We start from the raw sequence: 144,179 nt of genomic DNA on the forward strand, positions 1-144,179 counted from the left end.
ACTAAAGATACTTTTTTCTTATGCTCTCAGAGTCCTTTAAATGTCATTTGTCATACTCTAAATGGGTGAAAGCCACTCTACAGAAAACACCTTATTTAATGGAGTACTGCTGAGATGGTCATCCTTTCAACAGGTTTTCCCATCTTAGGAAAAATCTTATGAAGCTCTGTTAGAGGTACAGTTGGGTTCTCAGTTTGCTCCCTAATCAAATTGGCTGGACAGCTAACTTCAGGAACAGTCCTAACGTCTTCCATTCCACAATTATTATTGAAGCCACTGTGCCTGTTAGAACACTCAGCTTTAGAAATGGTTTTATACCATTACCACCATAATTTGATCACAGAGTTCTTTGGACTTCATGGTTTGTTTTTTCTTGTGTGAATTAAGGGACCTTACATAAACAAGTGCATGCCTTTCTAAATTACAGTAAAACCTTGATTATTTGTCAGGGGTCAGGACCAAAGCTGTGACAGATAAGAGAAAAGACGTGATACACAGTAGATTAGGTTAGAGATTAGTTGTATTTATTTACAAAAGAAAACTATATTAGTAAAAATATAATATTGTATAGTTTTAACAAAATTAATTCATACAATATTGTAATGAGCAGCATAATAAGCAAATACAACTCAGAGGTACTAGAGTTTTCTGTGTTTTACTTTGTTCCATAGTAAATGGTGCCCTGTCTTATCAGGATTATGGAGCACACCTCCAAAACAATAAAAGACAGCTTTCCAAACCAATCTGTTTCTCCTGCTACTAACATTCTTTTTTCCTCTATATCACAAACACTTCTGATTATTGTCTCCTGACTCCCTACACAAAACTTCTTTACGTTACACCTTCCTTTTTCTCTTAACTTCTCCTGTCACTCATCTCCTAAGGGGCGTGTCTGCCCCTTACAGAACATAAGCCCTTCACCCAATCCCATCACCTACAGCATTCATTCCACCCTTTCTGCTTATGCACAACTCATTACAAGCTACCTGCACATCACAATATGACAAAACATAATATAACACAACTTTACAAAATTACAATACACTATAATATTAGCATTACTGTTTTTCTCTTTGTCTCAAAACACTAAACACAAACTCTAAAATTCAAGCTACTCTCACAAAACCTTAGACTTGTCTTGCAAAACCAAACATTTGACCCAAAACTATTTTAACTTTACTCAAAATCAAGCAATACTGTCAAAAACCACACAAAACCAGCCAATGTGCAAACACAACTTAGCAACGATTACACACTACATAAATAAATACAAAACACTATGGGATAGCAGGAAAATAATATTTATTTATTCATTCATTTATTCTTGTACTTACATTTTAACAAAAAAAGAACTGCAGCAAAAAAGTTATATATATATAAAAAAAATTATTTTTACAGCATATTCAGATCATTTATTCTGCCTCAGCATCACGCCTCTGTGCTGGGTCAAGCCACAGGACTTCATCCACATCACATGCTATGGTCTCCCTTGCAAGGCAACGAGGAAAGAATCCTTTAGCATGCCAAATCCAGCCCTGGCAAGATTCCACTACTATCTCACCACATGCTCCATTCATTGCTTGAAGTAGATGTGTGTAAGGGTTTCGGTCGTATACTTTCCATCTCCATGCCGAGATAAACTCCTCAATAGGGTTCAAAAAGGGAGAGTATGGTGGAAGAAACACATTCATAAAATGCTGCTCATTGTGAAACCAATCGTGTATTCTTGGACCATGGTGAAAGCTCACATTGTCCCAAATGATAACATACATGGGATGCTCGCGATCTCTCTGCTCAAGCAAAGCATCCCGTAGACCATCCAGGAATGTTACTAGAAGTTCGGTGTTGTATGGCCCAACAGTAACATGACTGTGGAGAACCCCATAGCTGCTGATGGCAGCACAGATAGTTACATTTCCACCATGCTGGCCAAGCAGTTCAATAATGGCACGTTGACCTATGACGTTGCGACCTCTTCTTCTCCTTTTTGCTAAAATGATTCCAGCTTCATCCACGAAGATGTATTCATGAGGCCTAACAATTTAGTCAAGCTCAAAGATTCTCTGTACACAGTGACAACAAACCACATTTAGTTCTGTAAATGACACAGTATGATGTATACATGTACTGCATCCCAGACAATACAGTATACATTCTAGTACAGAGTAAAAGTTTACTTACTTGCACATATTGACATCGTTGCTCTTTCACTCTCTCACAGTTTCGCTCAAATGGTACCCAATAAACTTGTTTCATCCTTATCTTGTTGCGTTGCAGGACACGGTCAATTGTTCATAGACTCACACTATTTATTCCCTCAAAATGTATGTTGTCTTCTATAATCCGCTACTGTATTTCAAGCAGTCAAATTGCATTATTTTGGCGGACCATATCCACAATAAGTGTCTCCTGGTGTGAGCACATACGTGTTCTTCCACCCTCATGTGGCCGTCTTTCAATTCTAAAAAAAATACCATTTAGTTATAAGTATACTTTATATATACAGTATATATATATATATATATATATATATATATATATATATATATATATATATATACACATCTATGTTTTCAGTAAATGTTTTCAAACACAGTACTGTACCATGGAGAAATAATTTTTCATTGTCCCCTTATTGAGACAAGTATACTTTTTACCTGTTTTCTTCTCTGTAGGTCCGGGTTATAGTAGCCACTGAGAACCTGCTTAGGTTTGGTTGCACATGTTGCCCTGCCTCCCTCATAGTCATGCCATGCACCAGAACATAATCTATGACAGTTGCTCGAATGTCATTTGAAATTACAGATGTTCTTCTTGGTCTTAGTCCTTGCCCACCACCTTTGACACGGACTCCTCTTCCTCTTCCTCTTCTATTGTATTGCTCCATTGTTGGATCCACTCATGCCATTTGCATTTCACTAGGCTTATATACTGTTTACTAATTGGGTTCACTGATTGGACACATGTGTTTTCAATTTTGAGTGGTAGTGTGTAAATGATGAAAACAGTGTGTTAGTTGTGTTTAACTTCTGTAGCCTGTGTGCACCATTCTGGGCACAAGTGCACCACACTGCTAAATGTGTTTTGTGTTTGAGAATGTGTTTAGAGTTTTGGTAAATGGGAGATTCAGATTTGCAAATTGTGTCCTAACCAGATGAATAGTGTTTAAGATTTTGACAACTGTGGGATTGATTTGATGAAAGAGTTTTGGTAGTTGGCAGTTTAGTTTTTACAATGGGATTTAGTGTTTTAGCAATTCAGAAAAACTGTAATACAGAATAACATTACCGTCAGTGGTTTACAATTCCGACATGTTTTTCAATTTTGTCAGCATCAGCTTGATATCGTTCACTGTTCTTCCTACTGCATAAATTGAAGTAATGCTTGAAACACTTTCACCATTCTGTAAATTTTAATAATTTCTGTTTTTGTGACAATTCCAACACCACACACATACGTTTATCAGCCATAACAATGTATAGTACATTAATTATAACTAAAGAGAAAAGTTAGGAAATGCCATTAAAACTGAAGGTATGTAAATGACACTGTAGTGTCTGGGAAGCGAAAACAAGGGAAATTTGTTCCAGTGTGCAAAGCTTGCAGCATACTGCATGGTAGTAGTAGTAGTATAGTAATAGAATAGGTGCTGGCATGCGCAGTGTTTTTTGTTTTTATTTGGCTGTGATGGTTAATGGAGACTGATGGTAAATCGAATGATGGATAATAAATTGCATTGTATTATTGTATGTCCAATCAAGTCAAATTGCCACAGGTGAACTCCAATCAATTTCTAGACACCTCTCAAGGATAATTAAAACAAACAATGCAATTGACCAGACTTTGGAATAACGCAGCAAAGGGTCTAAATCTATACTAATAAAAGGCAAAGCCCTCACTGACTCATTCATCACTAATTCTCCAATTTCCCGTGTAGATAGAAGGCTGAAATTTGGCAGGCTCATTCCTTATAGCCTACTTACAAAAGTTAAGCAGGTTTCATTTAGAAATTCTATGTGTAACAGTCATAAAGGTCAACAACGTCTGTCATGTTAAAGTTTCCTATTTATGGCCCCATCTTCATGAAATTTGGTATGCCGCTTCCCTGCGCTAACCAAAACCGATGTACATACTTATTTCAGTGGTATGACGCCACTGTCGGCCGCCATATTGAACTTTCCAATGGCCTTTGTTACTTATGGGCCCATCTAAAAAGAAATTTGGTATGCGGGTTCCCAAAACTAACTGAATCCTACTTACGTACATATATACGTCCATAGCCTGCAGCTCGGTCGCCGTGTGAGGCGGCGTTGGGTCCCCCATTCCCACGCCTCCCACGTAGTTAGCTGCCTGCCTATATAAGGCCATCCGTCGCTCCGGTCTCTTCATTCCCTTCCTTGCTTTCCCACGGTATTCACGTCTCCCTGCTGATAACTGCAGCCTTTTTATTTAATCCATGGCTTCTCTGCTGTTTTATTGTTCGTTTATTATGATTATAGTTATTGTGTAGGTATTTTAGACTTAGTTTACATTGTTCGGGTACCCATTTCCTTTATCGTTCCAACCGTACCCCCATTTAACATGTCTATCGAGGTGATCACCATTGATCAAAGAACTGCCACTTACCGAGTGGTTTCAATGCCCGGATAGGGCGCCTGCCTTTTCCATTCTCTGTGTTACATATTGCACGGCCATATCAGGCTCACTCTTGATATCCGGAGGAACATTGTGTCTTATGTATGGAATGACTGGGACATGTTCAAGGTGTGGACTGATGACGGTACAGGAGATAATCATACTACCCAGGAGCACTATAAGAGTGAAATGCTTAAGCCCTTCACCTATGGTTCTGCATGTGAGTTGATAGCTGCCGCTGAATTGTTTGGTTATTGCTTTCAAGTGTACCAAAATGACCAAATATTATGCACCTTTGGACAACTGCCAATGCCTCTTAAACATCTTAGATTCACAGGTGACGATTTGAGTAGTGGACACTTAGTTTATAAATGTTTAAACTCTCAAAAGCTGGATGCGAAGTTATCGATGAAACCGATTGTATGTGTACACTTCAACACAACAAGTCCTGCAAATACTAACGTAATTGAAACAAAGCATGAAACTCAAACTGATTTTGACAGCAGCAATCCAAGCTGTGAGAAAACAGTAAAAAGGAGGCGTGTCAGATTTGTAGTACATTTTCTGATGCAGCTAGATGGAAACAGCTTCGTCAAGCTGCTGGCAAATACTCACAGAAAAATCCACAAGTTAATAGACCCACTGTCACTAAATACTCCCAGGCAAATCCACAAGTTCATAGAGACGCTGTCGCTAAATACTCGCAGGCAAATCCACAAGTTAATAGAGCTTCTGTTTCTAGGTATGAAAACAACAGGTTTGGCTCAAAAAACCAGATTGTGGATTTGCGTATGATCCAAACATACATTATGAATATGAATCTGACAAAACAGTACACATTGGATCCATGGATGTTGATTGTGAGTATTGTCAAGCTCATAGGCAGAAATGCGAGTCTCCTGGTTTGTGCTGTAATGGTGGTAAAGTCTGTCTCACTCCTTTACATAAGGTTCCTGACCTTCTTGAGAGCCTGTTAAATGGCGAACATCCTCAAAGTGAGCATTTCTTGAACAACATTCGAAAGTACAACAACGCATTTCATATTACATCATTTGGCGCTAACCAAATCATTGAGGGAAATGTTATGCCTTCATTTAAAGTCCAGGGACAAGTGTATCACTTGATTGGCAGTCTTTTACCTATGCCAACTGAGGAACACACATTTTTGCAAATTTATTTCATCTGGGACAATGAAAAGGAAGCACAGATGCGGTGTGCTAATGTTTCTGGAGTTAACACGCCCCTGGTGTAGCAATTGCAAAAAATGCTGCATGATTGTAACACTTACATCCAAGACTTCCACTCCACAATTGACAGTATTTCAAATGAAGACAAAGACTTAAAAGTTGTCATTCACGCCGACAAAAAAACATTAAATGCACACAAAGGCAGGTTTAATAAACCTGCAGTATGTGAAGTTGGTGTTGTCATCATTGGGGCAAATGTTCGAGAATAGGAATATTGTCTTGAAAAGCAGAAAAAATAAACTGCAATGCATTAAAGAAACCCACAGATCCTATGATGCACTTCAATATCCCCTCATGTTCTGCAATGGTGAAGACAGCTATTCTGTGTCTATACCTCAAGTTCATGCTGCCAGTAAGTTACCTATGAAGAAAACCGTCTCTGCAGCAAACTTCTGTTCATACCGGCTTATGATCAGAGAACATCATGATAATGCTATCCTTTTCTTCTGAACTTTATTAAATCAGTTTTTAGTTGATATGTATGCAAAAATTGAATCTGAAAGACAGTACTTCGGCGCTGCGAAGCGCGGGTATTTTGCTAGTAATTACATAAATGAGAGATTTCAGATTTTGACTTTTAATAAATTTGGAAACCTTTCTGAGGACATGTTTTCACTTTGTCATTTTGGGTGATTGACTACAGACTGATGAGCAAGAATGAAAAATGTAACTATTTAAAATGAAATATACACCACAATAAAGTGTCCATTGGATGAAAAGGTCTAAATACTTTCTGAAACCACTGTATATAATTAACCTTCCAGCATATCATAACTAATTGTGAGAGGAAGCTAGAATTATGATGGTCTGGGTCTGCTCCACAATTCCTATTTGCTTTCATGAGCCTCTTCAACCCGGAACTGCCAACAACATACCCGAGGATGAGCAGGTGAGGACACACACACTTTGCAAGGGGTTGGTGCAAAGTGTCAAATGCATTTATTACAAAAAAAACTAAGTGTCGAAAAGTGCAGTGCAAAAAAATCTTCAATAAATAAATAAATAATCCATAAAATACATGAAAGTCTGCGAATCAAAATCCAATAAATAAATCATTGAATTACTGGAATAAAACCACGCAGTAATTGAGTCTTTACTCTTCATTCACATGAGCCTTGCACTAATTTTACTCTTCTGTCACTCCAGCTCATCCAATGAATTATTCAGCTGGTGGAGACAGCAGTAGATGCAGTCCTCACTTCCAAATATCATCTTGGCTGGCTCCATTGATGTCTACCAGATCGTTCAGAGCAGGTTTTCCTCCTGTCTTCCCGCAGACATTGTTAATGTCTTCTGGATCCCTAAGGAGGACTCCTCCACCATCATACCCACTCCTTCCTTAATTCCAAATGCTCTGCCTCTTCTTCCTCAACTGGCTCAGGCACCCGATACTGCACTCACTCACAGTTCTCTTGTTTGTCTTTCTTCTCCCTTTTCTCACTTGTGCCTCAGTTCCCTTTCAAAAACCTGTAGGATGCATTATCTACTTAATTTAAAATGGACATGCCACAGAACCCCTATCTCACTACCTTCAAAAATACCACATGGACATGAAGACACAGTGCAAATTCAGAACATAAATTGAAAATACTGAAATCGTATCCCAGTAGCTACCATATCAGACCAAACCACTGCACTAGAAGCTCACTCCAACACAGAGTTTTTCATTGGTAATCTCATATATATCGTTCCAGATCTTTTGCACCCATTAAGGTTCAAGATTGTACCTCTAACGGCATGATTTGTTTGGCCATTAATCTTAATTCTAGCCTTGATAATGTTCTGTCATTTGCTAAAGCCACAAAAGTTTTTAATTATTCCTTAGTCTAAGAAAACCCCGGGTACAGCCAGCTCCTGGATTCCATTTTCCCTTCTCTCATCTCATTATCATGTTCTGTGAATTCTTCTCTTTGTTGCTGGAAGCTCACTAATTAGGTTACCATCCTGTGCAGGATATCCTAAGATAGAATATTTAAAATTCTCCTAATATAAAATTCAGCCCTATATATTTAATGTTAAAGACTGAATATTGATGAATGTAGAGAGGAAATGAAGATTGATTTTCCTTGGTACTCACATTATCCTGATTGGCCTTTTAATGTCATGGAGAAGACCAAGGTCAAAAAAGATCATTATAAATAAGACTTTAAAAGGCTGAAATTTGTAGCTCTTCGGGGAAACACAAATCTAAGATCTTGTAGTATAATGGAGCTACTATATGCAGTGCTTTCAAATCTCCAGAGAATGAGGGTGTTAACATTCTGCCAGATTCCTTGATTACCAAGCAACAAACTGTAATATTTATAGTGTGAGGAAACCATGAAATTTAATTGGTTGGCAATTATGAATTATAATGAAGATAGAAAAAATTACACAGAGCTTGAAGCAAATCTATTAAGTCCATACAGCAAGGAAATTAAAACCATAAAATCAAAGGAAGGCGATTAAGAGATATGGATTTCAGAAAAGATCAAAGCTAAATAAAAGATTTTTGCAACGTGTGAATGGAAAGCAGAAAAAAATGGGTTTCTTCAGAAAAATACACTTTTAAAATGACAAATTTTTACTGTAATATTTTCAAGCTTTATTTATATTTAGTAAATGCATTGAATTAAAGGTAACATTATTGGTAAATAGATTACTTTTGGCATCCTAGAGATATGCAATTTCACTGCAAAGTTTAATTTAAAATTTTTATTATATCCACCACAACTGTAATTACCACACCGCATTTCTAATTATATAATTACCAACAGTACCTAGAAGTGCAACATAGTTTAACAATATTGAAATGCTTATGTAAAACTTGACTGTCCTTTTACATAAAAAAGGGTTATCTGAAAAGACTGCCAGGTGGTAAATGAGGAATTTTCAGAAAAGATCATTTTTGATTTGGGATGACCTTTTAGTTTGTGATGCCCAGTAGACTACATAAAAAGTAATGCACAACAACACATCTTCATTTTTTTAGGCCAGTGTAGAATGGCTTAAACAGAAAAAACTACAAGCTGTAAGCATTAGTATATAATGAGAATGTGTATATTATTCATTTTTCTCCTTTCATTCATATTACATTTATTATTTTCCCAGAGCAACATATATGTTTTCCTTCATTCATTTTCTAACCCATTTATCCAGTTCAGAGTTACGGGGCTGCATAATACTTCAATTAAAATATTTAATTTATTTTTATGTGGCCCACATCCCATTAGATAGGCTCAGAACACTGTATACGTCTAATGCAGTTAAATCTGCTAATGGTAGTAAATATAACAAATGGCAATGTAAAGTACAGTATGGTTAGCTAAGCCCATTTAGAATGAATATGAATTATACGTTATGGCTGACTGATTTATCTTGCCTTTAAAGCAAAACGACATAACAAAAACGTGAGCTGCATTTTCAGAACACAACAACAATCTTCAGGACAAGTATTACTTATGCAAAGTGCTTCTAATCATGGTTTAGCAATAATATATACTAGTGGAAATATGACCCATAGCCTAGAAGATAATGAGTGCTGTAAATATTAAAAAAATATAAGAAAAAAAATGTATTTCTTTCCAAAATGGCTGACACATTTGTTATAACACTTTCAGTGTATTGTAATATATTAGACAGAAACTGGAACAATGATAAAATAATGTAATAGTAATTGAGACTTTATCTGTCTTCCTTGAATTTTCTATGCCTTTGGTAATTTAGTTGAAACAAAATGTACCTTAATAGGTTTCATTATTTTCTTCTTTTAAATATTTCTGCCATCAAAATATTTTCTAGAAAACTGATATTCATGTTTCTAACTGTGTATGATAGCTAAGGCACTGGACCTTAAACCACAAGGCTGACAGTTCAGTTCCCAACTCTGCCTCACTCTGAGCAAGTCCCTTAACTTACTTGTGCTTCAGCTGTAAAAATACTTCTAAACAGTGTTAACATATCATGCAGTACTTGGATAAAGATGTCAGCCAAATACTGTATACAATAATGGTAACAATGTGGAAACTCAACAAAATAGTTATTAAGTATAAAGGTTTATGCAGAGTTATTTATTATTGCTAGTTATGGAGTTATTTGAACATAGTACAGATGTGATTGCATAAGGTTATCAGTGTATAGGAAACTGTGATAGGATAGTTGCACTTTTTAATTCTTATTAATGAAATTGTTTCTGATATCCTTATTAATAATTGTAAAATTTGCATATTTTTCCAAAACTGCAGATTAGTACATTGGGAAGGAATCCAAAACAATTCAAAAATACCTGAATATTTTTTCAAAATTTGGCAAACACTTCAAAATGTAAGTCAAATCTCTACATTTATTCAAAAGAAATATGAATCTTTCTTAATAAAAGGACAAGGTCTTTGTATGTGTGTATGCGTGTCTATCCAGGGCCATGCGTGTATTATATGCTATTTGGTATGGGATTCGTAAAAGCAGTGCTAATGTTTGTGATGTTCCATCTGTTGGAATGAGAAATGCAATGCACTTTATAACTATATGCATTACAAAAATCATTCCAACAGATGATACACTGCTAACTTTAACACTGAGTACACTGAGGTATATGTTAATTACTTAGATTTTAGCCTTTCTTAGATGGGTAGCACATATGGTTATAAAACAGTGCCCTGTTGAAATCAGCTTTTTAGAAATTACTTAGGTTTTACATTGACACATTCATTTCATCCTCCAGACAATGTACAAAAGAAATGATGGCGTACACAATGTTGTGGAATATTGTAAACACTGTTAAGCATAAATAATCTAACATTACATTAGGTTTTGTGGTGCATTAGTGAGACTGCATCTCAAGGGAATCAAACCATTTTGGTCATGAACAGTCAGGCTTAAGCATTTCCAAATTTTCATTGATAACTTAGATCCATCCTTTGAGATGCCTTGGAGAACAGGAGTAGATATCAAGAAGTGCATTCAATGCAGGATCCAGGAAACACTTAAAAAAAAAACACTGAAAGATGAAAAAAATACTTGTAATTGCAGATGAAATAGGCAAGTCAATTTTGGATGGACTAGGAAATGAAGACTAAGTATCTCTGAAACAAACTAGAAGATCTGTAATTTTATCAAGCTGAGATCAGTAAACGAAAAACTACCATGCTGATGAAAACCGATACGCAAAAAAAAAGTTCCTAAAAAGACTAAATATTCTGAATCACAGCTTTCAAGATGTGAATCCTGAAGTTGCATGGTAATATTTTAAATAGAACCACTGTCAGTCACTTTGATGAAATGAGGTGTCACTATTAACAAGAAGATGGCAGCAGACATGTCAAATAAACACCAAGATGTCGGTCCCCTATAAATAAACTAAACACAAATTTTCTTTGTAATGCCATCAATAAAGCACTAAAAATAATTCCAAAACACAAAATGCTAGCTGGTAACATCTAAAATCTCAAAAAATGAGAGTATGACAGTAATGAGTAGTTGAAGCAGAAACTATTACATTCACATAAATCTTCATAAAATATTGAGGCAGCTTGGCTATTAACCAAATGAACCTGATGGATCAAATGATGTTCTGTCCTTTCTCAGTCTTCTTACTTTCTCACTTTCAGATATCTATCTATCTATCTATCTATCTATCTATCTATCTATCTATCTATCTATCTATCTATCTATCTATAAAATGCAAAGTTTATTCACTCACTCGTCATCAAAAACACTATTTCATGTATAGCTAAAAAGCTGAAATTTGGCAGAATTGTACATCAAGGGCAGTAGGCATCCACTAAGAAATGACATTTCAATATATCAATATTTAGGGGTAACCCCCCAACAGTAGAAAAACTAAATACCCCAAAATTTCAAAAAAGCTCAGACCCATTTTATTGAAATTTGGTGACACTGCAGAAAAAAGAAAATTAGCTGACACATGTCTCTTATTTGTTGACGTTTGTTAATAATGTTCTAGAGCGTGGGACATTCTAACGCATGACATTCCCCATTTTGCCACAGCACTGACAGCAATTGCACAAAAAAAAGGGGTAGGCCAGTTTATGCAAATAAAGGTCAGCTACAGAATTGAAGTGAAAGAGAACAGTTCAGCAAAGCTCAGAGAAGACGCTTGCCAGATTCAATTTTTTACAACTGATGCAGTAAAAGGGCATTTAATATATATAACCGCTTTCATCTTATCTGCAAACTTGTGCAAATGCCAAAATGGGGACTACAATTTCCATTAGCTAATGCACTGCTTCAGATGATTTGGAATAACAGGTTAATTGTCTTGTTGGATTACAAAGTTTATCTAAGAGCGGTTTTTCTGAGTCTTTTTACCTCAACTAGTTTAACCTTTTTAAGTTCCTTGATACACCACAGACAGCATTTGAAGAGTAAGGTGGTTTCCAGGCGTAATTAGAAGACTGAGGAATGGGGAAAAACATCACGCAGTGCTGCTGATTGCTTCCGTGAACCAGGGGTGTGTCAGAGCAATGTAGTACTTGTAACACCCAGTGGTTGAGAAGCACCGTCTTCAAGTACGTCTTTTTGTCTCATCTTGGATTGTGTTTAGGCATTTTGCATTTTCTGAGAAATGTGTTACCAAAAACGGTGTATACAGTGTTGCCGAACCCTTAACACTAGAATTATAGCAAAGCCTACAAAAAAACTCGTAATCCCGGCCCACCTTAAATCACTTCGCACCACTCCATCAGCATCTTTTGTGTTGTAAATGTGTCGATCAGCAAAAGCAGCAAGCACCCTGCTATACCATCCTCCCATTAATGTAGAAAGGGCAAAATGTTCTCTCAGCTCAAGTCTGTTTCCATGTGTGCAAGTTGCCAGGGTCAATATAGGGTAAATAAGCATGAAGTCCAAATTTCAAATAAACACTTTCATAAAAGGTACAAGTATAACTAAACAAGTGTGCTTTTATTCAAGAATATAACTGCAGAAAAAGAACTTGCATTAGGGTGCGACATTGACATACCTTTAATACGACCAAGACGTTTGTGGTTCAATCCCGGATTCCTCCATTTTGAGTAGTGAGCTGCTCTTATTCCTAATATTATAGAATAAAAACATAAATTTGATTGAAGTCTGTAACAGCCGGTGTAAATTTATGGTACTTGTAAAGGTTAGAGTTTCTTTTTAATTGTGTTTTATTCAGTTTTATTCTATCATTCATGTTCACACTCGCCCTGATCTGACACTGCTGTTTTCAAATAAAGACGTGCTATTTTTGGGCAGCCGAACAGAGACAATGTGATGTACTTATTTTTCTATTTCCTCCATATTTGACAATAAATTGGAGATAAACTGATTGCACAACATTTTTTATTAGTGCACAACTTGCATTAAGTACTTTTTGAAGTTAAAAAACAAAGAGGAAATAAAAGAGGAAAAGAAAAGCACCACAAGTTAACCGATGGAGCCAAGTCACATCAGAACAGATTGAAGTATGATTTTTTTCTATAGCTATTGAAAATGCTGTTTTTTTAGAATTTAATAAGAAGAACACAGGAAATTGCTTTTGAGTTAAAAAAAACTAATCAGTAACTGCTATTTTGATTTTGTTGGTAGAAATGTATTCAAACCCACTGTATACAAAAGCAGTACTAATTTTAGCCTTTGATGCTATTGAAAAGTTAGATTTTTAGCAGTTTCTAACTTTGAATGAATTCAATTTAAATCACCTTTTTAATATTACCAAACACCACTGTTGGGGATGTTCTTTAATATAAAGTTCTGCTGCAATCTCCTCCACATTCTGCTGCAATCTCCTTCACATTAACACAACATTCAAACATGACAGGTATATTAGTCTTATATGAGATCTAAGGACTGTATGTAGCATGTTAAACAGTAAGCAGCACAGATGAACTAATAATATTTGTCCCTGGATAAAAAATACAAACATTGTATACAGAAAAGTATTTAGTTATATAGTGCTTCTGATAAATCGGTTTAACCAATGGCACTATACTGGAGGGTCATTTACTTAGACAATTTCCTGGGCAAAGCTGAGTAACACAGGTAGTTTATTAATAAGGTGTCAGTACTAAGAGTGTCCTAAGAGTCCTAAGCCAGGAATTGTTCCCTGTTTTAAGTATATTTTCCTTTATATTGTTTCATTATTATATTTCTTGGGCATTTAGTCATTTTCTATTTTTGTTAAAATTGTTTTGTTTAAATATTATTTGGAATGTTTATTTTATGTAATACTGTAGCATTCAAACATGATAGGTATATTAGTCTTATATGAGATCTATAGTATATTTCTGAAGGTTTCTTTATACATCAAGCAACTAATAATTTATTTACTTTTGAAAAACTTATCAGATCTATTGTAATACAGACTAAATGAAACTGATCTTTGAACTGCATCTAAAAAAATTTATCAAAAGAAGCTTGGTGTTTAATCCTTCTGTTTGGGTTTATCCTTCTACAGGCACCATTAATTGAACAAATATGAATGGACAGTTGGATTATCATTATTCATAATACTTCTTAATATTATTAAACAACATGGTGATGCAGTGATTAGTGCTGCTATCCGATGGCTCCTGCAGCATGGGTTCAATTAATGGCTTGGGCAGTATCTGTCTGGAGACTCAATATTCTCCCCATATCTAAAAGAAATTCATTAGGTTAGGTTGCCTTGTTATCTGAGTATATCTGGGTGTTAACATACAGTAGATGAACACTCTGTTCAGGGTTGCTTCCTGTTGTGCTAAAAGCTGATCTAGCTAGTATTTTTATTACAAAAAGATGGAAGTAGTAGAAGCTCCGCTTGTGATCATCCCTAATTACATTGTTATTCTTTGGCCCATGTAGTTATAAATAAGGCTTTTTTTTGTTTTGTGGTTATTGTTTCTAAAACTGACTAATTTAAATTGTTGACTAAACTGTCAGCTATTTTCTACTTTTAAAGCATAGGGATAAAAGATTGCAATGACACACATGCTCAAACAATATTATCTAAATCATCCATCCATTTCCAGACCAAAAGGAGTCATTGGATGTTGAGATTTACCGAAGGTGAACTGAAGAAAAGGCATGTTCCCAACACTGCATTTTGGTTTATACTTAATGGATCCTGATGGTGTGGCTAGATTCAGTATTTAAACACTATACAAAACAGATAAGGAATAAGTAGGAGATCCTTTAAAAAATTAACCTAATTGGGACCTGGTAGAATTCTGATTCAAGGAAAGCAATGAATGGAGTCAGCTAACTCTAAAAAAAGTCAGAATTAAGTCAGTGAAAGTGATAGGATCAAATCTGAGTATAAGAAACATTACAAAACGATAGAATTTGCTTTTCCAGAGGCTTGACATCAGAATGGACTAAAAGAAACTCTTCTGAGATTGGACTGGCTTTGCACAACAATCAAACAGAATACTAGCAGAAAAAGTAGCAACAAAACAACTACTACTTAGGTTCTGAATAGGTCAGCTGCTGAGGCAAATTGAGATAAGACAGTTACCACTTAATTTGGAGACTGTCTAAATGAGCAGACAAGGTATAAGGATGATTAGTCAAAAACAGTGGCTTTATACACAAGAGACAGAACAGAAAAACAGTCATTCGAGGGTATAAATAAAGTAAGGATTTGTAAGTGAGATACAGTTAGTTGAAGAGTAAGTGAACAGGTGCTCTTCAGAGGGATATTGCAGGGTTGCTTGGAACTGGGAACAAAGTAGCCACCATTTGGTGAGACTGCATGCTTGATAAAAACAAATCAGCTGCTCTTATTTTAGCTTACCAGTGATGCCCTTATATCTGATGACCCACACAAGCCCTATTATGTGTGTAATAGAGGCTCTCTTTACAGTGAAGACCCTTGTTTTATAATTTTCTTCAGGTGCAAGTTTGAAGTTTTACTTTTTCCACCTCCTCCACTTTTACCATCATCCTCCCCCAACCTCCTTATCTGCTGATGACTTTGCCACCTTGTTTCAAGAAAGGGTTGCTACTATCATCAGTCAATTCTCACCCTCACCTTGTTCACCCATTATGCCTCCTTCCAAGCATCACCCAAAAATATCCACATTCTTTCCACTTTCTGTCACTGATGTTTCTAACCTCCTCTCCAATCACACTATTACCTGTGCACTTGACCTTATCCCCTCACGTTTCCTTCAAGCTATCTCCCCCTCACTCATTCTTACAATTACACACATCATTACCACCTGTCTCAGCTCAGGTACATTTCCTTACATTTTCAAACATGGTTTGATAACTTCTAAAAAAAACAATACTTGATCCATTCAAAGTTAACAATTACAGGCCTGACTATCTCCTTTTTTTTTCCAAAACACTTGACACTGCATTTTCTGACCAGGTCTCTTCCTTCCTTGTACAGAATGGATCTCTTGATACCAACCAGTCCGTCTTCAAGAGGAACCGCTCAACTGAGATGGCTCTACTGACAGTGGTTGACCAGCTACGACTTGCTAGAGCTACTAACATGTCATCGGTCCCAATTCTGCTAGATTTCTCCTCTGTCATTGACACGGTCAACCATGACATACTTCTTGCCACCCTCTCTGACCTTGGCATCATTAGGACTGCACTCGGATGGTTTGAGTCCTACTTCTTGGGCAGATCCTACAGTGTGTCCTGGCAAGGAGAGATGTCAAGAGTGCACCAAGCATGTAAAGGTTTCCCTCAAGGATCGGTGCTGGTTCCTCTGCTTTTCTCTCTGTATACCACCTTACTGGTCTCCCTCATCCAATCCAACAGTTTCTCTTATCAGCTTTGTGGATGATACTCAGCTGTACCTGTTGTTCCCTCCAGAGGACAATACGGTATCAGCTAAAGTCTCCGCATGTCTTACTGATATCTAAACCTGGATGAAGGACCACCATCTACAACTCAGCTTGGCAAAAACAGAGCTTCTTGTGATCCCAGCCAGCAAATCTGCTCAACTCCCCATCTCTGTACAGCTTGGCTCAATGTCGCTAACACCTGCCAATTCAGTACGCAAACTAGGAGTGGTAATTGATGAGCAGCTGTATTTTCTAGACCACATTTCTACTGTCTCTTGTTCATGCAGGTTCATGCTGCTAGACCAGACTTCATCTGACAGAGTATGCAGCACAACCTCTGATTCAGGCTTTGGTTTTGTCGTGTCTTCTCGCTTCTGGTAGTTGTGCCCGCATGTGCTATCAAGCCACTACAGATGGTCCAGAATGAAGCGGCCCATCGTATATTAAACAAGCCGAGACAGGCACATGTCACTTTCCTCTTTATGTTGCTACATTGGCTGTCTGTACCAGCATGCATTAAGTTCAAATTCCTGATTCTTGCCTACAGAGTAGTCAATACGTCAGCACCTGAATATATAGAGACACTGGTAAAGCACTATACTCCTTCTCACCCACTCCAGTCTGCCAATGAACAGCATCTGATGATGCCGCCTCTACATGTTATCAAGTCTCAATCCAGACTCTTTTCCTTTGTAGCACCTTCTTGGTGGAATGAGCTACCCACCTCCATCTGTACTGCTGACCCCTCATTGTATTCAGGAAGAAATTGAAAACCCATATATTCTGTGACTATCTGTCTAATTGTTTGGAAAAAACTTGGTCTGTGATATTTAATACCGTTGGTTTGTTGTTAGATTAAGTGTTATTGCTTTATCGATTATAACCTATTAATGTAAATTTATTAGTTGTTATATCTTTTCACTTGTGGCAATCAACTTTTGTTACCTGTTCTACTGCACTTACTTGATTATGTCTACCTCTTTTGTAAATCGCTTTGGATAAAAGTGTCTGCCAAGCAAATAAGTGCAAATGTAAATGTTTTAGTCTCATTTTAATCTCATTTTCTGTCTGTATTCCGACATTCTGTACCCTGACCCACTTCCTCTTACTCCTCTGTCTCTTGCTTCCTTTATCACCTTGTGGAGGAAGCTTTAAAACACATGGGGATGTCACGTCAAAGATGATAGAAGCGTGGCTAACTAACTATTTCAACATTGGGTTGAACCTGTTTATAGTACATGTATTTTTCTTTTAATATCTTCCTTTACTTTACGAGCAAAGTGTATTGCCATTATAAGCAGTTTTACAATGATTAATTGCATGCCTGCTAGGAATCCTGACTATATTTAACTGCACCAGAAGGCTGGTTTTCTGCCTAATCCCTGAACTGGTCAGCATACACTTAAAAACTATAGCATTTCTTGAACTGCAAATTTAATGTTATGTATATTATGTCTATTTTGCTTTACTATAATTATTGTTATTATTGCATATTAGCATTAGTATGAATAATTTCAGAAATTGCTTAAATATATAGGAAAACCCTATCTTACAATGTCGCCACCTTTTTTCTTTGATTTACTAGGGGGCAACGCCCCTGCTTGCTTCGCTCGCCCACAAACCCCAGCCCCCCCGGGGCCCACATTGCGCCTCTGCCGCTTATGTTATAAAGAGGGGGCTGAACACACCGAGCTGCGTGTTCAGCTTGTTGCGCTGCGTGTCGATCATTTAAAAGCCTGTATAGCAGCTGCCTTTGCTTCGCTCGTCCACCCCTTTCCCTGCGCCAGCCACTTTGCATCTCTGCCCCTCGCATTGTGAAGGGGTGGGGGAGCTGAACGCACTCTAAGGAGATGCGGATGGATCAGCTGTTGGCTTGCTGCTGCCGAGGTGCATGTTCTGCTTGTCATGCTGCTCATCGATTATTTAAAAGCCTATACAGCCACTGTCCTTTTGTCTTACTGCTTTCTCTCGTGGGACGTCAAAGTGTCTTCCGAGAAGATCATATCTCGACCCAAGTTTTTTTTATTATAATAGAGAGATATAATTTTCTGCATCATTATCAGTGGAGTGTGAACTAGACCAAATGATGGGTTTAAAAGAAACAAATTCAAGAAAAATGCATTTTCAGATATCTGTGGTTTTTAATTTTTTTTTTAATTGCAAAGAACTTTGTAATAGGATTTGTCACTACTTATTGGCTCATCAGTTATACGTACAGTATGAGCCATCAAGCCACTATTCTGACATGTACTTAAAGCTGCATAGGAGAACATGTGTATGTGAACAAAAGCTATGAAAGAAAGGGCCTGAGAGCAACTGGATGGAGTGTCAAAGAAACTGACAGACTGTAGATTGCGGGCATGCATGCAAATGTTTGAGCGAAAGCACATAAGTGCAGGCATAAGTGTGGGTGCTAATTTCCAGTCAGGAAGAGGGAATGTGGCGAATTCAACATTGTGTTGTGCTTCCTGATTGGAGGATTGTAATGGGATGTTGCTGTAAAAAGCAGTGATCACCTAAGAGTTTGTCTTTTACTGACCAATTGGGAGAGACAGCGTGCATCTGAAGTAAAGGGAGCAGGGAAACAAAGCCAAATCCCTAGAACTGTTTAGTAGGTTGTATTGGTCAGTCTTATGCTGATTCTTTTTTTATTTTGGAGAAACATTTTTTTTTGTATTGTCTCGAGATATCTGTTTTAGTGGGTCATCTGGACTGTGCTAATTCATTGATGACACAACACTGATTGTTGGTATTATTGTTAGGTTTTTTTTTCACTGTAAATAAAAGACAATGTTTTTTGCATTAGTCTGTGCCTCAGTTGTATCCACTACTGGTCACTGGTCATGAGCTACTAGTTTCCCATGGTTCAAGGTTGTACCAGGGTTTTATTGGTAGGGGACATCACACACTTTATTTAAATATATTATTATTTATTTTTTAAAAGTGATATACTTTGTACAAAGTGAAAATACAATTAAGTAGTTAACATATTTCTCCTGTGGTGGACTGGCACCCTGCCCAGGGTTAGTTTCCTGCCTTGTGCCCTGTGTTGGCTGGAATTGGCTCCAGCAGACCCCTGTGACCCTGTAGTTAGGATATAGCGGTTTGGATAATGGATAGATGGTTGGAAATATTTATCTCTATTATAAAAAAAATCTTGGAAGGCTTGGAAGGAGAGGAGACGTGATTTTCTTGGAGACACTTTAACGTCCTGCAAGACAAGGCAGTGAGACAAAAGGACAGCTGCTGTATAGACTTTTATATGTTTGAAGTACTGCCTCACAGGCAGATCACGCAGCATGGCAGCAGCAATAAGGCAGGAGCTGACTGAGCAAAGAGGAGGTAAAAAAAATGTATATACAGTATTCCCATTGTATCACCGTTTAAGAGGGGGTTTTTGAGGAGCAACCGCATCTCCTTAGCGTGCATTCAGCCCCCCTCTTCACAACGCAAGCTGCAGAGATGCGAAGTGGCTGGGGCGTAGCGTGCCTTGGGTCCTTCAGCGAAGCAAGCAGGGGGGCAAAGCCCCCTAATATTATTATGTTATATTGTTATATTTAAGGGAGGCCTGATGACACAATGGCAGAGATGCTGCCTTGCAATAAGCAGACTAGTGTTCACAAACTGGGTACTGACAATGAGGAGTTTGCATGTTCTCCCCTTGATTTATTCTGATTGCTCAGGTTTCCTCCCACAGTCTCAAGTTTAGGTGAATTGTTGTTGTCAAATTGGTCCAAGTGTGTGTCTTCAGCCTGTGATAGACTGGTGCCCTGCCCAGGTGTTTTTCCAGCATTGCCCCTGAAGATTGCTAGGGTTGGCCACAGTTGCCCCATGACCCTGCCTGAATAAGCAGGTTAAAAAAATGGATGAATGGACTTACTGTATATTTATTTATTGTTACATTTGTCATGATATTATTTATTTTATTTTGCAAATAAAGTACACTAAGTCAACTCAAATTTGTATTAATTTACCTACTATTTGTTGTTTTCTTTGCCACCTTTTTCCATGGACTGTGAAATTCAATAAAGCAAATATATGCCTATGCCCACATAAAATGCATGAATGTGAGTATACTGTATAAATCAGTGCATAACTGATTTCAACAACCAGATTACAAACAAAATGTTATATAGGTAATACTATATCAAAGGGTAACATAGCAGTATTCCTACATGTAAAAAAATCATATGCAACAGAAAGGATAATATGAATGGAATTGGGGATATATGCTTGCCACAGCGGTATCAAAAATGTTAGAACCATGCTACTTATCATGGAAAAGTGAACTGTACATAATTATTAACAAAATAAAAATAGTGGGTCATTCACTTGATTTTTAGCATTACTCTTACTCAGATCAGGCTCCCACCTTTTTGATATAAACAATCTTAAAAATGACTTAATTTTAAAACAATCAAACTTTCAAACTTACCTTTTCACAAGCTATTTTTCTGAGGAGCAGGATCTTCTTCTGTGTTCACTCATTCAGCCAAATCACAATTAAGTATGACTACTACAGGTAGGGTGTGTGATTGTGTTTCCCACTTCTGCATAGTTGCTTGGAGCACTACAATACACACCTGCAAAATGCACCAGAGATAATATCAATATGCTCAAAATAAGTTTATTACAAAAACAAATAAAGCAAAAAGAGTAAAGAAATGGTTGACTTGAATAATTGAGGAAACCATAAAAAAGTAAGACTGAAAAGAAACCTCAGGTACATACAACAATAAACCACTATAAATGAGAAGCAAACAGCAAAAGAATCTAAAATATTAAATATTTGTAAAAGAAGAAATAAATAAACAGAAGGGTTTGACACAGAAGGAAGAAGAAAATTAGAATTCACAGATTTTATAATGTAAAAATCTGATGTGGTTTAGGCCCTTGACAAGCTGATAAGTAATATAATCCCTAGACCTGATGGGATTTTACAAGTTATACTTAAAGAAAGGAAAGACTTTATATAAAATATAAGCATATGTCAGATGTCAGTTTAGTTGGGAGAAGTACCTGATGATTCAGTCCAGGTCTTTAAAATTCAGAAAGGCAGAAGAATGTTGACCCAGTAGAATTTATACTAAAAGATGTATTCCAGAACACTGATGGAAATAAAGGTTAATTGCATTTAAGACTGGAGACAGGAAGAACTACTTGATACAAAGAGACATGGGAACCTGGAACAAATTATTTAGTCAGGTAGTTGATGCAAAAAAATGGTAGCTTTTAAGTGTCTGGATGAAATATTGGGACATCTAAGATTTTAGTTTACTAATCAGGCTTAATGGTCACCTCTCATTTGTTAAACTTATGTTCTTCTGCAGTGCTGTACACATTACATTTCCTAAAATCTCCTATCCTTTTTCAAAACCCTAGAATTCAAGATACACTTACAAAACCTTTGACTTGTCTTGCAAAATCAAACAATCTTCTCAAAACGATATTATGTTTGCTCAAAAGCAAACACTGCTTTCAGATCATGCTTCAAGCCAGTCGGTACATAAACACTACTGAACAGTCATTACACACTACAGCAAAAATTTGAAAATACAGTATTCAGGGCATATAGCTCCAGGAAAAATGTTAAATGCATTTTGCATCTCCAAAAAAAAACAAAAAGGATTTCATAACTCAGTGAATTCAGCATTTACTCTGCATAAAGTAAAATAAAGTACTAGAATTTTCCATACTATAAATAAGAAGTACACCACAGTCCAACCTGTAATGCACTGTAAATGGTACAAAATCAAAGGACTGTAAACATCATTGGTCATTGGGCTTCCTCACATCTTTGGGCTGGGTTAGGCCACAGCAATTCATCAACTTCTCCTTTGCCAGGCAATGGGGAAGAACCCTCTTGTGTGCCAAATCCACCCTTGACATTTACTCTGGTGTAGGATTGTCTGTCATATACCTTCCACTGCAATGAAGAGAAAAACACCTGTATCGGGTTAAGGAAAGGGGAGTACGGTGGCAGGTACACATTGATAAATTGCTTGTTGATGTTATACCATTCTTCTGCTCCAGTCCAAACAAGACATCTCAAGGACCAGCAATAAATGTAAGAAGATGCTGGGTATTATATGATGGTGTAGAAACCCACAGTTGCTTATGGCAGCACATAGTGTCACATTGCCACCACGCTATCCAGGGACTTAAACAATGTCTGCTGTCCAACTATGTTCCAGCCTCTTGTGACAATGCGGGTTCCGCTCCATGCTCCCATCTTGCTTCTAGGAGCTCTGAACCCGACACCATCGGTAATGTTATCGATGAGCTGGACAGTGAGGCACAACAATGAAGCAAGGGGATAGTGCAAAAAGTGCAAAAGTGCTTTTATGTAAAATCAACAAACCAAAAACAAAGTGTCTAGATTAAAGTGCATTGCATCAAAGTTAATAAATTAATAATCCATAGAAATCGGTGAATTGTGGAGGTTAAAAACACACTAGAAAAAATCCTTTAACACTAGAATTACCAGAGCCTACGAAAAAACTCGTAGATCCGTCCCACCTTAAATTGCTTCTTACAGTAAAAGCGTTCTCAGCTCTCCACTGGCCTCTTTTGTCATCTAAATGTGCTGATAAACTCAAGCTGCAAGCAGCCGGTTATTCCATCCCCCCAACGACTTAGAACGTGCACAAACTTCTTCCACCTCATGCCTTGATTGATTTTCTGGGAGTGAAGTGGAGTTTTAGAGTGGAAATAATAGATCGTTGTTTGGAACACACACATTTCATGTGTGTTCCGTTTCTACAGTAATCTGTGTAAACACAATTTTAAAACAGAATTTTTTCGTATTCTAGTAGTAAATGAAAAAATGTAGGCATAAACTATATAATGTATGAAGCCTGAAGTCCAAATATCAAAGAAACACTTTCACAAAAGGTACAAATATAAAAGAACAAATGCGCTTTTATTCTAAAGTGTAACTGCAGAAAAAAAAGCCGCCTTAGCAGGCCATACTGACAAATATTCATTTACCTGACTCGGTGGCGTAAAGCTGTTGACTGGTAATCGAAAGGTCACGAGTTTGATCCCTCACGACTCTGTTTTTTGAAGTAAACTGCTCTTATTCTTACTATTTTAGAATAAAAACATACATTTGATTTCAGCCTGTAACAGCCAGTGTAATTTATGATATTTGTAAAGGTTAGCTTTGGTTTTTTTTTTTCACTTTTCATTCTCTCAGTCGTGTTCAGGATCCTTCCCTATGCACCCCCTCCCCATCTGACACTGCTGTTTTCACATAAAGACGCGCTATAGCTCTGCAGTGTATCACGATACATTCTCTTACCAATGCTAGCGAAATGAAGTGTCTGCATGCACTTTTTGTGGTATTACACGTGTATTTTTTGAGCATGTCCGTGCCAAATAAATAACATTCGAGCTATAGCGCGTCTTTATGTGATCCAAATTAATAACATTCGAGCTATAGAGCGCCTTTATGTGAAAAACTGGATCACGCTGGTTCTTCCACTTCCCAAGTCCCTGACTCCCGCTGCCTTCGTTGTGGCGAGCCAACCTTCTCCCGGTCACTCCTGCTCCAAACAAGGGCTCAGCAGGAGCGACCACTACCGTCAGACCTCGGGTGCCGACCAAACACCCCACTTGGGCTCGCCTCTCCCAGCTGCATCTAAACAGTGCTCGCTTTCTCTCTCTCGCTGCTTTCTTCTTCTCCATCAACCTCTCGTTCTTTTTTTTTCTTTCTTCTTCCCCTCTCATCCGCCACGCGCTTCTATTATATGATCCGGGGACGTGGATCAGGTGTGGCAATCAGCAGCTCCCGGCAACAATTATGGATGCAGACAACTCCTCACCTGTGCACTTAAGCGAGGACCGTTCGCATCACGAATCACCCGGGAACTACTCCGGCCACACTACTGTATCTACCAGTAGCTGTGGACTCGCTACACCACACCTCTCTTTCTCCTCTTTGTGAGACTGAACCCTGCTTCATCCACACAAAATGTATTCATGGGGTCTGTCCATGGAATCAAATTCATACATTCTCTATATGTAGAAATTGATATATTTTGTACAAAGTAAGTGCTACAGAAAAACAGACCTTTACTGTAGAGTACACCATATGCACTCTTGATTTGTATATATTGTACATACTGTGATGTCATTGAGCTGTGATGTCATTGACTGTAGTATGAATACAGTAATATTATACTGTAAACAATCTGGACTACTGTAAATAGGTCTGAATGTACACTTATTTGCACATACTGAAATCGCAACTCTTTGACCGTTTCTGAGTTGAGCTCAAAGCTGAATTGTTGATTCCTTCAAAGTCTGTGTTGTCTTCAATAACTTGTTGCTGTATTTCTCAGTCTAATGGTATTGTTTTGACGGACCATGTCAACTATAATGACCTCTTGCTGCTGATTGAACATAGCTGTCCTTCCACCCTCCTGTGGCAGTCTTGCAATTCTACAAAAAGTGAAAATGCAGTTACAAAAATATTCACACAGTATGCTATAAGCAGTGATGGAATTTCCTCCCAGTCTACTGAAACATCTGTATACAGTAGCACTGCAAATTTTCAAAGGCAAAACAACAGTTATACTATACCTGTTCTCTTGTCTGAATCTGCAGATTATGGTGGACATGGAGAAACTGCTGATATTGGGATGTACCCTGCTTCCTCCATTCTCATTCCACGGAAAAGAACATGGTCTATGATAGTAGTTTGAATTTCATCAGAAATGACTAGTCTTTGTCTTGCTATTCCAGCCCCCTCTTCCTCCTCTTTGCCCCCCTTCCTCCTTGTACTCCACCACTTACACACACTCGTCATTTGCATCTCTGATTGTTTCTGTCCATTGTTGATATGAACCTTCAACAACCGGTGTGCACTCTGGACTGGCTTATATCGATTGTGTCACATCATTTGAAACAAGTGCTATCAATTTTGAGTCATATTGTTTAATTTATGACAGCTGTGCTTTATTTGTTTTTACCTTTTGCCACGTGGAGTTACCATTATGCATCACAAGTGCAATGTAGTGCAAAATGTGTCAATGAGACCTGCAAATTGTGTTTGGTATTGTCAAAAGAGTAAATGATGATGGATGAGTCTGTATGACCATCAACATCAAGTGACTCTGTGAGAACCCTAACTACAAAGAGGACTATTTCATTTATGCTAGGTAGAATGCCCAGAGGGGACTGAGCGATCTCGTGGCCTGGAATCCTTGCAGATTTTATTTTTCTCTCCAGCCGTCTGGAGTTTTTTTTTTTTTCTGCCCACCCTGGCCCTCAGACCTTACTCTTTTTCTATGTTAACTTATGTTGTCTTATTTTAATTTCTTATTTTGTCTTTTATTTTTCCATTCTTTATTATGTAAAGCACTTTCAGCTACTTTTTGTATGAAAATGTGCTATATAAATAAATGTTGTTGTTGTTGTTGTTGATTCAATAAATGAGTTCAGGCCACTGAGCTTTTGGTTCAGAGAATGTGGTTTAGTGTTTTAGTAAGTCAGAAAAACTGTGAAAGAAAATATAACAAAGTACAGTGCATTAAACATAAAAAGTAAGGTGAGATGCTAAATCCAAAATGTCTCAAATTCTAACAGGCACCAGTCCAAAAGGAGACACACGCACACAAAAATTAATGCTGCAGTAATATGGAGTTGTTTGTCAACTTTATCTATATGTCTTTGGGATTTAGAAAGAAAGCAGCATAGAAGACAATTCATGTGAACATAAGGAGAATGTTTGTAAAGCTACTCAAATAATACAATGACTAAATTTGAACCCAGATCTAATATTCAATTTAGTCAACATAATTATTAATGAGCCTCACGTACAGACATTCTAACAGAAGTATTTACATCTTATTTAGGAGCTTAACAATTTAGTATATGTATTCCACCAAAAGAAACAAAATTCATAATGTTTTGTGTGCTTCTCTTTTCCTCTTTTAACTTAGTTGTCAATTTAAAAACCTCCTAGTGACTCAGATGTATTTTATTTAGGGAATTCAATTAAGTTAGCTGTAAACATATCCAGTCTGCTAATCTGTCTCTGTTACATTTGCACTCTTGTTTTTTGCCCATCCTTCTCTTTTAATTGAATAAATGGCATGTTGCAAAATTAACCCTGAAAATTCCCAAATGCCCATTTGAAACAGCGAATAACAAGACAAAAAGTAATTTTAGCATTTATAAGATTTAAATGAACAATTATATAACCATTAAACTTTGTCATTTTATTAATCTCATCCTGTAATGAGACGTCTTGCCTGAAGAAGTGGCCTGAGTTGCCTCAAAAGCTTGCATATTGTAATCTTTTTAGTTTGTCATTAAAAGGTGTCATTTTGCTTGACTTCTCACTACATCCATAATTGCTAACACGGTAAAATACCTTAATCTTCCTTTGCATTTCAGTTTTGTTTACTTGTAAACCTCAGAACCATTTTTACTGTATAGTTGTACATGATATTTATATTTGCTGATGTTTTATGCTATTTTTCAGTGTTTTTTCTTCTATCTCCCCCCGTGCTTTTGCCATTGCTTTTTCACGGAACGCTGAGCTTAAGGGCTATTTGTATTGATTTGAATATTGAAAGAGGTGTAATTCTGGGAGTAGACACGGCAGGATAGCAGGCACACACACGTGCGTTACTTTTCACTCCATTGAACAGCCATATATATATATATATATATATATATATATATATATATATATATATATATATATATATATATAAATGTCTATGCATGGAAGTGTGTGTGTCTGTCCGGCCCGGAAATGAGACGTAGAGTCAGGGTGAGGGCTCCAGCTCAGAGGATACGGAAGCAAGGCCAACACACCAGCAAAACGAAACCTTCTAAGAAAGACAGTTGCTTAGCTGCACGTCGGCAACATAATCCTCCTAGCAGAGAGATGCCCGGAGTAGTTCTGATGATTTCAATACTTTCTAGGATCCTGTGCTTTTAACAGCATGGTCTTACAAAGTTAGTATATATAGAAATAAATATATATTGTGGAACGGGACCTGGACACAGACAGACGGACAATGGTTTTGCACCCAACACACTCATATTTATTTACAATTATCTAAAATATTTACAATAAAGTGCAGTGCTCAACCCAGTGCCTCCAGCACCGATCCCCCAAAGTCCAGGCCTCTCTTCCCAGTGCCTTTCTTCTGGCTGCCTCCACTCCTCTCTCTGAGCTCCGTCCTCTTCCACCCGACTCTTGCTCTTGAATGCAGGGAGGTGGCCTCTTATATACAAGGCAGGATGGGCTCCAGTTGCTTCCCGGCAATCCTCTGCGGCCACTCCCCCGTGTGGCAGAAGTGCCGGCTGCGCACCCGGAAGCCCTCCAGGTGTCCCCAGTCTTCTTCACCACAGCACTTCCTTGTTAGGTGGAAGTGCTGAGGTCCAGGGTTCTTCAGGCATCGGGGCGCCCCCTGGCAGTGGCCACGGGCCCCTACAAGGTTGGGCTTCCAAGCCCTCTACACTTGGCCCCCAACACAACCTGGTCGGTCGCCCCCTCGTGGTCTGGAGAAGGCAAAAACCCTCCTCTGGTCCTCATGGGCGTCCCGGCTGAGCCGCCCTCCACTATATATATATATAAGGGTGGCACGGTGGCGCAGTGGTAGCGCTGCTGCCTCGCAGTTAGGAGACCTGGGTTCGCTTCCCAGGTCCTCCCTGCGTGGAGTTTGCATGTTCTCCCCGTGTCTGCATGGGTTTCCTCCGGGCACTCCGGTTTCCTCCCACTGTCCAAAGACATGCTGGTTAGGTGGATTGGCGATTCTAAATTGGCCCTAGTGTGTGCTTGGTGTGTGGGTGTGTTTGTGTGTGTGTCCTGCGGTGGGTTGGCACCCTACCCAGGATTGGTTCCTGCCCTGTGTTGGCTGGGATTGGCTCCAGCAGACCCCCGTGACCCTGTGTTCGGATTAAGCGGGTTAGACAATGGATGGATATATATATATATATATGTGTGTGTGTGTGTGTGTTCTTGAAAGTGCAATCTAAGGCTAAAAAGATGAAAGAACTGTGAAGACAAGAAGCTCCCAAGGAGTGGAGTAGCTGGCTTGCGATGATGCGAGAGAGAGCTCGAGCTTCAAGAACTTCAGAGACAGCACAACAGCGTGAGGGCTGACTTCAGGATACTGGGGAAAGAGGTACTATATCTAGAGCTTCAGAAACCCAACAGCAGTGTGACATTCAACTTCAGTAGATGAGGGAGATACTACATCTAGAGCTTCAGAAACCGAACAATAATGTGACATTTGTCTTATAGATAAGAGGGAGAGAGTCAGAATGACCAGGGTTGCCGAACATTTTAGCTTGCTGTTGGAAGTATTCCACTATGACCGAAAAAAGGATTACTCACAACATATAAGTGCTACCATCGGGAAAATTGACATAGTTTGTAGTTACTGTCAAGCCAAAAAGTTTAAATCAGAATCTCCTGGAATGTGCTTCAAAAATGGGAAAGAGAAACTATCCCCATTGGAATCACCCCCAGATGAACTTTTGTCTTACACATTACGAGATACATCGGAGTCAAAGCATTTCCTCAATTACATCAGAAGGTACAAGTCATGTTTCCAAATGAGATCTTTCGGTGCCATGTCAATAGTTGAACATCCCAGCTTTCCATTGACTTTCACTGTGCAAGGTCAGATTTACCACAAGGCGGGATCATTGCTACCCCTCCCTGATCAAGCCCCAAAATTCCTACAACTGTATTTTATTGAAGATGAACAACTGGAAGCCGGTCAACGATGCGAATACATGTGAAGCAAGGCGTCAGATTGTGTTGAACCTACAAAGGATGTTTCACGGACACAATAATCTTATTAAGATGTTTAAAACAGTATTGGAACATATGCCAATGAATGAATATAAAGTAGTTATTAGAACAGACCAAAGACGCACAGGTGAACACGAACGACGCTTCAATGCACCTCAAGCAGACAAAGTCGCGGTGGTTATATTAGGCAACGAATTTCATCAACGTGATATTTTAATCCAACAACGAGCTGATTCATTGCAATGCATTTCAGAAACACATTGATCTTATGATGCTCTACAGTACCCAGCGGTGAAGATGGATATCATTTTAACCTAAGGCATGTCAACCCAGCAACAGGTGAAACAACCAACAAGAAAGTTTCAGTGATGGATTTCTATGCGTACAGGCTAATGATTCGAGATGCTGAACAGAACTACATATTAAACTGTAGGCAATTATTCCATCAGTTCATTGTTGATAAGTATGCAAAAACTGAAAATGAGCGTCTTCTTTTTATTCTTTTAAATCAGAGTACACTAAGAGTTGAAGAATATATTCACCTGAGAGATGCTGTGGCAAATTATAGTAATGTTGAAGACGTTGGAGCTTTGGTCATACTATCAGAGTCCCAGACACATGCATGAATATACTCAAGATGCTATGACATACTTGGACAGAGATAAAGGAAATGCTCACAAACGGTCAAGTACCCAGTAACTGCCACGACTTAATTGCGAGAGTGTTCAGACAGAAACAATTGAAATTAATCAACATTATAACAAAGACTCATGTGTTTGGAGCTCCAAGATGCTGGATGTACACAATTGAATATCAAAAGCACAGACTGCCACACTCACACAATTTAGTCTGGCTAGTCGAAACAATCCAGCACAATCAAATCGATGACATTATATCTGCTGAGCTCCCTAACCCAAGAGAAGATCCCGATCTTTTTGCAGTGGTGACCAAAAATATGATCCATGGACCATGTGGAAATCTAAACCCCAAATCGCCATGTATGAAGGAAGGAAAGTGCAGCAAGAAATACCCAAGAGGATTGATTAAAGAAACACAAACTGGTGATGATGGTTATCCTCGATACAGACGATGGGCTCCAGAATGTAGAGGGTTCACGACAAAACTGAAGATGCGTGGCAACACAGAAATAGAAATTGACAATAGATGGGTTGTGCCATTTTCACCCCTGCTTTCCAAAATGTTCTAGGCACATATTAACGTTGAGTACAGCAACAGTGTAAAATCAATAAAGTATGTTTGCAAATATGTAAACAAAGGTAGTGATACGGCTGTTTTTAGCATAACCAATAAGAGAACATACAATGAAGTGATGCAGTATACAATACAATACAATACAGTTTATTTTTGTATAGCCCACAATCACACAGGAAGTGCCGCAATGGGCTTTAACAGGCCCTGCCTCTTGACTCTCTGAGAAGACAAAAAACTCCCAAAAAAAACCTTGTAGGGAAAAATGGAAGAAACCTTGGGAAAGGCAGTTCAAAGAGAGACCCCTTTCCAGGTAGGTTGGGTGTGCAGTGGGTGTCAAAAGAAGGGGGTCAATACAATACAATACACAGAACAGAACAAATCTTTAGTACAGCATAATAATAAAAATTTTAGAAGTACGGAGCAGAATTTAACAGTAGATGATATCACATAATAAGATTTGGATATTTTTAGAGTCCTGGACACCTCATCCATCAAGCTGCCTCCCCATTTGGCCGTATCAGTTTGGAAGATACATTAGCAGCAACAAAGCACTTTGGTGGATCCTAGGATTTCCGATTTATGAAAGACACCCTACGGTTGTTTAACTCAGAGTTTATTTAGAAAATGGCCAGAGAGTTTATTTCACAAAGGAGTATGCCCCTAGAGTAGTTGATCAGCCACCAAACACAACTTTGACAGCATTCTTCCACTTATGTCAACAAGTTTATTCAAGGACATTGCTTTATCCTGAGGTTCCTCGATACTATACGTGGAATTCCTCAAAGAAAGTTTTCTGTAGAAGAAAAGTTGGACAGCCTGTCCTTGGAATGGTTGATGGAGTTGCAAGTGATGGTTTGGGTCGAGTGTACACAGTTCACCCCAATATTGCCTAATGCTTTTTCCTTAGAATGCTTCTTCACACAGTTTGAGGACCAACCTCTTTCGTAGCACTAAAAACAATAAACAGTGAGGTGTGCCAAACATATAGACAGGCCTGCCAGAAGCTCGGTTTACTTGAAAGAGACCAACACTGGGATAGAACATTGAGAGAAACAGAATTAATCTCCTTCCCAGACCAAATCAGAAACCTATTTGCTGTAATACTGACTACATGCAGCCCATCAAATCCAAACACTTTATGGGAGAAGTATAAGGAACCAATGAGTGAGGATATACTTGCTAAAGCCAGGGTTGAAAACCCAACATTACAAAATACTTTTTGTCTTGAGATTTTCAATAAGGCATTAATAATTATTGAGGACAAATGCATGACCATGATCAATAAGAAATTGGTGCAGTTGGGCCTGCAAGCACCAGTACGAGATTGACAAATCGTACTGAATACAGACTACATGAGAGAGAGGAACTTCAACATCGAAGAGCTGCGTGCGTATGTGGCAGAGAAAAAAACACTTTTAAATCAAGATCAGAGAAAAGGACATCAAACTATAATCCATCACATCACAAGACAACAAGGTGGTATCATTTTTCTTGATGCTCCTGGGGGCACAGGAAAAACATTCTTGACTAATCTAATTCTGGCCGACATTCGGGCTCAGGGGGAAGTTGCTCTTGCAATGGCCTCCTCAGGCATTGCAGCTACCCTTATGGAAACAGGAAAAACAGCCCACTCTGCGCTAAAGTTGCGACTAGACATCACCTTCCTCCAGCATAAGTAAGACAAGTGGATAGGCGCAGTTGCTTAAAACATGTAAATTAATCGTCTAGGAAGAATGCACCATGGCCCACAAGAAAGCCCTCGAGGCCCTTGACGTGACTCTCAAAGATGTAAGAGGAAATAACAAACTTATAGGAGGAGCTCTGGTGCTTCTCTGTGGAGACTTTTGGCAAACTCTGCCAGTCATTCCAAAATCAACACCAGCTGATGAAATACGTGCCTGTTTAAAGTATTTACTTTTGTGGAGAAAAGTGAGAAAAATTACTTTAAAAGAAAATATGAGAGTACTATTGGGGGATAAAAATGCTCAGTTGTTCTCAAACAGACTTCTAAAAATCAGAGAGGATAAAATATCAGTTGAATCATCTGGCAACATAAAATTTCCATAAAAAACTGGTATCGTCCATCTCAGAACTAATAGATGCAGTATACCATAATGTTTCAAAAATTTTTACTGATATAAACTGGCTGTGTAAGAGAGCTATTCTTGCTCCTAAAAATAATGACTTCCATGAAATAAACAATCAAATACTTGTTATGATACCAGCCGCTGTTACTGGAATAGAAATCTTTTGATACTGTTGTGGATACTAATGAAACAGTCCATTTCCCAACAGAATTTCTAAATTCCTTCGATCCAGCTGGATTGCCACCACATTGTCTTACACTTGAAGTTGGATGTCCTATTGTATTATTACGAAACCTCGACCCACCAAAACTATGCAACAGGACAAGGCTGTGTGTAAAGAGAATGTTGCCCAATGTGATAGAAGCTACAATCTTGACAGGAAAGGGAAAAGCCGAAACAGTTTTCATTCCACAGATACCATTTATTCCGTAGGATCTCCCGTTTAGTTTTAAGAGACTACAACTCCCAGTGAAACTTGCATTTTCCATCACGATCAACAAGCCATGGGGCAGTCTATTCGGTACTGCAGAGTTGATTTAAGATCATCATGTTTTTCACATGGGCAAATTTATGTTGCATGTTCAAGGGTAGGTTCCCCGAAAAATTTGTTTATTTTTGCACCTGGAAATGAAACTAAGAATGTAGTTTACAAACAAGTATTGGAATAATATGTTAGCTGAATTAATTTCTCTCTCCCTCTCTCTCAATATTATTTTTAAATCAGGGAATGATTTCACTCTACTTTTTTAATCATATCTTCCTCTTTTTGACTCACAACCATTATGATTTTTTTCATGTTAATTAATTTTATAATTTTAGTTAACGTTTTATGTCCTGGGTTCCTCAAAAGAAAGATGCCCAAAAATGGGCCTTACAATGTAAGAATGATATGAAATGCAGTATACTCTCTCCCACAACGTTTGATTTGAAAAGAACGGGCAACGCCAGGTACTCTGCTAGTATATATAGAAAAGTCAATGTATGTGCATGTGTATGTATGTTCCAGCATCACTTCTGAACGGCTGGAGCGATTTTCATGAAACTTGGTACACATGTTTCTCATTGGGCGACTAAAAATACTGTATGGTGAAATCAACCCTAACCCACCCCTTCTGGGTAGGGTGGGTGGTGATCTTATGTTCTTTTATGCATGTTATCATCAGGTTGACACTCAGAACGACCAATAGAGGGTGAACTGGAGGTGACTGCCATCATTCTTTATATTTGAGCACCACTGAGGCCCTGTTGCTTTTGAAATTACAGTAAATACAGTTTCCAAGTGTCAACTGAATGATAACATACATACAAGACCACAAGACAAACACATTAGTGAGTCTTCATTGTTTGTTAATTTATTTTTAATTTTAAAGTAGTGTTTTTTTGTAATTATATTTTTCTCAAACAATTAAAAAATAACACACTTTATTTTCCTCCCAGGCAACGCAGGGTATTTCAGCTAGTTGTTTATAAAATACCCCTGGATTTCAATCAGTGAAGGCAGAATTTGCCCTAAGAAGAGTCCTGACATGTATTTTAGTGACCAGAGTTGCACATAACGACAAAGTTTAAGATTTTCCCAATCTTATTAAGATTTAGTTCAATCTCAGATTGATCTGTCTTTTTTTATTAAGATTACAAATCTAAAGCACACTCAACACAACTTTGGTCCCAGCTAATATTTGTAAATTGTAAAAACTATATGGATACTGTACGCGTATGAATCATAACAGGTTTTCCAGGTCCTTCTCATCTGAAAATAGAAGAATAAAATAAAACTTTGCAGGCTTGTTTGATGTTTCATGCATTCTGCAAACAGAAAAAAAACCATCAGTCTGAACTTTTCTTTCATCTTATTTGTATCCATTTCTAGCACTTTAATCCCAATGTTGGCATAAGAAAAGAGATTATATAGTCCTTTGAGTGTCTATAAGATCCCTTGCTGCTGATATTGCACGATGAGTACAGTAGTCTCTTCTGGTTTTCTCCAAAAATAATTTACTCAGCCAAATGTGCACTGAACTGCAATGATGTAAAGCTCACATATTGTTATACAGGCTGAAGAGAAGCAGGATAAAAATAACATCTTTTTTGTCCTACATACAGCAGCTTGAGCCCAAAAAAGCATTTGATTTATCAATCATTTTCTAACCTGCTTTGTCCTGAACAGGGCTGCAGTTTGATGCTGGAGCCAATCCCAGCCAGCGAAGGGCACAAGGCAGGAACAAACCCTGGACAGGATGCCACTCCAAGGCAGGGCAAACACACAGACACACCCAATCAAACACTAGGGCCAATTTAGCATTGACAATCCACCTAACTTGTATGTCTTTTGACTATGGGAGGAAACTGGAGCACATGAAGGAAACCCAAGCAGACATAATAAAAATAAAACATGGTTGTTTAGGGATTTCATTGTATTGGAATCAATTTTTTTGTGCCCCTGTCAGCTTTTACCTGCCAAGTTTAGATGTTAAATTACTTAGTATTGCAAAGTTATACTGTTTGGCACAAAATGTCCCCCTGATTGGAAACATCTAGTATCTTGCACCTAAACAATCTCTCAAAACAAGTATTGCAGTAGCAGTTTTTTTTATTTTTTTTATTTTACATACTACCAGGGGGCTTTGCCCCCTGCTCGCTTCACTCGCCCACCCCTTCACCCCCCACCAGCGTTATGTGCCATTGTAAAGAGGGGGGCTGAATGCATCCCAAGGAGATGCGGCCACTCCTCTGAGACTCCTCTTAAATGGTGATACAATAGGAAACAAACAACAGTTGTGTTTTTTAACTTCCTCTTTGCTCGATCAGCTGCTGGCTTGCTGCTGCTGCCGTGCTGCGTGATCTGCATTTTGTGCGGCGCTTCAAACATTGTAAAGCCTGTACAGCAGCTGTCCTTTTTATTTTACTGCCTTGTCTCTCTCAGACATCCTCAAACACTATTCCATCTCTTTGCGCTGTTCCGTTATTTCAGCGAGTAATATTTTCCATTTGTTTGCGCTAATGCAATGTTTAATCTCATTTTTGTGAGACATTCAAAATTTCCAGCTTCCATTATCTCTAACCAGCTCTTGCATGTGTATCACAGGACTTGCTTCTAAAGGCTGTAAGTATGACGTGACTTGACCGGCTCACGGGACGTGAAAGTATCTCTCTGTCTCTCTTCAAAAGATCACATCTCGTCGCAGGAAAAAAGTCTTGCATCGTTGCAAGATTTTTTTTATAATAGAGAGATATACACACAGACACACACAAATCATATACTGTGAAGCAACAAGTAAACAATTTGCAGCTATAATTATGTACTCATCCAAACCTTTACTTTCAAAGTTATTTTTTATGCCGGTCCTTAAAACATATTCTGTTTACTAGACACCGTAAAACATTATATTTTGTACAACAGATTGGGGTTTTTGTGCTGCATTTACACAACTTTTTCTTCTTCTTGCTCAGCTCTGTACATTTACATTTACATGTATTTGCTTGGTAGACAATTTTATCCAAAGTGACTTACAACAAAGATAAACATAATCAAGTAAAATTAGGCCAGCGCCTTTTTGTTCAAGAAGTGTAACAGGACAGGTAAGAAAATTTGATTGCCACAAGTGAAAAGTTGTAATAATTAATAATTATAGATTATAACTGATAAATCAATTAAACTTAAACAACAAATTAACCAACAATATACAGTAGACCACAGAACATTTTTTTTTCTTTTCTCATCTGACTGTAGTGTCAAACAAGTGGACCAGTTCTTTTGGGGATGTGACCTAAAAACTGAATAGAAGGAGCTTGTTGAAGCAAAGCAATGGCAAAGGGAAGAACTGTGTTTATGACTAGTCCAGGCATTATTTGGCCTTGACTTTAAAAGGGTCACACGCTCTGAACAGTAAGAATTATTATTGGCATATAGATCCCGGATAGCACCTGCATGTTACGACATTGGGGTTTGAACTGTACTTCCTTCTGAAACCCCAATCTTGATAGGGAGAAGCCCTGCAGAGACTAGGACTCTGTTAACCCTAGATGACAACGAATAAATATTTGTTCCATTCATGCCTGTTATGAAATCTACTTTTTCACCTTTTGAAAGTATTCCTTTCAGTCTGAGGATGGAAAACAATCTGGAAGTCTGTGTAATTATTGGAATTATTTAGGCTGATTGGCATATTGGCTAAATGTTGCCAACAAAGTTGCTAATTCAGTCCCCATCATTGACTTTTTCTATTACTGGTTGCACGCCCATTATCTCTATTTCATTAAAACATCTAACTTTCTTGCATTTAACCTTCCATAGTCCAAGGGGATGGAGTTCATCACAGCAAATTGCTATAATAATATTAAATAAAAATATTGATTAAGAAACATTGCAAATTCCAAACCAGCAATAATGAAAGTCTTAAACAATCAATGAAGTTCATTTGTGTGGTAAACTTTATTTTTAGCTATGTTTGTTCCAGCACCAGCACTAGCTGGTTTGTCAATGTGCTTGTCTGTCTTTTCTATAAGTGAATGAAAGGTAATAATACATAATTTACTGTATGTACTCAGACAAGATCAAAACATTTGCAACACTGCTGGCTTGAAAGCCTAAATACAATGTACCACAAAGATTATCTGTCATTTCTATACTAGACAAAAATTCTGAGCTGATCAAAGGAATGATTAAAATATCTGTAATGACAGGTGCGACTTCATAAGCACAGTTGGTTTGCATGAAGAGAATGATGGTGTATGGTTTATGAAAAAACCCATTGTGTTTAAAGTAAGAAGTCTGAAGGTGGTGGGGTTACTTCTTAAAAATGCAGTAGAACCTGCCCATATGATTATGTAGTGGAGGACTAAATGGTGACAGAGAAAACTTACATTTGTAGCTAATAATATCTTGTGGACATTCCCAGACTGGTATCTAATCAACAGCTGAAAAATTCTTCATATCAAGACTTGTCATCCTTAATCCTTCTATTGCGTTGAGTTTTGACCTTTTTGGACTCTCCTTTGGTAAGTCTCCTCTTTGAACATTGTATATCATTTATGGTTCCTTAGTAAATTATGGTCATTTTTGTATTGACATCTGATATGGGTGGAATGCACTTTTCATGAAAAAATGAATGGATAACGTTTCTGCACCCTCATATGCATCAGCTACAACCATACTTCTCTCAGGCACTCAATAGTCTCACTAATCTACCTTCTTTCACAATATACTGTCTTAAGTCAGTAAGCTAGTAGTTCATAGCCAGATGGTGCTCAAGATGCCCCAAAACACAGATAAAGCACAAAGTATTTTGAAACCAAAGTCACTGATGTTTAGTGTAGGAAAAGTCATAATCCAGTATTTGTTGGTGAGATAAAGGACAAAAATCCGTAAGATAAAAGTTTAATTAGAAGGTAAATAATCCATAAAAATAATATGCAACAATCAAGCAAAAAAAAAAACCGAGAAATTAAATAAATCACAAAAAACTTTAATGCACAGTAGTTGCAGGTAAGCTCTCTGAAAATGCACATAGTCCAAAGCTGCCAAAAAAAAAAGATTCTGATTGAAAGAAAGAAGGTTGGATAATTGATTCTGCTCTGTAGTAGCCAAAACTAATCTCTGACCCCAGTGCTGATGCTCTCCCAAAATCTAGGAGGCACTCTGGCTTAACAAGGTTGAAAATTACCTTTAAAACAGCCAAAAGCATGGGGAAAAAAACTTTACAACACACACAATAGTGACATATGTCCTCACTACTGACTGAAGATCTAATGGCACAGGGGCTTTTTAAGCATTTCCTACACACTCACATAAAGGCAATGAGCTCATACCATTCTGGAAAGTATCTCATGTTACTCCTACACATAAACTAACACTGCATTTCACACATCCCCAGGAATTACTTCTAAACTCTTAAATAACAACAAAACACGTACAAGTAAAGTAAAACTTCTACCATCACCACACTGGAACTGCTCTTCCCTTTTTCGTTACTCTTGACTGTTGCTAAATCAGCTGCTTGCCGACTTTTAGCAGCATAAAGGGAGTACGTAGTCGCATACTTGTAGAATGAAAACTGCCTGTCAACTGACTGCTAAAACAATTTGTCCGCTGTAAGAAGAGGACTCCTTTGAGCCGGTAAGTGAAGACATTGTATAAAATCTAAAAATCTGATACTTATTGGAATTATGCACTAATATTAAGCATCTTGTGAGGATTCATTTATTGTTACTATTTTTCAGTACTGCAACTGTCAACTCTACGCTTTATTATATATGGTTAAATACTGGCTGGTTCTGGTTCTTCCGGCTCAACGTAGCCAGCAAAAGACCCAGTGACAGTTCTACTACTGCCACACCTTCATCAAACAAAAAAAATAAAATAAAAGCAAAATATTAACAAACCATGGTATATTATTGAAAATCAGTAAAATAGCATATAATTAAAAGAATGTAAAAAACCATAAGGACATAAAGACAAATGACAATACAAAGATGACATTTTTAAATACATGATTAAATGGAAATTATCAAAAACGTTCTTGCTGAAATAAATGATTGACATTACTTCATTACTCTGATTCATGTCTACATTGCAAAGTTAAATTGGTGCGTGTATTTGGATGGTCTCTGCGGTGAACTGATACTCCATCTGGACTTAACTCCTGCCTTGTATCCAATGCCAACTTTGTCTCAATGTGCTTCTCTATTAAGGTGCTCTGCAACTATCAAAGAGTGAGAGACTGTGATGCTTGGGTTGCTCGGAGCTTGCATTCTGCTCTTGAACCTGGGTCATCGATATTCATGAAATGAGGATGGAATAGTGTAAATGAAGACAGATAAATAAGCCAGTGGCCAAATTAAAGTGCAGTGCTTAAATAAATGAATAGTTTACAATTAAAAACAGTGATCTGTGATAAAGTTAAAATTCAAATAAAGTCCATAAATAATCTGTTAAAATCAATAATAAAATAAAACCAGAACTGTGTTTTAAAATTCTTTTTCTATTTCTGTCACGCCTACCCCCCAAAAATCTTCCTGACACCCTGCTGAAAGGGGTCTTCCTCGACTCTCATCCCAACCACAATCCATTGATACCCTCCAGGATGTGCTAAGCCTGACTCTATCTTCCCTATTGCTTTGGCGTTTGTGGGATCCCTCCTTCTTCTCTTGACAGCACACTAGGAGCAATCCAGTCCATCCCAGAAGCACCTCTCACTCAGATCCCCTGATCGCTTTGCCACTTTTGCTTACCACTGGCTCCCCACTGATTCTGTTTTCTCTGTTCCTACTACCACAAATTATTTTCATTCTTTTCTATTTGTTTCATTTTTAACCCCCAGAGCACTAATGAGGAAACCAGCTGAACCGATCATGTCTGCATGTGAATAGTCCATCAGCTGATTTCCTCATCAACATATTGGGGCTGCTTGATTTTGCTGCCATGCTCACTTACACCCCTCAATTCTAGTGCACTGTTTTTAAAAACAACAAATGTGCACTCTCACAGACCCCTTATTTGTTTCACCAGAGAGACAGAGAGATTACGCTCTCCCTGTGGATAAGTTGGTTCAGTTCTAGATGAGTCAAATTCACTTCGGAGTGTCAGTAAAAACACTTATACTGTATCAAGTTTCTTGTTTTCTCTGTTCACTGAACATACAGTGCCTTATGAGTACAACATTTAGTTCAATATTATCTGTTGTACTATACGAATGATGGAGAACAGTTATACTGTAAATAACAACTATCCTTATAAAACCAGGCATTTCTAACTATTATCAAATATCACACAAAGGAGGAACTATAAAGAAACAACTTATATATTTTTACTAACATAAATTAACATAAATTAAACCAAACTTTGACAAAGGCTTTTGCAATTTGTTACAGTTGTCATGGTGTCAAGCATTATTCAAAATATGCGCTTCACGCTCCCTTTTTCTCCCATTCATTGCATAATCCTTTATAAAGAGCATATGGCTTTGACTGTTTGTTAAACAGAGCACAAAACTACAGTATTCAGGTGAGCACAATAACCATATCCTACAATGAACCGGCACCCTATACATTGGTGTTTCCTACCTTGTGCCCACAATGCTACTGACATTGTAAACAACTACTCTTCTTTTCATTTTGTATACTTAATTTGTAGCAATTATCAATGATTTTTGTTTAAAATTAGTTTTTTTTTTCTTTTTTCAGCAAACCACCTATCTTTTGTACCCATCCTAAGTCCAATACTAGACTCCGAAAGGCAAAAGCCTATCTTTGCAGCAGAAAGTAAGGCTACATTCCAATTAAGGGTATACCTACTCCAGTATGCTATCCCTCACATTCATCACTGTTTTCATTACCACAACAACATTAATTGAAACCACAATAAATAATGATCCAAAAAAGCAATGTGTGGAAAGTAGGAACCAATAACTTAATTTAGAAAATGCACATATATTTTCTTGGACCCCTTAATCAAATTCAGAATTGCAGGGAACCAAAGCCTCTCCCTACAGCATCCGAAGAAAGAAAACAAGCTTGAACAGGGCAACAGTCCATTGCTGGGCCCACTCACAAAAACTCACGCATTCTCACAACATAATTTCCTTTTGGGGCAAAATTATTTAGAATTTATGAATATAGCTTCTTGTTATAATTTGCCAGTTACATTTTTATTGTTATTTTGAATATTTCTGTTCCAGCATTAGGAGGATATTTGGTGGGTCACTGGTAAATGAGGAGAATTACTAGGGATAATTACCAAAAGACAAAACACAGGGCACAAGGCAGGAACAAATCCCATGGCAGGGTGCCAACCCACTGCAGCAGTAGCATTGTCATGTGTAATAATATTGTGCTGTCTATGCTAGTTTACTGTATGCTTTACATTTGGTTTTTATTAAAGAAAAATATATTTCTTTTGTTTAGGGTTAATTTGATTAGTTCAGGTTTTGACCTGTGCTTTCTATTCCTGACCTATAACTTTTCTTTTATTTGCTTTGCTAATTTTAACACTACTTGTTGTACTTGTCTGGTCCTGTTACAACTCTGCCATGTAATTGCACAATATTCACTGTAAAAGTGAAACTATTGTCCTAGAATTTACAGCAAAAGCTTGGGTCATGAGTGACTCTGAGTGAAGAACTTTTTCTCTGAAATCATTTAGAATTAACAATTTAACAATCGCCTTCATCAACAACAACAACATTTATTTATATAGCAGATTTTCATACAAACAATGTAGCTCAAAGTGCTTTACATGATGAAGAAAAGAGAAATAAAAGACATAGTAAGAATTAGAATAAGACAACACTGAGTAACATAGAATAAGAGTAAGGTCCAATGGCCAGGGAGAACAGAAAAAACAAAACAAAAAAAAAACTCCAGACGGCTGGAGAGAAAAAATAAAATCTGTAGGGGTTCCAGGCCACGAGACCGCCCAGTCCCCTCTGGGCATTCTACCTAACATAAATGAAACAGTCGTCTTTGTATTTAGGGTTCTCTTGGAAGGACTTGATGATGGTGATCATGTAGACTTCTGGCTTTTAATCCATCAATGTAGGACATCACAGTGCTTTGATTAGGTGGTGATGGCACAGATCGCCACCACAGAAAACCGGGAAAAGAAACAGAAGAGAGAGTAGGGGTCAGTACAGATTTTAAAGCCACCATGAATAGTTATTATAATGAATTGAATATACAGAATATCAGGATTAAATTAAGGTGAAGTTATCAGAAAGCCATGTTAAAGTAATGTGTTTTATGCAGCTTTTTAAAGTGCTCCACCGTATCAGCCTGGCGAATTCCTATTGGCAGGCTATTCCAGATTTTAGGTGCTTAACAGCAGAAGGCCGCCTCACCACTTCTTTTAAGTTTTGCTCTTGGAATTCTAAGCAGACACTCATTTGAGGATCTAAGGTTACGATTTGGAATATAAGGTGTCAGACATTCCGATATATAAGATGGAGCGAGATTATTTAAGGCTTTGTAAACCATAGGCAGTATTTTAAAGTCAATTCTGAACGACACAGTGTAGTGACATTAAAACTGGAGAAATATGCTCAGATTTTCTTTTCCTAGTTAGGATTCTAGCAGCTGCATTTTGCACTTGTTGCAAAAGATTTATGTCTTTTTTGGGTAGTCCTGAGAGGAGTGCGTTATAGTAATCTAGGCGACTGAAAGCAAAAGCGTGAACTAATTTCTCAGCATCTTTCAATGATATAAGAGGTCTAACTTTTGCTATGTTTCTTAAGTGAAAAAATGCTGTCCTAGTGGTCTGACTAATATGCGATTTAAAATTTAGGTTACAGTCAACAGTTACCCCTAAATTCTTTACCTCCATCTTGACTTTTAATCCTAATACATCAAGTTTATGTCTAATTGTCTCCATTATTGCCAATCACTAAGATTTCTGTTTTCTCTTTATTTGGCTTGAGAAAATTACTATTCATTCAATTAGAAACACAAATAAGACATTGTGTTAGTGAATTAACAGCATCTGGGTCATCAGGTGCTATTGGTAAATACAGCTGTGTGTCATCAGCATAGCTGTGGTAACTCACGTTGTGCCTCGAGATAATCTGACCTAACGGAAGCATATAGATTGAAAAGAGCAGTGGACCCAGGATAGAGCCTTGTGGAACACCATATAGAATATTATATGTCTTTGAGTTATAATTACCACAACTAACAAAAAATTTTCTACCTGCCAGGTAGGATTAAAACCAATTTAAGACATTACCAGAGAGGCCCACCCATTGACTAAGACGATTTCTAAGAATGTTGTAATCAATGGTGTCAAATGCGGCACTCAGATCTAAGAGGATGAGAACAGATAAATGGCCTCTGTCTGCATTTACCCGCAAGTCATTTACTACTTTAACGAGTGCAGTTTCTGTGCTGTGATTTGTTCTAAAACCTGACTGAAATTTATCAAGGACAGCATGTTTATTGAGATGGTTATTTAACTGCATAATGACTGCCTTCTCTAGAATTTTACTTAAGAAAGGCAGGTTAGAAATGGGTCTAAAATTTTCAAAAGCAGAGGGGTCAAGATTATTTTTAACTACAGCAGTCTTAAGACAGTCTGGGAAAACCCCCGTATCTAATGATGAGTTTACAATGTCAAGAATATTATCAATTAGCACGCCTGATACTTCTTTGAAAAAAATTTTTGGTATTGGGTCAAGGACGCAGGTTGAGGGTCTCAGTTGAGAAATTATTTTATATAAATCAGGTTAATTTATCCTGGTGAAAGAATTTAATTTGTTTATAGCGGAGTACTGGGGCTCAGGAGGATCCGTAGTGTTGGGGAGATATACTATGTTATTTCTAATATCATTAATTTTTTGATTGAAGAATACAGCAATACCCTCACAGGTTTCACTGGAGGTATTTTGGAGGCATTCCTTTGTGTTACCTGGGTTTAGCAGATGATTAATCATAGAGAATAAGACTCTGGGATTACTAGCATTGTTATTTATAATCTTAGAGAAATAGCAGTGCCTCTCAAGACGGTCTATGTTATTGTATTCTGTTATTTTAAACTTCAATATTTCATAGTGGATAGTTAGTTTAGTTTTCCTCCATTTACGCTCAGCTCTATGGCATGTTCTCTTTAAATCAGACACTCTTTGGGTCTTCCATGTGTAAAAGACTCAAGGGAAAACAACATAAAGGTTTGGGGTTTCCGGCCCCGTATATTGCAGACAAATCCACAATCAGAACTCAAAACAGGTCAAATTATATAAACTCAAACAGTTCATATGCGCGACGCCAAACATGGCGTCGGCGGCCATTTTATAAAGGAGGAGCCGGAAGTGGAGGAATGCTGGGAAGGAACCGTGAGGGAGGATGGGACTGATGACGTCAGGAAAAAATGGCGGAGGAAGGGGGAAGTAACGTGCTGCGGGAATGAGGCTTATGGTGGCGGAGCGTCTTTTGTCCTGAAAGAAAGCAAAGGAGAAAGGTTAGTACCCCGCCACTCCCTGCCGGCGAACGTCTTCCGATGCGTGTTAAGGTCCGTCCGCGGTCTCCTATTTGCGCGTGCGTGACACATGGTATAACAATGCTAGAAGATTTTTTAACTGTCTTTTCAGGTGCAACTATGTCAACAGCAGCTCTTACCTTAATATTAAAAATTTCCACCTTACTATTTACATTATCCTCACTATTATAGTTAGCACTATAAACTGACTGATTGCTTAGAATGTTTGTAAGTTTTAAGGCTGCTGATGAATCAAAGAAGTGTTTTTTAACAATATGATTCTCATGAATGTTTTCTATCATTATTTCTATATTAAATAGTAAAAGAAAATGGTCTGATAAACCAATATCAATGACCTGCCTTACATCAACTTTTAGTTCTTTGGTAATTACTAAGTCTAACATATGACCTGCTTTTTGTGTAGGTTGATTAACGAGCTGGCTCAAATCAAAAGAGTCCAGGAGGTTCATGAGTTCTTTTACTTTTTGGTCACACTGATTATCGATATGAAAGTTAAAGTCGCCAACTATTAAGAGTGTGTCATAGTTCATAATTAAAATTGACATTAAGTCTGAGAATTCCTCAAAGAAAGACGCATTGTATTTAGGTGGTCTGTACACGGATAATACTAGAAAGTGAGAATCTCCATGAATAATAATGGTTAGATACTCAATTTACCAAAATTGACATCTTTAACCGGCATGAGTAGATGTTTGCTAAGCCGCCACCCTTCTTTCCCTGGCGATCCGCACAAGTGAAACTGTAATCCGGAGGCATCCGTCTGTGCTAAGGCTTAGTGCGATAAAATCAATTTTTCTATCACTAATAAGATTGTTGATAAAAAAATGTCTTGTTAGTTAAAGCTCTAACATTTAATAGTGCCATATTCAATGTTTCGGAGGAGCAGAGCTCATTTCTATGTGGGTTATTGGTGTTTGGAACAGAAACTAGGTTATTTTTGTTAGCGCCGCTCTGTGTGTATTTTTTATTTAATCTATAATCTGTTGTTATAGTTTTAATACGTAATATTCCATTCAACAAGTAATATTAGAGGTAATGAAATTTGCATCAATGATTGCACTTCTGTTCATGGCTTCAACCACTCAAGAACCAGATTCCCCATCTATAATGTTTATCTAGAGTTCCTATAAATTCTGGTGGGCTTATTAAATAGTTCCAGCTATTGTCCAATCAGCAACTCTGAACCTATGCTCCTGATTGATCACAAATTACCTTAATAATATGATTACTCACTAATAAACTTCTCAACTTGTTTTAAATGCTGTACACAAATCATTGCCCTTACCTAAAAGAAAAGGGAGAGGCAAGGCAGAAAATGAAGTGTCATATATAAAGCTTAAAATCTACAGTATATCAGTGGTCTTAAACTCCAGTCCTGGATGACCACAGTGCCTGCAGGTGTACATTCTAGCCTTTTTTCTTAAGGTGACCAGTTTTTGCTGCTTATTAACTCATTTTCCTTTCATTTTAATGGACTTGTTTTTTAAGATTTGTTCCCCTGAATTTCTTCATTTTCTTAAATGGCACCCAAACAAAGAGGAAATGTGAAGTGAATCAACTAACCTCAAACTCCAACCAATTTCACTACAGCCGGTTGCTTAATTAGGTGTTGATTCTTATTCTTACTTAAACCCGTTGTTTAATTCCATGGCTTTTTGCTGCTCTCATTTTGCAATACCATACATTTCCGAAATTACTGATTTTCTCTTTTCTAAGAGCACTGCTAAAATGTTTTGAGGACCTGAACAGATCAACATTCCTGAGACCTTCATCTTTCTTTATTTTCAGATACTGTATGATGGATGCAGTTAGCTAGTTTTGTTTTGGATCATTTTGTATCTCATTTTTGTCTGGCTGCTAATTAACAACCTTCAGCCAATGTTTGACTTTGAGACCACTGATCTACATATATATAATGTCCAGTATCCTATTCAAATCCACACTATGGGACCACTCTGACCAAAAGGTGCATGCCTCTCTAAATTGATCAGGATAAGACAGTAGACTCTGTCCTGACTCAAAATGTTCACTGTGGGGGTACAGTTGTTTTGGTTTTTTTTTTCCCTTTTTATTAAAGTTTGAACAACAGTGACACCTGGTGGTGCAGAACAAGTGCGCCACCACAATGGACTTGTACTAACTTAACAGTTTAAAAGTTTACTTCCATTTTTTTTTGAAGATCTATCATTTAAATCACTTACAGGAATCTTCAAATCATTTTAACATTTCTTTAAATGTCAATTTCCCATATTTTTACAGAAAGGTATATAACATTTTTTAGTCATTTAAAGATATGTTTAAGGTATTTTGTTAAAGATTTAAGGTATTTTTTTAAAGATGTATTTCAGTAATTTCCATTTACTATTTGCATGTGTACTTTATCTTCCAGACCAAGGTTGTTTCCTTGTGGTAAGAGGGAAAAGTATCATTTGCTTGCCAGAAAATATTGAGAAATTCTAACACTGTAAAAAGAAAAATAGATTGAAAAAAAAAAACTTTAAAAGTGTCTGCGTGTGTGCTTTTTTGATCTGTTAGGATCTTTTACATCAAGCACAGTTGGCTGGCTTCTATAATGTCATTTGTAGAAGTAATTTGAGATAATCCGGTGTTAAATTTATTACAGAAAGAAAATGTAATTTTCCTGCTCTCAAAAGCATTATTGAAACTGTGCAATAAATGGCACTTTAGATTTTCTTGTTTGTACTTTATTTTGTCTTCAGTTAAATTTATCTTGTAAGGCAGCCCTTCTTTGTATATACTTAGCCATCAATATAAGTACATTTTTCTGTATTAAGTTAAATTGTAGTATTATAGAACGGAATACAAAGCAGAGTTTCACTGCAAATTATATAAAATATATAATATACTGTATCATTCTCATTCCCAAATAGTCCATTTCCAGGCTACATGGAGATGAAGCCAATTTTGGCAGCACTGCATGCAAAGATGGAATTTGGCACCAGTCCACTGAAGACCTACTCACACACTTCCATTTTAAGCAGGGTGAATGTGGAATCACCAGTTCATCTAACTTTCATGTCTTTAAGGATATGTTAGGGAAACGGGAGTATCTTCTGGAAAGAATACACAAACATTGGATACATAAACTTCACATAAGAAATGGCTGGGCACATTGGATCCCTGAAGTGGAAGTTTAAAGCACTGCACTACCATGACACCCTAATAAAAATGTACAAAAATATTATATATCATTCCTGTTCTTCTTTGGTTGCAGTTCCTTAAACAGTCTAACTTGAGACATTCAATCAGTGCAAAGATGAATATAAAATACTGGCAGAATACAATAAAAGGTAATAAATGATAAATAAAATAAGCACATAAAGGAACACCGGAAAACTACGACTTATTCTTTGCTTTTAATTTTAAATCCATCATATTTTCTTGCTACACTTTTAAATCCAAAATATCAGTTTACTGACACTGACTAATTTATAATTACACTTGTTTAAATACTCAATACAATGTTGTTTATATAAAATTAAATAATTTACATAGTAAGGGAATTAAAATATAGTGTATATTGCAATATTAGTTATTGTTTATTAAAATTAATTATAAGTCGTTGTGATTTCAATACATATAGTGAAGAAAACAAAACAGCAGAATTTGTTTCACATTCCAAGTGAGTATACGGCTTCTTGTAAATGACAGGTGTAAGTGATCTGACCAAGGCCATAGTGCTAATTAAAATCTGTAAAGAAGGTATCAATAAGTGGAAGAAAGCTGTCTGGGACTTCACCTCTTAAATAATTTAACTGTAGAATAAGATTTCAGCATTTTTTCCCCCCAAAAAATATAAAATCTACTAAATGGCAAGAAAATTAATTTCCCAATAAAATGTGAACAGTACTTTTACCCTTACAGAAATATAATAAAAAGTTAAAAATGTCAGAAGCATGAAGGTGTAATATAGACCAATATTATTCATTTGCTTTCAAACCAAACCAATTTTATTATGTTTTTCTACAAAGTAACATAAATTTGAGCTTGAACAAATATTTTTTTTTCTTATAGGTCCATCTCTTTCCATTGTTTCAATTATTCATTTTCATGTACAGTGCAGAAAAAGGTAAAAATATTTTAGATATATTTGCCCTTCACCCAGTCCTCACCATGTACTCACAGCATATTAAGAATATTACCCCACTTTGCTTGAGGCTTAGTCTGTAATCTTTAGTAGCTGCCTTCAAAGATTTGCCTTGTGTAAGAGACTCTTCAGATGAGAATGGCACCTGCCAGGGTGTAGAAAAAAGCGGCATCACCCAGTTTTCCTTTGGCATGGCATATCAGACTTAAACTTCAGTTTCAGGTGTAAGATAAAACGTTTTTTCTGAACTTAAAATCATACTTTCACTTCATCAAGTAAGAGGATGAGCTTCTCCCTGCTCTCCCTGCCACATCTTGGACTTTCTGCCTGATAAGGTAATGTTGGTCACACTTCAATGAACAGGCTAAAAAGTGTCTTGATCTTTCATTGTTTATTGCCTTTACCAATGAAAAAAATGCAAGAGCTCAACCCTTGCCATCCTCAATGAACAAAACTTTGCAACAGTTGTGAACCAATGAGTTGGGCCTATGTTCATCTGAAAAAACAATGGCAAAATACCCATGCCATTTTAATAGGCCAGCGTTAGCACTAACTCCCAGCTCTCTGCCTCAGCTATGCCTTTAAATTTCTTTTCCATAGTAGTGTTAGTAGAAGTAATAGTATGGTCACTTTTGTGATTGGCTCAGACCTCCGATTCCTTTAAACTCAATTATGTGGGTTAAGTAAACATTAAGTAAACCTGCAAGTAAATTAAGTAAATTAAACTATTAAAAATTAAAGTAAACGTGAATGACAAAAAAATTGTGGAGTTATACCACGTGAAATGAATGTACATTATTTTCTGCACTAACTGTTTAAAATGCATGAAAATTTATAAAATATATTAATGATGGGATCCTCTTTTTCAATATTTTGTTTTCATTAGGGAGCTTGAGATAATTACATTGCTTTAAACTCAAATCTAAAAAATTATTGTATGGATATTATAAAAAATAGCTCAACTGGTCATAGGAAGTGGACACCATTCATGCTTGAAGGAGATTTTTTTCAGCTCAAATGGCTACATGGAGTGTTTTTGTCTGTCACATTTAGGCTTGAGCTATTAAGGATGCTTGGGATCAATTCCAACCAATGATTCTCCATAATAATTGGAGGCTATAGTTCAATTTTAGCTGCTACAACAGATATCATCTCTGTGCAACAGAAGCTGGAATAATTGTTATCTGCTATGGAGGACCCCACCTAGACACAAGGTTTAGCTACACTTTACGGTAAATTTGGGTACTTTTAGAGCAATTAAAAGAGATTTTTTTTAATGGGTTTGGGCAACTCAAATATCACATATCACATACTTTGCATATTGCTTCGGAACCTATTCTGACAAAAAATGCCTTAATTAAATTTTAAATTTTAGTAAAAGCAACAAATTAATTAAACAATATTTTTCTTGTACAGTTATCAGTCAGTTAGTCTTTCATTTTGTAACCTGCTTAGTCCTGAACAGGGTCGCAGTGGGGGAGCTGAAGACTATCCCAGCTAGCATCGGGTACAAGGCAGGTACAATCCTGGACAGGGGGCCAGTCCATCACAGGGCAAACACACCAACCCAACCACACACTAGCACCTATTTAATATCGCCAATCCACCTAATCTGCATGTCTATGCACTGTGGGAGAAAACTGGAGCACCCAGAGGAAACCCTCATAGACAAGGGGAAAACATGCAAACTGCACACACACAGAGGAGCTGGAAGGCAAACCCTGGTCTCCTTACTGTGAGGCAGCAACTCTACCCCTGCACCACCATGCCACCCTGCACAGTTATATTTTTTATATATACATAACAGTAAAAATCAATCAAAATTGTTTTTAGAATGCTATTTGCTAATTATTTATTTGAAAAAAAATATATATATATATTCTACATTTGAAGTCAATTTCAGCATCACTTAAATACTAGTATTGTTCCCTGCTATATATTTTGATTCCCTGTATATGACACATTAAATTTGTTTATAAACAATGAACTTAGAATACAGGAGTCATTATTCAGATTTACAGTAGGTACTGTAGATAGATATACTCTTGGACCTTTTCCTCTGCCAACCAAATTGATATTTTTTGTCAATCTACTCATAAACCAATATTTGGTAACACTGACTCGGTAGCAGTTAAGTGTAATGACACAACTAATTACTGTTCGTGAGATTATTACAAGGAGCAGAAACTCCAGCTCAATTAAAATGTGGTCTTGAGAGACTCTGAAGCTTGCAGATAATGACAAAAATGAAATACTAAAAAGAATATAATGAATTGTGTGCTTAGAAATCCTCAGTTTTCTGGCCAAAAAGGATTTATCAAACTCAAGGTTTAAAGCTTTGAAAAGCAAAAACAACAATCCCCCTGACACAAACACACAAACTCTCCCCAAGTCTGAAATCAAAAGCAAATGGCTCTGTTCGGAAAAACACGTATGTTGTAGGTCAGAGAACATTTTGAAAAAAGATTTAAAAAATCACCATTTGAAAGACTGCCAAACCTTGGGCAAAAGAACAACACTTTTATTTCTAAGACTTGCTGTTTGGGCACTGACATTGCCCTTGTTTTTTTTTTCCTTTATCTTTCATTTTTACATTTCTGTGCAGTGTTGGTATCATATTGTAATCACAGTTACATATACTTCAAGATGTTTTTTTTGCTTAAGCATGTACAGGTTATTTTTTATACAAAGATATGAACCCAAACACTGAGATATATTGTTTACAAAGTTAGGTTTTAGATGTGTTTTTCCATATAATAAATCAGCCCAAAGAACTTTACAATGCAGTCTAAATCACAATAGTCATCAGTCAGCTCAGTAGATATAGTGAAATGTATGTTTTTTGTTAAGAAATAATTATGTGGATAAACCCAGAATACACTTTCATTGCACTTTCAGCAATTTCAAAAATGATCTACACTCTTACAAATTAATACTTCATGCTGCTGTAAAATACATCATAAGCAGTCCAACAAATATGGACAGACGTAGTTTAAGAGGGGACACATCATACGAGCTGTGATCAAAAAGGTTTGAACTTTAACCTGTGCTTATTTTATAAGTGATCAAAGAATTAGAAGTCCTTATCTTTTATGGATTACAGTTTATGTTTCTTGTTTCACAACAAAGTCAACATGAATATAGAAAATGGAAAATCAATTATCATTTGGTTCAGAGGAAGATGAGAAGGAGATCAGGGACCTGCATTCTGAATGGACCCTACTGAAATCCCTTTATTTTAAACAGCAAAGATGTCCATGTCATAAATGGCCTCTATATATAAAATAGTTTGTTATCTGAAGTTCATGGAGGACTTTAACTGTGTCTTTACCAGGAGTTAGATTTGAGAAGATGGTACTGTATATGATTGTCAAGAAGAATTATGTTGCAGATGTAGCACTGAGGATGTTACACTTTACTGCAGAAGTGGAGGTAGGGCACACAATTTAGCCATTATTCGATGTACCCTATGTTCATCTATGATTAAAAGCTTTAGATAATTACAGAAAAAATACTATTAAAGAGGCTGAAATGAGATTCTGACACTAAGTTCCTGGTTCCTTAGAGGAGATGAACGTTTCCTTCTTTGGGTTGAAAATATCACGTTCAGATGTTGCTTGAATTGATTAGAGAATGCCCCAAGACATCGCTGAGGGATAGTGTGTCGAGCATTGGGGCACTGGGGGAAGAACTGTGGCAAATGATGGACCTACTGAAGCAATTATACAGTATTTCAACATTAGCACATGAATGTGCTGAATTTCGGCACGTCAAGAATGAACTTGAACCATTTATGTTCAACCTTATTAGAAATTTCTTGTTATTATTAATATTTTTCCTCTAAGTTTTTAATGTCATTGAATTGCAGTTTTTTATCTATTTTATATTTAAGACAACTGTTTGCTGATCATGTGCAGTAACATAACGTCAAGACATTATGGCTATCTGAGACGAATGCACATTTTCACTTAAGAAACATAGCTAAAGTTAGACCTCTTATATCACTGAAAGATGCTGAGAAATTAGTTCACGCGTTTGTTTTCAGTCAACTAGATTACTGTAACGCACTCCTCTCAGGACTACCCAAAAAAGACATAAATCGTTTGCAACGAGTGCAGAATGCAGCTGCTAGAATCCTAACTAGGAAAAGAAAATCCGAACACATTTCTCCAGTTTTGATGTTGCTACACTGGTTACCTGTGTCATTCAGGATTGACTTTAAAATTCTGCTCATAGTTTATAAAGCCTTAAATAATCTCGCCCCATCTAATATATCGGAATGTCTGACACTTTATATTCCAAATCGTAACCTTAGATCCTCAAATGAGTGTCTCCTTAGAATTCCAAGAACAAAACTTAAAAGTGGTGAGGCAGCCTTCTGCTGTTATGCACCTAAAATCTGGAATAGCCTGCCAATAGGAATTCGCCAGGCTAATACAGTGGAGCACTTTAAAACACTGCTGAAAACACATTACTTTAACATGGCTTTCTCATAATTTCACTGTTATCAAAATACTCTATATCTCCAACTCATTATAATAACTATTCGTGGTGGCTCTAAAATCTGTACTAACCCCTACTCTCTTTTCTGTTTCCTTTTCCAGTATCCTTTTGGTGGTGGCTTGTGCCACCGCCATCTTCTCAAAGCACCGTGATGTTCCAACAATGATGGATGAATTAAAGGCCAGAAGTCTATATGACCATCAACATCAAGTGACTCCGTGAGAACCCTAACTACAAAGAGGACTATTTCATTTATGTTAGGTAGAATGTCCAGAGGGGACTGGGCGGTCCCGTGGCCTGGAACCCCTGCAGATTTTATTTTTTTTCTCCAACCATCTGGAGTTTTTTTCTGTTTTTTCTGTCCACCCTGGCCATCGGACCTTACTCTTTTCTATGTTAAATAATGTTGTCTTATTTTAATTTCTTATTTTGTCTTTTATTTTTCTTTTCTTCAGTATGTAAAACAATTTGAGCTACTTTTTGTATGAAAATGTGCTATATAGGCGGCACGGTGGCGCAGTTAGGAGACCCGGGTTCGGTTCCCAAGTCCTCCCTGCGTGGAGTTTGCATGTTCTCCCCGTGTCTTTGTGGGTTTCCTCCTACAGTCCAAAGACATGCTGGTTAGGTGGATTGGCGATTCTAAATTGTCCCTAGTGTGTGCTTGGTGTGTGGGTGTCGATGTGTGTGTCCTATGGTGGGTTGGCAACCTGCCCAGGATTGGTTCCTGCCTTGCGCCCTGTGTTGGCTGGGATTGGCTCCAGCAGACCCCCGTGACCCTGTTTGGATTCAACAAGTTGGAAAATGGATGGATGGATGTGCTATATAAATAAATGTTGTTGTTGTTGTATTATTCATAATGTTTAAGGTTTGGAGAAACACTCTTGAAAATAAAAGTTTTTCTTAGTAATCAGTGTAAGTATGCTGTGTATGTAAATAACAAGTATATACTAAATACGGTATCATTAAATGCTACTCCCTATTTTGAGAAAGGTCCCACTCAATTACCAGTGAAAGACTACTCTTTCTAGGGCAACTGAGAAATTTCACTGCTAATAATATTTTCACTTTTTCCCCAGAAAACTACCTATTTACAATAAAGACAAGCCTGGTTAGTATAGTGACAAAAATGAGAGGGAAGTTGCCTACTTTGTGCAAGGCAATAAGAGAGATGCTCAAGGCAGCAGTATGTGAGAAATTAGAGACGTAGTAAAATGCTGAATGATGCATTTGCAAAGTATATATACAAAGAAAATATTATTTTCTGCTTCATTTCATTATTTTATGTTTTAAGTTGAAAAGTGTTATTTTGCTTTTAACAATTTAATATTTAAGAAAGAGCAGAGCCAATGACGGTAGCCTGCTTAATGAGCAGCTTGATGCATTAGAACTCATTTTAATGGTGGTGGAGAACATTATCTTGCAGGGACAGGGAAGTTTTTCCGCATTCCAGGACTGTGAACTGAAAGCCAGTGATTGACAGTATTGCCCTTTGACGGTGGGATTTCTGAGTGTCCATTAGGAACTGTTCCATTCAACGACCAATAACACATCAGGCTGCCAAACTCAAAAAGGAGAAGGAAGAAATCTAAAAGAAACATAGCCGATTTACACCAAGATATAATTTTCTTTTGAGTAATTAAGAAAGAGAAGAATAAAAGAGACAGACTTTTTTAGTGCCGAACCGAAAAGGTATTGTTGATTCATCTGCTGTCATTGTGGAAAAGGTTAGAGAGATGGCCTAATGCACAACTTTAAAAGACTGTTCCTGCGCCCTGACTAGCCTATCATCTGAGCAGATAGCACTGTCTTAACACTTTCCCTTTTGTCCATGACTGTAACAATTGCATCATAAGATTTCTGTGATCTTCTTAAACCCACCCAAACAATACAGCATTTAATCTGGAATGCTGTGTCTCATGTCTTATATAGTCAATGTTTACACTGAATTGGTCTGCGTATATTTATGTACCGGAGGACCCAAAAATTATCGGAATTTGTCAATAGCATGTGAGTAGGGTGAAGTTATCAATTATGCTGCTAAGTATTATAGGCCTAAAGTCTTGTAAAACAGTCTGCCAAGTGGCATTGTGCAAAACTGTTAGAGATGCATGTTTCTGATATTTTTTCTGCAATTGCGTAGTTGGCTTGGGCAACATTTTTCTTTAGAAGCTGAAAAAAGCATGTCAGGTCATATTGAACATAAAGACAATGATGATCTTTTTTTAACATTAACCAACTTGTTCATAAGAGTTTACAAGTAAATAAACTGTTAATCAGCAAACTTACATTAAACTAAACACTGCACATGATATACTTTCCTTAAATCGCTGAGTGAAACGCAACACCTTTGCCTTTTTATTAATTAGTTAGAATGCAGAGTTTAGTGAATTAAGTAGTCAAATGAGTAGTCAGATGAGTGCAGGAAATATTTCCAGGAATGTAAGAAGTGTTGGGACATGTGTATTCCATCTCAAAGGGTGCATTTTGACCATAACCAAAATTGAATCGCTGTAAATTGTATAATAAACTTTTATTTTAATAATTCTGAAAATTTTTGGGTCCCCCATCTAAATATGTGAGGCAACATGATGGGGTATGTCTTATGAAGATAAACTTTGTATTGAATGTTTTTAGTGTTCATTTTTCTCCTGTCTCTGCATGACTGAGAGCTTTGGAAAGTGTGTGTGTGGTGGGGTTGGGGGGAGATGGGCTGGGGTTTGGGTAGGGGGGGTTCAAAACAACTTATATTTCTACAAAACAAAAAGTATTTCTACTTCATTTGTTAATTTAAGTGTCCAGCTAATTGAAATGTGTTATTTTGCTTTTCACCAATTACTACCAATGCATTTTTCTGCCAAGTAGCAGCACAACCTTGGAAATGTGGCACTTGGCCATGGATGAGGCAACATTCAAACTGTTATATTTGTAAGCAGTACAATACACATGTGTATAGTATATCATTCAATATGTGGACCAACATATCAATGTAGCTGTACTCAAATTTTTTTTTTGGATGTGTGCCACTTTCAGACTATTGTCATATTTGCATACATTGTTGGGTCTGCCAACATGTCTATGAAAACATTGCGAGTAAGCCACCTTTGAGCACAATATTCATCACTTTGTGACTTGCTCTGTTCATAATGTGCCATCTTCCATTTTCATCTTTCCCTATATCAGACTGATGCTGGCTATGTAATGTACTTTGTATTCCAAGTTGTATGAAAACATTCTGATGCCATTTCAAGTGAGTTTACATTTGGTTTTTACCTAATTAAAATAACTGGAGCACTTAACAAAACAATGTGACACTTTCTCTATGGTTTTGTTTTAGTTGTTATCAGGAGAAAGGCGGCAATTCACATTTGAGCATTGATGTTCAATTATGTTGATAACAGCTGTAGGAGAAAATTCATCAAGGTAAAAAAGACTTGCAATTGTGGTCAAAGTAAAGTGAGAGATGGTGGAGAGAGGCAGTAATTCACATCTAGGTGACAGTATTCAAGGGAGCTGGTTTTAGCAGTAATATGGGATCCTTCATGCCATACAAAAATATCATCAATCACACTTAACACAAAAATGCAAAATAATTAATGATACAATATTAAATAATATGCAGAACAAAACCAAAAACATAATCAATAATATAATACAAAAAATAATATTTAAAAGGGAACCAAAAGGTCAAACAACGAGAAAGTATTACTGAGCCAGGGATGAAATCATGGCTAAAAAATAACACATTTTGGAATATGCTAAAGGTTATACAACAGAAGGTTTATTTATTTATGAAGAATCTTAAGATAGTAACGGTGGCCAGTTACTCAAAGGTCCCAAATTATTGGAGTTATCTGACCGAAAGTCTGGAAGTTGTAATATTAGTTCCATTATTGGCTTGAACTTGTTTTTTTTTTATAATCAACCACCAGCAGAAAGTTGTTCAGTTTAATGTAAGTATTATTTGCTTACTAACATTTCATTTTTAATTTTGAAGTTAATATGTAATTGTAATGCCTCTTCATCCCAGCATGTGAGCAGACAACATAACCAGTGAGGTCCCACTGGAAGTATGTTGCATTCAGACTTGCAGAAAGGAACATTGTGCATAGTTTTGTGCAGCTTTCATGGCAGAAAAGCTATGTGGAGTAAAGAAAATGAACATGTACATCCAGTTAACTTTCAGCACAGTAGCTGTAGTAGTGGGGAGGATGTGATGCAGTAATTGTTAGGAACTTGCCAGGAAACTGTTCCAAGTTTTTCTTGTAATTTTTTAAATTATTACTGTTAAAATCTTCAGAGTTACTATCAGATTGTATTAATAAATCTTTGTTCTAGTTTTATTTTATTTCTGTAAAAACTGCTTTCAGTAATTTTATTGTTTTGTCAATAAGCACATTTAAGCACATTTGTTCAATTTATTTTTGTTGTTGCTATAAATTTTTATCATTATTTTTCATGGGCAATGTCTTTTCATTGTGGAAGGAAGGCATTGATGGTCGTTGCTAGCTATGAGTACCTGTGGCAATGAGACATGTAGTATCAGCACACTGACACTATCAAAACTGGTGTCTGAATTTCAGATTCTCGTAAAACGATAACCTAATGCTAAAGTAATTTAAGGAAAAGGAAATGAATAGCAAAAGAAACTTAGATGTATTTTGATTATCACTTCCTTTTGACCTCAGTTTAGATTTTTGAGTTATGTATCAGTTCTGGAGAAAAATTAATGTTGCCTACAGTACTTCATTTTTTCCTGTGTTATTGACTATACTTTTAGGTCTAAAAGATTAGGTCTAAAAGAAAAATACTTTTTGTCTGCTTGGACTTGAAAGAGCATACAACAGTAAATCTGAAGGAAGAGGTACTGTCAAATAATCTAACATATCTTTAAATTGTACAAAATATGAAAGTAATCTGCCACACATGGAAAATCATGCCTAACATTCAAATTGTTTACATGTGCATGCATAACCATAATAAAGAGAATAACCCAGTTAAGGCAGAAACATGGTTTCTTAAAAATCTTCTAGTGTTCAATATTCGTCAACATCATTAAAACTCTCAAAAAAGATTTAAACATCTTTCAGTGAAACTGAAAATAAGCATACAATCTGTGATAATCTTCTTATATTTTATTAATATGTTTAGTGAAACTGACACTTTATTTATAGGTTTCTGTTACTGGATTGCACACAGTACACTCCTTGAACCCTGAAAAGCACCGAGTATGGGTGCTTCTTGCCTTACACATGGCGCTGATACAATTAGAATAACATGGGTAATTTTAATTCAATAAGATAAGTTTCAAGTTCCAAGTTTCCAAGTTGCTAGCCAAAGCCCATTTGGAGCTCTAGACATGGTGGACTCTCATTGTCCATAGCAGCCACTCTCTGCATATAAGCTGTGGACTTTAAGGAGCATATGGCCCTTGATATACGGAGTGTGCGCACTTTTAATTTCAGAATTGGCACCCAGCGAGTAAGACCGTCCACTCAGTATCTTCAGAGTTTGATGACCAGGGTTGGTGGTCCCCCTTGTTCTGGGGCCCCTCCTTTTCATTATTTACCTCCTTCCCCTTGGTAATATCTTTCGTAAATATAACATTAGCTTCCACTGTTATGATGATGACATCCAGCTCTATCTCACTAGCAAATCTACTGCTTCCTTTCCACCCTCCTCACTTATTGATTGCATAGCAGAAATCAAATCCTGGTTTTCTTAAAATTTTCTTAAATTAAATAGTGACAAAACTGAGGTTTTACTCAGTACAAAATCAACATTATCCCAAACTGATCATTTTTCATTTGTTATTGATAATTTCTCTGTCTCCCCTTCCCCACAGATTAAGAGTCTGGGTGTCATCCTTGACAGTACTTTATCCTTTCAGTACCACATCAATAACATCACCCGGTCTGCATATTTCCACTTGCGTTACATTAATCATACCCCTCCCTCACTCACCACATGAGTGCTAGCCTTGTTCATAGCCTTGTCACTTATCATCTGGATTGTTGCAATTCACTTCTCTTTGGTCTTTCTCGCAAACCTCTTTATAAGTTTCAACTCCAGAATTCAGCTGCCCACATCATTACTAGAACCCCCTCTATTCACCATATCACTCCCATTTTGCAGCAGCTTCATTGGCTTCCAGTTAAATTCCGCCTTCAATTCAATGATTCTTCTGTTAACTTTTAAGGCTATTCACAACCTTGCCCCTCCATATCTGTCTGACCTCCTCCATGTTGCCATTCCCTCCCATACCCTTAGATCCTCTTCCTCCATCCACTTGACTATCCCCTTTGTCCATCTTAGCACTATGGGGAGCAGAGCATTCAGTTGCTCTGCTCCCCAGCTCTGGAACTCACTACCATCTGAGCTTAGAAATATTAAATCATTTTCACTTTTCAAATCTAAACTTAAAACTCATTTGTTTAAGACTTTCTCTCTTTAATTACAATTGCTTTGTCTGATTTGAATTTTGTATTTAACTTTTATTTATAATCTGTGTTTTATCTATTGTTCGATGTCTTTGAGTGTTTAGAAAAGTGCCTACAAATAAATAAAATGTATTATTATTATTATTATTAGGCATGCTTCCTTTCACATTCATAAATTGCTCCCATCAGATGACGATGCCCTATCCTGCTGCATTTACTATTTGCTGTTCATCAGGGTTTAAATGAGAATAATCGAGTTACTGAAGCGCATGTAAATGTACCTATTGGGAGAAAATGTTAACACCCCAAAAAAATGTACAGGGCCACAAACTGAACCAAGGTCCTTCATTATACATTAAGGTGACATAACTGTTTTAATATAGCGTAAGTGCCAGGATGGATGGATGGGCATCCTGACCATGAGGGAGGCAGAGTCCTTACCCGAACAGGAGGTTGCATTACATGAGGGATCGGCTCTGAGCCCTTTCTTATTTGCAGATGAGATTAGACAAGAGTCCCCTTGGACTATGATGTTTGCTGATGACATTGTGATCTGTAGTGAGAGTAGGGAGCAGGCTGAGGAGACCCTGGAGAGGTGGAGATATGCTCTAGAGAGGAGAGGAATGAAGATCAGTAGGAACAAGACAGAATACGTGTGTGTAAATGAGAGGGAGGTTGGTGGAATGGTGAGGATGCAGGGAGTAGAGTTGGTGAAAGTGGATGAGTTTAAATACTTGGGATCAACAGTACAGAGTAATGGGGATTGTGGAAGAGAGGTGAAAAAGTGAGTGCAGGCAGGGAGGAATGGGTGGAGAAGAGTGTCAGGAGTAATTTGTGACAGACAGTTATCAGCAAGAGTGAAAGGGAGGATCTACAGGACAGTAGTGAGACCAGCTTTGTTATATAGGTTGGAGACGGTGGCACTGACCAGAAAGCAGGAGACAGAGCTGAAGGTGGCAGAGTTAAAGATGCTAAGATTTGCACTAAGTGTGACGAGGATGGACTCAGGATTAGAAATTAGTACATTAGAGAGTTGGCTCAGGTTGGACGGTTGGGAGACAAAGTCAGAGAGGCAATATTGCATTGGTTTGGACATGTGCAGGGGAGAGATTCTGGGTAGATTGGGAAAAGGATGTTAAAGATACAGCTGCCAGGAAAGAGGAAAAGAGGAAGGCCTGAGAAGAGATTTATGGATGTGGTGAGAGAGGACATGCAGGTGGTGGGTGTGACAGAGCAAAATGTAGAGTGCAGGAAGATATGGAACAAGATAATCCGCTGTGGCGACCCCTAACGGGAGCAGCTGAACCGAAAAAGAAGATTAAAGAAAGAAACATCCTCTAACAGGACAAATCAGTAATCAGTTTGGAGAAAAGCTGTTCATTGTATGTTTTAATTACTCCTCTGAAAAATGCCTTAGAGGAAGCATTCCTCAAAAGCAGTCTGTTACAGCCTGGGAGGAATGATCATAGAAACAAACAATAGAAGTTAATTTTATAAACTATTGAATTTACATGCAGTGTCAATCAATGTAAACATTTACTGTGTTTTGTTCGTTGGTTTACATCCAAATGAATTATATAAAATAAATGTCTGTTATATTATATTCTGGTTCTTCTTATACCTTTCAGTTGAGCCACCGCCCTTGTAATTTCTGTCCATATAACATCTGTACATTCTGGTTATTTACAGGACATCTGCTGATTTCCTAGTCATCTTTCAGTACATTTTGTTGGTCACTTGACCTTTATCTGATTTCCTGATATGCCTGCAAAGGTTTCTGACATGTATTAACCGTTTATGCTATTTCTTTAAGATGAAAGCTATGTTACCCTAAAATTATTCTTCTACAACAGGCATCAGGCCAGATTAGTCTCTTGTACCTTTCCTGGCTGAGACAAAATGGAGGGACAAGGAAATATTGTCTCTGGGGGTTATTTAATAACCCATTATACTAAATGGCAACTACCCCCGGGTGTAGCTCCCATTCATGCTCCTGCAGGACACTTTGGGAGATATAGTCTTGGTGGGGAGCCCCGTCGGGGTGTGTGGGTTCTGCCGGGGGAGCTGTAAGGAAGGTACTCACCTGGAAGGAGGTTCTGCCTGACTGCTTCCAGGCAGTAGTCATTTGACAATGGAAGTACTTCTGGGTTCTAGGATAAAAGGAGCCACTTGGCTTCATCCAGGTGAGCTGAGATAGGAGGAGGTGGACAAAACTTGCCTAAAGGAGATAGGGAGAGAAGTCTGATTAAGGAGGATTGAAACCTGTATAAGATATTGAATTTAATAAAACCACTTTTAATGAAGCCTTTTCACTGTGTGACTGCACTTGTGGACACTAGAGGGCTTTGCAGCTTCTCAAACCCAGAACACAAGCTGGGCCTCCCTCTTGGATGGGAGATGCCCATCCATCCATCCTGGCACTTACAATAGTTTTTTAGCTTAAAATTATTCTCAAACTTGCTTAATGCAATAATTGACTCCTAATTTTAATTATATTACGGAAATGTTAGGACATATTGCAGTGTTCTCCATTTAAAACAAATAAAATTACCTGTAAAAATGAAATATTTGAGAAACTGTTGACAAAACCTTGATTTATTTGCTTTAAACCATTTCATTGTGTCAGTCTTCTATTAATGATAAAGTTGCTAAAGCAGCAAGCTTACCCCACAGTGATCCTGTATACTAATTCAAGATTCTATGAACTAAACTGAAACCTCTTATCCAGACTGTAATTTCGACAACCAGGGGCCTCATGTATAAATGGTGCATGTGCAAAAAAATGTTGCATACTCCTGTTTCCTCGCTCAAATCGCGATGTACAAAACCTAAACTTGGCGTAAAGCCATGCACATTTTTACGCTAGCTGAAACCCTGGAGTACGTAAGTTCTTCACTTGGTTTTTCATACTGGCGGCATCCAGCGTCAAAGCAGTGCTTTTGCTCCAGTATGGTTTCCCTTTCTTTTTTAGATCCACATCTCTGATGCGGCTTTATAATATACTGTACACTGAAATTAACCACATATTGTTTATTAGTTTAAGGCATCTGATTGTAATTAACCAGTAACAATTTAATTGTCCACGAAATGACCAAACTATTCCAAATATTATAGCTGCTTCTTTCAGCTGCTACCGTTAGGTGTTGCACAGCAGCTCATCTTTTTCCATATTACTCTCACTGCACCACTCAGAGTATTTATATCACTGTATCTGAGTGTGGAATCTCAGCTCTACAGCAGCTGGTCGGAAAGAGAATTATCAGTATACAGCATCTAGCACACGCTGCCTCAGCCATGCTGCCTATTTGAACTGCACCCATGCGGCAAACACTTCAGAGCCTTTCCTGTAATGACCTCGCGGTTCAGAAACAGTTTTATCCCAAGAACGATAAACGCAATCAATCAGTCCATCAAGTGCTCCTTGTAGAACTGTTTGTACTTATAAGTACAATTACCTCACTGTAAACTTGCGATACTGTTATAATATTGCACAACCTGCACCACTTTATAAAGCGCATATTTACATATGATGACAATATAATTTTTAAGATGAAATGCAGCAAAATATGTTTATTACATTATACAGATAAAATATTAACATCATTTAAATAATCTATATTTTTAATAATGAAACATTTGAGAACATAGTGTCACAGCGCTAGCAAGGAGCTGGGGGCCCATTTAGGGATTGTTCCTGCCTTGCGCTGTATTCTAGCTGGGGCTGGCGTAACACTGGAAAGATAGATGGACAGAATAATTAAAAATGTACTATGAAGATATTTCAATGTTCCTTGAAAGTTCTGAAGAATAGGAGTTCTAAGCTTACAGATGGCTTAACGTCTATTACTGAGATGATTGTGTGGCGATTGGGTACTGGAGAAAGAAAAGGATCCACTCTCTGGATGGGGCGCCAGCTTGTCACTATCACTGCACCACCGTGTTTCCATGTTTAATAAATGCTTTAATCAATATGATATGAATGATATGAAGTATACATCTCAGTGTTTTAATTATTCAGAGAACAGTAACATCATGAATGTAATGGATTCTGTGTTCTGTCGGAGGAAGAGAAATCACATAGTGATTCACATACATAGAGAACATAGAAGAACACATACAAAACAAAGCATTTAACGTGCTACTTTAGTTACAATGGGATTTGAGAAACTAGTAAATGAAATGATTTTAAGAAGAAGTTTATGATGTTTAACTTTAATGACAAAATAAACTACGTGATTAAAGTGGAAATTTCGAGATTAAAGTTGACATTTTTAGCTTTTTTTCCCACTGTGTCCCTATTTTTTTCTTTTCTCTGTACCCTAAGCTTTCATATGACACTCAGACGGTGGGCTACGATTCGCCTTTTCATGGTGACTTTGATATCTGACAACTTCTTTTTTATTTCGAGCACTGTACGACTTTGTGAACTTGAGCTTTCAAGTTTCTCCGACACTCTATGTCACTCGATCAACTTCCTTTTGTTGTTTATACCACTATTTAAACCAACAAATAGTACATGTTTCCTTGCCTCCACTTGGTATTCACTGAAATTCTTCTATTTTTCCCACTTGCTTTTGCATTCCTTTTCACAGAAAGCTGAGCTTAAGGGCTATTTATATTGGTTTGCATATTCAAAGAGGCATAATTCTGGTAGGAGTTGGGGAGATGCAGCAGGCGCATGTACTTTTCATGCTGACCGGGATTTATGTAGCAGAAGAACATGGAAGTTGGTGTATGCACAGTTTTATGCATCTGGATTTTTTTTGCTGTTTCCTTTTTTTTCTCCGTACACCATGTTTTAGTGTGAATTCTATGCACACCATTATGCATGAGGCCCCAGATGAGCTAAGTAAAAATACTGGTAGTACAGGTCTGATTCTTAAATAGTTTTTTCTATGCCCTCGCTGTTTCTGTTTAGATCTGCTTAACTACATTCTAAATAGCGAATATTTTTTTCTAATATATTACATTTTTATAGATTGATTGTGTTTGCAAATTTTCTTTCTCCCATTATGCCTAACAGCTGTTTTATTTTCCACATAAGCTGGTACTCTTCAAAACTTTCCAATTGCCTGGCCTGGATTTACAAAATCAATATATTTTGGGGAAAATCACAGAATTATTAAACATTATACAGACTACTTGAAGATAAGGAAAAAGTGTTAGGAAAGCAACATACATTTTTTGGTGTAATATATATTGTGTATACACTATCTATCTATCTGTCTTTCCTGTATTATGTAAATAAATCACAATCTTCCCTTGCAGAGTTTTCATTTTAATCCTAAATGAATAATTAAAAATAAAAAATATAAAATCACATGTATATTTCACATAAGTTAACAAAACACAATGTGGAAAATATGCAAGGATTGCTTTTCCTCATCATAGTTTTTATGGCTTTTATTAGTCCTTTAATGGCTCTGCTCCTCCAACAATTGTGGAATATTAACCTTATGCTGCAGTAACCTGTAAGTCAACTAACTACTAGCTCACAGAGCACCCATTAAAATCTATTAAAATCAGTTCATAAATATTAAAATAAGACGCAGATGTTTTAAATTCACTGCTCATTAAACTACATAACAGTTACTACCATTAAAATCATGGTAATTTGACTTTTTTCTTAAATTGGATATTTTCTCTGTCAGTTTAAGAGCTTTCCACTGTATAAAAATACATTTACATTTGCAGAGTGAAGCTAAATTATGACTTAAACATAATCTTTTTGCTGACTTGTGGGACTTGAACTTGCTTTCTGCATTGACCAATATGAGGTTATGTAGTAATAATTCAACTGTGGCTATTAAAAGACTTTTTATGCTGGGTCTACACAACATAGCCCATGCTTAATGTAGTAGCCTTCAAATAAGAATTGTAAAAACCTTTTTTTATTTGTGTGACACTGCCGTATATCGTTCTTGACACCCACTTATTCTGATCAGGTATTTATAATACTAGATAATCCCAGATATTTATATATATTTTTTTTACTATGGTAGAACATATAGACACATTTTTTTGCAGAATTGTGTGAATGCTCCCATACCTTATCAGTTTATTTACCATTAATGAAAGTAACACAGAACACTTTTTAGATAAAAACTGAATTGCTTTGTAAATATAGTACATAGCCCAAATGATCAAAACCGTGATGGTTTGATTGAGCCAAACTGGTTGACTGAAACAAAAACAGTTCTGGAAGAAATCAACCTGGGTGAAAAACAACCAGACAAAATGGTGGGTGTGCGACAAATGTAACAGTTCAACCTTCAAATCATCAGACACCAGTTGGTGTTGTCTAAACTTTTCTGAAGATGCAGAAGGACACAAGAAAGGGTGAAGGCCAAAAACAAAGTGACCAAGAAGTTGTGCGCAGCAGACATATTCTATCAAACAGATGTCCTGAAGAAACTGTAAGATATCCGGTTCTCAACTCTAAACTCACAGAAACCACAGGAAATCAAATATAACCCTCTATAGTAAAAAGAAGTCTTGTTAGAAGTGGTCATCATGAAAGAATTGCTGCGAAAAAGCAATTACTCAGAAGTGCAAGCAAAGGCAACAGATTCACCTATGCACGAAAAACACAGGGACTAAGGTGATGAACTATGGCAGAATAGTACAAACAATACCACCAGAGAGGCCTCTGTCCAGTCAAAACTTTATTCTGCAGCAGCACAATGTACCCAACCACAAGAACAAGGCCCTAAAAAAGTATCCTCACGAAAAAGAAGAGTTCTGCAACAGATGATTTGTTGTTCTTAAACTTCATTTGGACTGTCTAGAGAGACAGAAACAAACAAGATGACTAACAGCAGCAGAAGTAAGTAAATATGTTTTCGAAGATGCTTGGAAAAAGGTACCAGCTGATTGTGAAACTGTTTACCAAAGACACATAAATTCAAAGTGTGGTCACACCAATTAATGATTTAATTTAGATTTTTAGTGCCCATTATAGTACATTTTTTAATATTTAGAGATTTTTCACTTCATTTTTTTTTAACGTCATTTCACTTTACATAATTTTATTTTAGACTTTTGCTCAGTACTATATAGAACAGGGGGCTCCAACACGTCGCTCGCAACCCCTTTCCAAGTAGCTCACCAAAGGGTTAATGAATCCTACATAAATTTGTCAACTTGATTAGTCAAATTAGGAGTAGGTGATCTTTCCAAAAATTCATATCACAATCCTTTTAACACAAAATCACGATCCACAATCTGAATTGTAATCTGTCTTTTCAATGTGGCATACACTTAAGAGAATATCTGGACTCAAACTCATCAAGACCTAAGTAACACTTTATTTTAAATATCAAACAAAGTTGAATTCAATTGTTCTCTTGTTCACTAGCTAAGCAGAGTTAAGGTACACGCCCCGAAGCTGGCGAGTGCTTCTAGGATTTGCGCAAATAAATCGGTACCACAACCGAACTATGATACATAGCGAAATGAGAGAAGTTGCAAAATCAACTGGAATGTTCAAGCAAATTATAGAAAAAAAAACAATCTAAATCCGTTAAGTAGTTCTCTCATGAAAAGCGGACAGACAGACAGACAGACAGACATCCATCCATCCATTATACAACCCGCTATATCCTCAATACAGGGTCACAGGGGTCTGCTGGAGCCAATCCCAGCCAGCACAGGACGCAAGGCAGGAAATAATCCCTGGGCAGGGCGCCAGCCCACCGCAGTAGACAGACATTGGATTTTATATATTATACTGTGTATTAGTAAACCTTCAAAATAATGTGCAGTTAAAGTCTCAACAGCATTCTCAGCATTTCCGGAGCTTAGTAGAGCCAGATAACTATAAGAATCTTCACCAAGCAGCTATGAAAATTTCTGCTTTGTTTGGGTCTACATACCTCATGCATTCAAAGTTCAGTACAAGACTGACTGATGAACATTTAAATGACTCCGTAAGAATGAACCTAAGTGGCTACACTCCACCATACACCTCTCTTGTTGACTCCATGCAGTGACAGTCATCTGACTAAAAAATACATCACACATGCAACTGGACATGTGAATACTATTGTGAAGAGGGACAGTGACATGTAACAAAATGACAAATGAATAAGTAATATCTGTGTATTTGTAATTGCATTGCTTTGTTTTGACAGCATTCATCTTTTAATTCAATAGTGTGAGAAACACTAGAAAATGCATACAGACATACAAAATGCACTTGCAGGTGAGCTAAATATTTTTTGAGTGAGTGTGAGTGACACCAACATTTTTTAAATGTTCAGACAAAACAAGCTTATTCAGTTTGTTTGGGTTGAAATAAGCTATGAGAATAAATGTTAGAAAACAAGAGTAGTTCTCGGCCATTTTCATTTTATAAAAGTAGCTCTCAGGGGAAAAAAGGTTGGGGGCCACTGATATAGGAGGATGGGAATCAGTTTAGGACACATAAAAAAACAAATTCTACTCAATTTCATCATAGGTTTGTACCTAGATCTGTAGCTGACTCTTTAACAGAGCAGTACAACCTACTGCTTGCCATATATATATATATATATATATATATATATATATATATATATATATATATATATATATATATATATATATATATATATATATATATATATATATATATATATATATAGTGGACAGTAGGGGGTTCTCCAGCTCCCCAAACACCCACTACATCCAGACTCTGGACATAAGTGTAAAAGTACAGAGTTTTTATTGTGCAAAACTCTTCTTTGTAAGCATTTTTACAAATAGCACAATACAAATAAAAGCACAAGTATCACACAGCACAATACAAATAAAAGCACAAGTATCACACAGCAATATTCTTGTCTTCTTCTCTGTCTCTCACTCTCTATCACTGCCTCTTCCGCTCAACCTGTCAAGCTTCAACTCCTTCCACCCGACTCTGTCTCACCGAATGAAGGCAGCACACTTCTTTTATTTTACACCCGGAAGCACCAAGCTGTAGTTTGTAAACACATCCAGGTTAGGTGAGAACCCAACAAAATAGGGATCCCCAGTCTACAGAGCACACTCTGACAGTAACCACAGAACCCAACAAGGGTGGGAAACCACGGTGTTGCCCATACATGATGTCTTCCCTTGTCCTTCCATGGTGAGGGCATCCCATTCAGGCAAAGGTCCTGGCCGTCTCTCACTATATATACACATATATATATATATATATATATATATATATATATATATACTGTATATATATACACATATATATACATATATATATACAGTATATATATACAGTATATACAGTGTGTATGCATATATATGGAAGGCAGCTAAAAGGCTTGAATGAGGGTAATTCCATGCCATACCAGGGGAGGGTGGAGTGCATCTTTTTCTCCTGCAGACCAGTTACAGGAAATCCCAACTGGTCCCAATGACATCACTTCCAGTTCTGGGCCGATGGCATCACTTCTAATTCCAGGCCAGATGGTGGCACTTCTGGTTATGGCCCTGATGAACTCATTTCCTCTACCAGACTTTTCTCACATATATATCAGTTCTGTAATAAACTCAGTAAATATTTGTATTTTCTTTGCCTTGCCAGCATCAACCTATAATATATGGGGTGGCTACCCCAAACCTTTTTGTGACATTTTTGTCCTTTGTTCTGACAATATATATATATATATATATATATATATATATATATATATATATATATAAATATACTAATAAAAGAGGTTTCATTTCGAAATTCTATGCGTAACGGTCATAACTGGAAGCTATTTTTCTCCATATACTGTAATGGAGTTGAGCTCGATGGCCGTGGGGGGCGGAGTTTCGTGTGACATCATCACGCCTCCCACGTAATCACATGAATTGACTGTCAACGCAATACGTAGAAAACAAGGAAGAGCTCCAAAAAGCGCTGAAGAAAACATGCATTATACAATTGAGAAGGCAGCAAAACAATAAGAAGCGAGCGACTGACACATACAAGCATATTCATGAGTGCAGCTACTTCGGAAACAAAGCATGGTGTAAACCTAATGTTTAAATTAAGTTCATAGACAGGCTGCCGCTGGCGTTTATCATGCCCACGGCTAATGCGGGATACAAGTTTAATGAGAGGACGCAGGATATAAACGAGAGTTTTGATCACTTTGTAACTAAGTTAAAATTGCTGGTGAAGGGCTATACTTATGCAAATTCCGAGAGACTGTGTTTGTGGGGGGATTGACAGTTAAGGCGGGTGGGGAAGTCACGTCATCATCTCCCCTCCCATTCACCTCATTTCGCTCTGAGCTGAGCTCCGCATCTAACGCAGTCTTGCGGAAGCAACTTTGTGACGCTGCCACCAAATACTCACAGAAAAATCCACAAGTTAATACACACGCTATCTCTCGAGTTTCTCCACACTCTGAATCCTCCAGGCACTACTTACAAAAGGTTACATTGACAATCGTGTTACGTTATTTTTAAAATGTTTTCTTTTCTTAGCACAAGCACAGCTGAGAAGCTTCGATGCATGTGCTCCATAACGCGTTAAACAATAACGCATTTAATCACACTTTGCATTCCCAGCAAAGGGGAACTTCTGTCAATGCATGATTTCCTGGTACAACGATTACATTGATGTACACATCAGAGCTACAAAAATGTAACGGTCGGAAGAGAGCGCGTTGCTACGACTGATTGGAGGAAAATTTCATTTCAAAAGACTACTCGACGGAAGCCTTGATAAAAGCGTGGTTTTGTGCACATATATATATATGTATATGTGGATGTATATGTATATATACTGTATATATGTGTGTATATGTATATATATGTTTATGTGTGTGTGTATATATATATATATATATATATATGACAGCAACACTCATGACAGTGACAATGTCAATCATGTTACGCTATTATTAAAATGTTTCCTTTTCTTTTTCATTACATCTTTAACACACTACTTCTCCGCTGCGAAGCGTGGGTATTTTGCTAGTATAAATATATATATATTGTAATGGATGGCCGGCCATTTATCCCGGCCAATACCCCCAAGCCGCCAGGTGGAGCCCTCCTTGCAGTGAGGAGGTCCCCAGAAGACCAGCAGGGCATCATGGACATTGGAGTTTTTATGCAAAGCCCTGCTGGATGCCGTGGGGGCCACAGGAGGGAGCTGCAGGGAGGACCGAGGGCTTCTTCATGCCCTGTGACCCGGAGGTTCGTCACAAGAAGAGCGACGGACTTCCGGGTTGAAGAAAGGGACTATTTACCCTGACCCGGAAGGGAAAAGGACTTGTGGACTATTGGGCAGAAACACTTCCGGGTCAGGGAGTATAAAAGGACTTTGGGAACTCACAGACAATGAGCTGAGCTGGGTGGAAGGGTGGCAACGCGTCTGGGAGCTGGAGGATTGGTTATTTGTTTATTATTGTATTATTGTGAGATTTATGAGTATTGTGGAGGAGAGTGTGCTTTGTGCACTGTGGAAGAGAAATAAAGTCAACATTTGGACTTTTACCTGGTGTCTGGAGTCGTGGACAGGGGTTCAAGGGAGCGAGAGCGCCCCCTATCGTTCACAATATATATATATATAAATATATTGTCACACATGTACACATGGGAGGCAGAAACAGGGTCTGGTTAATTCTGAACCACTGAAACACGGGGCTACCTTCCCCACCAGCACTATAAAAGAACCAGCACTTCTTCCCTGGAGCAGTCTTATCTTGGACTCAGTCATATGAGGTTACTTTGCATTAACAATCACTATTTTCTTTGCAGCAAAAGTTAAAATACATGGGGTGAATCCCCCCAAAAACCTTTATATTTTGTCCTTGTATTTCTACTATATATACTGCTCAAAAGAATTAAAGGAACACTTTTTAATCAGAGTATAGCATAAAGTCAATGAAACTTATGGGATATTAATCTGGTCAGTTAAGTAGCAGAGGGGGTTGTTAATCAGTTTCAGCTGCTGTGGTGTTAATGAAATTAACAACAGATGCACTAGAGGGGCAACAATGAGATGACCCCCAAAACAGGAATGGTTTAACAGGTGGAGGCCACTGACATTTTTCCCTCCTCATCTTTTCTGACTGTTTCTTCACTAGTTTTGCATTTGGCTACAGTCAGTGTCACTACTGGTAGCATGAGGCGATACCTGGACTCAACAGAGGTTGCACAGGTAATCCAACTTCTCCAGGATGGCACATCAATACGTGTCATTGCCAGAAGGTTTGCTGTGTCTCCCTGCACAGTCTCAAGGGCATGGAGGAGATTCTAGGAGACAAGCAGTTACTCTAGGAGAGCTGGACAGGACCATAGAAGGTCCATAACCCATCAGCAGGACCAGTATCTGCTCCTTTGGGCAAGGAGGAACAGGATGAGCACTGCCAGAGCCCTACAAAATGACCTCCAGCAGGCCACTGGTGTGAATGTCTCTGACCAAACAACCAGAAAGACTTCATGAGGGTGACCCAAGGGCCCCATGTCCTCTAATGGGCCCTGAGCTCACTGCCCAGCAGCATGCAGCTCGATTGGCATTCGCCATAGAATACCAGAATTGGCAGATGCACCACTGGTGCCCTGTGCTTTTTACAGATGAGAGCAGGTTCACCCTGAGCACGTGACGGAAGTAAAAGGGTCTGGAGAAGCCATGGAGAACATTATGCTGCCTGTAACATCATTCAGCATGAGCAGTTTGGTGGTGGGTTAATGATTGTCTGGGGAGGAATATCCATGGAGGGTCACACAGACCGCTACAGGCTTGACAAAGGCACCTTGGCTGCCATTAGGTATCAGGATGAAATCCTTGGACCCATTGTCAGACCCTATGCTGGTACAGTGGCTCCTGGTGCACGACAATTCCTGGCCTCATGTGGTGAGAGTATGCAGGCAGTTCCTGGAGGATGAAGGAATTGATACCATTGACTGGCCACCAAACTTTCCTGACCTAAATCCAATAGAACACCTCTGGGACATTATGTTTTGGTCCATCCAATGCCACCAGGTTGCACCTCAGACTGTCCAGGAGCTCAGTGATGCCCTGGTCCAGATCTGGGAGGAGATCCCCACAACACCATCTGTCATCTCATTAGAAGCATGCACCGATGTTGTCAGGCATGTATACAAGAACACAGGGGCCATACAAAGTGCTGCGTACAATTTTGAGTTGCTGCAATTAAATTTTGGCAAAATGGACTAGCCTGCCACATAATTTTTTCACTCTGATTTTTGGGGCGTCTTTGAATTCAGGGCTCTGTAGGTTGATCATTTTCATTTCCATCAAACGATGTGGCATCCTTTCGTTCCTAACACATTACGCAGTCTATATCAGTATAGATATCCAGGAGGATTTCTTTTTCCCATTGAGATCTGATGTGTTTTCAAAGTGTTCCTTTAATTTTTTTGAGCAGTTTTATATATATATATATATATTGTGAACTTTGCCCGGACACAAACAGGCGGACATCTTGTTTCAAACCACCACACGTTTATTTACACTATTTACACTATTAATTTGGTCACAAAGACCCAGTTCAATCGTCACTCAGACCTAACCACGTGCACAAACAAACCCCAAACAGTCACAATCCTGGCCATCGGGCCGCCTCCACAGTTCCTCTTGCCTTGTCCTTCTTCCACCCGACTCTAGCCTCGAATGAATGGAGATGGCCCCTTTTATAGAGGACCCGGATGAGCCCCAGGTGTTCCTGGCAATCTTCTTCTGGCCACGCCCCAGCGTGGCGGAAGTGCCGGCTGTCCTCCCGGCTGCTCTCCGTGCGCCGTCATAAATCTTCCCCCCAGCACTTCCTGGTGTGGCGGAAGTGCTGGGGCAACAAGTCTCCAAGACATCGGGGCGCCTCCTGGCGGTGCCAACGGGCCCCTACAGGGAAAGGCTTCCATGCCCTTGACCCGTGGCCCCCAAAGCAACCCGGAAGGCAAACCCCACGTGATCCAAGCAGGGCTCTGACCCTCTTCCGGTCCCTCCTGGCGTCCCGGCTGGGTCATGGCCCCTGGCATCCCTGACAATATATATATATATATATATATATATATATATATATATATATATATTATGTGGTGCCAAACAGGCAAATGCATTGATTTTCTGAATATATAAATTCAAAACTTGAATATATAAAGTCATTCCCAAATATATAAAGTCAAAACTTGAATATATAAAGTCATTTCTAAATATCGGCATGGTGGCGCAGTTTTAGCGCTGCTGCCTCGCGGTTAGGAGACCTGGGTTCCCTTCCCGGGTCCTCCCTGCGTGGAGTTTGCATGTTCTCCCCATGTCTGCGTGGGTTTCCTCCCACTGTCCAAAGACATGCAGGTTAGGTGGATTGGTGATTCTACATTGACCCTATTGTGTGCTTGGTGTGTGGGTGTGTTTGTGTGTGTCCTGCGGTGGGTTGGCACCCTGCCCAGGATTGGTTCCTGCCGTTCCAGACAGTACAAACTGTATGTAAATATGTAAATATATGTAAAGATTAATCACAAATATAGTTAATTACACCATAGAATGCACAGTGTAATAGTAAACTAATTTAAAAACATTGAATAACACTGACATAAAACACCCAGGCTCCCTGCTCAGCTATAGGAGCTGGCTCGCTCGCGCTCCCTTTCTCCCTCAGCTACAGCAGCAGGCTGGCTGACGCTCTTTCTCTGTACACACACATACACCCTATCCTCCTAAACCCCCCCCATCCCTTCCCTGTCAGCTGCCCCTCTCTCTCTCTGCGCTTGCTCGCTCACGCTCTCTAATCTCTCTGTAGCACGTGCTCGCGCAGCATTTTTTTTAAAATGAGTTTTAGCACAGCAGAAAAAAACGAACATTAAAACAAATCCGAAGTACAGTGCATGCAAACACCAACTCGCAAGCAACCAAAAAAGAAAGATTGCAGGAGATCATGCTATTAAACTTAAAGCCTGATCGCTGTAAACACTGTTTTAAAATGAGTTTTAAGCACAGCAGAAAAAAGGAACATTTGAAAAAAGATAAAAGTAACATTGCAACAAATCGCGTTATGAACTGAAAAATTAACTTTTAAAAAATCTGTAATACAAAAACCACCAAGAAAATTAACCTTGCATGAGTCGAGTTCTGGCATGAAGTGTTTTCCTTCAGGTGTTTTCTCTCTTGTGATTTCTTGGGTTTCTGGTGCTTTTAGCTGGTAGGAGTGAAAGCCTCATGCAGCCATTTCAAAAACAAACTCCTTGTGACCCAATCCTTCGTGTTTGCGCCCTACATTACTGGCAGTCTGGCTTTGTTTACATTGTGCTGCTTGAAAGCACGAGGGTTCTCAGATTGGTAAATGAGTAAACTGGTAAACATTTTTTCCACCTTTTGTAATTTCTTTCTTTACTTCGATTTCAATTTTCTTCAAAACTTTCTTCTGACCACTCTCCACTTGCTTAGAAGCCATAGTTAACTGCAAAAGCACACGAAATACTGTAGAGCACAAAGAGAGTGCACGTCTTATTGAAAACAATGAACAAGGAGCGGCTTTGCTTAAATGAAAAGCATGGCCGCTCTCTTTCTCTCTCAGGCTGCCTGTGGGGAGGGGGATGGTTTAGCTTGCACTACAGCCTACAGATAGGCAGGCAAACACGTGCAGCAATCTCCTCCTCCCCTTCCCAGCAGGCACGTGCTCGCTCGCTCTTTACTCTCTCTCTCTTTCTCTCTCTCTTTCAGCTCAGCTTGCAGGCAGGCATGGGAACCTGGCTTGTTCGTATACCGAGTGTGTGGTTGTGAACCGAGGCAAAAGTTTGGCGATCTTTTTGGTCGTGAACCGAGTTGTACGTGAACCGGGACGTTCGTGAACCGAGGTTCCACTGTATTTGGATTCAGCGGGTTGAAGAATGGATGGATTTCCAAATATATAAAGTCAAAACTTAATTATATAAGGTCACTGTCGGAATATATAAATTCAAAACTTGAATGTATAAAGTCAGCGTCGGTATATATAAAGTCAGCGCTGGAATATATAAAGTCAAAACTTGAATATATAAAGACAGCGTCGGAATATATAAAGTCAGCGCTGGAATATATAAAGTCAAAACTTGAATATATAAAGTCAGCATCGGAATATATAAAGTCAGTGCTGGAATATCCATCCGTTTCCCAACCCGTTGAATCCAACCACAGGGTCACGGGGGTCTGCTGGAGCCAATCCCAGCCAACACTGGGCGCAAGGCAGGAACCAATCCTGGGCAGGGCACATGCATCATTTTCAAAACATTAACCGAACAGTGTTTTTTAATTTATTTTTCTGAATACGTTTTTGTTAACTTATTTCAGTTTTTTTAGTTTACTAAAAATGTGCCCGAGTCGTTTCAATCAATATATTTTGACTTTGGCTTTATATATTCAGGAATGAGTTTATATACTCCGATGTTGACTTTATATAATCAGGAATGACTTTATAAATTCCGACGCTAACTTTATATATTCAGGTTTTGACTTTATATATTCGGAAATGACTTTATATATTCAAGTTTTGACTTTATATATTCTGACGCCGACTTTATATATTCAGAAAATCTATATATATATATATATATATATATATATATATATTTACAGCTTGATACACTGCTACATGACTTAAGATATTCAACTCCCGGCTGACCCTGATTTGGCCTGATTGGACATCTGAGGAGAGCGCAGGGGCAGCTGGGGAGCTTTGAAAAAGGAAGCCGGCTAGTCAGTAAATTCAGAAGTCTGGAGTTTGTGTCTGTGTTCACCTGTCTGTTTTGCCATAAGTATCATCTGCTTTTGGATCACCGCTCCTGTATGGACATAAGGATTGCCTTGTGTCTGCCTGTCGTGTGAGTACTGTGTTGGATTAGTTACCATTTATTGTCAGAGAGAGCGCTTACAATCTCATCACCTCTCTACGCATGAGGAATACTGTTAGGACCATTTTACATTATTTACAGTGAGTTGTTCTCTGGATTATCTCTTATGCATCATTTTAACTTCATCAGTTGTGGTTTTATATAGAAAGTGTATTGGACTTTGTGTTTATCGTGTGTGTTGTTGTTTACAGATTTTGTTATATGTAGGATCGCTGGAAGGGAACTGAGGGAGGGATTGTTTTATTCATTGTTTAGTTAATTATATCCTGCTATTTTTTGTTTAATTCATTCGTGTTGTCAACTGTTTAATCCATTTGTTTACTCATCAGTTTTTGTGAGTGGTTCAAGTTGGGCCAAGGCTGGGTGCATTCTTGGGATCCCCTCCAAAAAAAGAAATAAATCACTGCCCTTGTAGCGGTGTGAATCTTAGCAGCATTGTACCCACTACACTAGAATGTATTTCATCAATATGGAAAGAGTAAACATAATACTAGAACCTTAATTTGAAAAGCCCATCATCCTTTGGGTCCAACCTTTCCTCTTATAAAAAATGAAATGAGACCTATGAAAAAAGATTGGGGTTCCTTTCAGGAGGAAAATCCCACTTACTGGTGTCATGCATGTGCATTACAGCAGCAGAAGCACAGAGCACACATAGCTCTCACACACATAGCTTTTCGCAAATACCAGAGAAAAAAAAACAATAGCCAAAAACTAATCAAATTCTTCGATAAGTTCAAGTGGAGTAAAGTCGACATCCGACAAGCACAAGTAAATCGAAGTTAATTGCCCAGCAGGTAGTGAAAGCTTGAAGTCAATAGTTTCCTAGTGATTCAGCTGAATGTGGAAAGCACCATAAGTACTGAAGCTACAGCACAAAGGTGAACTCAATGCTAAATGTACAGTAAGTTCCATCTGTTCTCTGCCCATGAAGGACATGTTTAAATGTTGTATGTCCTGCTGCATGTATTGTTCAGGTTTTCTGGCGGATAATACAGACAGCTTCACCTGCCAAAAGTACTTAGCTAATTTGGAATTGGTTGAGAAAATGCTTAAATTGGAGGACCGTGTTAGGAACCTGATAGCAATTAGGCAAACTGAAAATTGAATCAAGGGAATTTGCTAAGCCAATTTGGCTGTTTCTAATGCAGCTTCAGTCTCTCCAGGTCCCACTATAATCAGTGTGCTGCTGAAAATTAGTCCTTCGGCTCCCAGGTCACCAATTCAGAACAGATTCTCAGCACTCTACACTGCTCCTGTGGACCCTGAGAACAATAACGTACTTATAACTGGCGATTCCATAGTGCAGAATGTTAGAATTCCAAAATATTTTAAACCAGCAGTTAATGTCAAAAGTCTCCCACAGGCGAAGATTTCTTACATAGCGGCTCAAATGGATTGTGTTGCGGACAATGATGTTTCTTACTTATTGCTGCATGTCGGCACTAACAATATTTTATTACAGCAATCTGAGGTATTAAAGGGGAACTTCAAATCTTTATGCACCAATGCAAAAAAAAAATGTCAGAATTTAATTGTATCTGACTCCTTACCAAGATTATACAGAGGGGGTGTGAATTATAACAGATAGCGTTCCCTTCACTGCTGGCCAGAAACCCCTTATGCAAAAAAGAGCATAGCCTTTGTGAACAATTGGGATTATTTTTGGGAAAGGCCTTGATTTTTCAAGAAAGATGGCCTCATCCTAACTAGAGGAGATTTTTAGTTTTATCCAAAAATATAGCAGTAAAATTGCATGGTTCACTGATCAGAGCACCATCCAGACTGCATTCTTGTGATCTTAAATCACAAGCTGTTGTTTATCCTAACTGTTAATATCCTGTAGCTGTTACCCATAATCCCTCTTGTGGGGCATCCAATAAATGTTAAAATAGTCATTATGCGACCCTTAAATTACTTTACAACTGAAAAATAAGGTGTATAATTAGACCATTAGAGATAAAACCAGATCCTCTACCAGGGGCACCTGTAATAGTAATTTAGTTCAAATTAAAACAAAAATATATCACCAGTTCAGAAAGAAATATGCAGTTTTAAATGCTTCATAATAAACATTCGCTCTCTTGGAAGTAAAGCTGTTTTGATAAATGATATATTAAGCACAAAATGAGATCTCTGTCTTCTCACTGAAACCTGGCTTAGTAAATCTGACACTATTCCCCTATCTGAGGCACCACCAGATGGATACACATTCTTTCATATATCTGGAGGTTCTGGACGAGGAGGAGGACTTGGAATAACTCATTGTGACAAATTGTAAATTGCTTCTAAAAATGCAGGCGACTTCACATCTTTTGAGGCACTCATTTTAAATATTAAATTCTATTCCAGCATAATTGTAGCGCTAGTCTATAGACCACCAGGGTCATATTTATTGTTCATGACTGAATTTGGCAATCTTTTATCTGTATTGGCTATAAATTATGATCATATAGTGTTGATAAGAGATTTTAATGTACACACATTGATGTGGAGACTGACACTTTTAGCAAATGTTTTACGGATTTGTTATATTCAGTAGGATTTTGTCAGATTGTCAAAGGTCCAACTCATAATCATAACCACACACTAGATTTAGATATAACTTAAAAAGTTAAAATTCAAAATTTAAATATCACTCCATTAAATGAAGTTATGTGTGATCACTGCTTAATTACATTTGATTTGGTTCTGCCCTTACCAATACACTCATAGATTAAAACAAACACAGTATGACATCTAGATTATAATTCTGCTTCAAAATTTATAGATACTTTTAGTATGCCAAGTGTAATTGTGACAAATCATTTAGATCAGTTAACATCAAATGTAAAAAAAAGGAAAAAGTTTACAAGTAAATCAGCTAACATCATATTATGTGACCTTGACAGATGCTCTGGATGCAGTGGTGCCCCTTAAAACAAAAAATGATCAAAGCACATAGAAATTCTCCCTGGTTTTGTGAGAACTCTCAAGCTCTTAATTTAGAGTGTCGAAAACTGGAGTGCAGATGGTGAACAACAAAGCTGCAGGTCTTTCAAACTGCATAGACAAAAAGTGTCAAAAATATAAAAAAGTTTTCTTTAATGGTTGTTCAGACTACTATTCTAAAATAACAGATAATAAAAATCTTCGTGTACTGCTTAGAACAGTGGCTAATATAACAAATTGGAATTCAGATTTATAATACAAATACTGAAAGACATTAGCAGTACAGATATTACGAACTTCTTTAATGAGAAAATTAAAATTATAAGATCCCAGATCTCAGCATCATAGTGCAAAGTGCATACTGGCTTGGCAAACCCTGCCTCGCTTTACATTTAAGCACTAAAGAAATTTTAATTCTGTAACAGAACAGGAAGTTTTAACTTTAAATCCTAAAATGAACCTACTATTTATTTCCTAGATCCAGTGGAAACAAAACTAGTAAAAGGAATAATAGATATTCTTGCAGCACCCAGAAAGTATTCACAGCGCATCACTTTTTCCACATTTTGTTATGTTACAGCCTTATTCCAAAATGGATTAAATTCATTTTTTTCCTCAGAATTCCACACACAACACCCCATAATGACAACGTGAAAAAAGTTTACTTGAGATTTTTGCAAATTTTTTAAAAACAAAAAAATTGAGAAAGCACACGTACATAAGTATACACAGCCTTTGCCATGAAGCTCACAATTGAGCTCAGGTGCATCCTGTTTTCCCTGATCATCCTTGAGATGTTTCTGCAGCTTAATTGGAGTCCACCTGTGGTAAATTCAGTTGACTGGACATGATTTGGAAAGGCACACACCTGTCTATATAAGGACCCAGAGTTGACAGTTCATGTCAGAGCACAAACCAAGTATGAAGTCAAAGGAATTGTCTGTAGACCTCCGAGACAGGATTGTCTCGAGGCACAAATCTGGGGAAGGTTACAGAAATATTTCTGCTGCTTTGAAGGTCCCAATGAGCACATTGGCCTCCATCATCTGTAAGTGGAAGAAGTTCGAAACCATCAGGACTCTTCCTAGAGCTGGCCGGCCATCTAAACTGAGCGATCGGGGGAGAAGGGCCTTAGTCAGGGAGGTGGTCGATGGTCACTCTGTCAGAGCTCCAGAGGTCCTCTGTGGAGAGAGGAGAACCTTCCAGAAGGACAACCATCTCTGTAGCAATCCACCAATCAGGCCTTAATGGTAGAGTGGCCAGACGGAAGCCACTCCTTAGTAAAAGGCACATGGCAGCCCGCCTGGAGTTTGCCAAAAGGCACCTGAAGGACTCTCAGACCATGAGAAACAAAATTCTCTGGTCTGTTGAGACAAAGATTGAACTCTTTGGTGTGAATGCCAGGTGTCACATTTGGAGGAAACAAGGCACCGCTCATCACCAGGACAATACCATCCCTACAGTGAAGCATGGAGGTGGCAGTATCATGCTGTGGGGATGTTTTTCAGCGACAGGAACTAGGAGACTAGTCAGGATAAAGGGAAAGATGACTGCAGCAATGTACAGAGACATCCTGGATGAAAACCTGCTCCAGAGCGCTCTTGACCTCAGACTGGGACGACGGTTCATCTTTCAGCAGGGCAACGACCCTAAGCACACAGCCAAGATATCAAAGGAGTGGCTTCAGGACAACTCTGTGAATGTTCTTGAGTGGCCCAGCCAGAGCCCAGACTTGAATCTGATTGAACATCTCTGGACAGATCTTAACATGGCTGTGCACCGACGCTTCACATCCAACCTGATGGAGCTTGAGAGGTGCTGCAAAGAGGCATGGGCTAAACTGGCCAAGGATAGGTGTGCCAAGCTCATGGCATCATATTCAAAAAGACTTGAGGCTGTAATTGCTTCCAAAGGTGCATCAACAAAGTATTGAGCAAAGGTTGTGAATACTTATGTACATGTGATTTCTCAGTTTTTTTTATTTTAATAAATTTGCAAAAACCTCAGGTAAACTTTTTTCACATTGTCATTATGGGGTGTTGTGTGTAGAATTCTGAGGAAAAAAATTAAATTAATCCATTTTGGAATAAGGCTGTAACATAACAAAATGTGGAAAAAGTGATGCGCTGTGAATACTTTCCGGATGCACTGTATTCTTAACATTATTAATAGTTCATTTCTGCATGGCACAGTACCTGAATCACTAAAAGTGTCAGCCATCAAACCACTACTTAACAAGTCAGACCTAGACCCACATATGCTTAATAATTATAGACCCATATCAAATTTACCCTTTCTCTCGAAAATACTTGAAAAAGTAATTGTCAATCAGTTTTAGTTGCACCTTATGCATCACTATTTTTTTTGAGAAATTCCATTCTGGCTTATGCACTGGTCATAGTACAGAAACGACACTAACACATGTTGTAAGTGACATTCTGAAATCCTCTGCTGAAGGAAACCCCACTAAAATTATGTTGTTAGACACCATTGACCATTCTATTTTACTACGCAGGCTAGAAAATTACATTGGGCTCACAGGCAATGTCCTTTTCATTCTTATTTATCAAATTAATTCTAGAACGTATCGAAATGTGCTGACAGTATTCCATCATTATAAACAGAAGTGAGATATGGTGTCCTGCAAGGCTCAGTACTGGAACCTTTACTGTTTTCGCTTTACATGCTTCCACTAGGATCTATCATTAGAAAACATAATAATTTTCACTTATACGCAGATGACACCCAGTTATACCTTTCTTTAAGGCGAAATGAAGTTTCTCCAATGTTATCTTTAATTAGATGTGTTGGAGAATTAAAGGAGAGGAGGAATGAGATCTACTTGTCTTTAAACAAAGATTTGTTAAATAGTGTATAGAATTGTGCTTATTGTAACAATATTTTGTCATCATTTAACTCAGCTGGAATCACCATTAGATATACTGAATCAGCCCACAAACTATGTGTTATCTTTGACTAGTATGTCATTTAAAGCGCACATTATAAAATTGTCCAAAACATGTTTCTTCTGTCTTAGAAATGTTGGGAAATTAGGGCATTTTCTAAATATGCAGGATGCTGTGAAATTAATTAATGCATTTATTTCTAGTAGTATTGAAAATTATAATGCAGTGTTCACTGGATGTTCAAATTGTTCTTTATACAGCTTCCAGTTAATCCAAAATGCTGCTGCAAGAATTACTACAACAGCAGGAGAATACAAACATATAACTCCAGTTCTGAAATCCTTACATTGGCTCCGATATAAGTTTAGGGCAGACTTCAAAATCCTACTTTTAACATATAAAGCCTTAAATGGCCAAGGTCTGGCTTACTTATCTGAACTTATCATTACTTACAAACCAGAGTGCAAATTAAGATCTCAAGATGCCGGTCCACTTATGATTCCAAGGATTAATAAAATAACAGTAGGAGGTTGTGCTTTTAGTTTACAGGGCCCCAAAAATGTGGAATAGTTTGCCCGCTGCTTTAACAGATGCCCTGTCAGTCTCAGTTTTCATAAGACTCGCTACTTCAGTTTAGAATACTCAGACTAGAGCTGCTAAAAAAAAAAAAAAAAGCCAACTCTTAAAGCATATTTTAAATTTTTTCCTTTATATATCACTAATTAGTCTTTTTATGCAAAGCTTTGGACTTTATAAATGTAAATGCAGACTTTATACATTATATTCAGAATTGATTTTATACATTCTGATTAAGAACTGATACACTGGCTTTATACTGTAGACAATGAATTTACCTGTAAAGATGCTGACTTTGAAATTCAATCTGCTGTATATTGCGTGTGTGTGTGAATGGTTTTCTTTGTCTTATATAGTGAATGATGATGAATGATTGACAACATTGTATTTGTTATGTGAGTATCCATGGTTTCTTTCATCAGCTGATTCCAGCTCGAGCAAAGTAAGCATTAAAAAAAGAACAAATTAAAAGCTAAAGAGACTGTTGTTGTCTTTTTCAATGCTCTCAAATGAATTAATTGCAGTCTTTTGAGAGCTGACTGAAAGAGACGTGTGTGTCAAAAATTACCGCCCAGAGTTTCAACTGCTTTCAATAGAAGAAGCAGTTAGCAGGTTTTAAACTGTTGCATATTTGCAATTTAACATTATTCTAACTTACATTCCACAAACTGCAAAAACTGCACTCTTTCCATTTTTCACAAATGTTTTGATTCTGTTGACTGCCATTCCATACATTCTAATAACCACCAAAAAAAAACATGACTGTATTAAATTTGGATTTGTTTTCTTCTGGGTTTTGTGTGTTGAATAATTGTTTTTAATTTTATCAAATTTCTTTAGTATAGTATACAAGTATGTTTCTGCAGGTAGAAGAATGTTTATTATGTAACTAGTGAAATAGGAATTTTTTGTTGAAAGGCAGTGTGGTTTATTACAGCTTTATTTGAAGTTTGTCATTATTGTGAAGCTGTAAGTAATAATTGTTATTTTATCTTTTCATTAGTTGTCTGTTTATTATGCAATTTACTGTGATTATTGAGAGATATATTAGACTGAATTTAAATGATTTGATATTAACTCAGTCTAGAATGATAGTCTTGGCTTTGTTTCTGGCTGAGCCTTTAGCACTTATTCCTGTAAATTAGATTAAGTTGTTACAAGGGACCTTCCATTAGTGTAAGCTTTTAAATTAAAGCTGAAACTCACTGCTTCATAGCATAAAATAGCTGGCATAGTTAAAACGGTTGTTCAGAGCAATAAGAGGTACATAAGTCAATTTCCTTTATGAAGCCATGCTACTGTTTAAATGCTGATGATTACAGTCAAGGATTTGTTATTTAAACAGACAATGCCTACTATCCTTTACTCCATATGTTGTGCAATATAAATATAAATATGATCGCACTATTAAGTCAGCTTTTTAATTCACAGTTTTCTTACATAACTTTCAGTAAACACAGTTTAACTAATTAAGTCAGGACTCTCAGGACTAACTTAATAAGGTTTACGGCGCTTTCTTAGTCTTAAAATAGAATGATACACCATTTCTCTACTTCTCTAACATTTAAGAACAGGAATCATGTTATTAATTTGTAGCACTATTTTTTCAAATAGGAGCAGCATGGTGGGGCAGTAGTAGCGCTGCTACCTGAGAGCAAGGAGACCAGGATTCACGTCCCTGGTTCTCCCTATGTGGAGTTTGCATGTTCGTCCTGTGTCTACAATGGGTTTCCTCCTAGTGCTCCGGTTATCGCCCAAACCCCCAATCCAAAGACATGCTGGTTAGGTGACTTGGCCCTAGTGTGTGCTTGGTGTGTGTGTGAGTGTGTGTGTTCACCCTGTGATAGACTGGCACACACACTCCTGCCTTGTGCCCTACTCTAACTGGTATAGGCTCCTGTGATCCTAGTCTGGATTAATCAGGATTGAAAATGAACTGACAGGACATTCTCATATGCTATCCACTTTCATTTCAAAATACTATCATATTAACATTACCTTAGTACCTGAATCGACTTTTATATACATTCAATGCATTCTCTAATGTATCCTACAGTTGTTTGAATTGGTTTGTAAACTTAATTTTGACAGTTCTTATTTTGAGATAAGTAAATTAAGTAAAACTTGGTAGATGAAGTGTTAATTGCTTGTTGGGTTTAAAATATAAAATAAAATTCAGAATGTTTTATTAGCCTTAAAATTATATCCATCTTCAAACAAGCAAGTTTTTTTATTTTACTGTAGAAAGAAACAGTAAGATTATGTTCCTCTCAGGAGGAAAAAAATCAGTTCTAGATAGGATGCCAATTCTATAGCAAGGCAGAATCAAAACAGGCATGAGAGGAGTAATTTAGAGACGCAGGTTAAACTAATAGAATGCTTGCTGATATTTCCTAAATGTGTTTTAATATTTTTCTTTTAATATAACACCACTAAATTCCATGTTTACAGTTAGTTGTTTTATATTGGAGAAGATAATTAGAAAAAAAAATTGTAATGTGAGAAAATAGTGTGATGCTAACATTTATGTTATAAAAACTGAAAACAATAAAATATGCACTTGCTGTACTTCAGAATGCTAAAGAATGATTTTTTCATTTAGAAGCTATCAGCATATGATGTTCTGTGTAATAAATATCAATGTAACTTAATAATATCTCCAGCCATATCAGATGATCTATGGCTGCCTATGCGGCTACCTTTACTCTGCTTTACATTTATTTACAATCAATCTATCTTTGCCGTCAAAGATTAAGATTCATGTTAATACTAAACTACTGAGTCATTACTGTTTTTACCATATTAACAATGAAAGCTACACATTTGATTCCTTGTGTGAAGGTAATCTTTGGGCAGGAAACTGAAACTACATAAAAGCTAGTTTTAATGAATGTGCTTAAATTCTTGGTAAAAATCTAAGGCATATTAGATTGATTTATGATGTAAAAACAGTTAATCATTTTTAATGTTTTCCATTAATTTCTGTTTGAAAGAGTACATTATTTTAAATTAGCAGTTTGCTTGCTGCTTAACTCTGAAGACTGTGACTTTGTTGAATTAAATCTGCTTTGTGCTCATAAATTTAGGAGGTACCCAGTTAAAGCTGCTATTGATTAGACAATGTAGATAAAAATACATCTGCAAATGTGGCTATTCTAAAATCCAAATTCACCACCTCCGAATTAATAAATGTCATAACCTGATCATTTCCCCTTTTCAGGATTTTTTGATTAAAACTTACAGAATAGTTCATGTAAGTATGTCCTAAATAAAATAATGACATTGCAATATCTTGACACATTTAAAATGTATATATTTTGTTTTAATGCTGTGCACATATCTTAGGTTTGCTTTACTTTGGAAGTGTGCCGCATAAAAACAGATTGCATTAAAGTGAATGTACTGTATCTACTAGAATTGATGGCATTAATGGTACAATTACAGAGTGTAGTCAATTCTGGCCTCCCCTAAGAGTCTTTCAAATGTAAGAAAAATATGTCAAGCAAGCAATTTGTCCAGTTTGCCGTATGATCTTTTGAACAAAAAAGCTGTTGGAAGAAATACTGTCTCACTAAACTCAAAATGTGCCATTGTAGTGATAAGCATATGTAGTCAAAAGCATATTTATCATATAGCTGATAAAATGTTAAAATCTAATATATTGTAAATAGATCAATATATGAAACACTAGATCAACCTGTCTTAGGTTACATAGAGAGACACTTGATGCTTCCTTCTCAAGGTTAGAGGCTATCTTAAAGATCTACACACAAGAATAACTCCATTCTAAATAGCACAGTTAGACAAAGGGCAATATAACTGAAAAGTTTAATGCACTAAAAGTGTTATATGCTACAATCTCCAATTAAAGAATAAAAAATATCTGAATAGGACTCAGATGACTTAAAGTTGATCAGATTCCAGTGGCCAGCTCCCTGAAAAGAAACAAGGAACAAAATATGACCCCAAAAAGGAATAAATAATGGAACTGGAGAAAACTTGTATTGATTTAAAGTTACAATATGCCAATTATGTTCACCTGATAAAGTGTATTAAACTTTTCAAGAGTAACAAGATCTGAAAATAAGTGGAAGTATTGGATTTAAAGTCACTTTTTATATAAAAGTGTGTAGACTAAGACTAATAGTACAAATTCTCAGAAAGGTAGTTATTTTTATATAAGTAGATAACCAAATAATCAAGCAATGTTCTAAATACTGTAAAAAGCTTGAGTGCACATGCAATATTCAAAAGCATCTTTAAAGTAAATGTGACTAATAAGTAAGTGAGGCTACTAAGTAAATCCTGGATGTAGATAGTCTAAACAAAAGGGAATATGATTCAGAGTGAATGGAACAGGAAAGTGGGAGAGGAAGGGTGGCTAGAGGGAAAACTCATTTTCTATACAGCGTTCAAGAGATCTAGCAAGTAGAAATCCATATGTAAATCTGGGAAGGCTTAAAAAACAGTTTATTATTTGATTTTCAGTCAGATATATTTTATCATTTAATTCAATATGTAGTATTGCATTACAAAATAAGATGACTAGTGTAATTATTAGAACTCAAATAAATAATTATGACTTTTTAATATTATCATATCAGGAGTATTAAAGTCTTAGCTGGAGAACTCTGTGCAAATAGGTTTCATGTTGTTGTAAATAAAATCGGAAACTCCTGCAGCTGTGATAAATTAACAGGGTTAATCCTAGAGCCATTTTTTGTGTGTGTTTCAGAAAATCTCAACTTCACACTCAGAAAAGTGAGTGAGACAAGAGGAAGTTTCTCCAGTCCCATGATAATCCTTACAAATAGCTTCAATTTCTGCTGTTCATATTGGTTTAGTTTTAGTTTTTTCTTTTTTTCCAGTAATTTCCAATACTTTATTATCTAATAACCAAAGCTTTATAAGGAAACTCAGCTCCTGCTTCACCACCACAGACTGATCTCACATCTAAGTGTAGCAACCTGCTCTTATCTAAAAAGAAATGCGATGTTACCCCATCTACAGTATGTCACGCTAATACAGCAGCTTAATCTCTACAAAAATATTAACAAACTTTAGTGTCCAAAACCAGACAACAACCTTACCTGCAACTTGAAATATAGTAAAACCATTGTCAGATATGGTGATGTAGTGTTGGCAATAATGCCAATCTTGTTTGTAGGCTATGCCAAGGATGGGGTTGAAACTCTTCTTGCATGTGCACAAGCACCAAATAATTAGTTCTACCCTTAAAATTATCAATAACTCTTCCCTCAGATTTCAAAACAGCCAGTATTAAACCATTTTTAACACTAGAATTACCAGAGCCTACGAAAAAACTTGTAATTCCGTCCCACCTTAAACTGCTTCTTAAATCCCTTCACACCTCTCCGCCAGCGTCCTTTGTTCTCTAAATGTGCTGATAAAGAGAAGCTAGGAGCAGACGGCTATTCCATCCCCCCACCAATTTAGAACGTGCACGAACTTCTCTCAGCTCATGCCTTGATTGAGTATCTGGGAGTGAAGTGGAGTTTTAGAGTGGAAATAATAGATCGTTGTTTGGAACACACGCATTTCATGTCTGTTCCGTTTCTACAGTAATCTGTGTCAACACATTGTTAAAACAGAAACGTTTTTTATATTCTAGTAGTAGATGACAAAATGTAGGCATAAACTATATAATGTATGAAGCCTGAAGTCCAAATAGCAAAGAAACATTTTCACAAGAATAACACAATTGCACTTTTTTTCAAACATATAACTGCAGAAACAAAAAGCCGCCTTAACATGCGACATTGACACCAGTTTACTGTAACTGACTCCGTGGATCAATACACTCAGGCCCCGCTTGGGAATCAAAGGGTCACGGGTTTGATCCTGCGCCCCTCCGTTTTGAGAAGTAAACTGCTCTTATTCTTACTGTTTTAGAATAAAAGCATACATTTGATTTCAGTCTGTAACTGCCGGTGCAATTTATGATCCTTGTAAAGGTTAGCTTTTTTTTTATTCACTTTTCATTCTCTCAGTCGCGTTCAGAATCAATCCATACAACCCCATCTGACACGGCTGTTTTCACTAAAGACGCGCTATAATCATCAGACACTCCCCATCTGCCCGTTGTTTTGTTATACTTTTCAATACTTTTTATACTGCTCAAACGGGCATGCTCAAAAAATACACGTGTAATGCCACGAAAAGTGCACGCAGACACTTCATTTCTATGAGCTATAGCGCGTCTTTAGTGAAAACAGCCGTGTCAGATGGGGTTGTATGAATTGATTCTGAACGCGACTGAGAGAATGAAAAGTGAAGAAAAAAAAGCTAACCTTTACAAGGATCATAAATTGCACCGGCAGTTACAGACTGAAATCAAATGTATGCTTTTATTCTAAAACAGTAAGAATAAGAGCAGTTTACTTCTCAAAACAGAGGGGCGCAGGATCGAACCCGTAACCCTTTGATTCCCAAGCGGGGCCTGAGTCTATTGAAGCACGGAGTCAGTTATAGTAAACTGGTGTCAATGTCGCATGTTAAGGCGGCTTTTTGTTTCTGCAGTTATATGTTTGAATAAAAGTGCAATTGTGTTATTCTTGTGAAAATGTTTCTTTGCTATTTGGACTTCAGGCTTCATACATTATATAGTTTATGCCTACATTTTGTCATCTACTACTAGAATATAAAAAACGTTTCTGTTTTAACAATGTGTTGACACAGATTACTGTAGAAACGGAACAGACATGAAATGCGTGTGTTCCAAACAACGATCTATTATTTCCACTCTAAAACTCCACTTCACTCCCAGATACTCAATCAAGGCATGAGCTGGGAGAAGTTCGTGCACGTTCTAAATTGGTGGGGGGATGGAATAGCCGGCTGCTCCTAGCTTCTCTTTATCAGCACATTTAGAGAACAAAGGACGCTGGCGGAGAGGTGTGAAGGGATTTAAGAAGCAGTTTAAGGTGGGACGGAATTACGAGTTTTTTCGTAGGCTCTGGTAATTCTAGTGTTAAAGAAAAAAACTAACTTGGATCGGCAGATTGTTAATAATTATCTGCCAATTTGCAATCTTTCTATTATGTTGAAATAGCTTTCTATTATGTTGAAATAACTTGAAACGGCTGTGGCTGATCAACTTAATGCCTATTTTTCTGACAATAATCTTTTTGACAAGTTTCAATCTGGCTTTCGGTCCCATCATTCCACAGAAACTGCTTTGACCAGAGTAATTAATGATCTACTGATCCTTGGTGATTCTGATTTGATGTCAGTGTTGTTGCTTCTTGATTTAAGTGCAGCTTTTGTCACCGTAGAACACAGCATATTTCTAAGCCTCTTGGGGAAGCATATCAGCATTCAGTGGATGGTACTTCCATGGTTTCACTCTTATTTATCAAATATAACCCAATGTTTAAGTTACAGAGTAAATCAGTTGGGATTTCTCTGAAAATCTCTGAATTTTCTGAAGTAAAGTTTGCTGTAACTGAAGGATCAGTCCTTGGCCTTATGATTTCCTCTATCTATATGTTTCCCCTTGATGACATCATTTGTTCATTTTCACTGTTATGCTGTCGATACGCAGAGCCAAAGCCAAATGACCCTTCCCAAATCTACATTTATAGGCATGTCTGTCAGAAATTAAATATGGATGGGTATGAACTTTCTGCACTTAAATGCTGATAAAACAGAGTTATTGATTGTTAAACTAGCCTAATATATGTAAATATGTGACAGCTTCAGTATTTAAATTGATGAGTGTAGTTTTTTTGAACGTTTGTCCATCAAAAATCTTAGAGTGATCTTTGATAATCATCTCACACCCCATATCTCATATCAAGGCTATTACAAAGACAACATTTTTTCATCTTAGTAACATTTCAAGAATTCATGATATTCTATCTTTTTGTGATGGTGAAACATTAATATATGCATTTGTTTCTTCTATGCTGTATTATGATAATGCAATTATCTCTAGTCTTTCTAGTTGTACTACTAAAAGTCTTCAGCTTTCTCAAAATGCAGCAGCTGGAATCATGACAAAAACACAAAAAAGTGAGCATAGAACAGATATTCTAGCTTCTCTAAACTGATTACCAATACAAGCAAGAACTGATTTTAAAGTTCTTTTAACATAACAGGCATTGTATGGACTTGCACCACTTTACTTAGCTATGCTGATTGCATCATATGCTATGGTAGATCCTCCTCGCTCTCTTAATGCTGGTCTTTTGCTCATTCCCCATTTAATAAAATTAGTTGGTCACAGAGCATTTGCTTACTGTGTACCTTAACATTGGAATGGCCTTCTGTTATATGTAAGAGAAGCACACTCAGTTAATATTTTTAAATCAAGATTAAAAACTTACCTTTACATCTTTCATTACATCCTGCCTTAGAATTTAATCAGGTTCATCATACCTTAAATGCTAAAATTATTATTATTTGTATTACTTGTTGACATACCTTAACTTAGTATTTTAATGTCATTTTATTTAAATGTAATGTGTTATTCCTTCAGCATTGATATTGTTTTATTTTAATTTCTACTAGCCAACCTGCGGCGTACCATACGCCGCATAATCAGACCGTTTTTTTAATAATTTTTAAGCACAGGGAGAAAATTTAACATTTGCAAAATCGCTAATGTAATAAATCAGCAAGAAAAGCAACATTGTAACAATGCACGGAACGAACCAACACACAATCGTCCGTGCGGCATAGCGAGGTGGGAGGGGGGTGTGTACAAAGTGCAGGAGCATCTAAGAAGACGCATGTTTGTTGCGGATGCGAATTGCTGTATGTAGCGTGTACAACACTTTGCTATGCTGCACGCGTCGTAAGGTCCGTCGTAACCGAAAACTCGTTTTTTAAAGACTGCTCACTTCATTGTGTTTTAACCTCAGTTGTAAAGGAATGTTTTAATGATCCCTCGCAAACAGTTTTACATGCTGCATATGGCGATTCACCTCCGCGAAAAACATGCCTCTATTAACAGTCAACGTGCGGGAGTAGGGTGAGTACAAAGGGTAGGGACGAAAACAGTGGGAGCGTATGAGTCGCACTTAGTGGCAATTCCACGGTTTGCAGCCCGAATGGGGTTCAACGGCTTACCCACGCCTAGACACATGCTCAATCTCATGCATAATTATTTATTGAATGCTAAACACTTCTGGAAAGACACGGTTGTCTAAAACAGGTTAGTGTGAGAATACAACAGTAAGTGAATGAAAAGATGGAATTCTGGAGAGAGCAAAATAAAACACAATAGTGAACCCGCGGCATAACAAACGGCGCATAATTATTTATTGATGGTTAAACACTTCTGGAAAGACACAGGGACACCCCTCGCAAACTGTTCTACATGGCGCATACAGCGATTCACATCTGCGACAAACAAACTGTTTTACACACTGCATACAGTAATCACATCCGCAACATGATTTTTCCTAGATGGTCCTGTCACGTCCACCCTCGCATTCGAAGCATACACACTGCCTGCTCATGTGCCCGGTCGCAAGCTGCGTCCAGCCTCGTTCTTGAAGCATACACACTACCTGGTCATGTGTCCGCTCGCAAGAGAAACTCACGGAGAGCCGCCCACCAGCTGCCTGTGTGTGCCTCTGTCTGTCTCTGGCGGCTTTCTTTCGCTGCCTCTGTGTGAACCGGTCAGGCACAGAGAAGGTCAGCTGCTGACAGAGCGTCTCTACTGTTGCAGGGCCTGCATTGGTGAAGCAGGTGAGACGGTAATGAAACAGAGGCACAGGGCTTATTGGTTTTTAAAGACTGATTCCTTCATTGTGCTTTAACCTCAGTTTTAAAGGATTGTTTTAAGGATCCCATGGGATACCCCTCGCAAACCGTTTCACACGCTGCATATGGCGATTCACCTCCGCGAGAAACATGCCTCTATGAACAGTCAACATAGCTCGGAGGTACATGACATTAACCTGACCTGCACTGCATTTGGCCTCTACGACAGACGAAAATAAATGACGCCATTTTTTCTGTGTCGTCGCGTCCGAGTTGGTGGGCGTGGCCCTGCGAGTTGTCACTGTATCCAATGGTCTTGGAGTTGGTGGGCGTGGCTCCTTCCTGTGTGCGCCATAGGTGTCTCACTTGTCGGCAGCTTAGTGAATCCACGCCCCTTCCGACGTGCTTTTCATGGTTGTCTTGCCTTAGTGAATTATATATATAGATTTTTATTCACTTACTTTATATCTTCTCCCATGTATTCTTATTATTTGTACAGTATATTGGGACCATGCTGCATGGTGATTCTGCACTTTAAACAAAGTTGATTGATTGATTGAAATATCATGGCACAATGGTCCTAGAAACCTCTCGTCCCACTAACAGGAAACATTCAGGCATGGTGCTTGTATTCATTATTTAGGAGGAAAATATATATTGTGACGGATAACTGTAGTTCTGGGTGAGAGAAGATGCCTTCCTTGGAACACGAGAGGGCATCCTCCCTCTTTTGCATTGGTGCCATGGGGCTGGAGCTTGGAAGGCTCAACCCTGCTGAGGGCCGTGGCCACCACCATGGGCGCATGGACCATCCCAGAACACTGTATGGCAGTACTTCCGCCACACCAGAAAGTGCTGCCGGATGAGAATCTGGGTTCACCTGGAGAGCTTCCAGGTACCCATGCAGCACTTCTGCCACACCAGGAAGTGCTGCAGGAAAATCATCAAGGTGTACCTGGAGCACATCTGGGTGCATTATAAATACATTCAAGGAGACAGAGTTGGGAGGCAGAGGACGAAGGTTGCAGGAGAGGAGTGGAGGCGGCAGAAGGAGAGAAAGACAAGGACTGTGAGCTTTATTGGTGATTTGTGCACTGTGTGTGCTGTTAAACAGAGCATATATTAAACGTGTTGTTAGGGACTTGGGTGTCCTGTGTCTGTTTGTGATCTGGGCTGGTTCTCCATAATATATTGTGAGCTGGAGGGCTGATTGCACCCCAAGAAGATACAGACGCCCCTGGGAAAACCCCAACCCCTGAAACACAGACTACCCTCACATTGCTCCTTACCTTCTCACTTGCGCTATAATGCATAATACAAGCCTCGAGCGATACTCCGCTAACTTAAAAGCCTTGTGCAGCGCCTGTCAGTTTTGGAATTGATTGTTTGCTTTTATCTCTCTCTCTCTCTCTCTCTCTCTGACATTCTCTGCTCCTAGCGGAACTGTCATCTCTGACTTGTCATGGAGCACGTTTAAGCTTTTATTTTTTATTTTTTATTTATTTTTTTTTTTTATTTATTAATTTTATTACAATCAATACATAGCAATCAAGTTTTTACAAAAAAAAAAAAGAATTATGCTAAGAACAGATCGATCCCCACCCTTGAGAGAGAGAGCAAGCCAAACGGTGTAAAATTTAAGGCTTTTAAAAATACCTAAATCAACAAATTCTCTGTGCTTTATAAATCATTTCAAAATATTACTGATTAGATCCTGCCATGTTTTGAAAAAGTCTGCACAGATCCTCTAACTGAGTATTTGATTTTTTCCAATTTTAAATAATATAACACATCAGTTTCCCACTGACTTAAAGAGGAGAGTTTGGGTTCTTCCAGTTTATCAGAATAAGTCTGCGTGCCAACAGTGTAGTGAATGCAATCACAATTTGTTTGTCTTTCTCCACTTTAAGACCCTCTGGAAGAACCCCAAACACAGCTGTTAATGGGTTAGGAGGGATTGTGAGTCCAAGACTGTCTGAGAGGTAATTAAAAATTTTTGTCCAGAATAATGTTAATTTGGAGCAGGCCCAGAACATGTGACCTAGTGAGGCTGGGGCTTTTGCAGCGTTCACAGGTTGGATCATGCCCTGGAAACATTTTGAGAGTTTTAGTCGAGACAGATGTGCTCGATATATAATTTTGAGTTGTATAATTGTATGCTTTGCATATGGAGCTTGAGTGAATTCTCTGCATTGCTACTTTCCACTCCTTTTCTGATATATTAATTGAGAGGTCATTTTCCCAGTGTCCTCTTGGATCTTTGAAAGGAAGGGATTGTAAAAGGATTTTATATATTGTAGAGATGGAGTCTAACTCCTTGAAATTGAGCAATAATTTTCCAGCGTGGATGAGGGTGCAAGATGAGGAAAATCTGGAAGGTTCTGTTTAACAAAGTTCCTGATTTGAAGATAGTGAAAGAAATTTGTAGCTGGAATGTTAAATTTGGAATGTAATTGTTCATAGGATGCAAAGACGTTGTCTATATAAAGATCTCTAAGCAAGTTAATTCCAAATTTTTCCAGATATTAAAACTGCATATGTTTGTGAGGGTTGAAAGAGGTGGTTCTTTTGCAGGGTGCCACAGAAAGAAGCTTCTCCGTCTTAAAATGCTTTCTACATTGGTTCCAGATTCTAAGTGAGTGGAGCACAATTGGGTTATTAGTGTATTGCCGATAACGTGTGTTTATTGGAGCACAAAGCAAGGAATACAAAGAAGTACTGCAGGATTTTACTTCTATTGCGGTCCATGCCTGTGTATGTTCTTCTATTTGTGTCCAGGTTCTTATCGACTGTATATTTGCGCCCAGTAATAAAACTGGAAGTTAGGTAGAGCCATGCCGCCTTCTGCCTTTTGTCTTTGTAGGGTCGCTCTTTTGATGCGTGGATGTTTAGAATTCCAAATAAATGAGGTTATTGTTGAATCTAATTGCTTAAAGAACGATTTATTAATGTATATTGGTATGTTTTGAAATAAAAAGGAGCTTAGGAAGAATATTCATCTTAACAGTGTTAATTCTTCCAGCTAGTGTGAGATGAAGGGTTGACCATCTATGCAAGTCTTGTTTAATTTTTTCCATACAGACGACGAAATTTTGTTGATAAAGAGCTTTATGTTTACTTGTGATGTTTACCCGAGGTATTTAAACTGTTCTGCAATGATAAAAGGAAGGGTGTCTAATCTAATATTATATGCTTGCGAATTCACGGAAAGAGTACACTTTTATTCAGATTAATTCTGAGACCAGAGAGCTTTTGAAATTCTGTGAGTGCTGCTAAGACTGCAGGCACAGAATTTTCTGGGTCCGATATATACAGTACCATGTCATCTGCATATAATGAGATTTTCTGTTCCAGTCCTTCTCTGCTAATCCCCTTTATCTGATCAGTATTTCGACAATGTATTGCCAGTGGTTCAATGGCAATTGCAAACAGCAGTGGTGACAAAGGGCATCCTTGTCTTGTGCCACGTTCTAGTTTAAAGTAGTCTGAGCAAATGTTATTGATGCAAACTGAAGCTTCTGGGTTAGTATACAGTAATTTAATCCATGCACAAATGTTGGGCCAAACCCAAACTTCTCCAAAATAGTAAAAGGTATTTCCATTCAATCATGTCGAATGCTTTTTCTGCATCCAATGATAATAATATTTCTGGGGTGTTTGATTTAGTTGGTGAGTATATTACATTAAACAGGCGTCGAAGATTTGAAGATAAGTGTCGGCCCCTAATAAATCCAGTTTGGTCTTGTGATATTACTGAGGGGAGCACTTTCTCCATCCTTCTAGCTATGATTTTAGTATTTTAACGTCGTTATTCAGAAGTGAAATTGGTCTGTATGATGCACATTGTAATAAGTCCTTATTTTGTTTTGGAAGACAGTGATTAGTGCTTGGCGAAAGGTTTGTGGAAGAGATTGGTTATCTCTGGCTTCTGTAAATGTTGCTAATAGGAGGGAGCTAGCTGAGCGGAGAATTTCTTGTAAAACTCTGCAGGGTAGCCATCAGGGCCTGCTGCTTTTCCACCTTGGAGTGACTTTATAGCATCCAGTAATTCTGATAATGACAGAGGTTTATCGAGCTCCTCCACACTAATAGCGTCAATTTGTGGTATCTGTAATTTATCCAGAAATGCATTAGATTGTATATTGTCTTCTTTAAACTCAGTAGTATATAGGGATTTATAGTAGTCTCTAAAAGTGTACATTATATTTTTGTGTTCGATGATTTTATCTCCATTCGTGTTAGTAATTACGAGATTGCGCTATGCATATCTTGCTTGTGAATTTGTTGCGCTAAAAGCTTATTAGCTTTCTCTCCATGTTCATAATAATGATGTCTGGATTTGTAAATTAGTTGTTCGGTTTCTTTAGTTGTCAAGAGGTTTAATTCTGAATGTAGAGCCTGCCTCCTCTTATGTAGAGTCTCGCTTGGTAGTCTGGCATGTTCTTCATCTATTTTAGTAATTTCGCTTTTATCTCTGCTACTTTCTTCGCTCGGATTTATTTCTGTGGGAAAGATATGAGATAATCTGTCCTCTTAAGAAGGCCTTAAGAGTTTCCCAGAGTATTCCTGCAGAGATCTCAGGGGATGTATTTGTCTCTAGAAAGAATTCAATTTGTTTGGATATAAATTCAGTACAATTCTCGTCAGCTAATAGAAGCGGATTGAGACGCCATCTGCGGGTGAGTGTATGGGGCTTAGTAATTTCAGCTCCAAGATCATCGGAGCATGGTCTGAAATAACAATAGCATCGTATTTACAAGATTTAATCTTAGGCAAGAAGTTATTATCTATAAAGAAGTAATCAATCCTTGAGTAGCAATGATGTACTGGTGAGTAGAAAGAATATGTTCTTGAATTTTGGGTTTAAAAACCTCCAGGGATCTGATAAGTTGTGATCAGTTATAAACTTTGTAATTATCTTTGCGGTGTTAGTTGCGTTCCCCTGTGGAGGAAGTCTTATCTAAAAGGGGATTTAGAACACAATTAAAGCCCCCAGCCATTATAAGTTTATGAGTGTTCAGATTGGGAATGGATGCAAATAAATTTTGTATAAATTCCTTATCATCAACATTAGGTGCATAAACATTTATCAAAATCATTTTACAGTTAGATAAGTCTCCCATGACCATCACATATCTCCCTTCAGGATCCAATACTACATCTGATGCTACAAATGGTACTGTTCTATGTATGAGAATTCCCACCCCTCTAGTTTTCTTTGTAAAACTAGAATGGAACATTTGGCCAGTCCAGTCTTTTGCAGCCGGAACTGATCCTTACTTAGTAAGTGGGTTTCCTGTAAAAATACTATTTTAGCATTTAGACCTGTTAGGTGAGAAAGTACTTTCTTTCTCTTTAATTCGTGATTCAGGCCTTTAACATTCCAGCTTACGAGTTAACTGTCCCATCATGGAGACACTGATTCTGAGTTTTTGGTGTCATATTATAGTCTTAACTGGAAGTGAAATAGTTTAGGTCTTAATTTCCTATTCCCCCAAGAGTTGTTGCCATGCAGCTTATTATTACGTTGATAGTTATAATTATAAAGATTGAGATGATAGATTAGATATAGATCAAGCCTGCTCTCTTTCTCTTCCCCTTAACCCCCACCCTCCCTTTTTGCCTCCCCAGGTGAGGCTAAAACCCACTTCATGCAGTCCCAGTCCTCTGACATACCCAGAGACAGAGCACGTCCAAAGCACATCAAGCCCCCATGCAGTGGCGCTTTAAGGTTAAAAGATAGAGATATCTGTTACCAATATAGTCTTTAAAAGAGGAAAAAAAAAAAAAAAAGAAAAGAATTTTGCACTTAATATATATACATATATATATATAAATACATATACATACATATATATATATATATATATATATATACATATACATACATACATATACATATAATCTTCATCAATTTTAGTGCATTAAGATGATATCCCCAGATAATAAACCCAGGTGATGGTGTTAAAGATGTGTCCAAAACAAGCATAACAAGTCTTAATGCAGTAATAGCAATAACAGCAAACCAAGGGTATGATATTGAACAGTCTCATTTAGGGTACACATGAAATAATTAGAAAAGAAAAAAAGAGGAGGAAAACGTAATTAAGCACAATAAAACATAAACATTTAGCCCTAGTAATACTAAGTAATGATAAGTAATAAGTAAGTAATAATAATATAAGAATATGAGAATATATGCTGATAAAAACCCGTATTTTAAAACAAATAGATCAGACAGTAGATTATTAATCCTAGCTTTATCATTTACCGCCATGACTCACAATTATGTATCAGAATAGTCCCGGGATCAGCTTTCTTAACTCATTTTCTGCCTCCTCCTTGCTAGCGAAAACATAGAAATGACCCTGCCATTCCACTTTCAGTTTTGCCGGATACAGGAGGCCGTATTTGACATTGGCTTGCCGTAGCCGCTGTTTAATATTATAGAAGGCGGCGCTTTATAGCTGTTGCTGGAGAGAAGTCAGGGAAGACGCGAATGTGGCAATCTTCATATATAATATCTTCCTTTTTTTCCTGAGGAGTTCCATCACCTCTAACTTAAATGATAATCGTTCAAAACGGACTATAAAAGATCTTGGTCGGGTCTGACGGTGTTTGATCGCGACGCTGTAAGCGCTGCTATCTCAGATTCTGCTTTAAAGTCGCCCCGATTATTTTAGAAAAAGTTCAGTTGCGAATTTCACGGTTTAAACTTTCTCGATTCTCCGGCAAGCCTTCAATTCTGACATTATCCCTTCTATTCCCATCTTCTAAAGCAGCCAGTCTGTCTCCAAGTTTTTCTCCGAGTTTTTTACATTCAACTGACATTTACTGCTCTTTCCTCGGCACTGGCAGCTAGATGTTCGCTATTTCGATCCGATTCGTGAATGTCTCACTAAGATGCTCCAATCGATCAGCAAGCGTGCTCAGTTTAACTGAGTTTTTCTCAATGCGCTCTTCAATTTTACCCAGCACCTGTCGAAGTTCTAGTTGTACCTCTTGCGCAGCCTTTCATTTGCCTGTTGGATTTCCTGTTTTAATTCCTGTTTCAGTCTCTCAAGTGCCTTTGCCGTTGCTTTCTCATTAGCCTTCTCGCTTTTCTTTATATCTTGCCTGAGCTCAGCGAGCAACACTTTCAGTTCAGATAGCTGAAATGTGCCTTCTTGTACCGTAGATGAAGCAGCAGACTCTGCTGAAGCCGGTGTCCCGCTGCTCCAGTCCCGCGCGATTGCGTAACTGAAGCCGCGGACCTCCCGGCCTTTTCCAGTTTCAGGTAATCCTCTCCAATCGGCGAGCTATCCACATCTGCACTCACGATCGCACCTTCGCTCCCCTTTTCGCTCTCAGCCGGCGACGATGTAGCGGACCGTGGTCCCGAGGAGTCTGTACTTTCGCCCATCTGATCCAGGTCTGTCTCTGAGAGGCCGTATCTCGAACTAGGGCTTGCTGATCGCAGCTTGGATGTAGCTTTAGTCTTCGATTCTTTGGACCCCCTTCTTGTTGGCCATGTTTATATGTGTTTACATATACTGTAGCGGTCCCTCTCGGGTTGAATAAATACAGGATATCTCAGAATAATAAGCAAATAATATGAAAAATAGCACCACTGCTAGCGGAGCTCCACTTCAGACGTCCATCTCTCGCATCGGACGAGACCAGCTCCTCACGTTTAAGCTTTTAAAAAAGAAACAAATGTTTGTTTACAGTGTTTGAATAAAACTCCTGTATTCTACAACCATCTGTGTCTCTGTGCAAATCTGTGACCCAAGCGTGACAAGATATATATATATATATATATATATATATATATATATATATATATATATATATATATATATATATATATATATACAGTGGTACCTCGGTATACATCTGCTTTGGAATAAGTCCAACTTGGTATACGTCCTGTTTAGAGGCGAAATATTTTGCTTGGTATACGACCTTTGTTTGGAACACGACTCGTGTGCTAGAACAACACGTGTGGTATACCGGGCGCGCGCCTTCAAAAAAAAAGGACCAAGTTTTAACCTGTACAGTAATCCCTCGCTATATCGCAGCTTCACTCTATCGTGGATTTTCTATGAAAGCATAACTAAATATATAACGCGGATTTTTCGCTGCTTCGCGGGTTCTGCGGACAATGTGTCTTTTTACTTCTTGTACATGCTTCCTCAGTTGGTTTGCCCAGTTGATTTCATACAAGGGACGCTATTGGCGGATGACTGAGAAGCTAACCAATCAGAGCACGCAGTTAAGTTCCTGCGTGCTGAATGCAGTGTTAACCAGGAAGTCTCGTCTCGCTCATTCAGCATCAACGTGTTTCGCTGTGTAAAGAGTTGTGCTCTTTTGTGTTTATCTTTGTGCATAGTCAAGCCCTTCATTATGACTCCAAAATGATCTGCTACTGCTTCAGGGGCCGTGCCCAAGTGCAAACGGAAGATGTTAACGATTGCCGAAGAGGTAAATGTTTTGGATTTGTTGAAGGCTACGATTCTTTTTATTTAAAAAGTAGGAAAGGAATATAAGATCTACGGCCGCAGTGTCCTTTTAACCAGGGTGCAAAACGAGTTGTAAGTGCATGTAATAAGGCAGTAGGCTGGATGGAATCTGCTTTAGGGATTTGGATTGAAGACTGCCAGAAGAAGAACAACGGCAGTGCTACACATTCGCCTGAAGTGGCTCCTTTGGAACAGCTGTAACGCTCTCCTTTGTTGTGCAGTAAAATTAAACTCATTGTTAACGGACAAGTCATCGTGTCATTGTTGGTGAGTAACCATAATTAATTTTCTACTTACAGTACTTAGTACAAGTACGTACATTTAGTGTCACTGTACACACATTTACTGTATACTGTTTTCTTGCATTGTACGTATTTATTGCTGGTGGCCTGTCTATCGTAATGGCTGTAACATATGTGATATCGGAGACACTCGATATCTTTAAAATAATACTGTATTTAGGTTTTACTGTATATAAACAGTGTGTTTATATACATAATTTTAATGAATCTTATCTAATATCTAAGAGAATACAAAGGGATTATGCTGTATAACTCTGCGGGGAATATTTATAAACAGTGTGGGAGAGTTTATAAGGGCTTAAAATATATAAAAATAACCATACAAACATATGGTTTCTACTTTTTCACCTCGAGGAGGGATTACTGTATAGCCGTGTCGTTCTCTGTGGGTGCGATTGCACGACCACGGGCAATTAATGAGGTAGTTAGAGCGAGTCGCACCTCCACAGGTGGGCTGTGATCGGGAAGAGTGAGACTGCATTTTTAACCTCGGATTTTATCGGATTTACTGCATTTATTGTTGTTTTTATCCCCACTGAACACTTGTTTTTATGCACTGCACTTTTTGTTTGGACACTGATTTTTGTTTTAAATAAAAGAACTTGGCATTCTTGCACTATCCCCTGGCTTCATTTGAGAATTGTCCGCATTTGTCAGCTCATCTCGGTGACATGGCCGACGCTGTCATTTTCAGGGCTCCCCATAAGGACGTATGGGAGCATGGAGCGGACCTGCATCGTCACACCTCGCGCTAACGCGTCAGTACGCTAGTTGCTAGCATTCAATGTACAACATGCAGTGTAACTCTGTGAATTTTCACGTGATTTTGTGTTTTTTCGCGTAAATCTTTAGTAAATTCATTAACCATGAGTTAATGTTAAGTTGATGAAAAAGCCAACCAACTAAGAAAATGGTTCGGATCACCATGGAGGTGAAAAAAGAGATTGTTGAAAAGTATGAATGTGGCATGCGTATCCGGACTTGGCTGCTGCATACCATATGCCGAGAACGACGGTATCAACTATTGTGAAAAACAAAGACATTATTAAATTGGCTAACGTTGCGAAGGGGGTGAAATCGATTACCAAACAAAGATCAGGAACATTAGATCATGTTGAAAAATTGCTTTTGATCTGGATAACAGATAAACAGTGTGCTGGCGATAGCGTATCGGAGACAATGATTTGCGAAAAGGCAAAACTGCTGCATGCTGATCTTTTGATAAACAAGGCAGGAACAAGCCAAGAAAGTGAAGTGTTTAAAGCCAGCCATGGCTGGTTTGATAATTTTAAGAGAAGGAGTGGCATTCACAGTGTTGTGAGGCACAGAGAGGGAGCCAGTGCTGATAAAGATGCCGCCAATGATTTTGTTACAAAGTTTCGGGAACTTGTGGAGGCTGAGGGTTTTATTCCCCAACAAGTTTTTAAGTGTGATGAAACAGGCCTGTTTTGGAAAAAAATGCCTAAGAGGACCTATATTACACAAGAGGAGAAGGCATTGCCAGGGCACAAGCCAATGAAGGACAGGCTAACTCTCTTGTTCTGTGGCAATGCTAGTGGGGATTGCAAACTGAAGCCTCTACTGATCTACCACTCTGAAAACCCGAGGGCTTTTAAGAAACATAATGTGCAGAAAACTCAGTTACCTGTGATGTGGAAAGTCAAACAGCAAGGCTTGGGTAACCAGAGAATATTTCAGCGAGTGGTTTAATGTTGTGTTTGGGCCAAGTGTAAAAAGTTACTTAAAGGAGAAAAACCTGCCTCTGAAGGCCCTCCTCATAATGGACAATGCTCCAGCTCACCCTCCAAGCTTGAGGGACTATGTGCTGCCGGAGTTAGACTTCATCACTCTAAAGTTCCTCCCCCCTAACACAACTCCTCTCATTCAGCCCATGGACCAGCAGGTCATCAGTAATTTCAAGAAACTCTACATTAAAGCACTATTCCAGAGGTGCTTTGAAGTGACCTCAGGCACAGAATTAACCCTGAGAGAGTTTTGGAAAGATCACTTTACTATTGTCCATTGCATAACTCTCATTGACAAAGCCTGGCAGGAAGTTTCCTACAAAACAATGAACTCTGCTTGGAGGAATTTGTGGCCAGAAGCAGAGACTGTAAGGGACTTTGAGGGCTTTAATGCTGTGCCAATAGTGGAGGATATTGTCTCTCTGGGCAGGTCCATGGGTCTGGATGTGAGTGAAGGTGATGTGGAGGAGTTAGTGGAGGGGCACAGGGAAAAGCTGACCACTGAGGAGCTGCAGGAACTTGAGAAGGAGGAGCACAAGACTAAGAGGGATGAACTCTCTTCAGGCTCGGAGGAGGAGGAGACTGAGGAAGCCCCTACTTCATTAATCAAGAAAATCATTGCAAAATGGATGGATGTAAAAATATTTGCAGAGAAGTACCACCCCAACAAAGCCCAAACAAGCCATAATAGCAGTATATGGAATGATCAGACAATGTCACATTTCCAAAACATCTTGAGGAGAAGGCAGAAGCAAAGTTCTTTGGACAGATTTTTAGTAAAAGTCAAACCTGGTGAGCCTCAACCAGGTCCAAGTAGAGAAAAGAGACAGAAAAGTGAAAGAGAAAAAACACCAGAATTTCAGATTCCTGAAGTTTTATTGGAAGGGGACTCTCCTTCCAAACAATAACATCTCATCCTCTCTTCTCAGCACCATCCTCGTAGGCACTCTACTCTTCTTAGCAAGGTAAAGTGAGGTTAAATTTTCATTTATTTCATCTAATTGCTTTTGTATTTATGTATTTTAGTATTAAGCAGTGTTTAAATTATTTTATACAACCCCATCAATGTATAATATGCCAATAACAATAGGATTTTTTTTTTCATGGGAACGAATTAATCATTTTCCCATTATTTCTTATGGGAAATATTCGTTTGGTATAAGTCCTGTTTGGTATAAGTCCAAGGATCTGGAATGGATTAAGGACATATACCAAGGTACCACACGTTTATTTACAACATTTACAAATATTAGATTGGTCACACAGACCCAGTTCAGTGCACAAAACACCCCAACACACTCAGTCCAGGCCACAAATGAGAGGCACACCTCTCCGGGTGCCGTCCTAAATCTTCCCCTGGTGTGGCGGAAGTGCTGGGGTAACAGGTCCCCAAGGCATTGGGGCACCTCCTGGCGGTGACCACAGGCCCCTACAGGGTGGAGCTTCCATGCCCTGTACCCGTGGCCCCCAGAACAACCAGGAAGGCGGCCCCCACGTGATCCAGGCTGGGCTCTGACCCTCTTCCGGTCCTTCACGGCGTCTCGGCCAGGTCGTTGCCCCTGGCATTCCTAAAAGTGCCCCACAGCCAGCGAAGACCACTTGTGGGAAAGAGCGACCCATCCCGCGAGGGCAGCACAGCCCCAAAGCGGGTCCTACTCCAGGACAGCAGGAATCCGGTCCCACTCTCGAAGCAGGGACAGGGGCAGAGACGCGGCCTGAGCATCACCACTTGGTGCTCCCCTGCGCCTCGCACAGGTTGCGCTCCCCTTTTACCGGCACCCCGGGGCCCCTTGTTTGGCACCCCCTCCGAGGCTTCCGCACCCCTTTGGTCAGAGTCACTCGCTCCATTGCAGCCTCCTCCAGCCGTGGTGGCACCCGCATACCAGCATAGAGATTCTTCAGCAGATGGTCCGACATCTGAGGGCAGGTCCCCAACGAAGGGGGTCCTACTGCTCGCCCGGGGTCTGTCCCTACAAAAGAGAACACAGGGGCAGAACCACTGCCAAGGCACCCTTCCTGTGCCACGCACTGGGAGCGTCCCCCCTCCAATCGTCACCTCGGCACTTGCCTGTTCGGCACCCTCTCCGCAGCTTCCGTGTCCCTCTTAATGGTGGACTCGCCGGCACCGCCTGCACTCTCTCCGCCGGCCTCAGGGATTCCCTCTGCCCCCACAGAGGGCGGCCAGCACCCGGACGCGTGCACCCAGCATCGCGTCCCAACCTATTGGAGGAATCGGCACCCAGCCTCTCATTCCTCCTTTCACTCTGGGATGCCATGACGGTTTGAGACTCCTTAAGAAGAAAGAGCCTCTTTTCCGTCTGCATCCCTATAGTGCGACGCAAGACAGCGGCCAACTCGGGGCGAAGGGCGCTAGGACCCGGGGCACTCAGCAGCCCGTGTCCAGGCAGCATCCTCACGGACTCCCCCCTCGCCGTGCGCACAGCTCGTTGCGCCGCACGTATTGTCGGAGGGCTGCTTACTTGAAGCTGATTATTAGCATCACAGCCATGTTCAGCAGACCCTCCTCCATGCTGTACGGAGTCGGCTGTACTCACCGTCTCCGCCATACCTCTCCGGTTTGAGATTCCAGCGTCGCGCCGTCTTGTTGTCGCTAATGTCTTCAGCCCCGCGAGCGCCTTCCTCTCCAGTACCAGCACATCAGCCCGGAGGGCACGTAGCATCTGCAATAAATGCTCCGCGGGCTGAAGGCACGCCTCCAGCTCCGCCGGAGCAGCCGGCAAAGACAGGAAGTTAACTGACGCGGAGCCTACCTGTCTGTCAGCCTCCGACGCCGGCCACTTCCTGTGGGCCTTCTCCTCCGGCCCAATCGGGTCTCCCCCTGCCCGTGATGGAAATTCCTTGGTCCCGCCTCTCTGCAGTCATCGGCGGGCACACAAGACACACCGCCCAATCGCGTGCCTATCAGGGGGAGGGACTTCTGGTCCGCGGCCATCTTGCCTCCCCTTCTGCGGCGGTGACGTGCTTGCCGGCAGCCTTGCTGTTGCCAGCGCCTCTCGAGCTGCAGCATCTCCTCCTCCGCAGCCCTCGCGGCAGCCGCCGTGCTGCCGGAGCCCCGCAGACCAGCATGCGCCCGCCACCGACGTGGATCCGGGAAGTCCCTGCCTGGAAAGAAAAAACACGCCCGGCCCCCACGGGCCGGCTGCCACTAGGCAGGAAACTCACCTTCCCGGACTCGTCAAACCGAGGACACCTCCTCGGCGTGGCCTTTCTTGACACCATGCCGTCCCAGGCGCCTCCAGCAACGGCGCACTTGTTGGAGACCGCTGCACTCCTAGTAGGCACGCCGCCCGCCCACATCAGGGGAATATGACCTTCCTGCGGACCCCCGGTGGTCCGTGGGGTTGATTTAACCCGTGGGGCTGTGTGCACGCAGCACCCGCGGTAAGTGGGTAGGGTCCCCTGCTGCACCAGGCCGTCCACAACTAAATTTTCTAATTCAGGTCCCCGCCTTGAAACAGGCGGAGCATCCTGCCGACTACGCCAGATGTGGAGCCGACCCGGACACAGACAGGCGGACATGTTGTTTCTCAACCACCACACGTTTATTTACAAAATTTACAAATATTAGATTGGTCACACAGACCCAGTTCAGTGCACAAAACACCCCAACACACTCAGTCCTGGCCACAAATGCCTTTCTTCGGGCTGCCTCCACACCTCCTCGTGCCTCGTCCTGCTTCCACCCAACTCCAGCACTCAATGAATGGAGACGGCCCCTTTTAAACAGTCCCCGGATGAGCCCCAGGTGTTCCCGGCATTCCTCCTCTGGCCACGCCCCAGCGTGGCGTTAGTGCCGGCTGTCCTCCCGGCAGCTCTCCGGGTGCCGTCCTAAATCTTCCCCTGGTGTGGCAGAAGTGCTGGGGTAACAGGTCCCCAAGGCATTGGGGCGCCTCCTGGCGGTGACCACAGGCCCCTACAGGGTGGAGCTTCCATGCCCTGTACCCGTGGCCCCCAGAACAACCAGGAAGGCAGCCCCCACGTGATCCAGGTTGGACTCTGACCCTCTTCCGGTCCCTCATGGCATCCCTGACAATATATATATATATATATATATACTGCTCAAAAGAATTAAAGGAACACTTTTTAATCAGAGTATAGCATAAAGTCAATGAAACTTGTGGGATATTAATCTGGTCAGTTAAGTGGCAGAGGGGGTTGTTAATCAGTTTCAGCTGCTGTGGCGTTAATGAAATTAACAACAGATGCACTAGAGGGGCAACAATGAGATGACCCCCAAAACAGGAATGGTTTAACAGGTGGAGGCCACTGACATTTTTCCCTCCTCATCTTTTCTGAATGTTTCTTCACTAGTTTTGCATTTGGCTACAGTCAGTGTCACTACTGGTAGCATGAGGCGATACCTGGACCCTACAGAGGTTGCACAGGTAGTCAAACTTCTCCAGGATGGCACATCAATACGTGTCATTGCCAGAAGGTTTGCTGTGTCTCCCTGCACAGTCTCAATGGCATGGAGGAGATTCTAGGAGACAAGCAGTTACTCTAGGAGAGCTGGAGAGGCCCATAGAAGGTCCATAACCCATCAGCAGGACCAGTATCTGCTCCTTTGGGCAAGGAGGAACAGGATGAGCACTGCCAGAGCCCTACAAAATGACCTCCAGCAGGCCACTGGTGTGAATGTCTCTGACCAAACAACCAGAAAGACTTCATGAGGGTGACCCAAGGGCCCCATGTCCTCTAATGGGCCCTGAGCTCACTGCCCAGCAGCATGCAGCTCGATTGGCATTCGTCATAGAATACCAGAATTGGCAGATGCACCACTGGTGCCCTGTGCTTTTTACAGATGAGAGCAGGTTCACCCTGAGCACGTGACAGAAATGAAAGGGTCTGGAGAAGCCATGGAGAACATTATGCTGCCTGTAACATCATTCAGCATGAGCAGTTTGGTGGTGGGTTAATGATTGTCTGGGGAGGCATATCCATGGAGGGTCACACAGACCGCTACAGGCTTGACAAAGGCACCTTGGCTGCCGTTAGGTATCAGGATGAAATCCTTGGACCCATTGTCAGACCCTATGCTGGTACAGTGGCTCCTGGTGCACGACAATTCCTGGCCTCATGTGGTGAGAGTATGCAGGCAGTTCCTGGAGGATGAAGGAATTGATACCATTGACTGGCCACCACACTTTCCTGACCTAAATCCAATAGAACACCTCTGGGACATTATGTTTTGGTCCATCCAATGCCACCAGGTTGCACCTCAGACTGTCCAGGAGCTCAGTGATGCCCTGGCCCAGATCTGGGAGGAGATCCCCCACAACACCATCTGTCATCTCATTAGAAGCATGCACCGATGTTGTCAGGCATGTATACAAGAACACAGGGGCCATACAAAGTGCTGCATACAATTTTGAGTTGCTGCAATTAAATTTTGGCAAAATGGACTAGCCTGCCACATAATTTTTTCACTCTGATTTTTGGGGCGTCTTTGAATTCAGGGCTCTGTAGGTTGATCATTTTCATTTCCATCAAACGATGTGGCATCCTTTCGTTCCTAACACATTACGCAGTCTATATCAGTATAGATATCCAGGAGGATTTCTTTTTCCCATTGAGATCTGATGTGTTTTCAAAGTGCTCCTTTAATTTTTGAGCAGTTTATATATATATATATATATATATATATATATATATATATATATATATATATATATATATATATATATATATTTAATTAGGATACTTTAATTAAACCTGTTTGTCATCTTTATATTAATGCTGTACAACTTATTTTAAATCCTCTGATGCTAACACTGTTTTATTCAATTGCATTATTTTCTAAAATAACTATAATAAGTTTGTATTAAAAGCTTCTAGATTTAGGATGAAAATTAAAGTATTTGGAAGCATGTTGATCTTTTTTTCTTTTAAACCACAGCTGTGTTATCATTTCCATTATTCTTTTTCTTGAGACAAAATATTTCAAGGTCAAGTTTATTGATGTCATTATTATGAAAAAGAACATCCACCCATATCACTGTTACAGTCCATGTACTTTGATATCGTTAGTAACCTGTCCTACTTTAATGTCATCTTCAATGTTTTTAAGCATTTGTTTCTTCACCACATCAATGGCATGTTTTCACTCTGTAGCTGATCCAGCATTACCTATCAATATTATACACTCAGAATTGTGTAAACCAAAAAGTAAATCCCTTCAGACAGCATTATCTCATCAATCATGAAGGTCTGGAAGCCCCACTTTCATTTTCGGATTTGATCTTATTGGCCAGTTTTCCTATTGAGCTGCTTCCTCCTCTTTCGATGGTGTTACAAGCATGTGCCTGTTCTTTTGATCTTAGCTTCTTTCAGATCTTCTTTCAAAAGTTAGAAAAGTGCATCATTTTATTGCTAAGTACTTTTTCAGATAAAATTCTCCCAACCTTTTGGTCTGTAATGTATTTTACTATATAAGTATTTTCTCTCTCAGTTCACTCTTATGCATTGTTCAGGAATCAAATGGGCAGTTGTGATTATGTCATTCTTAGATGCGTTTTTAGGTTTCTGTGCTGTGTTATTTAGAGGTAATAATGACATTACTGAAGTCCAAGAGAAAAGAACAATTTGATTACAGACTACCAGATTATAGGACACTGATTAGAAGTTCTTTATTATAAAAATGTTTCAAACTCCCAAAAATATGTTTCTATACCAGTTAATATAGAACTTAGAAAAATTTTCATTAGTCATTGAAAGTAATAATTAAGATAAGCCAGTTGAGGTGATTTCAATGTATATAACAATGTGTAATTGTTTAATTTTAGTGGGGTTTTTTGCATGAAAGCTTAAAAATGTGTGGTTAAGACATAAAACTGTTTCATTGGTGGAGAACAATAGCTCACACAGGTTTATGACATCATTAAATAAAAGCTATTTTATATTGTTACATATGTGTGTCTATGAAGGGCTCTGCAGAGGTGAGCACTATCCCCTCAGGATAGGAGGGGGCACTGACACTAATGACTTCTCCCTTTTCATCCTAAGCTCCAACCTTCTTGCAACAGAAAACAACTACCGTAGATACTCACCTATTAGTCGACCTCGCAGATAAGTCGAGTGTATTGTTTAAGCTGAAAATTATGAAATTTGTTATGACCCGCGTATAAGTCGAGGGTAAAGCTTGACAGCCTATCAAATTCTTTGAATTTCATAATTATACCCAATGTACCTGGGCCCAGACTTTCAACCTTTTAATCTTTGAAGAATTTTAGTAAGTCAAAATTAAAACTCCAAAAACATTTTTATTCATTTACTTACAGTTAGAATATTTCAATTAAATTCGTATTCAAATCCCTCGCATATAATAAAGTGGCCCTAAGTGTCTTCTTCAAATCCTTCAAAGTCTGACTCTGGTTGGGATCAGAGCTTAAAATAGCAGCCTGACATCCCAATTATACTGAATGTGGGATGTGGGTGGAGTTTTTGGGTTTTTTTATCACCTTAAAAAGAAGGAGATAATAAAGTCAACCATTGAGCAGTCAAGCCTTGTGTGTCACCCCCTACTGTAAATTAGGAGAAGGGAACTCAGGGACAGGGTTTTACACCAGAGCATGTTGTTCTGGCCCTGGAGCTTCACACCACTGGACACGAAGAAGAAGAAACTCCCCTGCGTCACCCCGACCACGGTCTGGAGACAGGCAGGAAAGGTAACACTGGGGGCTCGTCTAGGATTATTCCTGCCAGCACTAGTGAGTGACACGAAGCTTGTAAAACTGAAAGAAATTTGGTGCATTCTCTCGGTGGAATGTGTAACTAGGAAACTGTGAATGGCGACAAAACTAGGGGTAGACGCTGACCTGGAAGCAGAGTTTTCCAAAGCCACCGCAATTAGCACCAACCCCTTTAGGACATCGCCCATGCAAGAGGAAACTATGTCCCACTGTTTTCCACTAGTAAACTGGGAGAAAAGTGTCGAGGATGGGATTGTTGGACAAGAATGTGAGCGCCATTGTAACCCTTTCGTACAGACGGCGTGGACCGAACTCCGAGGACATGCGGACTCGGTCGCTATAAAGCCTGAACTGTTTTGTGAAGAGTATTACTCGGCGATTCGACCGCACATCTCCGGTACCAATCCGTTTATTTCGTATGTAACAAATGAAGATACTTATGACAGCGAGATCGAGACTCAAATCTCATGCAGAGGATGCCATGCTCACAATGAGAATACAAGCCAATCCACTGTGGGCGTGTCTAACGTGCCTTGCGCTACCTTGACTTGCGGCGCTGCCTGTATTAACCCTTTCCTATCTGCCAGCTTTGGAAGTTTTACAGAGAGCACACCTGTGGACGCTATGCAGCGCTGTTCATTAAAGAGCAGCACTAGGGACCTGCGTTTTATCCCGGGGGTGTCTTGGATAAATGATCACCCAGCGCTGCCGTGTGATTCAGTTGGCCAGGTGCAGAACCAGGTTCTTTTCTGTGAAACTGATAGGGGTGAATATTCTTTACATGGGAAGCCTGCAACACGTAGCCAGCCAGCACAACCGAGCAACATGATATTTTCTGTGATAGTGGGGAAGATGAAGTTACTACTTCCATAGAAAGGATCCCAGTGCTGAGACCTGGACAGTTTGATGGTTCTGGCTCCTGGCAGGAGTTTTTGTGTCGATTTGAAAGCAGCTCTAAAGCTAATAATTGGTCAGGAAAAACAAGGTTTGATCAACTCAAGTTCTGTTTAGTTGGAGCTGCTGGAGCAGTGATCCATAAGAATCCCCGATCAGCACAGTGGGATTATAACTGCATTGTTGAGGAGCTGGAGGGCACTTATGGGCCGTCTTCAGTACATGCTGTGGCAATGGGAATTGAACTGAGACAAAGGGTACGTAAACCAGGAGAAGCTCCCCTGTGTCACCCCGACCACGGTCCGGAGACAGGCAGGAAAGGTAACACTCTTCGTCATCAGAATGTCCAAATAAAACGTTAAAGTTTTCTTTTGTGACGTCGTCAGCATAAACATCATCCTCTTCGCTGTCGCCGATTGTTGAATCATCTGCTGCTGATTCTTTGTCTTCATAGATGGCATCATCTTCTGATCCATCCATAGCATTACTGATGCCACATTTCAAGAACGACTTTTTGATCATTTCTGGTGGAATTGAGTCCCAAGCTTCCTTTACCCATTTAGCTACTAAATCAATGTCTGGTTTCTTCAAATTCCCTCCTTTTGTTAATTTTACTTCTCCAGAACACATCCACTGCTGCAACATGGTGCGTACTCTGTCCTTGAATGGCTTGTTCAAACAAACATCTGTCAATCCGCCGGGAATAACAGCTAACGTAGTACCCATTTTCCTGGCTTCATCCTTCACATCCTCTGATGTATGAGCACGGAATATGTCCCACACCAAAAGTGACGGGCGTTTACTTTACCCTGCTCCTGATCGCTTAGCCCACACATCTTGAAGCCTCAATTTCGCTCCAGCCTCATCCATTCAGCTTTTGGGGTGTAGACTGTTAGATATCGGTGTCAACAGGTCGTTCAAAGTTAAATTGCGAGATGCGTGGGAGCATTGGATGATGGAAGGCGAACACACATTCACGAAGACAGGAAGGCAACGCCAGACAAGTTACGCCACTATCTGCCAATGGATCGTGGATGCCTGGGCTAAGGTATCAGTCTCAAGTATCTTTGAGCTTTCATCACTAAACAGCTAAGTAACAGCAATGAGACTGACTCAGATAATGACGAGAGAGATCTGGGCATGCTTGATGCTGAAATCGCCCAACTGTTTACCTCGGACACTGAGGATGAAGAATTTGGTAGATTTGTGGAAAAGGATTGAACTGAAAAAGTGAGTGTATTGTTTTGTATTTTATGTTACAACTGAGCAATGTTGAGAGTTATTGTGAATGAGTTGAATAAAGTTTGACTTATCTGTTTTGTTTCACTGAATGCGCTTTATAATCCGATGCACCTTATGCATGAAAGTAGACCCATTCATTGATATTGCGCTTTAAAATCCGGTGCACCTTATGGTCCGAAATACTATATGTTTCTGGTTACTGCCATTTACTGGCAGCTAATGGTATGTTTGTTATCCAAAACCTGCAAAAACTAATGCTCAAATTCAAGTGCGGTATTTCACAGTTTAAAGAATTATTTAATGAAATTAGTGTTGCCCCGTGGATAAGTCGACTTTGTGTTTTTGAATGAATTTTAAGGCATACATTTTTCGAATTATACATGAGTATCTACGGTAACTGGATGTGCAAATTATGTCCCCCTGCCCTGGGTGCAGAATTAGAAAGCAAGACCAACAGCAGAAAGACGGTCACCTTTTGAGCCTTGCAATCCAGCAAGACAGAGCTCCGTGGATTCAATTAAAACACTCAGGAAGAGTAACACTGTAGGCAGCAAAGCCTTTTTAGTGCTTGTGCTCATCGTTATTTTGCCTATGCTTTTTCATTTAATGACACAGGGATCTCCATGCTGGTGCTGCCTTCTGTCCCAGTCTTTACTTTTCACAATATTAGGGAGGTGTTGTGGGAGCGTGAGCATGAGTGAGAGAATAAAACTGAAAAAAAAACTTTGACAAGTATTATAAATTTACAGATGCAAATCAAATGCATGTTTTTATTGTATGATATAAACAATAAGAGCAGCTCATTACTCAAAATGGTAAATCTGGGAAGCAGCCCACTTAGAATGGACACGGTGTAGCCAAAGGTGGGTAGTGAATCGCCCACAACCGCCCCCGTTCAACAGGCAGCCAACCGAGGCACACTACAATGCTACCCCCTGCCACCCCATTCACTTTCAATAACTTGTGAGATTACAAGTGTAATTATCTATATAGCAATGTAAACAAAGGGATACAATACAGATTACGTCAAGAAACACAAATGTAAGTAGGGATTACTACAGAGATGGGGATGGAAAAGGTATTTTCTGTTTTGAAATGAAAAGTTGTGGGTTTAAAACAGTTTAGTTAAAGCATAATCCTATTCTTTGGAATGTTCCTGGAATTTGTTTGTGGTGACACATTCTGTAATACTCAGGTTCATAAGGGGCACAAATGTTTCAAGATATACTCCTCAAAGAGCTAAAGAAATTAGAAATTCACAGTCAGTGTTAACATTCTGTTCAGTCTGTTTCAAGCAGTAAAGCCATTTTTTCTACTGTTCTTTAAAGCTTTTCATAAAGCTGAGTTGAGGTCTTTTTGTACACTAGTATGAATTTTATTTGGTTGCTACATGTGAGTATAAATTTTATTTTGTACAAAATAGTTCCAGTTTTTTTGAGAAGATACTTAGTACACTATTTTATGTTGTTTTACTCACTCAGAATGTTTGCAGTAGTGTTACTGTATAGTTTCACAAAATGTATTTTTAAATTTGTAGATTGTGTTCATTTTTGGCTTTACTGTATATTTAAAAAAAAACCTTTTATTAGGATTCATACTTCTGCTGTTGTTTAATAATAATCTGAAAGAAATGTGAACTTTTGGATAACTGTGGTCCAAAAACTTGTTTTATTTATTTTTAAAGATTCTGCTAAGTAACCTTATTGCCTAATATTGTTTCCTTTAGCCTTATTTGGAAATAATTGAATAGCTTAGTTAAATCAATGCAATTTTATAAGGTTGCAAACAAGTATTTATATTGATGTCACACCTTAACTTGAAAATGCTTACAGATGCTGAGGGGAAAAAATTGTAACAACTTCATCATCACACACTGTCATATTAAAACTTGCATTGCTATATATAGTAAATTATAACAGTAAAATTTTATATATAGTATACTAAATTGTAAATTTATAATTACTAAATACATGTATTTGAAGGAAAAAGTATTTTGAACTACTTAATGTTTATGTGTAGTCAACTGAGAAACATGTATATATCCATGCTGATAATTATTACATACATGATAGTTAAAAACTTTTGTAATGTAGAGGAAAAGAATATTCACCTTACTCATCGTAGTTTGTTGGTCTTGTTGGACTAATTTTACCATTACTTGACATAACTCAAAATACTTGTTGCAGATGCAGATGTATTGATTTTTTTTTTGTTGTTGGCCTGAAATGTTTTGTTTTGCATTCTTTCTTTCTTGTTTATCTATGTGTATAATCTTGGTTTATAATGGTAGGCAGTTTATGACCTACAAGTAAAGTATATTGGAGAAAACCGTGAAAAGGAGAATCAGGTTTCTGCTGCCCAGAAATGTGAATTATGAATAAGCATGATTAGTCTAGTCAAAAGCCATAAGGAATGAGCCAGGGGGATTTGTAGTAATGTGCCTCACTGGCATTACCAGCAGTTAAATAAAGTTAGTTTTATGTCCTCTGCAGTGTTTGAGAGAGAGGCACTAGTTTTGGTAGAAAAAGAACAAATAAAGTGTAAAGAAATAACACTTGCCTTTTTGTCCATATAGAAAGTGCAGAGGGATGTCTTCACAAATGAAATGAGCAGCTTCTGGGAAGCATTGTGTTGGGTTTTGTGCAAGAGAGGAAAGATCACTCTGCCATTGTCCGGCCAGGGTGGCGTTATCCATCTCCCACATGTACGTGTGCCTCCATGACCTTGTAGCACTGGAAAGGCAGGAGACAATGTGAAGCATCTTTGGCCAGCCGGAGCTTAAATAGGGATCCCATATCGGCAGTTGTATGGCCAGTAGCTCAGAATAAGCAAGAGGGCTTATTATCAGTTTTGAATGAAGCTCAGTTTGCGACTCAAATGCTGGAGTAGCTATGCATCTTAATGAGAACTTTGCGTGGCAGGAGACGTATCTCTTCAGACACATGTACATGTCATCGAGTGCATATAGAAGGATGATGTTCGGCAGCTCAATTGGTCGGCGTGATGGCAGCTAATATAAAAAGGAATTTCCGGCCTCTACAGGAAGTCTTCTGTCTAGATCATGCTGAGAGAAGTGCTTGGTAAAGCGTTGTCTTGAGTTTACCAAGCACTACAGCTTGTGTGTTGATTTTTGTAAATATTTTTTCCCTCTTGTATATATTTTGATAAATATCTCTTAATTAGCTTTGGTGGAGGTATTTATAGGGTTGGGGTTAATGCTGCACTGTTTGCTTTTGTATGTACACATTTTTTTCTGTATTTTAAATATCTTTGTGGTTATACCCTTTACAGCAGATACATGACTTGGATTACTGTGGAGGAAGACAGCTTTATTTTTGTGTATAAATGAGTTTCACTAGTTTTTGTGAATTTTTCTTTTTCATTTGGGACTTTCACTCAACCTTATAAACAGTGTATATATTCATCATTTTTGGGTTCAGTTTCATTACTGTTTTTGTGTGTCCTTTGCGGCATTGGACTGTGTGTTGTCACACACGCATGATTCGGAGGCAGCCAAGAAGTAAGGTAAACATCACCCGATAAGGGGTAAGGCAAACATCAAGTAAGACAAATATCACCCAATAAGGGGTTGTTGAACAGTACTAATGGTTCTTACTCTTTTTTCTCAGCCAGAAGGAAAAAAAATAAACTGCCCTTACCAGTCCCATCACCCAAAATGGCCTTGGCTACACTTACTTTCCCCTCTCCATTTTGATGACGTCACTTCCTTTGTTCCCTTCAAAGATGTCACTTCCTTTGTTTCAATTTCCTGTCCCCATTTTTTTTGTATAAATAATCCCAGCGTTTCTGTAGCGGGTGTCAAATGTTTGTTTTGAACCCTTTGTTTAAAACGTTTTTCTTTGACCTTGTCCACGGACATTATACGGGGCATTTCCCCAACTCTTGAAAATGATTTGGAGTGTTTCATTTCTCTACAATTGGCATGGGCTGTCCTGGGCACACTAGTGGCGGAGCCGGCAATGGTAAAAGCACAGGTGGGAGAAACCAGGACCCAGCTGGTGGAAGCAGAGGCATGAGCGCCTGCGGTGTTAAGGTTGGAGACTGCTCGGTCCCTGCCCTCTCAGTTGATTTATCTTACTGAGGGGGATGATGTGGAATCCTACTAACTCATTTTTGAGTGCACTGCAAAGCGCAATGCTTGGCTGAGGTCAGAATGGGCGTGCCTCCTGGCGTTGTATCTGAAAGGAGTGGCGCAGAGGGCTTACTACGATCTCACCGAGGAGCAGGTCGCTGATTACCCCACCCTGAAGTCAGAGGTGTACAAACGCTACGGCATATCACCAGTGCAGACAGGCGAGGGACTGGCGGGAGTGGCAGTTTGACCCAGAAAGGCCAGTAAGATCACAGGTTTTCGAGGTCTGGGGAAAGCTGGTGCCCTGTTATGGTGTATAAAATCTGTACATTTTGGTTTCCATTATATTTTGTTCAAGACAAGACAACAGATGAAATTAACAAATTAAAGCAGGTTTTCTTCCCTTACTCCTTACTTTTATAACACTTGTTCATAGCTTCATGCTAATTTGGTTTTATAGCCCGGGAAAGGATGCTGAGGTGGTACCTCAGGCTATTATGGATGGACATCTGGAACAACAAAGTTTAGTTTATAGCCTGGGAGTGCTACCTCAAAGTACATCAAAGGCTTTGTTGTGTGGGAAAACGGACAGTGAATTAATTCATCAATCATTTTGACAGCCAGCCAATCAGGTGCATGTGTTGTGAAACCAAGGCTTGACATTTCATAATAAATATGCCTTGGTTTGGAAAGAAGAGGAGAGAAGCAAAAGGAGAAGAAAGAGAAGCAAAGGGAGAAGAAGAAAGAAGAAGAGGAATGGACGAAGACGGCCCTGGTCGTTAGTAAGGCATCATGAACATCGATTGCTAAATCAAACGCCTCCCTGGGACATTCATCCTTGTCATCTGTAACTTTTTCGTAAGCTTTTTCTAAAGACTATATATATTCAGACTTTCCTATCACTACCTATTTTCTAGTATTCTTTGTTCTTGTGGTATTATTATTATTCTTGTAATAAATACCATGCTGCTTTTAACTTTCAGTGCTTTGTCTTAATGTCTAGAGTGATTGAAGTAATAAGTTAGATTTCTTTGAGCACCTGGTGACAGCCGGATTTTTGCCATTATTTCTGTGCTGCGAGGTTTATATGGCTGAGAGTGAAGAGCGCTATACTCAACAGAAGGGACAGATACGATAAAGAAGGTATTCTTGGCTGATGAATGGCTTATAGTCAAGAGTGCTGAGTCTTTGTATGTTTAAATGTATTCTTGTAGACCAAAAGTAATATTTAGGTCTGAGATATCACTAAAACATCGTATTGTTGTTCGTGCCGAAAATAAGTAAGTCTCTTGAAGTGCTGAATGACAGGCTGTTATTCCTATAGCACTTGTGTGGTTTAAAGTGCTAAGAGTTAATCAGCGTGTGTGTGTCATTCATGGAGCACAGTTGTGGTTAGGGTCTGTGTGTGTGTTTATCTGTGTGTGTGTTCATCTTAAAGTGCAACAGTAGACCAACCCGATAACGAACTTGACGAGAACACTTACCCTTGAGGAAACAGGTAAAAGGGCAAGTGGAGGGAAATACTACGATAATACATTTTGGCGCTGCGAGCAGGATTAACGGAGTAATCATGTGTTGCATTTTTGTGTGTTTGGTTTCATTTTTCAAAGACAGGGATGGATCGTCCACAGGCGGCAAATATGCTGTAATCGCATGCTGGCATACAGCCGGCACATGTCAGCGTGCATCAACAGCATTTCTAAAGTTTTTTAGGTATACGGTAGAATCAGCTGTTACGGGTGTAGAGAGTGAAGAATCGCAGGCCGTTGCGCTAGTCAAAGACGCAGAGAAGCCGTCTCTGCATAAAGTGGAGGTAAAGGCGGCTAAAATAGAAAACATACACTTGTCTGCTGGTCAGACAGGTTATGTATTGTTAATTGTTATAAAGCAGCTAGTTGTGGAGGCAAGACAGATGAGAAATAGATGGCCAAAAAGTCGCAAGCAGCTAGCAGTACACTTAGAAATGTATAAAGAGAATGCCACACAGATTAAGCAACGATCGCTCAGTGTTAAAGTGTGTGCTTTGATTTCGGGGTCTTTTGACCCTGAGAAACAGGAGATAAACGCAGGATAACTTAGTTTGTCGCAGATCGCTGCACTCTCATATTTGCTTGCTGATAAGAAAGCCGCTTTTGTTGAAAGGCAAGGACACGCAGCTGTTACGCTGCACACCGGAGAGCAGTTTATAGCAGAGCAGATTGCTGATGGGACAGGAGGCAGTCATTCAAGTATGCTGGTTGTTGTGCAGGCTAAAGAGGCAGAGGTGTTTTATGATAGCGAGGCGAGCGGCTTGCAGCAGCAGGCAGCAGCGGGGGAGGAGCAGTTTTCAAGTCTCAGCGAGGGGTGGAAAGAAAACCCCTGAGGCCAGTGTTTTAAAGGTGGTCCCCTGCAAATGAGATAAGCGGAGTGAGAGTGTAGATCTGCACAAACTGACCCTTGTTTTAAGAAAAAAGCACGTTTTTAACTTTGATTTGCATTTAACACTGAAGTAGCATCGATCCTTATAACTTTAAAGGTGAACAGCTGTTACAGGCTATAGGGCAGTAAAACATCCAGCAACAGCAGTAGAAATGAAGCTGGTTATTGGGAGCACACCATTCAAAGCCCATGTTGATTAGTGCTGCTTAGAAAACAAAATTTACTGTATATTGATTGGTGTTACAAGCAGCACGTTCATATTGGGGAATAAGAAAATGGAAGGCAGTGGCTTACCATCCAGTTTCTGGCATGTAGAACAAAAGGGTAAATGTAGCTAGTGAGCTGAGCTGAAAGCTGTTGCTTTGATGTTAAGAAGGACATACTGAAAGGCCTGTTGTGATTCACACTAACAGCTGGGTAGTTTTTAGGGTCTTTGTTACATGAGCACCAAAGCAGGAAGAAAGACAGGTGTCACATATTTGTTAAGTCTGTCTGGTAGGTAGAGAGCTCTAGGAGTTATTGTGGAGCAGGGACAGAAGGCAGACATAAAATATGTGAGCACTCTCTCTCTCTCAATTAGAAATTAATATTATTTCATTCACTCTGGTTGTGGACAAAGTATGGCAAGTTGCAGCACTATTAATTATTACACCTGATAACAAGGTCTGGATTAATAGTCTAGGAAGAACATCATCCAGAAAATGAGAAACAGTGGCTCCTAGGAAAAAAGACAAAAGACTTGATTTGACTGAAAGCCAGAAAAAAACTGTTTTGCATCCATTTCTACAGACTTTTTTTAGAACCAGAATGAACTGTTTATGTTTGGACTGAATTTGTGTGCGACAAAGTTTTTATACTAGGACCTGAAGCAAGCATCAGAATTCTGCTGAAAGAGGCCAAAGGACTGCATCATCATCACCACCATTGTCGAGCACTGGACTGAGGAAAAGACACCTGGACACTGAGAGACAAAAAGCTAAGTGTTCTCTTCCATAAGCACATACCATGGGATGTACTGCATGCAGAGGGAAGCTGGTTTCTAAGGGCAAGACAGGATAGTTTAGGACACATTTGTAGGGATTTCATAGGACCCAAAGGGAGAACAATGATCAAGACAATCAAGAAGACTATGAGGGAATCACTTTGTCCAAAAGGCCTAGACAGATAGGTTATGCCTTATTTTGCATTTGTTTTAATTTTTGTAGCCTGTATATTGATGTGTATAGCCCACTAGGCTAAACTAGGTGATTTAAAGTGATGTCCATTCTGGGGTGGGTTAAATGTCAATATAGTGTCTTGTGTTTTAATGGTCACTTTGAAACAGGCTATTTTCCTCCACCTTTTTGAGGCCCATTAGTTGGGTGTCATAGATATTCTGTGCTTTGTGGGTGATGGAAAGGTGTAAAGGGGCATGAGTGTAAGACCAGTGGTGGAAAAGCAGTAAAGAAGCTTGCAATGTGCTAAGTGAGTACAAAGAGGGGGATAAATGGAGTGCTGGATGCCCTAAGGATTATAATCTTAGTCACTTAGAGGCAAGAAGCTGCACTGCAGGGAGCTGCACAACAGTATCTGTGACTGTGGAAGTGATGCTCCAGCAAGAAAGAAGGCAGCTAACATTCCTCTGGTGGTCCTCCAAAGAGTTGTGCTCAGGGTGCACTATAACATTTGCTACATTTGAAGGGGTGGCAATGGCATTTGAGTTCTGTGATTCCACCAGGCTGGTCCCACTCTAACTACAGCTGAGCTAACCGCAAACCACCTCACACCTGGTGTGCCTTTTATGGCTACCATAGTTAGGAACTGGGGGAAGTGCATGTCTCAGAGGGAACCATAAAACCAAGAATATAACATAAGGAACTGGACATTAAAGCTAAATTAATTGGATACATTTCAGCTTTGAATTCTAAACTAGAATGTTAGATTTGCAGTTTTGTTAATGTAATTATTTAGTGAGTAAATTGGTCCAATAATGTGTGCTACAAAAAACAACAAAGTGAACAAAATTTAGAACAAAATAGAGCAACTAAATTTAGAGAAGTTTTTGGGCCTTTTGACAGACTGGTATCCTACATTGTATAAGGTATTAAATTTCAGAACTGTAAAGTTTATCATAGAGAATTCATATGACACTATGGAAATGTAATATAATGTACAATGCAGGAGGTCATAGTTAATTTTTAGTTTTGAATGGGAAAGTGATCACATTAGAGAAGGACACTAAGAGTTGAAGGAGGCATTTCATATGAACACCAAGTAGTGGAATAAGCCAAAAATATTTTTAGTGCTCAAGGAGGGAACAGGAGAGGGTGTCCACCTGTTGGGTGCATCTTCCAGTGGTGATCTGTTGGATGGAAAGACACTTGATGCCCCATACAGGATGTCCCAATTTATTCTGGCCAGAATTGGTGGCAGTCGGATCTCTCTACTGATTGAATAAATTGAGCAGGGGAAATTACTTTGGTTTATTTGATAGTTGAGATGAAAGCCTCATCTGAGGAAACGTGTTCCTTCCTAAGACCAAGTATTTAGTTATCAGATGCAAAGACATTATAAAAACATTTCTGTTGTTTGTATAGAATTGTAGCTTAGATAGATGGACTTGTGTTTAGGGGTCCAGGGGTGGAGTAAATAGTTAAAATTGTTTAGGTGAAACACAGTAATGTGGCAGACACTAATTTGGAATTGGCAAACCACTTGAACTTGGAATAGGTGTTTAAGATTTAGGCAATCCAGCTTCCATCTTGCATACAGCATCTTTGGCATTTGAAGAAATAAAGACAAGAGCTGCAGAAGTAACAGAACACAGGAATTACTAGAGTCAACTAGCCAAAGATTCAGAGTCATCTTATGGAATCATTATGAAATGACAATGGCAAATTTTGGGGTATATCTGATGGGATCCTAGTGTAAGAACTGCATCTGCTGATGAAATTTTTCTTTTTCTGCTAATTGTAGGAGCTGTGAAGTACTTCAAATGTCCTTGGTGAGCCAAATCTGCTTGAGGGACTGAGTACTTGGGCAGTAGGAGGCGACTGGAAGGGCGTGGGAACACACTACCAACCCGGACGGCCAAGGGTTTGAAAGACTCACAGTTCATCTTTAGTTTGTCTGACCAAAATAGGGGTGGAGTGTTATGGTGTATAAAATCTGTACATTTTGGTTTCCATTATATTTTGTTCAAGACAAGACAACAGATGAAATTAACAAATTAAAGCAGGTTTTCTTCCCTTACACCTTACTTTTATAACACTTGTTCATAGCTTCGTGCTAATTTGGTTTTATAGCCCGGGAAAGGATGCTGAGGTGGTACCTCAGGCTATTATGGATGGACATCTGGAACAACAAAGTTTAGTTTATAGCCTGGGAGTGCTACCTCAAAGTACATCAAAGGTTTTGTTGTGTGGGAAAACGGACAGTGAATTAATTCATCAATCATTTTGACAGCCAGCCAATCAGGTGCATGTGTTGTGAAACCAAGGCTTGACATTTCATAATAAATATGCCTTGGTTTGGAAAGAAGGAGAGAAGCAAAGGGAGAAGAGAGAGAAGCAAAGGGAGAAGAAAGAAGAAGAGGAACGGACGAAGACGGCCCTGGTCGTCAGAAAGGCATCATGAACACCGACTGCTAAATCAAACGCCTCCCTGGGACATTCATCCTTGTCATCTGTAACTTTTTCGTAAGCTTTTTCTAAAGACTATATATATTCAGACTTTCCTATCACTACCTATTTTCTAGTATTCTTTGTTCTTGTGGTATTATTATTATTCTTGTAATAAATACCATGCTGCTTTTAACTTTCAGTGCTTTGTCTTAATGTCTAGAGTGATTGAAGTAATAAGTTAGATTTCTTTGAGCACCTGGTGACAGCCGGATTTTTGCCATTATTTCCGTGCTGCGAGGTTTATATGGCTGAGAGTGAAGAGCGCTATACTCAACAGAAGGGACAGATACGATAAAGAAGGTATTCTTGGCTGATGAATGGCCTATAGTCAAGAGTGCTGAGTCTTTGTATGTTTAAATGTATTCTTGTAGACCAAAAGTAATATTTAGGTCTGAGATATCACTAAAACATCGTATTGTTGTTCGTGCCGAAAATAAGTAAGTCTCTTGAAGTGCTGAATGACAGGCTGTTATTCCTATAGCACTTGTGTGGTTTAAAGTGCTAAGGGTTAATCAGTGTGTGTGTGTCATTCATGGAGCACAGTTGTGGTTAGGGTCTGTGTGTGTGTTTATCTGTGTGTGTGTGTGTTCATCTTAAAGTGCAACAGTAGACCAACCCGATAACGAACTTGACGAGAACACTTACCCTTGAGGAAACAGGTAAAAGGGCAAGTAGAGGGAAATACCACGATAATACATTTAGAGGGAAATACCACGATAATACATTTAGAGGGAAATACCACGATAATACATGCCCTGGCTAAGGCCGGCTGTTAATACCTCCCAGCGTTGACCTTTGTCAACGCCCTCCCAGATAAACTCGCCCAGCAGGTCCGCAAAAAAAGTTATCTGAACATAGACACCCTGATCGAGGTGGTGGAGTGTCATTGGGCGGTCTGTAGGTTGGGGGGATCGGAGGGGTCCACTCGTGACTCCAGACAGGTTCGTGCTGCAGCCCCTGAGCCCACCCGACAATGCTCAGAATCTCCGACTAGGAGGAAGGAGAAACTGGTCAATACTCCCCGCTGTTTCAAGTGTAGGGGGATTGGGCATATGTTCCCGGCTTGCCCTGTCGAGCCCATGGATTGCTTCTACATCAAAGGAGAGAGGTACAGTTCCCTCACTAACACTAACAGTTGTGTTGTTAAATGGTCACCAGGTTACGGCTATGTTTGACCAGGAGTAACATATCTATTGTTGCTCGCCGACTTGTCCAACTGCAACAGTGGCTTGATTTTAAGACCAGTTTAAGGTGTATTCATGGGGACACATGCTTCTACAAGTCCACCAGTTGCGTGGTTACGGAGGACAGTGTTATGACCCGCTTGGTCGTAGTGGTCCTGCCAAAACCACCCTATCCCGTGATACTAGGAAAGGACTGGTCAAACAGTGTAAGACAATATTCCTGTGCCGAGGCTGGGATTGTTAATGGATGGGGAAAGTTCTGCTCCAGCTGCCTCCACGGTGTGTATGACAGCCATTAGGACACCAGAGTCAACTCAGGGAAGCAGTGGGGAAGGACCCCATGGTGGGCCGAAAGTTGTCAATTAAACCAACCCACCAGTAGACCCTGAAACCCCGTCCCTTTAGGTCGACAGGGATAGTTAATGAGCAACCAGGGTGCACTGCACTGATTAAGCACTGACCCCGGAGTGGTTCTCCAAGAGAGACTCCCCAAGCTGAAAAAGGCGGAAGTGGAGTTGGAAATCAGACATATGCTGGAAATGGGCATTATTGAACCAAGCCATAGCCCATGGTCCAATCCTGTTGTTCTGGTTCCTAAGCCCGATGGGGCTTGGAGGTTATGTATTGACTTTCAATGGATCAATCAGGTCTCTAAGTTTGAAGCTTCCCCAATGCCTCAAGATTCAGTAATGTGCAATATTTAACTACTCTTGACATGACAAAGGGGTACTGGCAAATTCCCTTAACAGCCTTTGCTAAAGAAAAGACTTCCTTTAGCACCCTGAGTGGACACTGACAGTATACAGTCCTACTCTTTGGCTTGCACGGGGCACTGGCAAAATTCCAGCATCTGGTGAACAGCCTGTTACAGCCCCACAATGCCCATAGTGCCGCCTACCTGGACGATGTCGTCATTTTTTCTGACACCTGGGAGGAGCTTATACTGTGGGTTAAGGCTGTTCTCTCTACGCTAGCTCAAGATCAGCTGCACATCAATCCAAAGAAATGTTACTTTGGCTTGAGAGAAGCCAAATATTTGGGCTATCTAGTGGAAGGGGGAGCAGTTAAGCCACAGTTTTCGAAAATTGAAGTCATTCTTAAATTGCTCCGTCCGACCAATAAGAGGCACGTAGAGGCATTCTTAAGACTAGTGGGTTACTACCGTTGTTTTGTGCCCTGTTTCTCTGAAATGGCTGCGCCCTAAAATAACCTGATGAAGAAAAGGGCACAGCTGAAAGTGGTTTGGGATGATAAAACTGAGACCGTATTTTGTGACTTGAAAATGGCCCTGACGTCAATACCCGTGTTACATACACCTAACTTTACTCTTCCTTTTATTCTCCAGACTGATGCATCGGACACAGGACTGGGTGCCATGTTGAGCCAATGCATCAATGGTGCTCAACACCCTGTGATGTATCATATCTGGAAACTGCTGGACAGAGAGAACAGGTATGCAGCAGTGAAACATGAGGCCTTGGTGATCAAATGGGTGGTTACGCACTTAAGGTACTACCTGTTGGGTGGGAGTTTACCCTGGTCACGGATCACGCCGGCTTACAGTGGATGGCAACGCACTGGGAGTCCAACCCCTGTGACACCTGGTGGTTTTTGGACCTTCAATGTCGTTTATTGCAGGGGTTCCTTACAGGCCAAGACTGATGCCCTCTCTCGGATTGATGACCTCTCAGTGCAGACCGACCGACCCGATGGGTCTGGGCTACATGTAACACATGTGCAATTCGGAGGCAGCCAACAAGCCCAAAGGTAAGGCAAACATCGCACGATAAGGGTTTGTTGAGTGGTATTAAAGCCTCTCTCTCTTTTTTCTCAGCTGGAAGGAAGAAAAATAAACTGCTCTTACCGCTTCTAGCACCCAAAATGGCCTCGGCTACACTTCCTTTCCCGTTTCCGTTTTCATGAAGTCACTTCCTTTGTTTCAATTTCCTGTCCCCATTTTGTTTGTATAAATAATCCCTGTGCTTTTGTGGCGGGTGTCAAATGTTCGTTTGAATCATTTGTTTAAAACATTTTTCTTTGACCTTGTCCACGGACATTTCCCCAATTCTTCGAAACAATTTGGAGTGTTTCATTTCTCCACAGTGTATATAGATATATATTCTGCAGGACTACAAAAAAAACTCACTTTGTTTTTGTGAAAAACTCAAGCGTTTTGTGTCTGTGTTTCCTGGTCTTACACCACCATCCTGGTCACAGTCAGTCCCATATACTAGACAACTAGAGTGCAGACTGGTGCTCCCATTTCCCATTACTAGGAGTGTCACAGAATTACCCTACTCTATGATGGTCCATTGGTTCAGCAAAAGCCACAGGACTCGCATAAAGTGGAGATAACAGAGAAGCTCAGAGACTCTCCATCAGCCAAAGACCATACATCACTGACTATTAGATTTATACAAACCACCCAGAAACAAGTCATTTTTTTGACACTACTGCTAATCTTCAGTAAGCTTTTTAACTTGAAGGCAAGAATCCATTTTTGTTTCTCCATCAGGAGATACTTTAGTTTGCTTAGATCCAGAATACACTGAAATATTCACTGAAAACTTCAAGGAATCAAGACCGTATATATTATATTGTATTATATACTATATTATCACCCAAATACACATAAATAGTATTATAAATAGTTGTCAAAAATTGTCAGGGGTGGCTGTTGATGTTATAATTATGAATTATACTCTATAAAACTCAGTTGTACAGTTTTAATATTTTATCTTCCAGTAAGCCAGTAAGTAACATGCCGCCAAAATTAGGGATGCTTATATTCTATCCACTTTTCCAATATCTAAACTTGATTTTCATGATAATGACTCAGGGAGCTAGAGATTACCTTGGCAGCTTTGGGTACAATACAAAAATCAAACTTTAAAAGTGGTACTTTTTGGACCAGGTACATTTAAAAAAAAGACCCACAACAGATTGCAGACAGACTCATGGGTTAATATGGAGCCTAATAAAGAAACACAAAAGAAGATATTTGCTATGTTTTAAATGTTAGCCAGACAGACTGTAAATGTGTTGTGCTTTTAATAGTGTTAAATCATTCCTAAGTTCAAAATTAATTTATTATGATTAAGTTTGAATTGAAAGATATTAAAATATAATTATAATTTTTAATCAAGTCTCTTTCAGTATTGTAAAACTGATTGACCGCTAAACGAAAAGGCATGTAAAGCTCTTTTGATAGTAAAGGTTCATAAAACTGAGTTACTACAACATTCCTTTTCAGAGTTAAAAGAGGACTAAGTATGGAAATTAAAGCACAAAGCTAACTATAAGCTAAGTATAACATTTGAGTAATAGTACAAGAGCTAGTATTTGAGTTACAGATTGTGAAGCTCTTGAAATATTTGACAATTGTGGAACAAAGTACCTACACGTTAATTTTCTACATAATTTTGGTAAATGAGATGGCATGGAAGTGTAATTCTGCCTTATAGGAGCAAGGAGATGAACTTCATTACCTGTCTGGTTACACTCTTTTGGAAATTTGTGCTTTCCTCTGTTGCTTCATTTTCTCTCCATATCATAAATAAGCTCAATTTTGATTAATTTGTAATGCAAAATTGACCCAGTTTTGTACAAATGTGTATGTGAAAAATTGCTCTATATAATGAACAGGCCTTCTGTCCAAGGTTGCTTCCTGTCTTGTGCCCAGTGCTGCTGCCAGCATCAGTATCATTTTCTCAACAGTACAGAAACAAAGGGTAGACACAAACACCTAAACCAGGCCAACTTAACATGCACAATTTCAGAAAATTACACAAATACAAGGAAAAAAGATGACTAATAATATACAAATGAGTGATTATAGTAAGGGTAGCATGGTGGCGCTGCTGCCTCGCAGTTAGGAGACCCGAGTTCACTTCCCGGGTCCTCCCTGCGTGGAGTTTGCATGTTCTCCCCGTGTCTGCCTGAGTTTCCTCCCACAATCCAAAGATAAGCAGGTTAGGTACATTAGCGATTCTAAATTGTCCCTAGTGTGTGCTTGGTGTGTGGGTGTGTGTGTGTATGTACCCTTATGTGGGCTGGCACTCTGCTCGGGGTTTGTTTCCTGCCTTGCGCCCTGTGTTGGCTGGGATTGGCTCCGGCAGACCCCCGTGACCCTGTAGTTAGGATATAGCGGGTTTGATGATGGATGGATGGATGATTATAGTAACAACTGAAGCAGACATCATTTGAGATTGCCTTTTATACAAAAGGGGTTTTCCATACCTTACCCACTCTCATTGATTGTCCACTTTTCTTTCTATGTCAGTTGCTGGTCATAAAAGATTATTCACACAAAAAAAAGACTTTTATTAGACTCACAGGCATATCACTATGCAACATTAGAACAGACATTAAAGGAATGCTGCACAAATGATATATGTTAGAAATCAATATACAGTTGTTATAACTGGCAATGCAGATCACAGAAGAAAAAATCTTTATATTAGCAAACATTACACTTAAAGGTGGCAAGTCTAAATTGATTTCTGCATCTGGCAATCAATTGGTTTTGAAGGTGACATCATTTGTTAAATGGGGATCACCTGTCTAGAGTCAAGTGGTTTCAGTTGATTGTAGTATAAATGCACTTGCATCTAGATAGATAGATAGATCTTTACTGTCATTGTCACTTTTACAAAGGAACAATGAAATTGAAGACGTTGCAAGCTCTGCTTAGACAATATTATGGCTGCTTAGTGTTTTAATTTTTATGTAATTTTTGTTAATTATATTGTGTCATTTATATATATATATATATATTATATATGTATGCTGCGGTGGGCTAGCGCCCCGTCTGGGGTTTGATTCCTGCCTTGCGCCCTGTGTTGGCTGGGATTGGCTCCAGAAGACCCCCGTGACCCTGTAGTTAGGATATAGCGGGTTGCCTAAGGGTTTCTGTTCTTTTCTATTATTGTTTTGAGATTTTTGATATTGGATTGTAGATTTGAAATGATTTACATTGGATTGTCTTTTTAAGCAAAACCTTTTGCTTTATTTAGAATTTTTATTTCTTCTCTTTTTATTTATTCTAAATAAATCCATCCTTTATTAAAGACCTAAATAAATCTTTCCTTTATAAGTCTTCATTGACCTTGTTGTTCAGACCTTAGGTTTTATAGTTTCTCCCTTCCCTTGAAAGGCATTTTTGTGCATTTTGAACATTTAAAGTATTTTAAAGTTTGAACTTTAAAAGCCAGTCTCCCATGTTAGGCATGTGCAGGCCAAATCCTGCCTGTTGAGCTTAGAGTCATGCTGGCCTAACTAACTCTAGATAACCCAAAGAAGTTCCTGGTCTGTTTTCTGGATCTTTTTAAAGGTCTTTTACCCTTTTCATTATGTTTGTGTCACCAGTTCAGGCCAGTGGCCCAGCATAGTAGTGGTAGTGCTGTTGCCTCACAATAAGGCGATCCTGGGTCTTCCCTGCATGGAGAACAATATGAGTAGTGTGAAAATCGCTATATAAATGTAAAGAATTATTATTATTAAGCAACTTCATGAAGTGGTGAGTGAAAAGTCGGGGGATAGATACAAGAAAGTTAGAGTTTCAGTTTCACTGAATCTCCTTTGTTAGTCTAGTTAAAATCAATCTTTAAGAAATGAAAAGAGCTATAAATCTGCCTAGAAGAGGTCCATCCACAAAAATGAAGTAATTGTACAAGAGGAAGACTAGTGAGAAAGGCCATCAAGATATTCATGACAACTAAGAAGCAGTTAAAAGCTGCAGCCTCTGAAACTGGAGAACCTGTGCATACAACACAGTTGCTCAGATGAATTAACAGTCACAGCATTATGATAGAGTTGCAAACAGAAAGCCACTGTTAAAAAAAAGCGCACATGAGATCTCAGCTAGAACTTGCCAGAAGGCACATGGAAGACTCTGAATTCATCTGGAAGAAGCTTGCACAGTGCAATGAGACCAAAATTGAGCTTTTCGACCATACGTTTTTATGCTAAATGTTATACTTGCCAATGCACATTACCAAAAACACATCATCCCCACTGTGAATAATGGTGGCATCAGAATCATACTATGGGGATACTTCTTTGTACCTGGTCCTGGAAGGCTTGTAAAGGTAGAGGCTAAAATGAGTGCCGCAATATACAGAGAATTTCTGGAAGAAAACTTCATACAGGCAGCAAGAAATATGTACCTTGGGAGAAGATTTGTTTTCTAGCAAGAAAATGACCCCAGGCACAATATTAATGTCCAGGAATGATGGCTTAACGCCCTGATCTCAATCCAATTGAGAATTTGCGGCAGGAGTCTATTCAATAAAGATTCCCATGCAATCTGACAAAGTCTGAGCAGTTTTGTAAAGAAGAATGGAAACAAATGGCAGTGTCCTGACATCCAACGCTAACAAGAGACCTGTGCACCTAGACTCAAGACTGCCAAAGGTACATGTACTAAAATCAGACTTAAATGGTGTAAATACTTATGTGATTAATTATTTTGTGTTTTATATTTATGATTAATTTAGACCACTTTGCAGAGAGAGAGTTCATATCACCATAAAAGAGTCAAAAATTAGACTGAGTCTGTCCAGAAAGGCTTAATAGAGATGCTGTTAACTTTAAGAATATTTATTAAGCAGTTAGATTCAAACCTAGAATACAACTGGACTAGGAGATCGTATGGACTTAACCAATGAGATTTGCACACCAGACTTTCTGTTCTAGTTTTTACAAATACTATTCTGATTGTTTATTAAGAAAAAAGTGCCTGTGAGGTCACTTTCATTAGTTTTTTATTGCCCTTACACGTGGCATGCTCTGAATGTTGTGAAGATAAATATGGATCTTTACATCTTTCTGAAGTCATCCTGTGATCATTTTTTCCTTTAAAATAGCAACTGTAAAAATGCCCTTCCTCTCCTTTACGTACGCTAACAGAAAGCAAATAAATAATTTTCTTAATATAAACAAAACCCTCTTCACCCCTAAAGTTTACTGCTAGACAATAGCATGCAGTGTGGGAATGTGATATACTTTAAAGTGGTAGCATGTTATCAAACTGATTTTACAGCAGAGCTCTCACACCAATAAGAAATTTTATATCTCTCTTGGAAGGCAAGTTTTAGATAGATTTTCATAAAATAATCCTGGTATAAGAGCAGATCTGTATATAAAATAGTACAGTAGAAAAAACAATTTTCAGATTATTAACTTAATTACTTGTACTGTTACATGAAAAGGTGAAAGTAAGGTAAAAAGTGAGCATCCTCGGGTACAGAAAGAATAACCTGCTGCTTTTAAACTGTTTCCATATGAAGGGAAGAGGAAAAATGGAATGCTCTGTTAATGTTATGTTCCTTAAAATTTAAATTAGTAAGACTTTATTAATTTTACAATTCATGAACCACATTATGTGCATAGATTGCATAAAGTAATGGGGTAAAACTCATTAAAATATTCTTAAATGCACATAATAAAACTGTAAAGTCTTATACCACATACATAAATGTAATTAGTATTGCATCTAAGTAATGGTTTATTTTACAGTAACTGAACATGCACTGGTCATGCTTACGCATATTCCTGAAACACAGATTTGCAACAAGGTTAAGTATTTAGATGAAGAGGATATTAAATATCTGTCAAAATATGTCAAAATTTACCAAAGATGATTACATTTTTTGCATAACTGACATTGTTATTTCCACTTGACTTTGAACACTTGTTACTTTTATCATGTTAATGGAACCTTCACTTATGTGTTCTGCAATTACATTAGACTCACACTTAGTGGGAATTTCAGATATTCTGTAATTTAAAAATAATTTGAGGGATGAGTACTTGGGGAATGAATCTTGCAGCCTAAGCATTCCCTTATCATTAAACTTGGTTCTATATTCTTTAACTCCAAAATGCCAAACATCAGTTACTAATAAGTAATTGTGGAATTTAAAAAAAATAAATTAATCTACCTACCAGGATCTCCTCTTAAATAAAATAACCATCCCTTATAAATTATTTGAACTTGCCTAATTCAGGGTTGTGGATAGATAGCTGAATCCTGACAGCATTTGGCTTAAGGCAGGAACAAACTGTTTTATCACAATGAGCACAGATGTATCTCCTGACGCTCAGCCACTAGACTACTAGGGCCCTATTCTGTTCAGCAGTCTCCAAAGTTGAAATAGCACCAATGATTGCAAAACTTCATTAGCAAAGATGGCACTAGATGAAGAGGCTAGTTGGAAATGAATTAACCACGACGGTGTATCAGTGGTGGGATAAACCTGGAATATCTGGAGAACACATATGCAAACACAGTGAGTAGTATACATCAACTCATGACTGGATCAAAAATCAAACCGAGACTATTATGATGTAAAGCAACAATGCTAAACACTGTGCCCTTAAATTCTATTCTAAAAAAATCATTTACAATAGATATTCTGTTAAATTTAAATATATGTGATAAGATAGGTAGGAATATAAAATATAGTGCATTATCCTTTAGGAAAAAATGTACAATTACAGTAAGTATTATTAAGTTCAAAAAAATTGCTATGAAACATTTTTTTTTTCATTTGTACACTGCTAAAGCTATGTAAATGAAATTACTGCATTGGGTAGACATTTTTTCTTCTCATAGTCCCATGGGAATGACCCAGTATGCATATAGTGAGCCTACTATTTGGTTTATTTCTGTGATTTAATAAGTATGTTAATATTGTAAATTCATTGTTCCATTAAAGGCAGAGCTGTGAATGTTATTTTAGAAATGTGCTAAAAAACAAATAATTCATTTAAATGTAGTATTATTTTACTGTTAAGATTCCTGTTACAATCATACTACACATTGAAGTACTAAAATAAAATCAGATATAAAGCATAAAGCAAAATATTCATGCACCAACAGAAAAACTCAATATAGACGCTTAACTTTAAAAAGGATGCTTAAAGTGTCAAAAGCTTTATTTTATTATCTTATTAGTCCAATTCTAGATTAAGTTGTGCTATGCAATGAATCATAGTTTGGGCAACAGTGATAATTATTGCAGAATAATACAATGGTCTGATAAAGTGATCTTCATTATCAACAAGACTTCCACTTCAAGTGATTCCAAAGTCTAAGTGCCAAAAAACTTCTACAATTAATAAAAATCAATAAAAAAGCAACATGAACAGCCTTCCCAGCAGTTCTAAGAACAACATAGGCCTTCAGCCTTGATTTAATTCTAAAGCCAGGCTCTCAAATGTGAGCAAGTAGATCAATGCAGAATATGGGGGCCTTGAAGCCAACAACACCTACAAACGTTTGATTTATTCATGCAATTTTAAGTAAGCCTCTGGAAAATTCTGCATGCATTACATTTCCCGTAAACTTGAGGGGCTTGGCAGTTTATGGTTTCATTCATCAAAAGTGGAATTCCAACTCATCATAGCTAACTGATTTCAGAACTGGGGAAATATGATATAGAGTTGTCAATTCATAGTTTAGCACACTGCTACATTGGTGTGGATTAACCATATGGTAGTAAATGAATGATTTGAACAGTGCATTTTTTCACTTTCTTTTAATCCAACTTCCAACTGTCCCATATCAACTAAATTCTGAAATGAACCACTCTATAGATAAACAATGGCAGTATATCTGAAAACAGAACCATCATTTGGCAGGGGCCATTCAAAACAATTACTATAATCAATTAAAAACACCATGACAAGTAAATGCAAACAGTCCCAGGAGAAGTTTTAAGAAGGGTAAACCAAACTAAAATAATTACTCCTTAGCCTTTATTTAAATGTTCAAACTGTTTAAAATCTTTAGTTATCCAGGACTTCTATAATGTTGGTACATAGACCATTCCACAGTTTGGTATTGTATAGGTAAAAGATCTGTCACCTATACTTTTTCTTCTCTTTGGAATTTTTCGCAGGCCTGTAGTTTAAGACTACAATGTATGTTCTACAGTACAGACATTAATAAGTTCTGGAAGGAAAAACGGATGAGAGGGTAAAAACATTTATATGTGAAAAGAATTTTAGAATTGGCCCTAAACTGAACTGGAGTTCAGTGTAATGATTTATCTCAATAGATGTAAACTACTAAACAAAGAAGAAAAAACATAGCTTCCAAAAATTGAATAAACCAAAAAAATGTTACGTGCCAATTGGGAGTTTTAAATTTGGGCTCTTCAAGTTACACATGATGGCCTAACTGCAGCTATTAGATTAGAGTAGATTAGATTAGATTAGATTAGATTAGGTCATGATAGACTTTACTAATCCCAAGGGAAACCTTAGATGCATACAGCAGAAGAAACATAAAAAACAAAGATATCAATTCACAGGAAAAATAATACAATCAATCAATAGATACATTAATAAATAATAAGTAAAAAGGTATATTGTGTAGAAACAGCAAATTAAACAGTATAAGTATTTAGCCTGAGGCATCAGAAGGAAGTACTTAATTGCCTGATAACAGCAGACAAGGGGCCTCATGTATAAACGGTGCGTACACACAGAAATGTTGCGTAAGAACGTTTCCACGTTCAAATCACGATGTATAAAACCTACACTTGGTGTAAAGCCATGCACTTTTCCACGGTACCTCATACCCTGTCATACGCAAGTTCTCCGCTCGGTTTTGCAGACTGGAAGCACCCTGAGTCAAAAGCAGTGCTACTGTTACTGTGTGGTTATCCTTTATTTTCCTGATGCGGCTTTATAAATACACTGAAATTAATTGCATATTGTTTATTAGTGTAATACATCTGATTGTAAATTACCTGTAACAATATAATGGTCTAGGGAATAGCCATCGTATTCCAAATACCATAACTGCTTTAGCGTTGTTACTCTCACTGCACCATCTTCTTCTTCTACTTTTTCTTCTTTCAGCTGCTCCCGTTAAGGGTTGCCACAGCGGATCATCTTTTTCCATATTCCTCACACTGCACCACTCAGTGTATTTTTATCACTGTATCTGAGTGAGGAATCACAGCAGCAGCTGATTGGGTATTTGGGGAAAGAAAAGTAAAGACAGGAATTGGAGGTTAGTATGTTTGAAAGAGACAGTACTGCTACAATAAACTATTTCATCGAAGGTCGCGCATGGTGCAGCAGCATCTTGTTTGAGACATGAACAATCACTGCGCCATCATGTTCTCATGTTTAATAACATGCTTTCATTCCAATCATCATGAAAATATCACGCATACATCTCAGTATTTGAATACTAAGGATTCTGTGTCCTGTCAGCGAAAGAGAATGGTAGCACATAGTGATTCATACACATAGAGCACATTGAAGATCAAAACAAAGCATTTAACTTGCTACTTTGATTACGATGGGATTTGAGAAACTAGTAAATTAAATGATTTTAAGATGAAGTTTATGATGATCTACTTTAATGACAAAATAAACTACGTGATTAAAGTGGAAATTTTGAGATTAAAGTTGACATTTCGTGCTTTTTTCCCCACTGTGTGCATATTTTTTTTTTTTTTATCTGTACTCTAATAAGCTCAGACGGTGGGTTACGACTCCCTTTGTATGGCGACTTTGATATCTGACAACTTTTTTATTTTGGCACTGTACGACTTTGTGAACTTGAGCTTTTGTGTTTCTCCGACACGCTATGTCACTCGATCAACTTCCTTTTGTTGATTATACCACTGTTTAAATCAACAAATAGTATGTTTTTCCTTTGCTTTCACTTGGTATTTGCTGAAATTCTTATATTTCCCCCCGTGTTTTTCCCATTGTCTTTTCACAGAAGGCTGAGCTTAAGGGCTATTTATATTGATTTGCATATTCAAAGAGGTGTAATTCTGGGAGGAGTTGGGGCGAGACAGCACACGCATGCGCATTACTTTTCACGCTGACCAGGATGTATGTAGCAGAAGAACACGGAAGTTGGCGAACGCACAGATTCCTGCATCTGGATTTTTCTGTGCGTAAGCACATTTTGGCTTTTGTGCTTACGTCATATTATAGTGCAAATTCTATGCACGGCGTTATGCATGAGGCCCCAGATCCCTAAAAGCACTTCTTAACACAAAGTGGTGGAATGAGCCTGTGGCTAAAGGTGCTAAAAGAGAGCGCCTACTAGAGGTGTTGGAGGGTATTTTTCATACTGGCATCCAATTTTGCCACCATTCTCTTTTTCACAACAGCTTCCAGCGTCTCCTGGGATTTCCCTGTGATGGATCAGGCTTGATAAGTTTATTCAGGCATTATGCAACTTTTGAACTCTAGTTGCTTCCCCAGAAAACCTGGGGAAACCATCTTCTATGTTTTTATGCATACATGAAAAAAAATTACTTCCCTCAAGAATTATAGTCTGTTCTGGCCCTACAGTGCCATCTTGTTGTTAGACCAGTTCAATTTGCTCTTTATATGAATCCCCAGGTATCTGTAGCTCTACACCACTTTTCAATCCTCTCCTTGAATGGTGACTGGTCTCAGAAGTTCTTCTGCCAAATCAAATGTCCAGCAAAAACTCCTTTGTCTTGCTATTGTTGAACTACAGGTGGTTCTTCCCTAACCACAAGACAAAGTCCTTCACAAGCCTCTGGTACTCCAACTGATCTCTATAATAAATGCAGACTCTTGATGGAGGAGCCATCGGAAAATCTCTGTAAATAGCAAGAGCTAGTATTATGCTGAAAGTCAGCTGTGAAATAGCAACATTAAAAAAAACTGTAATAAGATAGTAAAAAGGAAGTCAAAGAAGATTCCTAGAAGCCCATTCAGGAAAGAGAACCCCTCTTAAAACAAGACCTCAGAACAAGCCGAAGGCTTAGCAGGGCATATGAACGTCACTATTAAGTATCCAAGAACAGTCTTATGGAGGATATCCTTTCCTGTTAACCAAGTAATAAACCTTAGCACTGTATCTTTTTAAATCCAATTTTTTTCTGAGTCTCAAAATAATGATCTCAAATAATTGAAACATAGGAAAGAGATTGAAAAGGATGGGACAAAGTAAAGAGGTACACAGGTTCAAGTCTGGATGTATCTAAAGTGACTTGGAAGTGCCAATTTGTAGGAACTGGTCCACCTTTTTTGAAAGTGCACGGTCTGAGACAGATATCTCAAGTGGCAAGCTATACCTTCTGTTAGATTTAGAGTTAAGAGAACTTTTCTTATTCTAAAATATTTTTAGCTAATTTTTTTTACAATGTTGTGTCAACAGAGTTGGAAGAATCCACGAATGAAGTATATTAAACTTGTATTTGGCCAAAAGAAAATAATTTTGAAGAAAGCTGTGAAATTACTCTCCCTACCCAACCAGAGAGAGATGAGAAAGAAGTTGCATATTCCCAGAGGTTTAAAAAGACAGTAGACAGTTTTTTTAGTCTCTTATCAAGAAAATGTCTATTGCTTAAACCACCATTGACCCTTTCAGGGTGTAACTGAAACTTACATAAATAAAAATGATAAAAAATAGCCCACCATGCACAAATCTTCCAAGTGGAATGGTCTTTTCTTGTACTATATGATTTCTACGAATTTAGTGTGTAGGTCATAAAAATTCTTAAAAACTTAAATTACACTAAATTCAAAATAATGTTGAAAATAGTAGCTATATTTATATAACACTGCATAATAAAAAAAAACATTGCAGATGCCAATAACCTATTTAGTTTCCAATTTTAGTTTTAATAAAATTACCTTTACTACATTCTTTCTGACCATGCTGTTTCATATGTAAATCATTTTCACCAAGTTATACATTTTAAGTTTTTAGATATGTTAACATATGTTTTGGATATTTTGTTGACTATAAACCTTTTCCTATCCATTTATCCCAATGGATAGATTTTTAATTTACTTTCTTATGTAATAATATTTATTTAGACCTTTCTATAGCAAAAATGAATTTGATTCAAGATTCCATTGAGAAATCATTTGTTGAAAAGTGATGTGTCTGGTCTTTCATTAAACATTTGTGCTCCCAATAATAATCGGAGTTAAAATGGTTATTAAATTTCTAAAATACTTTATATATTGTATATAATATGGATTTTGTATGGTTTAAGGTTATTTTAATCTGGCAGTAAATCCCAGCATGGATGCAGCTCTACAAACATATAGTAAGAAAAATTACTAGACCATGTTAAAGGAAGATTAAAGGCTTTGTATTAATGGAAATATTTTTTTCACTAAGTCATTATTTTTAGTAAAGCAAACACTATACTAATACTTTATATGAATACATTGTGCATAAATATTTGAAAAGAAACAGTCAAATGGTATTTTACTAAGTACTGATATTTTAACACTATTTAAACCCATAACAGCACAGGAGTTTCATTAGACCTTTAATGGCTTTAAAGCTCAACTCTACTTATTTGCAAGGAGTAAAGCTTTTACTTGATCTAAGTCATAAATATACCTGATAACAGGAACACCAAAATAAAAAATACATTAGTCAAGATAATATTAGTAATAATAACAAAAGGCAAAAAAAGTTTAAAACAGTCCTTTCAACATCACAATAAATTAAATGCATTTATAATATCATAAAGTATAAAACTGTTCCAAAAAGAAAAAGAAATATTTATGAAATAACAGGCTTTCACCACAGGGTCATGTGAGGTACATACACTAGAACAAGCCAATGCAAAGAATAAGAAAAAGGGAAGAGAATAAAAAAATGTACATGTTATTTCTCACCAGAAGGCTGGAATTTCAAACAGTAATCCTGGAGACATGGCTTTGGGAAAAACAATCTACTTTAAAGATTTTGAGCCTTGCCACCTTTATTAGTCTCTGTTCATGGAATAAGTTTATTTTGATCAGTGTTCATGACATTCAACCTTTCATTCTGTCTCTTTCTATTTCAGAATGGGCACTTTTATTACAACTCTCAAGGACAACACAAGTCCAAATTATTTGGAAGACATTTCTATTCATTTGGTCTGTTTTTGCAGAATTCATAAAGTAGTAGTAATAGTAGAGGCATTGTCACATGTTCAGAGTACAATGAAATTATTACTTGCATTCCCGTGAGAAGAATATAATATAATGCATACCATTATTTTACAATACAAATTCTTCAAATGCTTTAAAAAGTTTACTTTTTGCAAGTCAGTATTATATATCTTGTATTATTTCTATTATCTGCATATTTCATATATTTCCTATTAATCTTTAATTTTAATTATTCTATTAATTCTTTTTATTAAATTTGATTAAATGTACCTTTTTTCTAAATATACAGTATCGAGAGAACAGGCAAAACATAAATAACATATATGGTCACAGAAATATAAAACAATACATTTTAATTTAATCTAGCAAATTAAATGTACAAGGTGCCTCTTAAAGAAAACATATCCAAACTAATACAAGACTGATTACAAATTATTTGAAATACAAAAAAACCTTGAATGTTGTGATCAGCTTTTACAAGGGTTCATGCATTCAAGCTTTCTAGCCAAATAAAAAAATGTTTTTTCTCTGTCTGTGAGCGTTTTTTTCTGTGTGCTCTGCTTTTCTATATTTAGTTATTTTAAGCAGAGAAGAAATAGAACCTGCTAGGTGCTTTTCTAACTTAACATGATTCATTCCTTGTCTTTCTGTCATTACTAAAAATCCTTGGTGACTCAGTGGTAACTAATATGAAAATCAATATTTACCTGTCCTGACATGCCTAATGATTGTGACAATGAAAAATTAAACAAAATGCAGAAGCTCTGTGTAGGTTGTAAATTGATAAAGTACCCATTTGACCAGAAAACAAATATTGACAGGCACAAACTCACCCCATCTTAATTTTTGGGACTCTAGGTCCATTTTTGGTACTTTTTTTACTTGCATCTTTTTATTTCAGCATTTGCTGTGTCTTTTGCCATTTCATTAAGCCTGCAGTTTCTCCCTAAAAGGTCAATTTTCTCAGTGTTCAGACGCCATTAGGAAATCTAAAAGAATATTAGGTTACAGTATATAGCATGATGTGTAGTATATAAATCTAAGGAGATTATGCTGAATCTTTATGACACACTGGTTAGACCAGACTACAGGGGAAATATTATGAGGTAAGATTAAAAGAGCTGAGCCTTTTTAGTTTAAGTAAAAGAAGGTTAAGAGGAGACATGACTGTAGTGCTTATAATTTTGAAGGGAATTACCATGGTTAATTAAGACTGTTACTTTAAAACAAGTTCATCAGGAACAAGGGGGCACAGTTGGAAACTGTGAACAAATTCTGAACAAACATTAGGAGGTTTTTCTATACAGAGAACCATAAACACATGGGGCCTCATGTATAACGCCGTGCGTAGAACTCGCACTATAACATGGCGTAAGCACAAAAACCGAAATGTGCACATAAATCCTGATCAGCGTGAAAACTAACGCTCGTGCATGCGCATTATGTAACGCCCCAGATCCTCCCAGAATTACGCCTATTTGAATATGCAAATCAATATAAATCGCCCTTAAGCGCAGCCTTCTGTGAAAAGACAATGGGAAAAGCACGGGGGGAAACATAAGAATTTCAGCGAATACCAAGTGGAGGCAAAGGAAAAACATACTATTTGTTCAAATAAGCCGTGGTATAATCAACAAAATGAAGTTGATCGAGTAACATAGCGTGTTGGAGAAACTTGAAAGCTCACATTCACAAAATCGCACAGTGCCGGAAATAAAAAAGAAGTCACATATCAAAGTCGCCGTGGAAAGCCGAGTTGTAAGCCCACTGTCTGAGTGTCATATGAAAGCTTATTAGGGTACAGAGAAAAAAGCCACACGGTGGGGAAAAAGCACGAAATGTCCACTTCAATCTCGACATTTCCACTTTAATCACGTAGTTTATTTTGTCATTAAAGTAAACTTCATCTTAAAATCGTTTAATTAACCAGTTTCTAAAATCACATCGTAATTAAAGTAGCACGTTAAATGCTTTGTTTTATATTTGATTTTCTATGTGCTCTATGTGTGTGAATCACTACTTGCTTCTTAAACCGGCTCTCTTCCTCCAACTGGACACAGAGTCCATTACATTCGTGATATTACAGCTCTCTGAATAACTAAAATACTGAGATGTATACGTGATGCCATTTTCATGATGATAGGAGTTAAAGCACGTTATTAAACATGTTTCACTTCGATGAAATAATTTATTGCAGCAGTACAATCAGGGGCGGCTCTAGGCTTGTGGTGGCACTGGGCAGAGGAAGAATCGGTGGCTCCTTCGCCCGCCAATGTTATGGATGGCCACGTATGTTGCAGACACTAGCCGCCTTGTGCTCATGACACAAGCATTTAACTTTTGCCGAAATTTGTTGCTACGTTTTTAGCTGTGTTGTTATTTTATCTTTCTGTTTTATATTCAATATATATTGGCGTAGCCATCACTGCAGTCAGTGCTTTTCTTTCCCCAAGTAACCGATCGCCATACAATCAGCTCTGTAATAGATGTTAAGCTATCTGTAAGCTTAGTGCCGATTCTTCAAAACGTTTAAAGAACATTGAAATATCTTTGTAGTACATGTTTAATTATTCTATCCTTAAAGACACTCCCAGTGAAGAATATAGATTATTTAAATGAAGTTAAAGTTTTATGTGTATAATTTAACAAACATATTTTGCTGCATTTCACCTTAAAAATGATATCGTTATCATATGTAAATACACGCTTTATAAAGTGGCTCAGGTTGTGCAATATTATAACTATAGTGCAAGTTTACAATGGGGTGATTGTAGTTATAAGTACAAACAGTTCTACAAGGAGCACTTGATTGGCTGCATTTAAAGTTCTTGGGATTAAACTGTTTTGAACCGCGAGGTCCGTACAGGAAAGGCTTTGAAACGTTTTGCCGTGGCAGAGACAGCGTGTGCTTAATGCCGTATACCGATAATTCTCTTTCCGATCAGCTGCTGCTGTAAATTCACACTCAGATACAGTGATATAAATACTCCAAGTGGTGCAGTGAGAGAAATATGGAAAAAGATGATCCGCTGTGGCAACTCCTAACGGGAGGAGCTGAAAGAAGAAGAAGAAGAAGAAGAAGAAGGAGAAGTGAGAGTAACAACGCTAAAGCAGTTATGGCATTTGGAATACTAAGGTTGTTCCCTGGACCATTATATTGTTACGAGTTAATTACAATCAGATTCATTACACTAATAAACAATATGCGGTTAGTTTCTGTGTATTTATAAAGCCGCGTCATGAAAATAATGAGTAATCACACAAGAACAGTACCATTGCTTTGACGCTGGGTGCCGCCAGTTTGCAAAACCGAGCGGAGAACTTGCGTACGACAAGGCATGAGGTACCGTGGAAAAGTGCGTGGCTTTACGCCAAGTGTAGGTTTTATACATCATGATTTGAACGTGGAAAAGTTCTTACGCAACATTTCTGTGCGTACGCACCGTTTATACATGATGCCCATGGACTTTAGGTGCCTTCAAAACTACAGTAGACATGAATTTATTTTGGAAGAATTAAGTGGATGGTACTGGCAAACATTTTTAGTTTGAATGGCCTGTTATTGTGTAGATTGTTCTAATGTTCTAATATTCATTTACACTTTTTATGTTCTGTTATGATTAACTATAGACTGTGTTCTTTGTTTGCCTGGGTTTGTCAAGTTTGCTTTAAAAGGACATGTATACAGAATTACAGGAGCTGTTCATTTCTTTAGGCAATATTAGCTAGTTTTATTAACAAGTCAAGTCAAGTCAAGTTGGGGAGCATGCACTGGTACAGTGTGTTGCCGCACCCACTACACGACAAAACAACTCAGGATCCCAGTTGGCAACCTCCCAGGCAGACACGTGGTCCACAGAAATTACCCTCTATCTGTGCAGCCAGATGTTACGTGGGCGATCCCTTGGCCTGGTCCAGCCACTTGGGTCCCCAACAATGAGGATGTTACAAGCTGGATCACCCACAGGGAAACACAACACATGGCCATAGTCCTGTAACTGATGCTCCCTCACAATGCAGGTAATGTGCCTCATTTGGGACTCCATGAGCATCCGCTCATTCGACCTAAAGTTAAACCAACGGTACCCAAGGATTTTCCATAAAGACATAGTGTCCATGTCTCACAACCATATACTGTAGCATGACAGGAAGCACCAGGACTCTAAAGACATGGACCTTCGTCCTTTTGCATAAAAATCAGAAGCACCAAACACACCCCTTTCCAGCGATCTCATGACCTCCCATGCTCTCCCAATCTGTCTACTGACTTCATAGGAAGAGTCACCAGAGAAATGAATGTCACTGCCAAGGTAAGTAAACCTCTTGACAAGGTCAACACTCTCTCCGCAGACAGACACAATGCTGATGGCTGTGCCCAAGAGGTCATTAAAGGCCTGGATCTTGGTTTTTATTAACTGTCCTCATGAAATATCCTAGTGACCTTTTTATTTCTTTGCTGAATTAATTGCCTTTGCTTTATATGATCCTTAACCATTTGGCAGATGAAAAAAGTAGCATAAAACTGACAACCTTGTCAACTTCAGTCTTTGTTCTTATTTTCTCTAAGTAATAGACTATACTGTACTGTAGCTAATGAGCATATTCTGACAACTTTGAAAAACTGTGCCTGTTAGATGACCAAACAATCTCGATGGACTGAATGACCTCTCATATCTAATGAGAAATGCCTTATATACTTAAGAATAATGTTTAAAATCTGGTAAAGCTTCGGAATTTCTGGCACAATCTAGATTACATTATAAATAATGTAAATTTATATTTTGAATGGCAGTAGTTAAGCAGCCTCTC

The 144,179-nt window shown here is 38.5% G+C and overlaps 1 pseudogene; it reads left to right on the forward strand.

Annotated features, from left to right (window-relative positions):
- The first annotated feature begins 30,078 nt into the window (after positions 1 to 30,078).
- On the forward strand, positions 30,079 to 103,220 carry LOC120529883 (annotated as a pseudogene).
- Positions 103,221 to 144,179: the final 40,959 nt, after the last annotated feature.

The sequence above is a fragment of the Polypterus senegalus genome, chromosome 5 (assembly GCF_016835505.1).
Source record: "Polypterus senegalus isolate Bchr_013 chromosome 5, ASM1683550v1, whole genome shotgun sequence".
Taxonomy (NCBI): domain Eukaryota; kingdom Metazoa; phylum Chordata; class Cladistia; order Polypteriformes; family Polypteridae; genus Polypterus; species Polypterus senegalus.